The sequence below is a fragment of the Herpailurus yagouaroundi genome, unplaced genomic scaffold, assembly GCF_014898765.1.
Source record: "Herpailurus yagouaroundi ecotype Mexico unplaced genomic scaffold, PumYag 195, whole genome shotgun sequence".
NCBI classification, from domain to species: Eukaryota; Metazoa; Chordata; class Mammalia; order Carnivora; family Felidae; genus Herpailurus; species Herpailurus yagouaroundi.
The window spans coordinates 6,923,266-7,067,444 of NW_024412426.1; the positions used below are offsets into that span (position 1 = coordinate 6,923,266).

A 144,179-nucleotide genomic window follows, 5' to 3' on the forward strand; every position below is an offset into this window, starting at 1 on the left:
TAAGGATATGTTGTTGGAATGGAACCAAAATACCTTTATAACTGCTGGACCTTTGAATATACCTACCTATGGTTACAAGGACCTTCGACTATGGCCTTGATGCCTTCTTTACCAGTTACATACAACATGGGAAACTGGACCAGGATAGTATGCCCTAAGCCAAATCTCATGTTAGCCTATTGGAGTCAAGGGAAAAATAAGGAACATGACAAGATAGGATGTGTAAAAATAGAACAGGTAATAAATATGTCAATGGAAGGTAAAAAGGTATTTAGGTGAATGGAAGATAAAGAAACTATTAAAATAACCAGAGAAATATTAGATGTCCTGAAATTACTCTAATAAATGTAGAGGACGCCTGGCTGGCTCAGTTGGTGGAGCATGTGACTCTAGATATTGGGATCATGAGTTTCAGCCCCACATTGAGTGTGGAGATGAAGGAAGGAAGGGAGGGAGGAAGGAAGGTACTTAAAAAAAAAATTTAACAAATGTAAATCATACATTAGAAGTGAAATTGTTTTGGGGCGCCTGGGAGACTCAGTCAGTTAAGCGTCCGACCTCGGCTCAGGTCATGATCTCACGGTTTGTGAGTTTGAGCCCCGCGTCGGGCTCTGTGCTAACAGCTCAGAGCCTGGAGCCTACTTCGAGTTCTGTGTCTTCCTCTTTCTCTGCCCCTTCCCCGCTTGTACTCTGTTTCTCAAAAATGAATAAATACTTTAAAAAATTTTTTTAAAGAAGTAAAATTGTTTTGATACTGATTATGGAAACTTTCAACTTTTAATGTTTGTGGGCCCTGCTCCTGGGCTCCTAGGGAAGCTATACTTCAACAGTTAACAAGGTCAAAATGACTCAGCAAAACCTCAAAGCATGGGCTCTATTTCTGCCCCGAGCACACATTGTACATCTACTTCATTAAAGAAAGTAACCAAAATGGAGTATTCTGAACACAAAAGATAAGAAGGAAGAAACTTCCCTGGTTTCCATAAGCTTAAAGTCAGTCAGCCCGGCATATACTAGAAACTTAAGGTCTGCAACTTTATGAAATGTCCTTTGTCTAATAATCTGTAACTTTTTCTGTAAAAAATGTATATAAGCCTACACCAAATGTTCCTTTCCCAGATCTTTGCGAAGATTGTGTATCCTGGGCAGATGTTCTACCTTGGGCTCTAATAAAACTCTTTTCCTTTTTTTTTTTTTTTTTTTTTTTTAGGAATTCTGAAAGGTTTGTTCATTTTGCATCAAAACAAAGTGATACAAAATGAAGTAAGTTGTGTCAGGATGTCATCATCTCATCTGTCCTTGCAGATAAGAGCTCAGTCATTCAGCTGCTGAGGGGCTCCACTAGGGCTTGTCAATAAAAACATATGAAGAAACAACTATGGCAAGCAGACATTTAGAACTGCAAATACAGAGAGGGTTTTTTTTTTTTTTAATACTTTGCCAATTTTTTTTAATGTTTACTTCTTTTTTAGAGACAGAGTGAACAGGGGAGGGGCAGAGAAAGAGGGGGACAGAGGATCTGAAGCCGGCTCTGGCTCTGCGCTGACAGCCCGGTGTGGGGCTGGAACTCACAAACCATGAGATCATGACCTGAGCTGAAGTCCGTCACTTAACTGACTGAGCCACCCAGGCGCCCACCCCATGGAGAGTTTTTGAGGACTATTGGACCGTGTTTGGTCTGGGGGAGGCTACAATTGGCTGAAATAGCAACCTGAAAACCATGGGGCAGTTAGTTCCAGCAGCAAAGGAGGCTCTTTTACCAGCAGTGGCAAAAACCATGCAGCGGCTCCTGGAGGATTATCTTGCCCATCAACACCATCACCCTTGTTCCCTAGCAACGTGCTCGGGGCTCCATCAACGCAGGACTTTTACTTTTGCACTGGCAGCTGGAAGTCAGCTCCCAGTTGGCTAAGCTGGCTCTCCCAATACCAGCTCATATAAAGGTGCATTTCCTTTATATAAGGTCCAACTAAATTTGGACTTTTTTTTTTTTCATCTCCCCTTTACTGGAATGATAGTGTGATTCTTCTATCGTTGGTTCAGATTATGCCTTTATGGTTTTTTAAAACACATTATCTTGTATGCTATTGGCTTGTGAAATTTGCAAATGCCTTGTGTTAAATATATTGTTGACAAAGACAAACTCAGTCTCTGAGCATTCATTTGCCTCCCCGAAGAAAACAGTCTTCAGGAGGAATACGCACATTTGTTATGAGGGCCTGGAATTCCTCAGATGCCCTGTACCACCAACTCACCTTGGTGGCCTGGTCTAACTCAACACTTTTCCTGTAATAGGTTTCTGGCCACTATGAACAGCGAGGCCCATTCATGTACCATATATGCTCCCTCAGTTGGCCAAGGATAGCCAGATCCTCCAAGCCTATGAAGCTTGGGCCATCCCCAACCATGAGCATAACCTCCAGGGCAGGGGAACCCACCTCCCAAAAACATCCTTCTGAGGCCCGCACCTTGAAACCGGTGACAGTCCCCATTTGGGCTGGCTGCCTGATGGAGTCCCAGCCTTACCAGTAATCAAGATTCCCAGGTGTCTTTTAGTGAAGGATACCCAGCCCAGCCCATGAGGTTCCACCTTGACCAGGCAGTCCAGATTCTTCTAGCACAGGCTTCAGAAGACAAATACGAACACCTGTGTAGGTTAGGGTTTGGAATTGGGCAGATGTCACGGACAACCAAGAGCCCATTTGTGTTCTAGTCTCTCCTCACACTTCCCCGGCTCCCAAATCCTGCCTTCCCTGCCCTACACATCCTGTATGTGCAATACACATCCCATTAACCAGATTTGGGCAGCCAGGGCCTTGCAAGCCTGCAGAACTCAGGCAGTCCACAGCCATCCTCATAGCTTCCATTGACAGAGTAGCTGACCCACTGAAGATCTTTCTAAAGCAGCAGCTTTAAAGCGGTGACAATAAGGCTCCATGTGGCCTGAATGCCTAATGGGGGTCCTGGGATTCTGCTGTGATCAAGGTTTCTAGGTACCTCTTATTAGATACCCAGCCCAGCCTTCAGGAAGCAAGTCCTGGCCAGGCAGGCCAGATTCCCCCAGCTCTGCCTCCAGGGGGAGTATGCACATTTGCGTAGACAAAGATTTGGGACTAAACATATGCCACATACCCCAAAGTTGCGTCCTGTTAATCTGCCTCACCAGACATTGCCCTATTCCAGATCCTTGGCTATCCTGACCTCTGCAAACTGAATACACACTGTCCACCCTATGTCATCCAGCCTTGGGCTGCACCTGGAGCCCAACCACCTGATCAGCCTCACAGCAGAGGGAACCTACCTCCCTAAAATCTTGTTGAGATGACAGCTTGAAACCGGTTAACAGTCCCAATACGAACTGGCGACTTGACGGGTCCCAGGCTTTTCCATCAAGCAAGGCTCCCAGGTGTCTCTTATTGGAGGTTCCCCAGCCATCCTGTCTGGTCTCACCCTAGCAAGGCAGTCCACATTCCTCCAGCACTGCCTCAGAGGAATATACACATTTGTGTAGGTTAAGACTTGGAATTAATCAGATGCCATGTATTCCTACCACCGTCTCTTCTCACCCAACACTGCCCTGTCCTGGGTCACTGGCTATCCGGACCTGCACTGCCCACTCATGTGCCATCCACACTCGGTCAGCATTTCTTCGGCTGCCAAGGCCCTCCGGCCTCTGGAGCTCAGGCAGGATGTCCACCATCTGAATAGATTCCAGGGTGGAGGAAGCCGTCAGAAAACTGCTCCGAGCCCCCAGCTGTGAAAGGGTGCCAGTGACTCTCCACACGGACTTGCTGCCTGATGGTCCCAGGCTTCACAAGACACCAGGACTCCCAACTGCCTCCCAATCAAGAGATACTCTGTCCCGCCTGCCCAGCCTCTCCCTCACAAAGGAGCTGAAAAACCTCCAGATCGGCCTTTGGAGGAATATCACACAATGGGAGGTAGACCTTGTGATCAGGCCAACGTTCTGGCCTTCTCCTAGACCTCGGCCTCTCCTGATGCTTGCTCTCTTCCAGGTCCCTGGCAAGCCTAACCTGCACGTCCCTTCACCCAACATTGGGCAGCCGAGCCCTCCAGGCCTGTGAGGCTAGGGCCCAGGCCCAACCACCTGCATTGCCTCAAAGGTAGATGTAGATCCCCGGCTGAAATCAGACTGAGACACTGCTGAAGTGGGCTACTGTCCTGCCCTTGGAGGACTGGCTGCCTGATGTGGACTGGGCTACAGTGGTAATTGGGCTCCCAGGTGTCTCTTATTGGTGGATACCCCAGCCAGCCCCCAGGGTCCAGCCCTGGCAAGGCAGCCCTGAGGACTACAGCTCTGCTTTCAGGGGAATGTACCCATGTGTGTATGTTAGGGATTAGAACTAGGCAGATGACAGTTATCCCCCACAGTCCTGCCTGTCCAGGCCTCTCCCAACTTTGCCCTCTTCCAGACACCTGGCTATCCTGATATCTCTCAGCCAGCCTTGGCCTGCAGGGGCACTCCAGGCCTGTGGAGTTCCAGCCTGACCTCAACCGCCTGATTGGTCTCACTCAGGGTGCAGAAAGCCTACCCCCTACGCCCTGAAAATCTTTGTGAGGTAGCAGCTTTAAACTGGCCACAGTCGGTACCCATTGAGACCGGCTAGCTGATAGGTGAGGCTCCAACAGCAATTAGGGCTCCCAACTGGCTCTTTTTGGAAAATCCCCTGGCCCGACTTCAAAATCCAGCCTTGACAAGGCAATTTACATTCCTCCAGTTTTGCCTTCAGGGGGAACATTTCCATTTATATAGATTAGTTAGAGGCCATGGATCCCTGCAAGAGCCCTCTTGCGATCTCCTGACATTGCCCAGTTCCAGGTCCTTGGCTCCCCTCATCAGTGCAAACAGTGCACGAGCAGTACGCACCGTAACAGCAGTTCTTCCCGACCAACTGCATAGCCTCCGGGGCAGAGGCAGCGCCCCTCGAAATCTTTCTGAGGTGACGGCTTTAAACTGGCGACAGTCAGTCCCCATTTGGACCGGATGCCTAATGGCATCCTGGGCTTCTCTTGCAGTCAAATCTCCCAGGTGTCTCTTAGTGAAGGATATGCCACCAGTTTGCCCATCCCACCTTGGCAAGGCAGTACAAATTCGCCCAGCTTTTCCTTCAGGGGAAATATAGGTAATTGTGTAGGTTAGGACTTGGAATTAGGCAGATGCCATGGTGCCCCAGGAGCCTGCTTTGAGATCTTGCCTCTCTTGCCACTTGCCAGTTCCACGTTCCATGGCTTCCTTGACCTGCACAGCCCATATGTGCACAGCACACACTGCCAGCCAGAGTTGGGCAGCTAGAGCTCACAGGCCTGTGGAGTTCAAGCCCATCCCCGAACACCTGCGTGGCTTCCAGAACAGAGGGAGCCACCCCTCGAAAATCTAATGGGCGGCTTTAAACCGGTACTATTAAGTCCACATTTGGACTGTCTGCTTGATGGGATCCAGGGCTTATCAGGAATCTAGGCCCAAATGTCCACTGACTGATGAATAGATAAAGGAGATGTGTTAGAGGAGCGCCTGGGTGGCTCAGTCAGTTCAGCGCTGGACTCTTGATTTCAACTCAGGTCATGATCTGGCGGTTTATGAGTTTGAGCTCCCACTCGGGGGGGGGCTCTTTCTCTCGCTTTCTCTCTGCCCCTCCCCCATTCGTGCACTTGCACACACACACACTCTCTCTCTCTCAAAATGAATAAACTTAAAAAAAAGATGTGGCATACATATATGTACGTATACACACACTCACACACACACACAACGGAATACTACTCAGCAATCAAAAAAGAATGAAATCTTGCCATTTGCATCAATGTGTTTGGAGCTAGAGTGTATTATGCTAAGTGGAACAAGTCAGTTAGAGAAAGACAAATACCACATGATTTCACTCATACGTGGCCTTTAAGATACAAAATAGGTGAACATAGGGGAAGGGAGAAAAGAGGGAAGCAGACCATAAGAGACTCTTCAGTATAGAGAACAAACTGAGGTTGTGGAGGGAGGGAGACGGGGGTTGGGCTGAATAGGTGATGGGTATTAAAGAGGGCACTTGTGTTGAGTACTGGGTATTATATGTAAGTGATGAATCACTAAGTTCCACTCCTGAAACCAATATTACACTATATGTTAACTAGAATTTAATTTTTAAGTTTATTTTGAGAGAGAGCACACACACAAGCAGAGGATTGCTGAGAGAGAGGGAGAGAATCCCAAGCAGCCTCCACACCATCAGCACAGAGCCCAATGAGGGGCCCAAACCCATGAACTATGGGATCATGACCTGAGCCAAGGTCAAGAGTCGGATGCTTTACCAACTGCGTCATCCAAGCGTCCCCAACTAACTAAATAAAAATTTGAGGAAAAAAAAAAAAAAAGTCTAGGCTCTCAGGAGTCTCTTAGTGGAGGATATCCCAGCTAGTCTGCCTGGCCCTGCCCTTATAAGGCAGTCTAGATTCCTCCAGCTTTGCCTTCAGGGGGAATATGTGTATTTGTCAAGGTTAGGGCTTGAAATGCAGTAAATGCCACTGACCCCAATGGCCCATTCATGAGATCTGGCCCCTGCCTACCATGATCGGCATGACCCACATATGGGCCCGGTCACATACTCACCTGGTCAGCTGGCCTTTGGCAGCCGCAGCCGTGGTCTCACAGACCTAGAGCTTAGGCTGGTCCCCAACCACCTGTGTAGCCTTGTGTGGTGGAAGGCCACCCACGGAAATCGTTGAAGCTGCAGCTTGAAACTGGCAACAGTCGGCGCACCTGGGTGGCTCAGTCAGTTAAGCGTCCGACTTCGGCTCAGGTGATGATCTCACAGTTTGAGTTTGAGCCCCACATCCGGCTCTGTACTGACAGCTCAGATCCTGGAGCCTGCTTCAGATTCTGTGTCTCCCCCTCTCTCTGCCCCTTCTCTGCTCATTCTCAGTGTCTGTCTCTCAATAATAAATAAATGTTAAAAAAAAAAAAAGTCTAAAAAAAACCTGGCAATAGTCAATCCCTGTTTTGATGTGGCTGATGTGGTCCCAAACTTCTACAGCAATCAAGCCCCTCAGTGTCTGCAACTGGAACATACTCACTCCAGCTTTGCCCTGGCAACAGAGTCCAGATTTATCCAGCTCTGCTGTAAGGGAAAATATGTGTATTTGTGCAGGTTAAGGTCTGAATTAGGCAGATATACCCCTAATAGCCTGCTTCTGTGATGTGGCCTCTGGACCCTTGCCCTGTCCCAGGTCTCTGGCCACCATAAATTGCACAGTCCGTTCATATGCAGTACCACTCAGCACCCTCTCAGGCCTTGGGATATTGTGTCTTCAGAGCCTGTGGTGCAGCTTCCAGGGTGAAGGGAGCCTACCCTCCAAAAATCTTGAGGCAGTAGCTTCAAACTGGGAACAGTTCCTATTTGGACTGGCTTCTTGATGGAACCCCAGGCTTCTCCACCAATGAAGCCTCCTAGGTGTCTCTTACTGTAGGAGATCTGGGCCAGCTAGCCTAGCCCTGCCATGACAAGGCACTTCAGATTCCTCTAGCTCTGTCTTCAGGGCAACATGTGCATTTGTGTAGGTTAAAGTTTGGGACTTGGCAGATGCCCAAGAGCCTGCTCCTCTGACACAGATACTTCAGACACTTGTTCTGTTCCAGGTCTCTGGCTGCCCTGACTTGCGTGGCCTATGCACGTCATCAAGGGATGTGGTGCCAGGGCTCTCAAGGCATGCGGGGCTTGCACCCATCCCAAACAGCTGCACAGCCTCCACTGTGGAAGCCCCACCCCTGGAAATTCCGTGGCGGTGGCTTCTCATGGGTGCCAGTCAGTCCTTATTTGGACTGGCTGCATGATGGGCTAGCAGGCTTTTCTGGCAATCAAGGCCACCAAGTGACTCTTACTGGTAAGTGGTGATATAAAAGAAATGATAGAAGACACTAAAAAATGGTTTCTTCATGTTGCTATTTTTAAATACTTCTCTACAAATAAACTGCATGGATATAAGCTTCATTTCCATTTAAAGATAACCCTAATGGGATATGTTTTCTATTTAACATTAGATTTTGAAATGTTCAACACCTATGTAAGCTACACATAAAAATTCTGGTCAGATGCATGCAAAAAACAGTCCCAGTGAAGATCACCTTGATGAATGATCACTTTCACATGTTTGTTTTATTTTACCATCAATGCTCATTATGCTTATTGTTTTAACAGATAAAAGTATAACTCCAACAATTAAAAACTGTGAAAGGGGGCGCCTGGGTGGTGCAGTCGGTTAAGCGTCTGACTTCAGCCAGGTCACGATCTCGTGGTCCGTGAATTCGAGCCCCGCGTCAGGCTCTGGGCTGATGGCTCAGAGTCTGGAGCCTGTTTCCGATTCTGTGTCTCCCTCTCTCTCTGCCCCTCCCCCGTTCATGCTCTGTCTCTCTCTGTCCCAAAAATAAATAAACGTTGAAAAAAAAAATAAAAAAAACAAACAAACTGTGAAAGGCTCCAAAGCACCACAGTACCTAGCACTGTTCAACTGGGTCACTGGCTGGACGATGATAGGTCACAGGCCTGCTGAGCCTTACCACCTGAAGTTTGGAGGGTTTCAAATGAACTACATTGAAACTGTTTTATTAATTTAAAAAATAGAAACAACAGCATTACTACCTTCGGTGATAGGAATTTCCTGGAACTTCTCTGCCAACTTGGAAGCTAGCTGGGAAACTTAAAGTTACCTCACAGGGGGAAAAAACTCCAAAGTCCAGAGACAGTGTCTGATTCTACACCAGTTTCTTCTAGAACTCTGGTACCACTCAAGAAGCAATTTATATTAACATAGAATGTAGTCATTAGAATTGTTCTGTGATAATAATTAAACAATGATGTATGGTATCATAGGTCCACAAGTCCCTGTTCTAAGTCAAAACAAACAAACAAACAAATAAACAAACTGTAAAAGTAATGAAAGGTGAACTACTAGATATGCAAAAGAAAATCTGGAAACTTAAAAAAAGAAGAACTGAATAGAAATGAACTTAAGAGTACATTAGATAATCGATTTTAATTGGTACATTAAAAAAATATAAAGTTTTATGCTTTAAAAATAATCATTTTATTCATGAATAGATCCAGAGCTAATATACTGCTTTTTAAAATAAGTTTTGAAATAGCGAACAGAAAACTGACAATAGCTTCAGATGATTGCACTTACACATGGAAGGAAAAGTGTTTTTTAATACAGGCTAAACATTAAAAAAAAAAAGTGCCATTTTAAAACCTTTTTCTTAATCGTATGAAAAGGAAATGATGAAAAACCATATTCAACTGAATGAAGAAACTAAAATTTTTGTTTCGTCTGTGTTCTGAATCACTGATATATATGCACATTTTATACTGGTTCTTCATAGATCTGAGGTAGCACAGGTCAGCAGACCAACAGAACAATTCTACAAGGCACCATTGGTTTTGTGTGACAGAATGCTAGCTGACACCTGAGATCTAGAAATACAGAAAAAAAAAATTCAAACATTAGTATATAGATTTTTCTTCAATTTCCTCTGATTTTATATTGGATTGATATTGATACTATATTCACTATGGTTTATCTTCTTGTTCAAGCAGGTTTTTCCTCAAATCTATTTGAAAGATTCCTTCACAGAGTCACAAATGAAAATAGTTCCTTTAGGTGTGCCCCTGCACTCAACTGAACACCACTTAAGACCGTGGTTAGAATAGATTTATGTGTTTTTCCTGTGACAGATATTTTCCAATAGATTCTTCCCCTATGTCTTTGTGATCTCTTTTTAGGTATCAATAAAGATCCCTGTATCTTCCTAGTGTTTCTGAAAATCCTTACATGCTTTAATCATGTGACTTCTTTCATGCTTTAATCGGCAATATGATTAATGTACAAAAGAAATCACATGATTAAAACCTGGAAGGATTTTCGGAAACACTAGGAAGATACACACACACACACACACACACACACACACACACACACACACACACACATTATATATACATATTCTTCTCTCACAGCAGCAGAGAGGCCGAAACCTAGTTGAAATATTACAGGATCATGGTGATAGTTCCTATAGCCATGCCATGCCATGTCATGGAACAGACCCTTCTCTGGGTCAAGATAATTTTACTAGAGTTCTGCTTTCAGAGCTGCAAGGCAAACCAACAACTATTGTCTCCATAAACACTGTTCTCAATCTTACTTGCAATCACAGAACACGGTCCAACAATTAATACTGGTCATTAAAACCTCTTAGAATCAGGGGCGCCTGGGTGGCTCAGTCGGTTAAGCGGCCGACTTTGGCTCAGGTCACGATCTCTCGCGGTCCCTGGGTTCGAGCCCCGCGTCGGGCTCTGTGCTGACAGTTTGGAGCCTGGAGCCTGTTTTAGATTCTGTGTCTCCCTCTCTCTGACCCTCCCCTGTTCATGATCTGTCTCCCTCTGTCTCAAAAATAAATAAACGTTAAAAAAAAAAAATAAAAAAATAAAACCTCTTAGAATCTATTTTCCATGTCTGCTTCCTTTTACTAAGTATAGTATCTCTTGCATTTCTAACCATCTAGTTAAGAAATGGGCTGCATTATATAATATGCCATCACTGCACAGCAAGTAAACCAGCATGGTAAAGTTATGCTACCACACCCATATAAAACCTATTCAATTAGTTATTAAACTCTATTCTGCTTAAATTGTACTCAAACTGTCATCCTAGACAATTATAAAACTCCCTTCAGGGGAGACAGAAATGATGATTAAGAGAAATTAACAAAATCATCAGAGAGATGCTTAGCAAATACTGAGGTGCCTGGGTGGCTCAATAGGTTAAGCATCCCACGCTTTTTTTTTTTTAACGTTTATTTATTTTTGAGAGACAGAGAACGAGTGGGGGAGGGGCAGAGAGAGAGGGAGACACAGAATCCGAAGCAGGTTTCAGGCTCTGAGCTGTCAGCACAGAGCCCGACGCAGGGCTCAAACCCACGAACGCGAGATCATGACCTGAGCCAAAGTCAGTTGCTTAACCGACTGAGCCATCCAGGCACCTCAAGCACCCAACTCTTGATTTCGGCTCGGGTCATGATCTCACAGTCACAAGACTGAGCTCTGCGTCAGGCTCTGCTCTGAGTGTGGAGCCTGCCTGAGATTCTCTCCCTGCCTCTTTCTCTATCCTCTCCTGCCCCTTCACTCTGCTGCACACACGCTCCTGTACACACACTCGCTTAAAATATATATATATGTGTGTGTGTATATATATATATATACATATATATATATGCTTAGTAAATACTAGTTTATACATTCTGCTGTTCATCTATAGGTCTTTATCTTTCATAAACAGCATGTCTATACAATAAACCTATATTTCATCCTCTTCCAGCTCATGAGTTCTAATACATTCATCATTTTCCTACCCATTTTCCTATCTTCTAAGATTTTTTTTTTCACTTAATCAGCAATTTTCAAATTTCATTATCAGTGGAACTCTTTGTTCCAATTACATCTTATGGAGAATCCCACTACCTGAAGCAATCAAATGCAGAACCTCCCTGATAAAAAGAATAGGGTTGCCAGTAGACATAGCTTGGAAATCATGGTTCTAAAACATTCAAGAAAGCGAAGTAAAGATACAGCCAACTGGAATTTCTTCATTTCCAATGGTTATAGTTAATTCCTTCCCTTGTTTCCAATTTTCAAGAACATTTCTTAAGAACAGTTGCTTTTACCTTAGCCCATTAATGGAATAAAAGCACAGTGCCTTACATACAGTTAAGTACTTGAATTCATATTTCTTTTCAAACTATTCAAAAATGCAAATTAGTAGAAGATGTAATCCCATGACTAGGTTATTAAAATCAGTTTTTAAAATACTTTAATATGTGATAGAAAAAACATTTTTTAAATTATCCTTGCTTCATAACTGTAACTGCTGTAGTTCAGTCCAAACACTACCCAAAAGACTCCTTAGACTCTCAAGAAAACAAAAATCACTTTTAGTCATTCTGAGAAGATTATCTTCCCATGCAATCATTCTGTTGCTCTATTTCTGGATTAAAAAAAAAAAAAGCCTCAGTTATATATTCTATGCAGATTTCAAACCTGATTTGCTTCAAAGGCCAGGGAAAAAAGTCAAGTTTTGTCAAGCTTAGAAAGATTTTACAAAAGGTAAAAAATGAGAATTTTTTTCTAAAATAAGCTCATTTGTGTTCTCCAGGCTTTTCATAACCTCCTTCCACAGAAACAGAAGGCTCTTCAACTAACTTTTTAATAAATCTAGGCCTCAAAAACCAACTCCGTGCTTAAGTATAAAAGGCACCCCTGTTCTTCGATGTCCCTCACAGGCTGGACGGGCAGCACCAGGTGTGAAATCCGGCTCCAGAGTCCACTCAATTTGTCAGAGTCCATGTGGTTGAAGGAGCTGGGAGTGTCTGAGTTGGTAAACCTGGCCCAGAGGAAATCTCTCACTTTTTCTTCAGTTTCCCTTGGGCCGACACTTGCTTCTAATGTTTCCTCCTCTAGGAGAACAGTCAGGACCAGGGCCACATCTTTAAAGGCAGCATTCTCATGGTCACAATACTTGTAGAAGATTAAGGTAGAGCCTGCAGGAAGGGATTCAAAGTGGTGCACCACAGCAGCCTTCTGGCCATTCTCAAATCCTGAGCTCAGCTCCGTGTCAACCAACTGCTTGACCACGTCACTGTCCTGCAAGGTTCTTGCAGTCCCGTCAATCTGAATGGCAGAGACTTTCTGGGAAGAGGTATAGGCATCCGCAACGAGGTGGCTCAGGCACTTCAGGGTCTCTCTTCCCTCCTGAGCTGCTGTAAATATGATGGTGGCTGGCTCAGTGGGGTTTGAAGCATTGAGGTGTTTCTGGAGAAATTTACGTCCTCTCTGCCACAAAAAGGAACTCTGGCCTGGGAATTTATCCTTCAGTTGGCTGAAATGAACCAAAAAGGCCTCCAAAGCTGGATTTTTGGGCACTTGCTGGGCTGAAGAGGAATAGTAGCTATTACCCCAATTTAGCAAAACAAGAGTCGTGACCACAGAGCCAAAAAAGATGGAGCCTGTCAGAATGGGAAAATAAAACACAAAATTAGAGAGAAGGTGGATCAGAAATAAAATCTGTGGTAAACTGAAATGAGTTAGAGATACTGCCAGATTTTACTAATTGTGGGGAGTTTCTTTCGCCTGAATCCTTTAAACTTTGAGCTAATTTAGGTCTACCAGAAACACTTCTCTAATTTCTTACATTTAATTATTTGATGATACAGTATTTTTGTTAAAAGGTAAGTTTATGTATTTGTTGCTATAACTAATGATGCAATTTAGAAATGATCAGGATAGTCCTCCTCCCTCTCAAAGTACCTATTACTTCTAATAGGCCATTTTTTCCTAAAGGGTCAAAATGTAAAAATGCCACGTGGAAAGTTAATACTCTGTAAAAAGTATTTTAGTTTCTTATTTACGAAAAGTCCTTCCTCCTATGGGAATTCTCATTTTGTTCAGGATGTCAAAATATTACGGTTACCAGATAACCAGGATGGTAACAACGTGGTTACCAGAGGGGAAGCGGGTGAAATAGGTGATGCGGATTAAAGAATTCACTTGTTGTGATGAGCATCAGGTGTTGTATGGAATTGCGAATCACTATACTGCACACTGGAAACTAACAGAACACTGTATGTTCAGTACACTGGAATTAAAACAAAGTAAAATAAAAACAAAAATACTAAAACAATGAAATTGTTTAAATGCTAGTCTTCTAGGTGTTTTCTCTGAGGATTTCTGAATGTGAATCGACACTGCAGTAGGACCAATTTTGTTCTCACCATAACGCAAATAATCCTTTTTATTCATCTTTCTTCTGGTATCCAGTGCACTCTCTTTCTTTTCTTCCAACCTTTGTGTTTCCTGTTGATGACTTTCAGCCTCTGCTGGGGAAAAGGAACGTTCTCTTTAGACAATATGCTAACGGGGTATCATACACTCTAGGCCTCTTACCAAATCAAAGAATTATTAGGCTGAGAGGATTTCTATACTTTCTTATACAAAGCTAACTTTTTTCCTGTCTTTTCCTTAAGGCTATTACTTTTATTCTACGTAGAACAATAAAATGAAGTCCTCACTGGCCCTTACATCAAGGACAAGAAACAAGCACCCTAATATTGCGGCCAAACCTATCTACAATGTATTTCGACAAAATGTTTAAAATTAAAAAGGGATTTTATGGGGTGCCTGGGTGGCTCAGTCAGTTGGGCGTCTGACTTCGGCTCAGGTCATGATCTCGCGGTCTGTGGGTTCGAGCCCCGCATCGGGCTCTGTGCTGACAGCTCAGAGCCTGGAGCCTGTTTCGGATTCTGTGTCTCCCTTTCTCTCTGACCCTCCCCTGTTCATGCTCTGTCTCTCTCTGTCTCAAAAATACATAAACGTTAAAAAAAGAAAAATTAATAATAAAATAAATAAGTAAAAAGGGATTTCAGAAGTGTTAGCTGGGGGCACCTGGCTGGCTCAGTCAGTAGAGCATGAGACTCTTGATCTCAGGGTTGTGTGTTCAAACCCTACACTGGGCGCAGAGTTTACTTTAAATAAATATGTGGCAGCTATTAAAAGATAAAGCATACATAATAAAACATTTAAAAAAAATTTAAAAAACAAAAGAAGCATTAGCTGTACGCAAGACTCAACATCACAGGGCAAGGACACTCTAATTCCAGGGTTCAAGTCACATGGCTCAAGACCCCAAGCATACACATAACGAAGGCCCTAAGTTTTGAGACAGGAGAGATTACTGTACAGGTACAAAATAGCTCACAAAAGTAGGTTTGGAACTCTTAATGATGGAATCATGAAAAGTAAGGAATACAAGATTAAGAAAATTTATGAACTATGTAAAAATGTAGGTGTGGGGTGAGACACCAATCTTAAAATGTGTGGCTGAAAAAAAAGGAGGGCACTATTGTGTAGCACTCGAAGGCACTCTACGGTATAGGTGTGTGCTTATGGGAAAAAGAACTCAAACGGTACACTCTATTAACATAAAGAAACAGGTGGCTAGGTGGCTCAGTTGGTTGAGCATCTATGGCTCAAGTCACGGTCTCATGGTTTGTGAGACTGTGGGATCGGGCTTGCTGCTGTCAGCCCAGAGCCTGTTTCAGATCCTATCTCCCTCTCTCTGTCCCTCCCCTGCTCATGGCTCTCTCAAAAATAAACATTAAAAAAAATAAATGAAACAGTTTAAAAAAAGAAAAGAATCATCTTCACCTATAAAGGATAGTGTATTTATTCACATCACACTAAAATATAGGAACTTAAGGTATCATAGCATAGAATATGAAAGGATCTTTAATGATCACCTACTGTAACCTCACCTTACCTATCCTGACAAAAGGCCCAGGGATGGGAAGGGCTTTGCCCAAGGTCACATAAAGAGATGTGGCTAAGTGGGGCACCTGGGTGGCTCAGCCGGTTAAGTGTCTGACTCTTGGTTTCAGCTCAGGTCATGAACTTGGGTTGGTGAGTTCAAGCCCCGCATCGGGCTCTGTGCTGACAGTGTGGAACCTGTTTGGAATTCTTTCTCCCCCACCCCCACCCCAGCCCTTCCTCCCTCCCTCCCTCTCTCTCTCTCTCAAATAAACCTTAAGAAAAAAAAAAAAGAGATGTGGTTGAGTTTAGAACAAGATTTCTCATCTGCTAGATTAGTTCATTCCATTATATTAAGCTGCTCTGCATACACAGAGTGCATTTTTAAAACAATATTTTCTTCCTCCACTCAGTGAACCTGCATATGATGAAATCTGATGGGACATAATAGTTCATACAAGTCACATTCATTCATTCATGTAACAGCTATTCATAAAGTTGCTTCTCTTGCCAGGTGCCACAGAGACATAATGGATGAGAGAGAGAGAGTTCTTGACTTCCCTGAAGTTACAGACTACACTAATGATTAATGAACAAAACATGTATTTGAGATAGGTCACTGATTTATAGTGAAACATTAATTTCCAGCCCTTAGTCAAGCCCCTGATGAACAGAATGTGTAATATTTTATGTTCGTTTGCATTGGCCAATAGGCATTTTAGACTGAGCTCTTCTAAGTACTTATAAAATACATATCCACACATAGAATTATAGACAGTGAGAGCTGGATACCTCTTGTCCAAATTCTTCATTCTACAAATAGGAAACTGAAGTACCAGGATGTTAAGAGACTTGCTCAAGGTCACCCAAGCTAGCAAGTGGCAGGGCCACAACTAGAATCTGTGTCTCTTTTGAGTTCCAGCTAAGGACTTAGCCACTAGGAAGACAGTATCTTCGTAAGAGAAGATATGATGGTTATTCTCCTTAATATACAAGAGGAGAAAATCATACAGAGAGAAATTAACGGATGTGCTCGAAGTCTTATAAAACTAAAATATGACTGAGTTAAGGGCACTGTACCACTGATGCTGGTTTTTAAATATATCCATCTCTTGATTTACGTAGTGTTTAGTTTCCCCAAAAGTAAAAGCTTTAAAAAACTGTAAATAAAAAATACGATCCTAAGAATTAAAGAAAAAGCTAGTAAAGTTTTAAAAAGTCAGGCCTTGGGGCGCCTGGGTGGCGCAGTCGGTTAAGCGTCCGACTTCAGCCAGGTCACGATCTCGCGGTCCGTGAGTTCGAGCCCCGCATCAGGCTCTGGGCTGATGGTTCAGAGCCTGGAGCCTGTTTCCGATTCTGTGTCTCCCTCTCTCTCTGCCCCTCCCCCGTTCATGCTCTGTCTCTCTCTCCCAAAAATAAATAAACGTTAAAAAATTAAAAAAAAGTAAAAAAATAAAAAAATAAAAAGTCAGGCCTTCCCCCACCGCCCCCCCCTTTTTTTAATCTTACTACATTACTACAAACAGTAAGTAAATATTGTTTAAATGTTTAAATACTGTTTAAAATGCTGTTTATGTATTGGAAGCTACGTAAGTAGTGTAGTGAGCTGGTCTAGGAGATGAGAAACCTCATTCTAAGTTCAGTCATATGTCTTTAAGTGACCTTGGGCAAGGCCCAAAGGCCTTGGTCCTATGAAGGAAAGAGAAGCTGACAAAAAGGCCCCTGACCTATGCTGTGTCCTCAGTGACAGAGCAATACGAAACAGAAGTCCAGTGGGCTCCCTTACCTGGCGCCAGCAGTCGCCTCCGCACTGTGCCCTGGTTCTCTGGCCCTGCATGGGAACGATCAGGGCTTGGGGCATCCTGAGGGTCCATGGCAGGTGGCTCCTGTGCATCTCCAGGTCCGCTGCTCACTTCCTCAGGGAGGGCTGCAGAGTCGCTTTGTAAGAGCACATCATCTCTTCCCACCTTGTCACTTGGAGAACAGCTGAGTTCTGGATCCAAGGGTTTTTCACCTGGACTTTCTGAATCAGGGAGTTGATGGCCTTGCTCTTCATTCTGAAAGCTCTGGTTGTTCTCATGTTCTGTTTTATCCTTTGGATAGTTTCCATAATTTGTTTCATCTGAATCTTCTGATTGATCACCTGCGTCTGCACTTCCTGGACCTATATTTTCTACCTCTTGGTGGACTTTGTTAAGACCACAGACAGGGTCTGGGGTCTGAGCTTCTTCAGTGGTACTTGCTGTGACTATGGTCTCCTGTGCCTGAGAACTTACTGATGGGTCATTTTTCAAATCCTCTTGAGAGGCTATTGAGATAAAAATTTATAATTTTAATTGAAAATAACATCCCTATTTTTTTGTATTTTAACAAGGTCCCTAACTGAATAATAAGTAAAATGTATATAGATTTTTATGGTTAGCAAGGCACTCTTCCTAAACATTATTTCTCTTGATTTCCACTAAAGGTAAGACAAATTTATTATGTGTTAATAAATCTAACAAATAATACTAATGTAAAACTATTTTGAATAACAGAACCAATTTTTGTGTATTAAACACATCCTCTTCCCTGATGAAATAATGTATCTAGGCAATAATCATCAGTAGCAACTAAAACCATTATGCAAAAGGCTTATGAGAAGTTTTATAATGGATGAACCAGACTCACAACTGCTGAACCAGCTGATCAATCTTTAACATCACAAAAACAGGGAAAACCAGACATCATTAACCTCCCAATTCAATGCAGTAGGAAGTACACTATACCATGTATAGTACTCTTTTTTTTTTTAATTTAAAAAAAAAAATTTTTTTTTTCAATGTTTATTTATTTTTGGGACAGAGAGAGACAGAGCATGAAGGGGGGAGGGGCAGAGAGAGAGGGAGACACAGAATCGGAAACAGGCTCCAGGCTCTGAGCCATTAGCCCAGAGCCTGACGCGGGGCTCGAACTCACGGACCGTGAGATCGTGACCTGGCTGAAGTCGGACGCTTAACCGACTGTGCCACCCAGGCGCCCCTTAATTTTTTTTTTAATGTTTATTTTTGAGAGAGAGACAGACAGACTGTGAGTGGGGGAGGGGCAGGGAGAGAGGGAGACAGATCGGAAGCAGGCTCCGGGCTCTGAGCCATCAGCACAGAGCCCTAAGCGGGGCTCAAACTCACAGACCGCGAGATCATGACCTGAGCCGAAGTCAGACGCTCCACCGACTGAGCCACCCGGGGCGCCCCTCAGGTATAGTATTCTTGCCAAACAAATGAACTGATATATGATCAAGATTCTAGAGCTACCTACCAGTTTCCATGAAATACAGGGATAGAAGAATATATTAAATCATGCCTCAGGACGTAATTGGTAAAACCCAGGATGGGAAAATTCAAAGGGACAAAAGACTTCTGTTACTTTAATAACAGCAAGAGACAAAAATAAATGGCAAGAAAAGAAGAAACGGAGGGGTGCCCTACTGATTAAGAGAAATGAAAGAGACCAAATGCACCAATCAAAGGCAATGTGTGACCTGTTTGCATCTAGTGGCAAACAATTATTGAAAAAGTATTTATGAGTTAATCAGGAAAATTTGAATGCCAGATATTCCTTCTTACTAAGGAATTACTGGTCATCCTTTAAGTACAATATATTGTGATGATTTTTTAAAGCATCCTTTTAGAGGTAAGTATTCACATATTCATGGCTAAAATTACACGATGTCAACAACTTGCCTCAAGAATATGGGTGATAAAGGAGAGTGAGAAACTACAGATGAAACAATATGTTGGCAGCAGATGGAGCCATTTGATGGGAACATGGGATTCATTTCATCTCTCTTTCTCTACTCTTATGTATGTGTGGTATTTTTTATAGTAAAGCCTAAAAAAAAAAAAAAGCAACCTAAAAGATAAATCAATCAAATACAGAGAGTGGCCCATTAAAAAGAAAAAAAAAAAAAACAAAAAACCAGCTGTGGAGAAAAAAAAAAAAAATAAGGAAAAAAAAAAAAAAAAAAAAAAAAAAGATGTTGAGACAACTGGAGAAGTGTACATACTGATTAAATTTGTGATAATATTAAGGAACAATTATTAATATATTTTCCAGGTATGATGCTATTTTAGTTACTTTAAAAAATCTATCTTTAAGAGATATAAACTAAATGATATAATGCCTTGGATTCGTATTTAAATATTCCATGGCAGGCAACAAGATAAACATTATACAGGTTATAACTGAAATGTAGATGATGAGGGGGCCCTGGGTGGCTCAGTCGGTTGAGTGTCCGACTTCGGCTCAGGTCACGATCTCGAGGTTGATGAGTTCAAGCCCCATCTTGGGCTCTGTGCTGACAGCTCAGAACCTGCAGCCTGCTTGGGATTCTGTGTCTCTCTCTCTCTGTCCCTCTCTGGCTTGCACTCTGTCTCTCTCTCTCTCACAAAAAATTGAATTAATATAAACGTAAAAAAATATTAAAAAAAATTAGATGTTGAAATAACTATATTATACACCTGAAACTAATTATTACACTGTAAATTATTAACTGGTATAAATGAACTGGAATTTAAATAGACTTAAAAAAAGGAACTAAATGTTGAGTGCATGGGAATTCATTATAGTATTCTACTTTTATATATTTTAAAATATCCTCAATAAAAGGTCTAAGTAAATATGCCCTTCTCTTCTGAAATATCTACTTCATAATTTGCCTGTTTGATAGCTCTTACATATATATACAAGCAGGATGAATAAACAGATGGCACATCTGTTTTCTTGATTTAAAAAAAAGAATACAGCTCTAAAAACTGGTCTGCCATCCCCTTCTAAGATGCATGCATTTTTCTAACACTATGGGTTCCTACTACTGGAGTCTCTAAAACATGAACCTTCCTTGTAATTCAGGTCTGATGTTATGGTAGACTTCAGCAAATAAAAAAGAATCATCATCATAACAAATTAATCCACTAAGCTAACTTCTTTACTTCCAAACTTCAGGTTTCAGTCACCTGAGATCTTAGTACAGGTCTAGATTCCTACAGCATGAACCTGCTGTACAGACTAGTCTTACCCTCTGCAGGATCCCTAAGTCCTCTGTCGGCCATGTTTGTGTTCTAGCTCTTCAGACTTTGGGATACTTTTTGTTAATGTCTGTTTTTTCTTGTGAAGATGTCTTGTTTTCTTCTTGTCCCAAGTCCCAACAGACTCATGCTTCCCGTGGACCCAGGAAACAAGGCATATATAGTGACTAAAATAAAATGAAAAGAATTAAATGACTTTTTATTCATACATGGGAGAAATGCCGATTTCAGCTTCATTTATTCAATCTGTTTACTCTGAGTAGTAGCTCCTCTTCGAAACTTTTCTGGTGAAGAAGAAATGTTTTCTGGTTTTAGTGAGGATCACCAAATCCTTAACTACAAGTAGAAAAAAAAGTTTCAGATTATTAACCTTGCATGGATGCCATAATCTCTTAATATGTTCCATTGTGGTGAAAGGATCAGAAAGGCCAAGTGGCCAGAATCTTAAAGAGAAGTTCTTTGAAAATAGAATGAAGAGTAATTCTAAGAGTAGAAATTTAAGTCACTGCTCAGTTAATCACTGCAGGTTTCCTTTACGTCTTCAGTTTCTGCCCCATATCAATCTCTCAGCCTATTAGCTTTCACTTATCATTATTAAGTAACAATGCACAGGGAGTACCTACAAACTAAGGTGGCTGCCTTGGTGTCAGGTGTAGGAAATAAACACGGGAGTTATGTCACTGACTTTTTAGTGGTTTTCTCGCAGTATTCTTTTTAGATCGCTTTATACAATGCCTTTCTGCGCAGTGCTCAAAGACGACTCACGTAGAAGTTACTATGAACTATATACAAAAGGAATCAAAATCAGAGGCAACTCATAATAAAATGTTCTATCATTTTATAGTTGAATCATTTTTTGTCAGGAACAATACTTTCCTTATCTGTAAAAGTGACTAAGGACTGCTATGAGGACTAAATATAAAAATATATGTGAAAAAGAGGTTTAGAAAGTGTTACATTGATAGCCTAGTTGCAAGGCTACCCAACTAACTTTATGTCTTTTTCACAGCACTCTTTTGTAAAATTTAATTTTACAAAATAACATTTTAATTCCACATGTATGGTATTAGCCTAGTGTAGAGTAAGAACTCCCTATTTTAATTAAAAATAATATGAATAAATAAATGGATCCATGAATGTATAGAGTGGTACCAATTATAAACTTGAAGGGAAGGGAGGAGTTAGAGGCAGGCCTCCTTTCTGCTGGTGTGAACATTTAGGAACACGTCTAAGATTTGGAGAGTTCCTTGTCATCCTTTTATCTTCTTCAATCGCCTGAGACTGGGCTTCCAGCTCTCCTTTTCACATTACCATCATATGCTGCAATGAGGGTTTCTCTCCTATCCTAGTTCATGAAAGAAAATAAAAGGTCCTCAGTCTTTTTCAGATTTCTTAAGACAATTTTTTCCTGCCAGCCGAAACCGAGAAAACAACGGGTAAAACTTTCCTATGCACCAGGACAAAAACTTTAGAAAGCAAACAGGCTATCACACAATAACTATAAGGTATCTCAAAATAAAAATTAAAAGGTACCTGGTAAAAAAACCTAACAACATATATATATATATGCAAGAACTTTATAGAGTGGGGTGAGTTTTATGCTATGTAAATTATACCTCAATAAAAATGTACTAAAAAAAAAAACTTTAGGAAGAAAAGCATAAAACTTTATTAAAGGACATAAAAAAGACCTAAGTAGAGAAATATATTAAGTGCATAGACAGTAAGACTCTAAATCAATAATGTCAATTCTCTCCAAACTAATCTACGGATTCATTGTAATTTAAAACAAAATCTTAAGACAAGTTTTTGATTGTTGTTTTGTTTCTTACAGAATGGACAAGCTGACCCTAAAATTCACAAAGAGCAGTAAAGGATTAGGAAGTGTTAAGGTAATTCCGAAGGAGGGGGGCTGGCTATCTTTATCAGATATATCAAGACTTCTTATAAACCTATAGGAAATAAGAACAATAAGGGCATTGGTGCAAGAACAGACAAAGAGAATATACAGAATATAGAGCCAGGAAATACATGCATACACACATAAAGGAAATTGGCTAAGTGACAAAAGAGAAAGAACGCATTAATGAGTAGTTTGAGGACAAGTGACAACTCAAATGGGAAAAAAAGTTAAGATTTCTACATACCACCTGACACAAAAGTAATTTCAGATTAAAGACCTAAGTATAAAGAGCAAAACTTTGAATTTTCAGAAGAAAATACCAAATATCTTTATAACCTCAAGGTTTTCTTAAACAAGATATAAAATACACAAGCCATAAAGGGAAAATCTGACAAATGTGATCACATTTTTAAAATGTTAATTTCTATACAAATCATCAAAATCAAAGTTAAAACATAAATTCACTGACCAGAAAAATACCAGCCAACACATAAAATCAGCAAGGGATTAATATCCAGAATACATAGACTCCCCCAAATCAGTAAGAGACAGATAATGCTATGAAAAAATAAATGGGGAAAAGAGGTGAACAAACTGTTAAATGAAGAGTCTAATGAATCAATAAGAGTGGTTAAGGAAATGCAAAATAAATTAACAATGACATACAATACCATTTTACAAGTACCGACTGGCAAACAAGTCGGGCAACACCAGGTGTTGGTGAGGATATGGATACACAGAGACTTTTAAACCCTATTGGCAATGAGGTAAACGGCTATTCAATTCTGGAGAGCAATATGGCAATTATCTGGTAAAGACAAGACACGCAGATTCTACAAACAGGCAATTGCACTTTTAGACACATGCAGTAGACAAACTCTCCCTCAAGTGCCCACTGATATTTGTGGCAGCATTGTTTAAAATGAGGGAAAAAATGAGACCACCTAAATGTCCATGAATAAGGAAGAGGATTAAAATAAAAAAAAAACTGCGGCATATTCTTACAATGTAACATTATATATGGCAATTAAACCAATGAATTACCTATCTCAAAAATTTGTAAAAGTGCAGTATTGTAACTTTTACATACAAGTTAAGAAACAAACTTATACTATATAGAGTGATTCAAAAGAAGAACAAATGGCATAAATATGAACTGATACAAGCCACGACATGGATATATCTTAAGAAATGTGAATGAAAAAAGACTGACACATAGGAGTATCTGCCAAATGATTCCATTTATATGAAGTCCTAAAATAGGCAAATGGTTATTTATCGTAGTCTATAGTGACAGAAAACATAGAAGTGGTTACTGGGGGAAGGAGTACTCACTGGAAAAGGGCATGAGGAAAGCTTCTGGGTTTAGTAAAGTGTTTCGTATCTTTATTAAGGTAGTTAACGTTTGTCATCGAAATTAAAATTTGTACATTTTATTGCATGTAGGATACCCTCAATTAATTTGGTTTCCAACAAACAGAACTGAACGCTTTCAAAAATGTATTACCTGCTAACTAGGATGCAGCCAATAAACACTCTGCAAAACGAACCATTACAGGGATTTCTCTAATCTTAAAACTGCTCAGTAAATACCTTTCTTGTCACAAGGCACACGTTCCTGTAGCCCATTTCATTTAGGCCCTTTGTAACAAACATATCACACTGTTCATAGCTGAAATGGTATTCCCTCAATGCTACAAGAAGTGGTACAAACACAGGGGTTCTTGACACATCCTCACAAGAAGTCACATGGTGGGAGATCTGGAGACCAATATTCCAGAGCCAGGTCAACTTTTTGAGCATTATCCAATCCATGCCATGAAATGTGTACATTAAGAAACTCTGGACTGCATAATGGAAGTGAGGCAGAGCCTCATCCTGATGGAAAATGGGGATGTTGGAGATTTTGCAGCTGTGGGAAAAACCATTCCATCATTGTGTCCATGATTATACCATCATTTCCATTTGATGGATCTTTGGCAAAAAGGAACTGATGAAGACCTGTGTGCTTCACGTGGCACAAAAGATTTACTTTCAGTGAATCCCTGAAAAGTTCCATTGTAAAATGTTGTTTTTCAATGTCCCACATATGTGGAGGTTATGATCCATTTTTCCACTTTTTGCACTTCCCTGTGACCCTGAAATCTGCAGCAATACTTGTATCAATTTGCGTTAACAGTCTCAATGTGGGCTTGCAACAGGTTAAACAGATTAGTCTCCATTTATGGAAAATGCTCCAGATGGTAGGCTGAGGGATGCCTTCCTTAATTTCCACATCCTGGGACTTTTATAAACAAGGACACGAATTTGCCTCACTGCTTCCTCTGCAGAGGTGGCTGCCTTGTGTTCTTTTAAGATGTATCCTTTCTGTTCCATCTTATTGCACCAATGGTAATGGTGACTGCTGGGTATGTATTCATTGTCTGGTAACACATGACCTTTGCACTGCAGCAACAAACAACCAACTTCAGCAGACTCCGACATACAAAATTAAGTGTCGAAGAGAAACTCTACAAATTGGTGCACATCACATTTATGTATAAATGTTACTGTTACTGAATAATAAAATTTTGAAAGCAGTCAATTCTTTTATTGTTCTGTACACTGCTTAAACAGATATAAAATAATTAAACACATGAACAGAAAGGATACACATAAACTTCCATTTGGTGCTTGCTTCTGCTGAGGGAAGGGCAGGAATAGGAGAAGGACAAGAATGGGTCTCAACTGTGTCAACTGTATCTTGAAAAAACAAAACAAAACAATGGAGGCAAATGTGGCAAAATGTTAACGTATTTTAGATCTGAGTACCTAGTGAGTGTTATTTTCTGGATTTTTCTGTATGTTCGATGTAGTTAATACTTTTGTTAAATGAGTAATAAAATGGATCAGCTCTGTGAGGAAAAAAATCAAAAGGCAAAGCCTGTAATGGTAACTCTTTGAGCTCACAAGCAATGAATTTGTTACAGAGGTATACTTCAATGACAGCCTCCCATGCACTTTGTCATAACCAGTTGAAAGGAGACAGGACAAGAAAAAGCTGCCGTTGAGAAGAAAATCAGGGCTGGGAGAGCAGCAAGACCTCACCCAACCTCTATTCATCCTGTAACCTCTATGGGAACCAGTGAGGGGAGGGGACGGAGACCTAGAGACCTGGGGAAGAAGGAAGAGGCAAGTACCAGGAAGCACTGGCATCTGCAACACTAAGTGGTAAAAGGGGGCCCCCCCCCCCCCCCGCCCCAGAAGGAGGGAGAGAGAATATGAATTAGAAGCCTAGCAGCCAAGATACAAGAGTATCAGTCAGTCAATCTAGGATGGTAATTTAGACATAAATGCCATCATGACAAATGTATGGTAGTCCGGGCCCAATAAGTATATGTACCTTTTTCTGCCTTTAAACACTTTTATTTTAATGAATCCTGTCATTTTAGGCTCTAGGGATAAAAATCAGGTTCTCTTGGCCCTCAAGTAATATATACTTCTGCCATGGCTACAACATATGAAACATCTACAACAAAAATATATAGCTAACATTTATTGAGCGTCTTCTTTATGCCGAGCAGCATCCAAAGCATTTCATGTATTAATTCATTTAATCTTCACAACAGTCTTATGATGTATGGATTAATAGTCTTATTACTATTTTACAGACAAGGAAATGGACATACAGAGAGGTTAAGAACCTTACCCAAGAACACACAACTAGTAAAGGCAGAGTCAGGATTTGAACTCAATCTGACAGTGGGACCCAAGCTTTTAACCGTGACACTAAAAAAAAAAACTTGTAGTGAACATACTGCAAAGTACCCTGAATCTAGGTCTGAATTGTGACTCTAGCACAGATGACCTGGGTGATTCTGCACATATCCTTCAAATTTTCTCAAACTGCTTATTTTAGTGTTGTGGAAAGTCTCAGGTGATAGAACAAATCACACAGCAATTACATCCACCACAATTATGACCGTAAACTGGCCTAAAAAATGTAACAAGGACTTCCTTGAGAGCATCCATCCCCGTAGGCTTCTTAATCTTTATACCTAACACCACTGGACTCAACTACAACGTCAACCTCAGTACCAAGATCAAGGGAGTCCTTCATTGGAAGGGACTTAAAAAGTTTTTGGTAATTCAGGATTGAGCTCTAACAATTGGATTTAATCCCAGTTCTAAAATTAAGACTCTATCCTTATCCCTACACTTCTGAGTTCTACCTGTTCTCCTATACTTTTTCTAGTCCTAAAGACGTACTATGTGCCATATGATTGGCATATATTATCACATTCAACCCCAGAACACTATGAGGTAGGTTATTACTGCACTATTTGACAGATGAAGAAACTGAAGAGAGAGGTTAAAATGCCCAAAGTCATTTAACAGTGCCAGAATTCGAAGATGAACACAGGTCAACTGGCTGCAAAGGCCAGTTTTTCCTCTGTAATAAGCAATTTTAAAGTTGTGTTAAGATTCCATGGAGAATCAAGGGCTGTCAAAGACTGAAGAAACGGAAGGGCATATGGCTCATCTCACTCTTACAGATATATGTAGCATGCTGATTGCCACATACTCCGGATTCCACGCAATTCTTTCATGCCTTCCTGCCTGCCTGGGCTTCCTTCTCCTATCACTTAGAGATCTTAACTCAGTCACCCACAACCCAAGATACCCTCCTCTTCAGTAGATATTTCTTTCCCAGGCTACCCCAGCATGTTTCTTTTAACTTTCCACTCCTAAGTCTGCCATCAAATAACAGGAAGTACTCATAAAAGTCATTTTTAAAATGGCCACCATTATATATAAGTAGCAGTATCAACTCTGCCACAGTATGGAAGTAGATTAATTCGGCTCACATAATCTAAAATGTTGGATAACCCTCTAGATCATTTGTCTTGAGAATTAATTTTAGAACATATTTGTACTTCGAGAAAAATGTGACTGACTTATAACCAGAAATATCAACAGCAACCTTTAGTCTGACACGAAACCTCTTTAAATGTCACTAGCAAAATACAATAATTATCACTACCATGCAGTATTGGGAGTACTCAGTTTCCTTCCTTTTAAAGCCAGATAACTAAACACCACAGAGGTGCTGCCACTGTAATTCTCAAAGTATCCATACAGCACCTGCATAAGAATCTCCTGCAGCACTATTTATAAATGCAGATTCCTGGGCCCCAAGAGCAACCTAAGGAATCAAAATTTCTGTGAGATCAAGAAATGTGCATATCTTCACAAGCTCATCTAGGTATTAGTCTGAAAATCAACAGTACATATCCATTTCATTTTTTTCTACTATTTAAAGGAGACATTAGTTAAAACCATCTTTGGTTAAAACATTTTGCCGATACTTAAAATTGCACATATGTAAAGTGTTTGTCAGTATGTGTTTGAAAACATTTAGGCGACAATAATATTGATCAAAAGCAATACCTCTAAATAAAACTTCACTTTTTAGAAAGAGCTTTAGGATAGTGAAGGGAGTTATTAACCAAGGGTTAATGATAAACTAACTAGTCTTCACTCAATATAGCAGTCCACACACTTTATTCAGCAATGTAACAAGAGAGAAGTTCCATTTTGATAGACATAAGGCAGATACAGGGTAGATCTCCAGGGTACATCCTTTATACAGAATAACAACTTCAGGTTGCACAACATGTGGTAGGCATTTGTTGCATACCAATAGCCATTCCTCGCTTATCCCTTCCTAAAAGAGCCCTGATTTTATTAGGGGACACAATATATCTTACCCAGGCATTGCTCACCCCATTCCCCTTTGCCAGGCCTCTCAGGCTCTCTTGTGAACCAGTACCTTCTAATGAGATTTAAGATGAAAATCTGCAAGGGACTTTGGAGAAATATTTTTTTCCCCAAATAAAAAAAAAACTTGAAAGGAAAAAGCATTCTGTATCCTACTTCCGGCCTTTGATTGGGAATGAAATGTCTGTAACAGCAACAGCCACACTGTACTCACTGGGGAAACAACTATAAGGACAAAAAGCTTCCATAAGGATCCCAGGGGGGAAGAACAGAAAGAGCCTGGGACCTTACGAACATTGTTGAGCCGCTACACAAGCACTGAATTATCTAGTATCTCAAGAGGGATTTTACAATTGTTCAGTGGCCTCTGAGATGTTTTCAACAGATTTTTCTACGTTTCTCCTATACTGTGGTTCCATGATTCTCATAAACAAGTGAAGACCAGAATGTGGTCAATGTCCAGCAAAACATTCTTAGTTCTGAGAGAGATGCTTCCCCTAGACTGTTCATAGTATCTATGGAGTCAAGCTTGATACCGCCTTTCATCATCTATCTCATATCATAGTATAAGTACTTTTCCATTTCCAGGGGAAGACATTCTAAGTTCAGTCACCACAAAGACAGGATAGTCTTTGCTTATGCAGAGCCAAGTGAATATAGATAATGGTATTTCTGCACGTTTTTGTATAACCTATGTAAGTGTTACCACGGGTTAATGTATAAGAGATGGAATTTAGAACAATGTAGTTTCTTATTAAAATATCTAGCTGTTTTACTGGAATAATCTACAATCCAGCTATTAGGGATGCTTTCCCACAAAAGTTATCACGAGAAGTATCATTATGGTACATACAGTATAGGGCCTCTCCTCCAGGACTACCCTGTCATATGTCCACAATAAGACTGTGGAGCTTTCTAGGAGGGGTAAGCGAATTCCAAAACATAGGGAACATGGATTAGACTGGTTCTAGATGAACGGTCTGGCTGGAATACTGACTAAATTCATGCTGAACAAAATATGTGTAGACCACGGGAGCAGATCCAACAATTTAATAAGCAGGTCCCCAAGGTAGTGACAGTCTATATCATATTTAGGAAGGAGTCTTTTTTCCATCTTCCTTGGGCTACGAGTACAAAACTCTAGAGTCTCCATGATTTTGAATGTTTAAGAAGTTATTTGTTTTGGCCAAGTTTTTTGTTCAAGGTTTTATCTGTTCTGGTCAAGATTAACTGCAATGCAGGGTTAAAACCAGCTACTCTAGAGTCATGGATCCTTTTTCTAACCAGTGGAGGACCCAGAAGAAATGGGTGGCAAGCTTTTTCAAAGGTCCATCTGGTAAGATTTTGGGGAGCCCACTCAAGTGGGAAAGACCAAGGAAGAACAAGACTTCTATTAGCAGGGTTATCAGGGTAACACTCAGGGCAATAATCAGCTCTGTTAATACGGTCTAAGAATACTTGGTAACATTCATTTTCAACAAGTTCAGTCTGGTACAACCAATGGCCTAGTTCTAAACTAGGGAACCACTGTTGTCCACAGTCAGGGCAATGTGAATTATCTGAGAACATCTGGGCCTAGAAAAACAACACAGAAAGCAATGTAACAGTAAGAGGCAACAATGACACAGATACCCAAATAACCAGTCCTATTACAGGTCTGGTTTAGCAATTTCTCAGTCTGAAAATACTTGGCAACCAGAGTTAAATTTGGCTTGCACCTCCGTGCAATTCTTCAAGATTTCGTTGTCTGTTTTTCACTCAATTGCAACTCAGTCTCTGAACCCAGGGACCGATTTCGTCTATAATGTTGTCAGTCGCTTATTAGCAGCACAGATCTCAGAATAGTTCCTTGAAATCCCAGCTTCTCAAGAAAAGATGGGGCTCTAGTCTAAATTAGTTATTTCTCCTTGTGTGTTATCAGCTGGTGGTATCATGCAGAGGCACTTGGCTTACTCTGCTTTGCTGGTAAATTATTACGTCTGCTTGGTGAAACAGAGGAGCTGACAGGTCCAATGGGTCTTTTGTGGGCGCTGGCACTTGTTGTTGTAACACAGGTACCCAAGTCTTAACGCCTTGGCACTTTACAGTGATGGAGGGGGGTCAGGAAAACCTGGTAGAGTCCTCTTGAGCGTGGATCCAATGAAGTCTTTCTTGGGAGGACCTTAATCAGGACACAGAGAAGTAGCTGATGTTGAGTTGGTTGGAGGGTCTGGAAATGCTTCACATACCTGTAAATGATAAAACTTCAGACGACTCATATGGGCTTTGAGTTGCTCACAATATTATTAGAAACATGCATTTGGAAATCATTTGAGCCAGTCAAGGTGGATGAGAATTGTCTTGTGGGTTTCTCCATGACAATTTTATATGGGTTCAAACCAATGTATCTGTTGGGAGTTATGCTTATTTTGGGCACTAGGAAGGGTTTTGGTTCATTTAAGATTTGTATTAGCTTAGTATTCTTAGGACTAGATTTCTTTTTGCTAACTCCTTTTGCATTTTAGTAATAATAAAGTCTGTATAATCATGTTTAATCTGGTAAAACTTTGAGATTTCTTGTGTATCTCTTCTGTGAAATGGGTGACATATATGATATTCCTGTAATGTGTGGGATAACATTAACAATGGTGACAGCCTTTCTACAAAAGACTTCAATCTATCCAGGAAAATGCTTACAAAGTCATCAGGAAATATCATTAAAAGCTAACTATAGGAAGTTGGAGGCAATCCTTCTGAAGACTGAAAAAGAAACCACGAGGGACAGGTTTTATTACCCACATCTATCTTTATAGGTTTATGCGCATTATAATGTTTAATAAGGCAAGTCAGGTATAGTCTTGAGCAATAGTCCTGAGCAATTCTTGGAAAATATTTAGAAAATAAGTTGGAATTTATAGATACTATCATTTTTATACTCCTTCATGACACTGAATGCAACAAATAAATAAGGTCGGGTACTAGGATGTATGGAACAACTGCATAGCCATCTAGAAAGTACTATGTGCCAGAGTACAATATATACCTTGTTTTTCTGCAGTGTTTTGTGAGTTCTGAGGCTTGATCCTGTGAGAGCAGTAAGAGACACAGGGAAAGGTGTGAGTGCTAAGACTATATAAAGATTTGGCCTGAAAAGCAGAGGAGTGAAAGCCTTAGTTGTGGTTTGGCCGAAGCATCTTCCTTACAGACTATCAACGGTAGCTGTGATACTCAGATTTTAAAATGGCAAGTTTAAAAGGTAACTGAAGAGTTTCTGACAGTGCTGCAATACAGGGCTCCTATTCTGATGGGAGCCCCAGATGAGGTGAGAAAGTCAGTAAATATACTGATGTACTTTTTGAGGTTAGGTAACAATGCATGGGTGCGGGCTACCAATTCAGCTCCTCATTCGAAGTGAACAACAGAAGGGACGCAGGGATCCTGACTTAACAACCTTTATGGTGACAACACTGAACACCTGAGGGTCCACTGACAAGAGCACCAGAGTAAGTTTCAGTTATTGAATTGGGAAACCTTGCAGGTCTAGTACATGGAACAAATGAATAAAGCCACACAATCGTGGGGCTCAACATAAAAGTCACTAGTAGAGTTATATGGCTAAGTCTAACACTGAAAAGATAAGAAATTGTGGATTTTTGGCACGAAACGGGAATATGCAATTGAAAGCACAAGACAGTATTCCACATCCACCAGACTGGCAAAAATCAACAAGTCTGACAATGGGGACTGCACACTCTCGGTAAAACCACCCCTCCCCCAGGACTCCATGTCTCCACTGGCAGTGTCAAGAGCCAGACCTAAAGCTCCAAGTACTCAAAATAAACCCACCCTTCCCCCAACCTTCATTTCTCAACTTCAAGAGTCCACAAAGCACTAGAGACCCAAGTATTCCTGATTTCAAGAACTCTAGTTTTCCTCATGTTTCAGACAAGACAGCCCCTCCTCTGATCCTCTAAACCACTATGGGCCAAGAGTCAAAAAGGGACCCCAAAGCACTAAGTGCTCAGAGTAAGATTACTTATCACCAGCCTCTTCCCTCATTCCTAAGCCTTACCACTGATAGGTGAAGAGGGCCTCCTGAATTGCTCCTGGCAAGATTCTCAAACTCCACTCCCACCCCCCACCCACAGCTTCACTGACATTATCAGCTTGAAAGCATCAGGCCCAACCAAGCTCATCATACCTGTATCTCTGTTTATGCTGACCACTAAATAAAGCCCAGGGCCTCGGAGTGGTACTTCATCCCCTGAGTCTCGAATCCCCATATAGATCCAAGAGCAGCCGAGATAACGTCCCCTCTCCTTGCTTTGTTGTTTCCATTTTGATATAGTAAACATTTTAGCCATTTGTCTGTACTGAAACATAAAATCCCTGAGAATAGGGCTTTTTGGCTTTTTATTTACCCAAGTAAATAAGGTTGTATGGAACAACTGCACAGCCACCTACAAAGTACTATGTGTCAGAGAAGTACTCATGTTTATGTGCCCAATAAACAAATGGTAAATACAAATAACTTGAATCCTTACACTCTAACAATAGGAGCATAAATTAGTACAACCACTTTTGGAATTAATTTGGCATTATCTAATAAGGCTGAAGGTGTGCATTTCCTAGAACTCTGTAATTCCACTCTTAGGTATATAACCCAGAAAATTTGCACATCTGCATTTGAAAACATGAATGTAAATATTCACGGTAGTACTGCATGTAACAGCCAAACAGCCAAAATGACAATGAACGGTAAAATGGATAAACAAATCGAGGTAGGTATATCTTGTTTTATTGCACTTTCCTTTACTGTGCCTCTCACATACTGCATTTCTTAAAAATTGAAGGTTTGCAGCAACCCTGCATCAAGCAAGTCTATCACTATCATTTTTCCAACAGCATTTGCTCACTTCATGTCTCTGTGTCACATTTTGGAAATCCTCACAATATTTCAAACTTTCTCATTATTATCATATGTGTAACAGTGATCTGTGATCAGTGATCTTTTATGTTACCACTGTAAGTGTTTCGAGGTGCCAGAAACCACACCCATGTAAGACACTGAACTTAATAAATGTTGTGTGTGTTCTGACTGCTTCATTGACTGGCTGTTTCCCTATCTCCCTTCCTCTCCTCAGGCCTCCCTATTCCCTAAGACACAACAATATTGAAATTAGGCCAATTAATAATCATACAATGATCCCTAAATGTTCAAGTGAGAGGAAGAGTTGCACATCTCTCATTTAAATCAAAAGCTAGAAATAAGTAAGCTCACTGAGAAAGGCATGTAGAAAGCTGAGACAGGCTGAAAATCAGGCCTCTTGCACCAAACAGCAGAGTTGTGAAAGTGAAGAAAGTTCTGGAAGAAAATGAAAAATGCTGCTCCAGTGAACACACAAGTGCTATGAAAGTGAAACAGCCTTACTGCTGATACGGAGACAGTCTGAGTGCTCTGGATAGAAGATCAAACCAGCCACAACATTCCCTCCAGCCAAAGCCCAGTCCAGAGCAAAATCCTCACTGTCTAATTCTATGCAGGCTGAGAGAGGTGAGGAAGCTGCACGAGGAAAGTCTGAAGCTAGCAGAGGTTGGCTCAAGAGGTTTAAGGAAAGAGGCCGTCTCCGCAAGATCAAAGTGCAACGTGAAGCAGCGGGTGCTGGTGTAGGTGCTGCAGTAAGTGAACCCGAAGATCCAGCTAACTTACTTAATGAAGGTGGTCACACTAACAACAGGTTTGCAATGTAGATTAAAACAGCCTTCTATTGGAAGAAGATGCCATCTGTGACTTGCACAGCTAGAGAGGAAATATCAATGCCTGGCTTCAAACCTTCAAAGGACAGGCTGACTCTCTTGTTAGGGACTAATGCAGCTGGTAACTTGAAGTTGAAGCAAAAGGCTTCTTTTTCCCCCATTCCAAAAATCCTAGGGCCCTTAAGAATTATGCTAGCTACTCTGTCTTTCCTATATAAATGGAACAAAGTCTGGATGACAGCACATCTGTTTACAATACGGCTTACTGAATATTTTAAGCCCGCTGTTGAGACCTACTGCTCAAAGAGATTTCTTTCAAAATATTACTGGTCATTAACGATGCACCTGGTCACCCAAGAGCTCTGAGGAATATGTACAATGAGATTAACGTTACTTTCATGCTTGCTAACACAATGTCAATTCTGCAGTCCATGAATCAAGGAGTAACTTAGACTTTCAAGTCTTATTATTATTTTTTTTTCAAGTCTTTTTATTTCAAAAGTATGTTTTGTAAGGCCATGGCTGCCACAGAGAATGATTCCTCTGATGGATCTGGGCAAAGTAAAATGAAAACCTTCTGGAAATGATTCACCATTTTAGATGCTATTAACAACATTCCTGATTGATGAGAAGAGGCCAAAATATCAACATTAACAGGATTCTGGAAGTGGGTCCCAATCCTCACAGATGACTGAAAGTTCAAGACTTCAGTGGAGAAGGTAACTGTAGATGTGGTAGAAAACAGCAAGAGAACTAGAATTAGGAGTAAAGCCTGAAGATGTGAGTGAACTGCTGTAATTTCATAATAAAACTTTAATGGATGAAGGAGTTGCTTCTTATGGATGAGCAAAGCAATCCATAGAGATGCTTTCTTGAGATGCAATCTACTCCTGCGAAGATTGTTGAAATGACAACAAAAGATATAGAATATTACATAAACTTTGCTGATAAAGCAGTGGCCCAGTTTAAGAGGATTCACTACAGTGCTGAAAAGAAGTTCTAGTGTGGGTAACATGCTACCAAACAGCATGACATGCTACCAAGAAATCATTCATGAAAGGAAGAATCAATGGATGCATCAACCTTCACTGTTGTTTTTTAAGAAATTGCCATAGCCATCCCAACTTTGAGTAACCACCACCCTGATCAGTCAGCAGCCATCAACATCAAGGTAAGACCCTCCTGGCACTTGTTGGGATGAGCACTAGGTGTTGTATGTAAGCCAATTTGACAATCAATTATATTAAAAAAATAAAGGTAAGACCCTCCACCAGCAAAATGATTATGACTCACTAAAAGCTCAAATAATGGTTAGCATTTTTTAGCAATAAAGGTATGTACACTTAAAGAAAACATAATGCTATTGCATCATTAACGTACTACGGTATAAACATAACTTTTATATGCACTGGAACCAAAAATCTGATTTGACTTACATTATTGAGATATATGCTTTACTGCAGTGGTAGGTAAAAAATCTTCACTAGTCTCCAAAGTATGCCTGTATTACATACATATACACACAGATGAAACTCAAGAATATTAACCTAAAAAAACTGAAAGTAGTAGAACCCTCCCACACACAAACTTATACATTTTCATTTACATCAAGTTTCAATATATTATTTAGGAATAAATATTCAATAAAGCTAAAAAGAAAACAACAAGCACAAGGAGAATTGTTACTTTTGATGGGAGAGAAAAGGGGATGGGATTGGCAAGGGTATACAGAACATTTCAAATATTGTCACAAATATTTTTTTAACTCTTTGGAGGCACAAGGTTCATTGTATCGTAAAACCTAATTGCTTACAGAATCTCTATTCAATGTTATAATTTTTAAAAAGATTAGAGTGGAAATACTAATGGGCTAGAAAAAGAGACTAATAGGCAGAACCAAAATTTCACATTGTGGACCAGAAGAGCGCAGCAGTTACTTTGCCCAGAGGGTGGCTAATATACTGGGGACCAAAAAAAGCCTTACAGAAGGATACAGATCTTAGTTTTTCTTATAAAATTGTAAACAACTCTCTCTTCACAGAAATGAGACCTACCTAATACTGATATGGAAAACAAAGTTGACCTAGGCATACTCCCATAAAGACATGCATCGTTTTGCAGGGACATTATTTCATATGGTGCTTTTGTACTAAATTAGAAAAAGGAACCCTTCTTCTAAGTAAGTTGTAGCCCAGAGAACCTCACTTGGCCAGGTATTCAATAGTAATCCTCTGTAAGATAATAATGCTTACTAACAATAACTAACGCCGAGTGCCATTGTCTCTTCTGAGCATTTTACGTGTATTAACTCATGTAATCCTTAGAATAATCAATTTTATGGTAAGGAAACAGAGAGGTTGAGCAACTTGCAAAGGTCACACAGGTCACTGCAGAAAAATAAGTATTTGAATCCAGGAAGACTGGTTCCACAGCCTGTACTCCTAGCTACTATAAGACACAGCCTTTCTGAAGTAGGAACAGTTAAGCTTTAAGAAGCCTCTTCATACATATGAGCTGTTTGCTGCTCTTCAACAGTGTGTATATACTGAGGTAGGGGTGGAGAAAATCACCTTATCGCAATTTTCCACTTTCACACAGTAAGATCTAGGGTACGTTTAGGGGGTCCTGCATCCACTGAAATTACATACAAAATGTTTTATGTACACATGTGTTTTTTTCCTAGAAAGAGGTATTTTTAGACTCCCAAAGGAATCTGACGTAGTTCAAAACCATTACGTGTTAATGGTTCCCAATCATTTTACTACCAAATGCAATTTTTATTCCTAGCACACCCTTCCTCAGATCTCATTTTGGAAGGATGTCTAAACAATCAGCATTCCTGTAATAATTTCATTTTCTCATTTTTATTAATTAGACATCTGGGGCTTCTGGGTGGCTCAGTCGGTTAAGTGTCTGATTTCAGCTCAGGTCATGGTCTCACAGTTCCGTTGTAGTTCTGTGGTGGGTTGGGTTCTGTGGTGACAGCTCAGCACCTGGAGCCTGCTTCGGATTCTGTCTCCCTCTCTTTTTGCCCCTTGCCTGCTCACACTCTCTCTCTCTCTCTCAAAAATAAAACATTAAAAAAATTTATTAGACATCTGCCAATGTCAATCTGCCAATCAGAACTTCTAACAAAGAAAGAAGATAGTGTTACTGGCCCTGGTTAAGAAATTTTCAGTATTTTAAATTACAGATAAATAGTCAAAATTCCTCTATCATCAAGTTGGAAAGATTTAGATATTCTGGATTTGTTTCCTTCCTCAATTCCATTATTAGCTTAAGTTAAAAGTAGCTGATTTAAAGTAAATATGATTACTATTAGGCTTGTAGAAATACTGAAAATACCTTGAGAACCACCATTAATTACTCTGATTATTAAACGTAATTTTTTAAGTTCCTGAGGAAAACAACCATGTACTAGGCCCAAAGCCACGAACTATGGATACATAGAGAAAATCTTACAGGACTTCTATGTGTCCAGGGAATCCAGAAAGGAAACCATACTTTGGGTAAAGGCTAAATGCCTTCAGATAGATATAAAAAGATTGCATGTAGAGTTCCTAGGAAATTCTGGAAGGCCCACAGAAAAAGCAAGGTTTTCAAACAAATCTTTTAACCAACAACAGTTTTAAAAGCCAAAGTTTAAAGAGTTTCTCCACTGCATAAATGTCATACAAATGAAAAACACAAATCAGGTTTTTTGGTAAGAACTAAAGTAAATTTATAATTCTTCCTGAAACTTTATTAGAAGAAAATTTAGAAAACAGCACTTTAACTGAAAAATGAAAATGCAACTCTAATCCACTGAAATGTATATCTACTAATAATGGCAGCTTAATACATACTAATTACCTTCATTAAATATTTTGATTATATTTTATTCTTCACTATTTCCTGAATAGATGTTAGGAAGCAAGCTCAAATCTGCCTTTGACAGATAAGAATTGTCTCATTCTTTTTATCATATGATAATCTAAGTCTCAGACTGAGTCAGGATTGGGGTGACTTCTCCAGGAAAACATATCCCTCAGACTACAGCCTTAGCTAACTCTCCACATGATACATAAAATCAAAAGACAGAAACACAAGGGCACCTGGGTGGCCCGTCGGTTAAGTGTCCGACTTTGGCTCAGGGCATGATCTCAAGGTTCGTGGGTTTGGGCCCTGTGTCGGGTTCTGTGCTGACAGCTCAGAGTCTAGAGCCTACTTCAGACTGTCTCCCTAGCTCTCTGCCCCTCCCCCACTCATGCTCAGGATGTCTCTCTCTCTCAAAAATAAACATTAAAAAAAACCCAAAAAATGTAAATGCTTTAAACCCTGAATTCCTATTTTGAATATTTTTTCCCTGGAATATTATATTCTAAGGCTAACCAATAATCAAAAATGTCTATTTTTTATAGAAGACAATATCTCTGATACATTTCACACACAAACTCAAATCTTTTGAGTTTCATATTTTGTAACTAGTTTAGAATTTAGATGACAGGAGATTAAGGAGTATGGGCATAAAAAGGAACTTCTTTTTAAGTTCACATAATCTAAACTAATTCTGTTCAAAATTTATTATGAAAATAAATGCTCCTTAAAGAAGTCTTCAGATTGTTTTGTGAGGAACGAGCTCTAATCTGGCAGTCTTGAGATCAGTAGAGAAGACATATGGATGACAATTTCAGTGCTACCTACCACATACACTGTTTCCTCTTTTGAAGAACACACAGGCCAACAAAAAAAAATTCGATCCTGAGTTAGAAACAGCTGCAGAGTGTTCTCCTCTTACCCCAGGAACTGACAGATAAAACAGGTGTATGTATGGATTGCTAGCATACCTTAAAGGGGAACAACTGCTTTAGGCATTTATTGGTACATTTCAACTGACCTTGCCCTAATGGACCAAAAGCCATCCTTCAAATTGTTACAGTTTCAATTTCAAACACCAGCAGTCAAACCTTTAAGGTTAACATGAGTCATTCAATAGTGAGACTCAGTGCCAAGCTTAGGTATTTCTATACTTATACCAGCTATTTGTCTGTATTTCAAACTAAATTTCTAAGGCTTTCTAAGTCTTGCCCACTCCTCTGTACCCTATTTGTTGTCATAATATGTTAGTATTATTTTCACAATTTCCCACAACTTCCCAGTATTTCTATTAATTGGTACTTTCACATATTTGAAAGGGAATTTGAAAAAGTACTAAAGAAAGGAAAAAAAAGTACTCCAATTACTTCCTTAGGTAACTGTTTCTTAAATAAGGACTAAATGCCTGGAACAGTTCAAATATCATACATATTTTCTGAGTAAAGAAACTTCCTTTCCTTCTTATCCTTTTTACCCTTCTTAGTCCCTCCCAACTCCCCTGACTTGTAGTTCAGATTTGGGTGGACTAAGTACAGGCAGTAAGCAAAGCACAAAGGATCAAAGAGTTTGCTAATATTTGGGTACACTAATGGATTCCCAGTTTTAGCTCAACTCCGCTAATCACCTTTACTATCTACACTAAGTCAACACATTTGTATTAAACTTTTTATTTTGAATACATTTTATTTTTTTAAAGAGGTGTAAGTAATCTCTACACCCAACATGGAGCCTGAACTCATAACCCCAAGATCAAGAGTCACATGCTCTAATGACTGAGCCAGCCAGGCACCCTAATGATATATATTTTTTAAGATTTTATTTTTAAATAATCTCTATATCCAATGTGGGGCTCAAACTCACAACTCCAAGATCAACAGTTGTACACTCTACCAACTGACAGACAGCTAAGCACCCCCTGAACGAATTTTAAACTTACAGAAAAGTTGCAAAAATATTGCAGAGTTCTCTTACATCCTTTATCTAGTTTCTCCCAAAGTCAACATCTCATAAAATTGAAGTACAATTATAAAAACCAAGAATCATTGGTTTTTATCAGCTAAACTACAGACTGTTCAAATTTCACCAGTTTCTCTATTAATGTTGTTTTTCTGTTCCAGGTACAACCTGGGATCTCATATTGCATTTAATTGTTGGTTCTCCTGCGTCTCCAAACTGAGACAGTTCCTCAATCTGTAATTTATAGTTTCTTGTCTTTCGTGACCTTTTAGTCTTTGTGACCTTGACACTTTTTTGAAAAGTAATGGTCACTTATTCTGTCTGATGATCCTCAATTTGGGTTTATATAATGTTTTTGCATTCATTTTGTTGCTCCAACTTTGGCCATTAGGAGCTCCTTCAAGTTGGCTCCTGTGTGCCTTCAACCAGGACCCTCAACTTTTTTGATCATTTCCTGAATTTCAAGCACTACAAGATGTTCCAGGCTCCCTGTCCCAGCCTTGGAGTCAACTATGTCTCCAAAAACCCTAGTTCTTTTTATCAAAAGATAGTGTTCAAAAACCAGTTTCACTTCAAGCCAACAATTTGGACAGCCACCACTAGTATTTGTTTCCTTACTAAACTTATTAACTGGAAATCATCAGTGTCATGTTGGAGCATGTTAGAAATGCACATTTTTGGGCCCCACCCCAGACCTACTTAAACCAGAATCTCTGAGAGGCTGGTGCAGGAGTTTGTGTTTTAAGAGGTTCACCAGATCATTCTAATGTTCCACCACAGAGTCTGAGAAACACCGCTTTAAAGAATAGTTTTCCGGCACTATAAACCCTATGTTTATCTCTAATAAAAAAAGTTTACTCTTAATAATTCATCTTGTATATACTTTCATTGATACAATTAATAAAACTATAGGTGAATGCCTCTTCTGTTCAGGCACTCAACACTTCCCTATTCTTCATCATTTTCCTATAAAAACTGTTTTTAATGTGGTCACAGTAGTTACAAATACTGTTACTTTTATATACAGAGAAATTGTAGGTCAGCCTCCAGGATCAATTCCTGTCTACATAAAGGACCTAAAATCCACACACTGAAGCTGCAAAAATAAACCCCTTGCAGCACTCTCCTCTGAACTAAGACTGCCTAGGCCTGACCGACTGCTCCGGTACCTGGCTTGAACTCTTCTCTATGCCTTTGTTTTCTTAACCACAAAAAGGAGTAACACTACCTAGAAGAAAGAGGCACTGTAAGAGTTAACGAGCAGCATTTGCCATAATGAGGGCACACAAGAAGCCCTCAAAAACTATTAAATAAAAGAGTCACTAGAGGTTTTTATTAATTATTTTAATATTTATTTTTGAGACACACACACACACACACACACACACACAGCACAAGTGAGCAGGGCAGGGGAAGAGAAGGAGACACAGAATCCAAAGTAGCAGGCTCCAGGCTCTGAGGTATCACCATAGAAGCCGGTGTGGGGTTGTAATTCACGGATCAGGAGATCGTGACCTGAGCTGAAGTTGGACACCTAATCAACTGAGCCACCCAGGTGCCTAGAGATTGTATTTTTTGAAATGAGGAGAGCAAATGGAAACCGTGTTAAAAGAAAATTATGCTGTTTCTTCACTAGATCAGAATAAAGGCAGACACAGACAGCTTTATTTACAGAACTAAAACAAAACTCTCCGAAGTTAACCAATCTTTTAAATTTGACTTTCTGCAAAAAAGGTTATTACATTCACATTACACATGCCCACGATCAAGGGCTAAACGAGAGGGTGTGTGTGTGTGTGTGTGTGATCTTTTGAAAAAAAAATTTTTTTTTCCAACGTTTATTTATTTTTGGGACAGAGAGAGACAGAGCATGCACGGGCGAGGGGCAGAGAGAGAGGGAGACACAGAATCGGAAACAGGCTCCAAGCTCTGAGCCATCAGCCCAGAGCCCGACGTGGGGCTCGAACTCACGGACCGCGAGATCGTGACCTGGCTGAAGTCGGACGCTTAACCGACTGCGCCACCCAGGCGCCCCTTGAAAAAATTTTTTAATGTTTATTCATTTTCGAGAGACAGACCGTGAGCAGGGGAGAGGCAGAGAAAGAGCAAGACACAGAATATGAAGCAGGCTCCAGGCTCTGAGCTGTCAACAGAGACCCATGAGGGACTTGAACTCATGAACCAGGGATCATGACCTGAGCCGGACAGATGCTTAACCCACTGAACCACCCAGGCGCCCCACAATTTAATCTTTTGAAGTATTACAATTATAGGTGGATTTTCTTCCTATTTTGATTACCAAAATCATGGTGTTAGAAAAGAGGAAAAAGCCCAATTTCCCATCTGCTGGGTCCTTAAACTATCCCATTTAATACTCCAAATAACCCTATGAATCTGTAACTTTGCAGACAAGGAAAGGCGATCAGAGCAATACAGTAACCTGCCCAAGTCACACAGAGACAGAACAGGAATTCAAACACAGCTCTCACTCCAAATTCTATACTTATAACCAATGTTGGGGACACTGTTCTTTATTCACAAAATGCTTGATTTGCTGTACAAAACTTGTAATAAAGTATAGTCACTCTATGGAATTATCTCTTGTGGGACACAATAGTAGTCATAAGATGTAGAATACTAATTAAATTTTAACACAATTAAAACTCTAAATGCGAAATGAGTAACAGCAGAAGCAGATAGGGAGTCTCTGAGCAAACTTCCCCTTAGGAAATTCAAGAGGCATTTCAGAGAAACGTAGATTTCCATGGTATAGTTTAAAATAACTTCTTAGGCAAAAACAAATTATATACAAGACACAACACCTTATTAAAATACTCAATAATCCTCAAATATTATTAACTAAGTTCATAAGTTACTCTATTCATGAGTTATAGGAGCTCTCAGGCTTGTATTATCTCTATGCTAGTAAGAAAAACAAATGAAATAGAGCTTAAATGAGTCATTCATGGTTATGTGATAAACCAGCAACAAAACTGGTAATCAAGTTGTGGACTCTGCCTTCAGCATAATAAACATTACTGAGAAGAGGTGCTCACTTAAAAGTTTCCATAGCAAATGTCAGATTTTCAAGCCATTCTAATCCATACAGACTCCTGAGATTTTTAGTTCTTCTATCATGAAATTCCTTTTCTCATTAAATGATTTTCCACTGACCATTTATATGCTAATCATGTGCTTAAAAAATAAAACTGGTAAATATGGATAGATTCCATGGCCCTAATTCTTAAAAAAAAAAAAAAAGACAAAGATTTCTCATACAGATCTAAAATAAAATGTTTTAAAGTCTAAAAACCGGTAAAACTAAAAGTGGTATATAGAATCAGATTAAGATAACTCATTCCTGTAACCGTGTATAAAGTCTAACAAGCACTACTGATAAAGTAGAGAATACTACACACTTTCTTCTTTTTCCTCTCACTCTCTGCCCCACTTTTTTAGGGAGTACTATACACTTTCTTGAAGAAAGAAAAGAGTAAACTTTCTCAAGAGGTATGAAATACAACTGAGAATACGTACATAATACATAAACAAATGAGTAATTGTAGCGTCTAACTAAACTTCAACCTTGGCCCTTTTTAGCACCATTAAGGCTAAAATAGGTGGGGCGCGGAGGTGGCACTACTTTATAAGCATTGAGATTACGTAGGATGAGATCCTGCTAATAAGCACGCAGGTAAAGGGAGTAATCACCACCCACAGCTGTAGTCAGATATCCCGTTTACATTTTGAGCCTTATAGAAATTCTGCTTCTCGTCTCAAAGTCCAACTCAAACATTTATTCCCACCTTAATCTGTTTAACGTTTACAAGACTCTGCTTCTCTTCTTTTACTACCAAAAAAAAAAAAAAAAAAAATACGCCCCCAACCTTCCCCGTTTAAGGTTTTTGCTGTAGGGAGGTGGGGGCGGGGAGGGATCGTTTTGGAAAAATCTTTTTAAAGAAGCTTTCAGATCAAATATTAACACATGTAAAAGTTGTATATACGTTTTACTTACTTACAAATTCTAGCAGGGTCTTAAATCGTCGACTGTCAACGTCTGGAGAGCCCTTCGGTGTTGTTTTTGCCCCACAACGCCGGGCTGCACCCCACCTCGGACGCGGAGGATCAGAACGTCGTCCCGGTCCCAGTCCACGTGACGAAGACCTTCGTGGGGAGGGGAGGGGAAGGACGCACGGAATGCTGGGACTGGTAGTCGGCCCGCCCCTCCTCCTCCCCAGTCTGCACGCCCCTCTCTCCACTCCCCACCCGCTGGCCAATGCCAGGGTGAGAGGCGTGGCGAATGCGCACCACAGAACCGCCTGGGACCATACCCTTGCAATCCTACAGGAAAGCGCGCATCTCTGCAAGACACCGGGGAACAACCCATGGAACCAGTACTGTGAGGGCACTACCCAATAATGCCCAGTACCAGTTAGACGTGGCTTGGAACTTGGCCTCTACCTTTACAAGGTGAGTGTCCTCAAACGAGTTGCTTAATCTAACCCTCAGTCTGCTCCTGTCAAACGGGGACAAGGCTACTTACAAACCTCATTTGTCCGTAAACATGCTAATGTACCTAACGGTACCTGCTAAGTTATAGTAATAAATGATGAAAAATAGCTATTATTTTGGTCAATCCCATAAACGTGCAGTTTGAGAGATGGCAAGGAATTTAGCGAAGAACACACGATTGGTTAGGGGCAAATAAGTCTAAAACTCCTGTACCTGACGTACACTAACTCAAAATAACACATTAGAAACCTACTCTCCTAAAGCTCAGTTTCCCTTTCCTCTTTTTTTTTCTGTAACACTTCTGACCAAAACACTATTTTACTTTGATTTTTATCTGACCCCCGTGGAATATAAACTCCAAGGCAGGGAGGGTTGTCTTTGGTCTACTCTTTCACTACCATATCCCCAGTACCTAGAAGAGGGATTGTGTAGCACAGTTCAGAAGATAAATATTTATTCGATTAATGATTCTTTATGTGGTGGTGATTTTTGGTGCCTTCATTTCTCAATCATTCTCTTTCAGCAAAAGTCACAGGATTCCTAAATACTGTTTAATAATTGACTGCAATTTCTAAATCAATAAAGAATAAGTGGAACAGTATTTACTATATCCCACTCATTTCATTGAATTTAACTTCACTTAATTTCAGTATAACACTTCCAGCTAGACATTTTCATTTGCAGTAACCGTCTAAAATACTTTCCATTTACTTGTGAGAATGGGAAATAAATGGAGTTGGCTACTATTTCTTGAACTTGCTTTAATATTTTAATTTTTTCCTTATTAGAAAAGAACAGTGTTGGGGCCCCTGGGTGGCTCAGTAGGTTAAGTGTCTGACTTCGGCTCAGGTCATGATCTCACAGTTCATGGGTTCAAGCCCCTCGTCGGGCTCTGTGTTGACAACTCAGAGCCTGGAGCCTGCTTCAGATTCTGTGTCTCCCTCTCTCTCTGCCCCTCCCCTGCTCATACTCGGTCTCTCTTCAAAAATAAATAAAATGTTAAAAAAAAAAAAGGAACAGTGTTGCCTTTCTGCTAAGATAACAGAATTTTTTTCCTATCTGACCAGATAGGTGATGATGCACAATGAATTGATAAATGCTTTCTAAGTAACTAGATTTCTGCTTACCCTAAAAACAAAAACAAACTTCATATACAAAAATTACATTATTTTAAAATAAACTGTGTCCTTTAAAATAGCTGCTTTAAGGGTGCTCGGGCAGCTCAGTCACTTAAGCGTCCAATTGGGTTCAGGTCATGATCTCACGGTTCATGGGTTCGAGCCTGCATTGGGCTCCAAGCTGCCAGCGCAGAGCCTGCTTGGAATTATAGCTCTCTTCCTCTCTGCCTCTTCCCAACTCACACTTTCTCTCTCTCAAAATAAATCCATAAACTTAAAAAAATAAAGAAAAGAGCTGTTTTAGAAATCCAGCGTCAACAACAGATTTCTAGACTCAGGCATAACAGCTAGGTATACAAATTGATGCCATTTAATCTGAATTATAATTTTTAATAGAGATCTTCCCTCATATATGGCAAATACCCTAAGGCTAAAGAATACACTCATTAATTTTTCATATATTTATCAAACATCTGTGTTGGTACAGAATAGATGTTTGATAAATATATGAATTAAATGAGTGTATTCTTTGTTATAATCATTTCTTCTCTAACCTGTCTTCTCTTTTGAGCCACTGAATTCCTCCACATCTCTCACGTTCCCAAAGTAATTGTTTAACAACCAGAGCTCATGCCCCCTCTTGGTAATGGTGACCCAGCAAACCCCTTCCACTACTGGCTATGAATCTACTGCCTCTAACGTCAAGTCTTTTGGGGCCACTCTTACAGTTTAGAAAACACCTACAGCAGAATATCTGGTTTCATAAGAGTTTAGCCTCACTTCACAGTTAGTGATGAAAGTTGGTATTTGTAAGATTGCTAGGAGTGGGAGACAATCCTAGACTATGCCAGGGCTAGGATTATGGATTATTATCTAGACCAAAGAGGGAAAACCCTAAGCAAATATATGTGTTAATGTTAAAGCTACCATGCCTCTGACTTTACTTAATGTTCTCATGATTTGTTTCTTTGGAAAGTGAAAGCCATTAGTTTCTTTCCTAAGCTTTTACAAGCATTTTAAAATTTCAAAACACCACCGTACTGATTATTCAACAGGTAGAACCTCTCATCTTCTCTGATTATTCAGCAACATGTAGAACCTCTTGTCCTTTGTTTTTAAATATGTCCCCAAACCTAAGTTTTAAAGTTTGTATCCAAAGTGTCTATGTAGAGACGATACTGGTAAATGTTTTAAAGATGTACTTAATATGCACTGATGTTCATAATATGAACTTTGTATATTAACACTATTAAAGTTTTATATCCTTTAAAAATTACATGAAAGAATTTTTACAATTATATGTTAATGAGCACTATAATAGGCACCTTATAGAGAAAGGGTTACTTAAATCGTGAATAAAAGCCAGGTATTACCAAGTATCAGTACTTTTCAGCATTTTATCAGAAAAGAATTAAGACTCACAAATTTTCCACATACAATACCACTTATCCCAAGCGGACAAAGGAGAACACTAGAGTTTTAATTTTCCCTTAAAAAGTTAAAAAAAAAAAAAGCAGCATCTCCTTTGATACTGTTCCTCCAGCTTCTTTGGCTATATTGTATATTGTAAACAGAACTAAACTACTGATCCTAACAGTCTAAAACCTAGGTGACTCTCTAAAGCATGTAACTATCTAGCCAAATGTATGGACAATTAGTGAAAATATAATACACCTGAGGCTTTCATTAAATTGAAATTTGTGCCCAGTTTAAGCAAACGAGTCACTGAAAAACGTTCTAAGGTGATTTAAAATACTTGAAATAAACATCTTCCAAAATTTCAGAATGACTCAGTAATTGGTTTCCAAAATTACAATTTCTTAAACCTACTCACTAAAATAAGTTCTAGAAAGTCTTCCAAGACAAGTGTATATGTTTGAGGGAACAATCTTTTCTCTCAATTATTGACTTTCTATATGTCTAAATTTGGCTAGTTACTGCAGGTTATCCACATCTGTAAATATGAAAAGTTGAAACAAACAGCTTTTATCATGCTTTCTTATTCAATAAACTAAACGCAAGAAACCCTAAATCAAAGTCAGTAGATCAAGTCATGCCCAGAATCAAAATAAGAATGGGCCATTAAGTTAAAATTACAGCGCTCTTATTTAATCAAAGTTATTATCAAACATCTACGTCCATAACACAGCACTAATAAGGTTTCCGAACAGTGCTGCTGGAATACAGCTTTAACACGAAAGCCAGGAATAAGACTGCATACATTCTGCAAATGGAAATCTACCCGAGCGTATACCTGCAAATACGACTTTGCACTCTCAACAGGTGACTTAAAATTTAAAACTGGCTGCCTTCACAAGGGGCTTAAAAACTAAGAAATTTCCAAGAAAAGATAGCCCTTGCAAAAGGATCTTTATATCATTACTCCAGTAATAAGTTTGGAAAGGCATGGCTAAGGTAGGCGTCGATCAAAAAGGTTCCAGGAAAACTGCGCAACAGCCTGGGGGCGAAGACCGAAACTTCTCCCCCCCCCCCCTCCACCCCCGACTTTCGCTCGGCCTTCCCCCAGAAACTCGGAACAGGGGGCCAGGACCGGCGTCTCCTGCGTGCGGGCAACAGTTGCCACGAGCAGCTGGGCTCAGGAAAGGCAATTTGCCCAGCCAGTTGTCCCTTCTCCGTCGTCCCCTCCCACCTTCCCCCAAGGCCAAGGACAGCGACGTCGTCCTCCCTCTTCTCCTCCTCTTTGGTGCCTTCAGCCAGGAGGCGGGAGTGACCCGCAGCAGCTGACCCAGCATAGGCACTGCCTCTCCCACAGCCCTCAGGACACACCATGGGCCCAGAGGCGGGTTTGCAGCACAGCAGCGACGACGCAGGCGGAGGCCCCGGCGACTCTCAACTGCCTCCCTGACCGCCGCGAGCACCGCCCGACACCCCGAAAAGTCGTCGCCACCCACGGCAGGAGAATCTAGGGACCCCAAATCCACCTTCGCGATCGACTCAAGCTACGTCAACAACTATGGCGGGCGACGGGAGGCGGGCGGAGCCGGGGAGGGAAGGATGGGGGCTATACGTCACACCCCGGCCCCCCTTGCGGGAGGGTAGGCGCCGGCTCGCCCCTCAAAATGGCGGCGGCAGTGACGCGCCTGCGTACGGAATTCCTTCGCCGTCGCGCCCCGGCCGGCGGGAAGTGAGGTTCTCGGAAGAGCCGCCAGAAGTGTACGGCGACTTCGAGCCCCGGGTAGCCAAGGAAAAGTCCCCGGCGAGAAGACGAGTCCCGCTAGAAGAGTTCCGGCCTGATTCTGAGAAAGAGGAAGTGAGAGAAAGCGCCTACTACCTTCGTTCTCGGCAGAGGAGGCAGCCGCGACTCCAGGAAGCCGAGGAGATGAAGACGCGAAGGACTACCCGTCTACAGCAGCAGCACTCACAGCAGCCTCTGCTAGAGCCGTCTCCGGTTACGACCAGGAGAGGGTTACGGGACTCTCATTCCTCTGAAGGTGAGACCGACGGAGGTAACAGTCTCCGCCGCGAGCCGGGGAGCGAGCGCAGGCGCGCGGGCGCGAGCGGTGTGTGCGCGTGTCGGGCGGGCGTAAGCTCCCGCCCAGCTCATCCCCGCCGGGGCTCCAGTGGCTCCGCGGCGCGGATAGACGGGCGCCCCCACGCGGGGTCCGCCCCGACCGCAGGCGGGCGAGAGGTGCAGGCGGCTGAGGGTTGGGTAGGCAGTCGTGCTGAGCGACCTGATCCGGGAGCTCTGCGCATCCCTGTGCGTCGAGCAGGGGCGTCCCGAATTGCCTTTATCTGCAGGCCGTCACGGAGGGTGGACGAGTTAGGTGGCAGGCGCGACATCAAAACACTTGGGACTCCCGTTTCACTTCAGTTTCCTCTGTCCTGCGGATGTTGCTACCAAAGCCACTTCCATTTCCTCCTTTAACTCTGAAAAGCCAGAAGTCCCTAGCTGAGAGTTATGGTTCTAATGTAACCTTCCAGTCTTTTTCCGACGCTACCCAGGTCAGGGGAGAGGGAAGGGAAATTTGGGGAGTGGGCGTTTCAAGGGATAGAGTGGTTGATGAATTGATTGAGACCCCTCCCAGGTACTTACACCGAGGTGGGCTAAGTCAGTTATCCTGAACGTTGAGCTGATCGCTCTGTCTCACGTGTGGTGATCTCTGCAAAAATTCGCCACTTGAGGTTCCTCAGTGTAACCTCATTGGTTAAGTAGCTTGACGAAACAGGATTCTTAGTTTTTATCTAAATGGGCCAAAAGGATGTTGACAAAGTGAGCGTATAGTTTTAGGTAAGTCACAGGTGAATCAACTCCCTTAAGCCATCCTCTCCCACCCACCTCCCTCTTCCCCTTCTAATCCTGAGTCACAGGTGAAGTTTTGTTTTAGCCCCACGTAAGGCACCTATGAGGTAAAAATCCGAGGGTTTGAATCACAATGGGATTACATAATTACCGGGTAAACCATTGATGGCCAGGAAAAGGAGGTGGATTTTCAGCTCAGAGCAGTCAGAGGCAGCACATACCTATTGACACCTGAAGTGCTGACACGTTTGAAGATGCGTTGATGTGGAAAACTTTATGTTAAAGTTGTGTAAGTTACTACTGGGTGTAGGTACTCAAGACAGTTTAGCTCATATATAGGTTAGTGTGTGCTTCTTTTAAGGTTAGAAACCTGAAGACAAAGATCCCATCATTGAAGTTAGGTTGTACCTCCTTCAGTATCTGAGGAATGCTTTGCACAAGTAGGCAATAAATGTTACATTATATGGACTCTGCCACAGAACCTGGTGCAGTGTTATCAACTTTTTTAACACATGAAGGATTTACCTCTATTTTAGTAAAAAAATCTATAAGGGTTTAAACATTTTTCACTCCTCTGCTTTCTCCCACATCATTTCTGAAACTGTAGCCCATCTTTTAAATTTCTAAAGTAGTAGACTTTTATAGTAAAGCATCAAAGGTAAATAATTTGTTTTTATATTGCCTCAAGAGTAGTTAGACCCAAATTCCTAAGTTTTGTTAGGCTTAATTACACATTGCTAAAGAAATGAATTATGTGCATTTTTGCTTTTATATTACTATTAAGGTGCATAATCTGTACCAGATCATATATTCTGAATTTTGACAGTTGTCATTTCTGTTCTTTAGAGGATGAACCATCTTCACAAACTATTTTAAGCCAAACAGTCTCAAAGAAAACTATCCAGAGAACACAAGAAATTCCAGGTAAGAAGAGTGATTTTATTTTTTGCCTTACCTGCTATCTTTTTCATTTCTTTTTTTTTAATGTACACACTATAGCCTGGTTCATCAAGGGTCCCAAATCATAACTTATTCAGAATTACAGTGAATCTTCTCTATAGTTTGTTGAGTTAAACCATATAGGTATATGTCAAGAAAAGATGGAATGGATACTTGAGTATTTACTAATTACGAGCCACTTTGGATATGGTAATTCATTCACATAACTCTGCAGGATAGATGTGCCCATTTTATAGGCGAGAAAACTGAAGCTCAGAGAAGCTAAGACCCTTCTCTATGTTTACATGATAATGTGACAGCCAAAATTGGCTCCAGATTTGTCTTCTTCAAAACCCTTTCATTTTCCCACATACCTCATTGTCACTCTCCTATGTAATAATTAGCCACTCAGTGAAATTCATTAAGTGTGGTGTGAGTGAATATGTCTCACTACCTTCCATTTAAAATGGATTAAGTGGGGGCACCTGGCTGGCTTAGTCAGTGAATCGTGTGACTCTCGATCTCAGGGTGGTGAGTTCAAGCCCTACATTGGGCATGGGGCCTACTTAAAATAAGAAACTAAAAATAAAATGGATTGAGTGATCTGTATAGTAAAATCATGGCATGATATGGTCAATATTTCATCAAATCTAAAATGTCATCAGTTGTAAGATCCACCATCGTTTTATGTACCACCTAGAAGGAAGAAATGCTGCCAGTTAAACTGTAACATCCCATAGATTGTATGATGCATCCCAATTTCAGAGATGTTAAAGACTTTTTTTTTAAAGTTTATTTATTTTGAGAGAGAGTGAGCGCATGTGAGAGGGGCAGAGAGAGAGGGAGTGAGAGAATCCCAAGCAGGCTTCACACTGTCAGCACAGAGGCCGATACGGGGCTCGAACTAATGAATCGTGACATGATGACCTGAGCCAAAACCAAGAGTCGGATGTTTAACGGACTGAGCCACCCAGGCACCCCGCCCCCCTCAGTTTCAGAGATGTTAAAGTGTAAAAACATTTGCATTTTATTATCAATGTAACATAGACTTAGGCTATGTTGACAGTCTACTTAAGTTTTAAAAGCTGTTAAAATTCTTTTGGAAGGCAAGGAAATGGATTTAGTTCAGTTGCTAATGCTTAGTTCCTTTGGTTTTTAGTTCCGTTTATTTTCAGTCTGCTGTTTTTGATATTAAGAAAGTCCCACAACAGTAAAACTCCTATCTTGACTTGTTTCCTTAGCCATTGCTTCTAATAAGATTATGCTTTATGATTTGACCTATTCTGTCCTCAATTTAGAATAAGGTACATCTAGTTCAAGTTTAGTTCTAAGTAAACACGCCCTTTATATTTAATTCCTTGAATTGCCTATGTTACTGGGTTAAGATTATAAACTATCTTAGAAAAATGCTTTGAGTAATAAATGCTATAGATTTTCCCAGCCATGTGGAAAAATCATATTCTTGAAATTTTATCATAGTATATTTATTTGCTTATCTCTTACACCTAGAGAAGCAAACTTTTCTAAAATTTAGAGTAAATGTATAAAAATTATGGTGTTAATTTAAGTAAATTGATAGAATGAAGACTGTTGAACACCAGCCTATAGACCATTATAAAACTGTTATATAATAAAATACCTTGAACAGTCTTTTGGAGTTCACATTAGGTCTATGTTTAAGGACCACTAACGAGGTACACAGCTGCATAATGTTGTGCAAAGCACACTGGATTTTGCTTGTGTTACCCACCCACCTTGAGACATGGGCCTTTATCCTATCATTTCCCCTGCCTAACCCGCAAGGCCACTGAGGAAATGATACAGTGCATGCATATTTTATACACAGTAAAACACAGGTACAAGGAGTCCCTCCCCCTCCCTGCCCCTTATGGCACTTTACAAGAGGTGTGAAGTTCATAAAGTTTTGCTTAAGCATTTCCTTTTCTCAGGAAGCTTATGTTATAATTAGAAGTGGAAAAGAAAAAACATTTCTCAGTATAGATGATAAATTGATGGAACCTATGCATAAATTACCTGGAATGTATCAGTAGTGTAGCGTGCATATAAGTAGAAATGAGGATATTTACATCTTTGGGAGATTTGAGATATTAAGAATTCAGTGGTACATTTATTTATTTCTTTATTTATAAAAGAGCTTTTTTTAAGTTTGTTTATTTTGAGGGAAAAAGTGAACAGGGGAAGGACAGACAGATGGAGGAGAATCCCAAGCAGGCTCCATGCTGACAGCATGGAGCCAGGCGTGGGGCTCGAGCTCACGAACGGTGAGATCATTACCTGAGCTGAAATCAGGAGTCGATGTTCAACCAACTTAGCCACCCAGGCGCCCCAAGAATTCAGTGGTACTTTTAAAAATCATCCTGCAAGGGCGCCTGGGTGGCTTGGTCGCTTAAGCGTCCGACTTTGGCTCAGGTCATGATCTCACGGTCCGTGAGTTCGAGTCCCGCGTCGGGCTCTGTGCTGACAGCTCAGAGCCTGGAGCCTGTTTCAGATTCTGTGTCTCCCTCTCTCTCTCTGCCCCTCCCCTGTTCATGCTCTGTCTCTCTCTGTCTCAAAAATAAGTAAACGTTAAAAAAAAAAAAAAATTAAAAAAAAATCATCCTGCATCTAGCACTTGGCATGCTTCAAGGAAAGAGTTTAGGGAATTATTGAACAAATGCTTATAATGTGTGTCTAGCGGAGGAATTATGTAAATAGTAGTCACTCTTTGATGGAGTACTACTTTAAGTAGGCCTTTCCCCTTATAGAATCATAGACTTTCTGTTTAACTTTCATGTTGAAAAATAGTGCTGTAATTGTATATAGGACCACTGGTGTGGACTGAGAGAAATCTATCCAAAGATACCCTTAAGAATAAAGACCAAAGCCGGGGCGCCTGGGTGGCGCAGTCGGTTAAGCGTCCGACTTCAGCCAGGTCACGATCTCGCGGTCCGTGAGTTCGAGCCCCGCGTCAGGCTCTGGGCTGATGGCTCAGAGCCTGGAGCCTGTTTCCGATGCTGTGTCTCCCTCTCTCTCTGCCCCTCCCCCGTTCATGCTCTGTCTCTCTCTGTCCCAAAAATAAAAAACAAAAACAAAAACAAAAACGTTGAAGAATAGACCAAAGCCAACGGGCCACCTTCTAAAACAACCTACTAAAGACAACTACATCATCTGCCTTCCTGTTTTTCTAAGCCATGAGAAATACTGATTAGTTTAGAACAGGGATACAGATTGAACTCTTATTGTTTGAAGTTCCAGAATTGAAATGTTTTCACATTAAAATAGTCATTGAGTTGTTCATTCAGTTCAGTCCATGTATGTATGTATGTATGTATGTATTTATTTATTTTAATGTTTATTCTTGAAAGAGAGGAAATTCTTGAGTGAGGGAGGAGCAGAGACAGAGAGGGAGATATAGAATCTGAAACAGGCTCCAGGCTCCAAGCTGTCAGCACAGAGCCTGATGCAGGGTTTGAACTCACAAACTGTGAGATCATGATCTGAGCCAAAGTTGGACACTTTTAACAGACTGAGTCACCCAGGTGCCCCAGTCCATGTATTCTTACATAACTGTTCTGTGGTCAGATTCATTCCTTTCTGGAAATCATGGAACTAATTTTACAATATAAAATTATATTGGGAGAACTTCATTTACTTTTCCTAAAGTTAAATAGGTATTTTTGTTCCAACAGTTGTGGTTTCTAGTTAAATAATCATAGATAATTATTTTTGAATATCTACCATTTTGTCATGAACATTTGATTCTCTGGCTGCTGAACATTTGATTTTTTTTGGAGTATTCATTCTCTAGATCTTTACTGAGTACCTACTTTATGCCAGTCCCCATGCTAGATGCTGGGGGTGCAGCGATGAGCAAAAGCAGACAAGGGAAGAAGATTGCTACAAAATAAGGGTACTTGCTCTTTTATTCTTTAATAATATCTCTCTTTGGTACTCTGTCTCCTTGAAGCATCTTCTCTAAGGATATGTACATAATAGAGCGTACAGGAAATACTTCTTTTTTTTTAATTTTTTTTTTTTAACGTTTATTTATTTTTGAGACAGAGACAGAGCATGAACGGGGGAGGGTCAGAGAGAGGGAGACACAGAATCTGAAACAGGCTCCAGGCTCTGAGCTGTCAGCACAGAGCCCGATGCGGGGCTCGAACTCACAGACCGCGAGATCATGACCTGAGCCAAAGTCGGCCGCTTAACTGACTGAGCCACCCAGGCGCCCCCAGAAAATACTTCTTAAAAGATAGGGGAAAAAAATAGTAATTGATGTCTATAGATTAAGTTGAGTTTTAGGTTTTAATTAAGCCTAATAAAGGTGAGAATGCAGAAGAGAAAAAGAGGAAAGTAGTTGTAATAATGGGATTATGAACATGTACAAAATTTATTTTAAAAGCTATTTTTATAAGTTTTAAATACCTGATGTTTGAAATACTAGCAACTGAGATAGATATTTCATAGAATCTTACAGCTGGAAGATTTACGGAATTCATCTACCCAAAGTCTCTATCAATGCAAGTATCCCTTTGTTAGCATTCATTCATATACTCCCTGATCATTTTCAGTGAGGTGAAAATCATTCCCTCACTATCTGTTCTGTTTTGGAGACAACATTAATAACTTAAGTAATTAAAAGCTAACTTTTCTCTTTCTGTGTGTTGATCTTAGTTCTGCCTTTTTGAGCTACAGAAGTTTAATTGCTTTTCTACATCTCTGTCTTTAAGATATATAGAAACATGTTCAATAAGTGTTTTTCGAACAAACAAGTGCCTGGCCCATTACAATATCTCTTCTGGATACTCTTTTTTTTAAATTTTTTTTTTAAATTTTTTTTAACGTTTATTTATTTTTGAGACAGAGAGAGACAGAGCAAGAACGGGGGAGGAGGGTCAGAGATTCTGGATACTCTTAATGGGGAAATTGCGTGAAGTCAGTTTTGTAAAAACAAACATAGGCAGTCAGTGTAATGGCGGGGACCAGTGATAACCAGTTCAGAATGTTTTTCACTGTTCTACAGCGCCAAACACAATGTTGTTGTTGTTGTTGTTTTTAAGTTTCATTTATTTTGAGAGAGAGAGCATGTGCACATGTGCAGGGGAGGGACAGAGAAAGGGAGAGAGAGAGAATCCCAAGCAGGCTTCACACTGTCAGTGCAGAGCCTCATGTGGTGCTCAAACTCACAAATCATGAGATCATGACCTGAGCCAAAATCAGGAGTCTAATGCTTAACCAACCAAGCCACTCAGGGGCTCCATGATGTTTTTTATAAAGACAAATGAAACAAACATAATATAATCCAAATTCAGATATATATTGGACTTTAGATGATGTTGTTTGATTTTTTTGAGAACACATCTTGGCTTTCTAGGTTAACATTTTATAGGATGGGATTGGCTTCCCCATTAGCCCTATACCATTGAACCATAGACAGTCTGAAACCCTGGCTAATGGTAACACTTTATTTAACTTAGAGTTTACATTTCCTGAACACACACACAGGGTTAAATAGTTGGAGGTACTATATTAACTCTCAGGAAGTTAACCCCTAAATTAAAGTATGCCATAAATAATCCATAATGAGGATAAGCCTCAAATGGAATAATTGAGTTGGTGCTACAGTACAAATTTGGTTCTCATATGAGAAATTTAGAAGAGTTTTATTTAGTATTCCTTTCTTATATAAATGTGATCTGCTGAGAAAAATTGCATATTTTTTCTATCATGTTCATAAATTTTTTATGGCAGGAAATTGGTAGTTCAGTTTTACATTCCCATACTTAAAATAATGAAGGGTTCAGAAAAACCTTTGTTGAATAAATAGATAATTGTATAATAAATGTAGTATGTTTGACATTTTATATATTTTTTAATGTTCTTTCTTCCTATATTAGTGCTGAGTGAAGATCCTGTAATCAGCCTGTGTAGACGCCCCCTAAGAAGCCCAAGACCTGGTAAGAGATTGTTTTGTCTGTTGGTTTAAATGTTTTATAAATATAGCTTTATTTTTAAATAGGTTAGTACATGTATTCATATGGTTAGAAATTTAAAAGTTATTATAAATACATGGTGAAAAATCTCCCTGTCCCTCTGTCCTTTACCCACCTAGCCTCCTCATTAGAGGGAACCAGTGTTTTCAGTTTCTTAGGTCTTTTTTTAGGGATATTTAATGGAGCTACAAAGAAATTCATGCATAAATGATATTTTCCTCCCTTTTATCACAAATGTTAGCCCAATAAACACTCTTTTCTGTACCTTCTTATTGTGTTTTTATTTTTACTTAATCTATTGAGACATCTTTCCATACATATGTGTATGTGTGTATATATGTGTGTGTGTATATATATATATATATATATATACACACACACATATATATAAAGGCCTTCCTCATTGTTTTTAAGAGGTTTCTATGATTCTTTTTGTTAGTATGATGATTTTAAACTAGGATCAGGGGCTTTTTATTCTTCCCAGCATAATGCTAATAAAAAAATCAAGACCGAGGCTTTATAGCTCAGTGCTATCAAATTTTTCTGCCTCACTTACATTTCTTTTTGATGAAAACCTCTAACAAGTATTGCCCTTAAGTTGATTTCATGACTGTGAGAGATAACCAATAAAGGCATCCAAGCAGTCTACTTCTGCTTCCTTGTCAGAGTTCATTAGCACATAAGAGTGCTTTATCATGGGAACTAAAGAAGAACCTTATTTATCTTCACATTAGGTTTCTACTTCTTGATCCTTCTCTTTAAGAAAGAATTAGGATGGTTTTTTTTTTTTTTTGATAGATAACTGTCGTTTTAAGTATTACAATGACAAAGATCTGTTAAGGTTTTGATGATGAACCTGTGGTAAAGGACCACATGATGCATTTCCTCTTAAGCTCTAATCATTTTCTTGCTATCTCTCTTGCAGATTCGGCATACAAAACAAATGGAAATACTAAAATGAGTGAATTAGGTTTGTTTATCTCTAATTCTTACAGGTTCTTTTCAAGGGTTCTGAGGATCTGAACACAGGAGTATACACAGTTGGTCACTGGCTTGAGAATATTTCTTTGTTCATTTTCTCAGCTTGTGGAACACTGTGCCTATGGCTATGACCTTTCTTATTGCCCTGATTCTTATTCTGTCTGAAATTACGTCTTTTGTTATTTAAGTTCATATAGGAACATGTAATACAAACACATTTTAATTTTTATTAGACTTTGTTAAATTCACATTTCTATGAGAAAAAGGAATATCAGCTTACCAATTCATAGTTTTTCTTGAGTTAGAAAGTGAATTAGAGATTCACTTTCCAGTGTTTGCTTTGGTGTGGGACATGAGATACCCAGATCCACAGCGTTAAGAGAACCTACATTGATTGTGGTTAGACTTAGTTTTAAGTTACAGTATTTTTCTAAATTTAGAGATGAGTCAAAACGAAGGAAACTTCCCCTTTTTTAAAAAAATAGCTGCAACTTTTTTAAAATTCATCTTTCAGTTAAACTCGAGTTGACTTCTTGGAGACTTCAGGATAGTGTCTGAAAGTGATCCTTACAGTATGCAGTTCATCATGTGTAAAAAAAATTTTTTAAGTCATAGTTTCTTAATTGGTAAAGAACTTGAAGTTGAAGTAATCCACTTTTACTCTTTATGCTAGAGTTAGAAATGATTTTTATAAGTACTTTATAGTGAGAAGTAACTTTTAAAGTGCTTTCCAGTTTAAAGAACATTTCTGTGGGATTAACAGAAAATGGCCTCCTCTGATTCTTTTTTATAGTAATGTTAGTACCTCTTAGAATATCAAAAATGACTGTTCATGGAGCTTGAATACTAGTAATATCCCCAGACTGTTCTTTATACTCCTTCCTGCTGCCCCACTCTGCCTCTGTTCTCAAAAGCATATTGGCATTGAATAATCTTAAAGGTACCACTCTTAAAGGTGTCTATGCTGTGGGTCAGCCTCTAGTTAAAATCTGACCTGCAATCCTGTTTTTGCACAGCCTGTGAGCTAAGAAAAGAGACCTTGTGTGTCTAGCAAAGCCTCAAATATGTTTACTATTTGACCCTTTATGGAAAAAGCTTACCGCTCCCTGGTTTATACCGGTGGCAGGAATAAAGACAGCAAATCACCCAAACAGTCATTTGTTTGTTCTAAGAGTAAATTCAGAGAGTTACATACTTGCCTCAACATAGATTTTTTTTTTTATAGCACTCCACCCTAGCCTGTACTGACAGCATAAGAAGACGGGAGACACATGGACTCTTGTGTTCTGTCTAGTCTTCTCTTTGAGAAAGCATCAGAGTCTCATTTGTGAAATCTTCATGTCTTTGTCCCCATACAAAATACAAAGTATGAGTTCCTTGAGTATCCTTCACTTCACTGCTCACACCAACACATTCAATAAGTCTCTAGGAATAGAAAACCTTATAGTACAGATATACCTGGAACTTTGTGTTTTCCTTTCAAACTGTAGCTGAGGAAAGGAAAGTGGTATAATTAGTGGTTTGTCTCTGCCTGAAGAGATGGTTGTATGTGATCTATTCTTACAACAAACACGTGCCCTAGGTCTTCTGAAAGTCCTTTTATTAGTTGGTTGAGATCATTGGAAAAGTGGTACCTCCTTAACAGCTCCTTTATTTATTGCCATTTGTCTACTAAATGCCACAGCCTTTATAATTTTGTTTTCCTTTTGGGCCCACTTTATTTGGGAGCCGGGTGGCGAGGGCTCTAGGCCTCCTGGGCCCATAGCAGTGCTCACTGGCGTGTGCCGTGTCACCCAGAGCAGCATACCGCTCCATGTTGTGGCCTGAGTACCACAGGCGGCTCACACCGCCAGAGAACAGGGGGCTGACGGTCCGTAGCTCCTTCGGCCACAGCTGGTTGAGGGCGACCCCCTTGGTCTAGGCCGTGAAGACGGCTTTCTCAGAGGTCTTGTGGGCCCGGTGAAATCGCATCCCTTTGTGGACCAGGTGTAGGCGAGGTCAGTGGCCAGTATGTCAGAACTAAGAGCCAGTGCCATGTTCTCACCGTGAATCTGGGGGACACCAGTTGGGGGAGTGGTGGGTCCTGGGGACCCTAGGTGGTGAAGCTGCCACCCCAGGCCCAAGGCTAAACACCCCCGCAACCCCACCAACCTTAGCCAGGATGTCCCCAGCTTTGGGAAGATCTACTGTGACCCAGCCTATTCTCTCTCTGTTTTGCCACAACTTTTATAATATTTTAACTTTTTTTTAATTGAAGGTATTATTACTCCAAATAAGAGTTGAATTTCTCAAAGCTTCTGCATAAGCATAGAGAAGAATAATACCTTTTTTAAAAAAAAAGTATTTTAACCTTCTACACGTAGAAGCCAAGAGGTTTAAAATAAAGGAAGATGAATGCAAAACAGGGAAATAAAATGAAAACTTCTCATGTGGTACTAAATGCTACTGATTCATCATCAGATTGTATTTAAATATTTATGCATTCTTTGTAGCTTGGGTTAAAAAGGTGAAAATGTAGAATGTTTAAAACCTTGCATGAAACCTCATTATTAAGCACTAATTTCACACTATTTTCTTGAGTTGTTAAGTCATGTTTTTTTTGTCATGGTATGAACAATTTTAGCAAAAGTCTTAAAGGTTTTTATTCTGTGATACAAAAGTCTATTCATTTATTAAACAAACATTTATTTTTAACCACCTTCTGTATGTATCAGTGACTGGCCTAAATGCTGGAACCATAAAAAGCCATGATAATTTTTTCCCCTAGCTCTTAGAGTACATGATAATGGAAAAAAAAAAGAAAAAAAAACAAGTTAGATAAATTAATGTTGTAAGTGTTAAAATGGTGGTATATGTATTTGATAGCCTAGAAGAGAAGTGCCTTATTCTGCAGGAGAGGTTGGGAAGGTTTCATGGAGGAAATGGCATTTAGGAGGACTTGAAATTCCTGACCTTCATGTACCAGAATGAAAACCACAGTTAAAAAGTCTATAGCCAAGACAACGAGTAGACTGATAACAATGATGATTATTGTCAAATGTATAGAACATGTAATTCATAAGATATTATTGGATTATGCATAAGGCACAATATGAGTAATAATATTGAAGACAGCCTTGTTTAACAAATTATTGTTCACCCTTTGAATACTATTGATATTGTTAGCAACATAAAATTCTTTTTTTTTTTTTTTCAACGTTTATTTATTTTTGGGACAGAGAGAGACAGAGCATGAACGGGGGAGGGGCAGAGAGAGAGGGAGACACAGAATCGGAAACAGGCTCCAGGCTCCGAGCCATCAGCCCAGAGCCCGACGTGGGGCTCGAACTCACGGACCGCGAGATCGTGACCTGGCTGAAGTCGGACGCTTAACCGACTGCGCCACCCAGGCGCCCCAACATAAAATTCTTTAAAAAAATTTTTTTTTAAGTTTATTTATTTATTTTGAGAGAGAGACAGCATGAGTGGGGAAGGGGAAGAGAGAGAGGGAGAGAGAGAATTCCAAGCAAGCTCCATGCCAACCAGTACAGAGCCTGATGTGGGGCTTGAACTCACAAAGCCACGAGATCATGACCGGAGCTGAAACCAAGAGTCAGACGCTTAACCAACTGAACTACTTAGGCTCCCCAGAAACATAAAATTCTAAAGAAAAGACCTTTGGACACTAGATTAAAGTGTTCAGAAATCCACGATATATTAAATACTTGAAATATAATGATATAAAAAATAAATGGGGAGCTCCCTTATATAAGTTGGTTAAAAAAAATTCTTAAATTCTCCCCATGCTAATTGGACAACACATACATAAACAATAAAGGAGATTTAATTTTACTTTTATATGAGTGATTAATTACTAGGTGATTTGGCTCTGAACAAATTGACCTGGAGTTTAAAAAGTACATGGAAATAAATTATATCAGGATCAAAAAGGGAGGGATTACTGCACTATTCATTTTCTTTCTGGTGACTCAGTGAAGAAACACACAGATTCTAAAATCAATTTAGCCTAAAATTTTGCTATACCAAATAATTTTTAAACTATATAAAACATAATGTTCAAATATGGTTGTAACTTTAGCAAAGCTACTGTTACATCTTATTTTTTAAGTTTATTTATTATTTTGAGAAAAAGAACATGTGTATGCTCAAGTGAGGGAGGAGCAGAGGGGAAGAAAGAGGGACCCCCAGATGGGCTAAGACTCACAAACTGTGAGATCATGACCTGAGCCGAAATCAGATGCATAACTGACTGAGCCACCCAGGCTCCCTGCAAAGCTCTATTTTAAACGAGTTACACTTAGAAGTTATTGGAACCTCTTGTATTAGAAGAGTTCAGCCCTCAGCCTTTTCTTTGTCATTAATTCAAAAAATTATTGAGACAGACTTTTGGTTTTCCTCCTGTTCCACGTGTAAGAAGCTAACCTAGCAACGAATAAACACAGCTAATAATTCAAAAGCTTTTTTGGATCTGTGAGAAAGGAGAGAACACAGGGCAAACCCCTGCCCTCAAAGTTGGAGAGAGATGCAAATACAGGAAATTGTGGCTTATCAAGAGCTCAGGCTCAAAAGTGGAGATGTCTCCAGGAACCAGTTCTGGGGTATCAAAATCTGAACTGTAACTGATGAACTGCAGGAGGCTTGGTGTGCAGAAGTCTGAGTTAAATATTCCAAGGGGACCCAGTCATGGGGAGTACCCCACTAGATTTTGAGGTATACCTCCAGGGGCTCGACCAAATTCCCATAGTAAATATCAGAGAAAAGTCCCCTCATGCTTCAGTGGGGGGGGGGGGGGGTGTGGAAAGAATCATTTTGAAATATGTCAGAGCACTCTGTTCTTAATAAGGCCTGCCTTCAGGGCAATCTAGTTACCCAGAACCTGACCTACTGGGGTATTATCAGCCCAACTGACCTGGGGAAAGGAAAATCCTCTATTCCAGGCCACCGTAGACAACATGTCCCACCTAAGGAGAAAAGAAAACCATTGAGAGCCATTTGTGGCATAAATTCACTAAGAGACTGAGACCTAATTATAGGACTATGAAGCCCTTTCCCTTTCTCTCTGGACCTCATTATCACATTACTAGAGACCTAGTTACAGAAGTTCCTTTTACCCAGTACATCATGTCCACCATCAAGACAAAATCTTAACATTAAGATATGGTATCAAGACATAATGAAAGGCAAAAAACAATTTGAAGAGACAAAACCAACATCCAAACCAGTATGGCAAGGGTGTTGGAAATATCAGACCAGAAATTTAAAACGACAATGATTAGTATGTTAGGGATTCTAATGGATAAAGTAGACCGCATGCACAAACAGATGGACAATGTAAGCAGAGATGGAAATCCTAGGAAGCAAAAAGAGATGCAAGGGATTCAAAATCACTGTAATAGAAATGAATGCCTTTGATAGACATATTAGACTGGACTTGGCTGAGGAAAAAATTTCTGTGCTAGAGGGCATATTGATAGAATCCTCAAATAAATGATAATGTGATAGAGGTGTTAACCAGTGCTATGGTGGTAATCAATATATAAATGTATCAAGTTAACATCTACACATACTTACACAGTGTCATATGTCAATTCTCAAAATACAGTTCTCAACCAAAAAGCAGAGGAAACGACTCAACAAAATGGAACATCCAAGGACTATACAACTATAAAATATTGTATATAACATACACATAATGGGAGTGCCAGAAGGAGGAGAAAAAAGGAACAGAAGAAATACTTGAGACAATGATCTAGAATTTCTCCAAATTAATGTCAGACACCAAACCACAGATTCAGGAAGCTCTGAGAACATCAAGCAGAATAAATGCACAAAAAATACACCTGGGTGTTTATCATTTTCAAACTACAGAAAATCAAAGATGAAGAAAACCTGAAAGAAGTTAGAGGAAGAGAAGACACCTGACCCATAAAGGAACAAAGATAAGAATTACATCCAACTTCTCTTCAGAAACCATGCAAGTGAAAAGAGAGTGTGGAATGAATGATTTTAAGTGTGAGAGGAAAAAACCACCAACCTAGAATTCTGTATCTTGCAGAATTATCATTCAAAGGGAAAGCCTTTAATCAGGCTAAGGATAAAAAAAGAAAAGAGATAAACTAAGGTAAAAGGACACAAATCAGTATAGATTTCATGAAAATTAAAAGGATAATATAGAAATACTATGAACATGTTGAAGCCCACAAATTTGATAATCTAGATGAAATGGACCCTTTCCATGAAAGACACAATCGGCTAAAACACACAAGAAGAAATAGATAATCTGTTATCTATTTAAATACATCTATATCTATTTAAATACATTGACTCAATGTTTAATAAATTTCCAAAACAGAAAGCACCAGGCCTAAATGAGTTCACTGGTGAATACTATCAAGTATTTAAAGAAATGAATTATACCAGTTCTCTAAGGTACCTTTCAGAGGATAAAAGTAGAGGAAATACTTCCTAACTCATTTTGTGAGGCCAGCATTCCCCTAATACTAAAACCAGACAAACACGAGAAAAGAAAACTATAGATCAATATCTCATGAACAGATGCAGTACTTCACAAAACATTAGCAAAATGAATTTTAAAAAACTACAAAAAGAATTAGGGGCACCTGGCTGGCTCACTTGGTAAAGAACATAACTCTTAATCTTGGGGTTGTGGGTTCAAGCTCCACATTGACTATACAGATTACTTTAAAACTGAAAAAAAAAAAAAATACGCTACAACCAAACAGGATTTGTCGTAGGTATGAAAGACTGGCTCAACATTTGAGAATCTATCATATTAACAGACTAAAAAAGAAAAAAACATACAGTATTAATAGATGCAGAAAAAGTGTTTGACAGAATCCAATACCCATTCATGATAAAAACTCTCAGTAAACTGGGAATAGAGGGAATCTTTCTCAACTTGATAAACACTATCTACAAAAAAACCTTACAGGTAACATAATGGTGAGACACTGGAAGCTTTTGTACTAATATCAGTGCTAAAAAGGAATAAGCCATCAAGGTATGATATGAAGGAACCTAAATGGATATTTAGGCATAGATGCCCCTGCTCACCACTTCTTTTCAACATTGTGCTGGAGCAATGTAGCTAATGCAGTAAGACAAAGGGAAGCAAAAGGTATACAGGTTGGGAAGGAAGAAGTGTCTTGGTTCACAGCTAACGTGATCATCTGTGTAGGAAATCCAAAAGAATGGACAAAAAATAGGAACTAATAAGCAATTATAGCAAGGTTGCAGAAGGTAAAGTTAATGTAAAAAAGCCAATCACTGTCCTACATACCAGCAATGAACAAGAAAAATTTGAAATTAAAAACAACACAATTTACATTAGCACCCCTCTCCCCACCGAAATGCTTACAGGTATATATCTAAGAAGATATGTACAAGATCTATGTGAGAAAAATTATAAAACTCATAAATGAAATCAAAGAATTTACTTAAAACCAACGGAGAGATATTCCACGTTCATGGATAGGAAGACTCAGTATTGTCAAGAAGTCAGTTCTTTTCAACTTAATCTGTAAATTCAGTGCATTCCCAATCAAAATCCCAACAATTTATTTTGAGAAAATGATTAAGTTCATATAGAGTCAAAAGACCCAGCATAGCCGATACAGTATTGAAGAATAAAGTAGGAGGACTTAACCTCAAGACTGACGGTGAAGCTTCAGTAATCTAGACAGTGTGGTATTGGTAGAAGAATAGATGAATAGAACAGAATAGAGAACCCATAAACAGATCCACGTGTAGTCTACTGATCTTTAACAAAGTCAATACAATGGAGGGCAGAATCTTTTCAACAAATGGCTAGAACAACTGGATATCTACACGCAAAAAAAAAAAAAAAAATCTAGACACAGACCTTAAACCCTTTGCAAATATTAACTAAAAATGTATCACAGGCCTAAATGTAAGTTTTTTTTTTAAAAATGTACAAAACTCCCAGAAGAAAATCTAAAGGACTTTGGGTATGCTGATGCTTCTTTAGATGCAAACAAAGAGCACAACCCATGAAAGAATTGATAAGCTGAACTTCAGTGAAGTTACAAACTTCTGCTCTGCAAAAGAATGACAAGAGAATAAAAACATAAGACACTGAGAGCAAATACTTGCAAATGACACATCTAATAAAGGACAATTATCCAAAGTATACAAAGAACTCTTAGAACTCAACAATAAAAAAAAAAAAACCTGACTTAAAAAATGAGCTAGACTTAACAGACACCCCAACAACAGATATACAGATGGCAAATGAGCATATGAAAAGATGTCCTACATTGTATGTCATCATGACATTATGTCATTCTTATCATATGATCCAGCAATTACACTCTGATATTTACCCAAATGAGTTGAAAACTTAATGTTTACACAAAAGCCTGCACACACGTTTATAGCAGAATTATTCATAATTGGAATAATTATTGGAATTATTCTACTTGGAAGCAACCAACGTGTCTTTCAGTAGATGAATGGATAAACTGGCACATCCAGACGGTGGAGTGTTATTCAGTGCTATAAAGCACTGAGCTATCAAGCCATGAAAAGACATGGAGGAACCTATATGACTGTTCTGGAAAAGGCAAAACTAATTGAGACAGTAAAAAGATCAGCGGTCATTGGGGCACCTGGGTGGCTCGGTCAGTTAAGCACCCAACTTCGCTCAGGTCATGATCTCACAGTTTGTGGGTTCGAGCCCCGTGTCAGGCTCTGTGCTGACAGCTCAGAACCTGGAGTCTGCTTTGGATTCTGTGTCTCCCTGTCTCTGCCCCTCATCTGCTCATGTTCTGTCTCTCTCTTTCTCAAAAATAAACATTAAAACAGAAACAAAAAGATTAATGGTCATCAAGGGTGTGGTGGTGGTGGTAGGGGAAGGATGAATAGGTGGAACACAGAGGGTTTTTAGGGCATGAAAATACTCTGTATGATATCATAATGATGGATACATGTCATATGTTTGTCTAAACCCATAGAATGCACAACACCAAGAGTGAACTGTAATGTAAATTAGGGTCTTTGGGTGAACATGATGTGTAAATGTAGATCCATCAATTTTACCACTATTCAACAAATATACCACTCTGGTGGGGGATGTTGATAATGGTGGAAGCTATGCATGTGTGGGGCAGGAAACATAAAGGAAATCTATCTACCTTCCCCTCAGTTTTGCTGTGAATCTTAAGCTGCTCTTTAAAAGAAAATTAATAAAACAAAATAATTATCATTAAGTGCTGAATACATGCCATTATAAATAAGACTGATGCAGTGGTAGATGGGTGGTAGACTAGAAATCAGAAGAGCCTGTATTCAATTCCTTTTTTATCACTTGTTCATCCTGATACCCTTAGACACGTCACTTAATACCATAAACCTTACCTATGAGAGTCCTCTTGTGACATTAGGGAATCAGATAGCAGATATGAAGGGTTTTTTGAAAACTAACTGGTAGCATGCAAATATCAAGGAAGTAACTATTATTAAGATAATGACTAAGACGTAACTATTGGCTCTTAAGAAAACATCTTTTGTTTGCATGCTATGTGAATAGTTATATAAATGAAAATAAACTCTACAAAAGGGATAATATGTGTGTTATGGAATGATATCTTTTTGTATGAGTGGAAATATTAATGAAAAAATTTTAAGAGAATAGCACTAAGGCAAGTTTGATTTTCCATTTTTCTGCTTGAAAAAGAAAATTGAAAAGACAGTTTCCCTTATGACCCTAGATTAAAATGGAATATAATATACCAGGTCCTAGCTTTATAAGAGTGACATAGTATTTGCTGTTTTGGTTAGTTTTTTCCTATACCAAAAATATTGGCAAATGTATTTCACATAGTGATTTACACTTGCCCCTGTCATAGTGGTAGTTTGACCAGTGTTATATTAATATAATTAAACTGATCTGAAGAAAATATTTCCAAGTTCACCGTATAATGTGTTGGCACTTGCCTTCCACGGTATTGTTTTCCCCTTTTGAAAAGCAAAAGGGGTTAAAAGCAACAGAGGGAAAGCTGAAAAGGAAGATTTCAGCTTTGTGAGCAGTCTGATTCATGCCACTTCTCAAAAGATCACTCAGCAATATTTTAGCCCAGTTGTACAATGCCGCCTTTGGGTTTATCTCCCTTTAAATTTTTTTTTTTTTTCAGTATAGCCTATATAAAAATACTGTGTTTGTACACGTTGCTCATTTATCTTTGTCCAAATTCTCTGGCTCTGAAAAAAAATAGCGTACGTGGATGTGCTGGAGCTAGGGTTTCTCTCCCTTTCTTCTTTTGGACATACTAGTGCAGTAAAGAACTGATTTGTCTTTTCCACCAGTATGATGGGTTTCTCAAGACAGCATGGGGAGTGTGGCAAATAGGAGAATGAGAATTCAGTAAACCTATAGGGACTGGAATATTTATCAATGGAGAATCTCATGCTTTCTACAAACAGGTTACAGTTTAGAGTACAAACGGACCTGCGGCTGAAAGAAAAATAAACTCTTCCTGATTCTAGGTTGTATCGTACTTATTTCTGAAATAACCTAAAGGGAAATAACATATTTTTTAACATTTAACAGAAGAAAAATTTTAGTTGGTCTGTCTTTATGTTCACTTCCCTAAATTGTATGTTATAGATTATATATTATATATTATATAGTTATATATTGTTTATTCCTAAGCTTTAGCTTTTGATGTCATGTATGATGTGTTTGCTTTTCTTTTCTAGAAGCCACCAGCAGCCAACAGAAGGTCAATTTTTCTGAAGGAGGTATTTTCTTTTAAAATATTCTTAATTTTTTTTCATTAACATGAACAATTTTGATAGTTACTTAAAGAGGAAAATTTTTCTTCAGGAAAAAAGTTCATGCTTATCTAAATTCATAATTGGGTCTTAGATAAAATGGGATAGGGTGAGTGATGATAGCCTTTATATGCATTTTAAACATCTTTTGTCTGAGTTAATAATTTTAAGTAAAGCCAATGAAAACAGACTTTGGCATATGCTGGCCTTTGATTATGGTATTAATATAATCATTTTTTCTAAATTCTCATAATCAGTCTATGAATAGGACAGTAAAACTTAGTCCATTTTAAAACCCACCATAATCTTAATTACCTGCATACTGAAATGCTTGTATGAGTGTGTGTGTACATCCCCCCTTTACAACCACAGATACTCATGTAAACACACATGTACATACACTAATTTTGGCTGAATTTACACACTATATGTAGTCCGCCCCCCCCCCCCAAAAGGTAAAATTTCTCCACTATTAATGCTCCTTTGTTTCCTTTTTGAATTTACATTAAAGCCTCAGAATATAATCTTGTAGATATTACTCAGAATATTTGCTTGAGATATAATTATATGCCTCAGATAACATTAATGAGCTCAATTTTAGCTCATATAAAACTTTGTGATCCAGAATAGTAAGTGTAATAAATAGTGATTCTATGTCTGATAATTAAAGAGGCTTCATTTTAATGTTGAATTACTTGTTTTAATCTAGATCTTTAGAACATTAGAAGAAAGACTATACTAGTGTATTATTTCTTTCTTTTTAGAAGAAACTGAACAAGACGATCAAGACAGCTCTGACAGTGATATTACTATTCTTAAGGTCAGATCCGGGGATTCTCTTGATTCTGGAGGTAACATATCTTCATATTCATATGACTTTATCTTAGGAGCTGTGTTTTTAGTAAAAATCTAAAGGTATTTTGTGAATTTACTTTTTTAAAAAATATTTCCATAAGATATTTTATTAAAACTACTTTTTTAGAAAGTATACTTTTTAATATTTATTAAAATTACTGACTCCATGTGTGCATCTGATTAGTAACATGTAATGTCTATATAATATCTAAACAAGTCACTTTAAAAAAAATTTTTTTTTAATCTTTATTTTTGAGAGAGAGAGAGAGAGACAGAGCACAAGCGGGGGAGGGGCAGAGAGAGAGACACACACAGATTCCAAAGCAGGCTCCGGGTTCTGAGCTGTCAGCACTGAGCCCGACCCGGGGCTCAAACTCAACAAAAGCAAGTTCATGACCTGATTCGAAGTTGGACGCTTAATTGACTGATCCACCCAGGCACCCCACAAATAAGTCACTTTTTAGCCTGCTTTGATATTTATGGAATATAAGATATTTTTGTGCTCAAAAGAAGTTATTTGTAGTTTGTTTAAAATGTTATAGAGAAGCGGATCTCATTGGTAGTGGTATTCCTTATGTTATCAGGGATGTTAGCTCTTAGGAAGTTTTAATATCCCTAGGTAATCACTTTTATTTCTGGATTGTTCAAATTCACACCAAGTTAGTAGCAACAGTTTATGGCTGTTCATGTGAATTTGTGTTTAAGTTTATTCAAGGAAAGAATTGACCGTGGGGGGAAAATACCAATTGAGGCTTAAGAGGGTGCTGAACCAATTTGAAACTCTGTAAATAATGAATGATATTATATTTTAGTCCCATGAAAGAGTAATTCTCTATTTTCCCCTCACCATCTTTTGAGAATTTCCATAATTCTGTGTTTTACTTTATCATTCCATTTAAAAAATAGGCTCATAGGCTGGTTTATGGGCATTTGGTATTCTATATATTTCCCACCCTTCCTCATTGTTCCCCATTCTTTCTTGATACAGAAATCCCAAAGGAGATATGCACCATTCTAGCATAGTGGTTAAGAACATGGGCTCTGGAGCCAGAATCCCTGGGTTTCACTCCTCCACTACTAGGTTTGTGCCCTCAGGCAATTGCTTAATGTCTGTGTTCCTCAGTATCCTCATCTGGGTTGGTAAGAGGTTAATTCATATGTGCAAGCACCTAGAAGGTACCTGTCACATATTAAACACTAAACTAAGTGTTCTTACTAGTTTTGGTATATGTATACATGAAGCTCTAAAAATTAAAAACTAATTTAGCCATTCCTATAGCCAATAGTTTGATGCTATTGCTAGCAGCATATAGCTCTTTGAAACTTCATACACTGAAGGGTCTGTGATCCCTTTAAGAATTCTAATAAATTCTTAATGAAGCACATATACCCACGTGCAGAAGAAAACTCTAGCTAAAGAAGAAAAAAGGGAGCATATTAAGAATACTGATCTTCTTAGATTATTTTCTGAGCCAGTTATCCCTTGAAGAGGTTCAAGAAGAAACAAGCATAGAGAAAAAAAGAAAGGCGAGCCAAGAAACAGACTCAACTGTAGAGAACGAATTGATGGTGACCAAAGGGGAGGAGGGAATGGGGGGTGAGTGAAATAGGTGATGGGAATTAAGGAGTGCACTTGTGATAAGCACCAGATGTTGTGTAGAAGTGTTGAATCACTAAATTGTACATCTGACACTGATATTGCACTGTATGTTAACTAACTGGAATTTAAATAAAAACTTAAAAAAAAAAGATGTGTTGGAATGCAAGAAGAGAATATTAGAATTTCATGTATATTTATATTTTATTTCATCCAATTAAAATGTCTTTTTGTTTTATAGTAGATACAACACATTAGTTAATACATTATTTCAATAACACACGTATTTAATGTTAGAAATATGTTTTGGAGGGGCACGTGGATGGCTCAGTCAGTTAAGTGTCAGACTTCGGCTCAGGTCATGATCTCATGGTTCATGAGTTTGAGCCCCACATCGGGCTCTGTGCGGACAGTACAGAGCCCACTTCGGATCCTCTGTCTCCCTCTCTCTCTGCCCTTCCCCACTCATGCTCACTCGCTCTCTCTCTCTCTTTCTCTCAAAAATAAATAAGCATTTTTTTAATTAAAAAGAAATATGTTTTAGATCAATGCTCAAATTTTTTTTAATAATGGGAGTACACTAACAAAAATATTTAGCTACCACACCTGGATGTGTCAAATGCTTTTACTTCTGAGTTAACAATCTGATCACTTTTGAACAGAGTTAGTTATAAATTCCACTTTTATATGAAAATAAGTTTTTAAAGAATAGGCTAAAATATGTAACATATTAACCATTTACAAGAAAAATTTGAGGCAAAATGGGAATTAATGATTTCAAGAAGATCCATTATAAACTTTCAAAGTGTTCCCCAACTCAAAGGTTTCATTATCTTCCTTACCTCACGTCATGTTCTACATCTTCTATTTTTTTTCTTTAGAAAGTCATTAGGGAAAAGATAATTATTTAGTTAAGTTTTTAGATACAACACGGCTCTTTAGAAACTTAAAAAAAATAAAATGTGTTCCTGGGACACCTGGGTGGTTGGGCTCTGCGTTGCACTCCACACTGAGCATGAAGCCTACTTAAAATAAAAAAATTAAATATTCAACACTGCCCCAAGTGTTGAATTCCCTGGGGTTTTACTGAATATTTTTGTTCTTTTGATTACTTACTGTTCTCTTAGTAAAATATGCATTTAAAAAGTACAATATGCTTTATAGTGCACTTTATTTCTTTTGTTCTTTCAGATCAAACTGCGAAATCAAGTCAATATCCAGAATCACTTTGGCGGTCATCACAAAGTAAGTAAAACCATGTTTTAAACTCTTGAAATTCTACCTGTGTGTGTGTGGTCAAATGCTGTTTTTATTTTTGAAGATCGTCTTTTAATGTAAAGTTTTGAAAAAGAGGTATAGTGAATGCTAAAAAACTCATCCTGCATCTTGAATTTGCTTCATCTCTGTACTCAACCTTGAATTCGAATTTAAAAACAAAAATCTGCTTTCTGTGACTTGTTGAATGTCCTTGTTTGCCATATAAATTTGTTGACTATTCTTAGTTTAATTAACTAACATAGTTTGAGCTACTTACATGGGCATATTCTAATAAGGATATAAAAGTTTATATGCAGTATGATTTGAGCTCTATTGCAAAAGTTTGGAAGGATGAATAAACAAGTGATAAAGCAAAGTATAATAAGAAGTTAATGGAAAGCTAGGTGGTGTGTATATCAAAATCTTATAGCCTTGCTTACAATTTTGAAAATTTTCACAATATGTTGAAAAAATATAACAAAAGAAAGGATTGGAAAGTAATATACTAAAGTGCTGATAACAACCATTTGTTTAGAATGGTAGAATAATTGGTGATATTTTTCTTTTCCTTTTTTTTCTGTACTTTGCAGATTATCTAAAGTAGATATGTATTTTCTTAGGTTAAGCAGAAATGATGCTGTTTCTTTCCCATGTTTATTTATTTTTTTAATTTTTTTTTAACATTTATTTATTATTGAGAGACAGACACAGAGCATGAGCAGGGGAGGGGCAGAGAGAGGGGGAGACACAGAATCCGAAGCAGGCTCCAGGCTCCAAGCCATCAGCACAGAGCCTGACGCAGGGCTCGAACCCACGAACCGTGAGATCATGACCTGAGCCAAAGTCGGTCACCCAACCAACTGAGCCACCCAGGTGCCCCTCTTTCCCATGTTTAGTTAAGTCCCAGAATTTGAGTTAATTATTAATCAATCTAAAATATCCTTGTATGTAAAATCTTCAAGGACTTTTTTTTCCTTCCACATCACCTTTCTTGAAACATGAAACTGTTTTTAAAGAAAAAGTCTTTGTAAATCTGTTTTATTAATCATTGTATTTATACAATTCCACATATTTCACATTATATATATTTAGTTTTTAAAAGGTTCTGGGATAAAACTGAGATAAAATAAAAGCCACTGAGACACAAAAATAAGTCCTTTGTCGGGTACCTGGGTGGCTCAGTCAATTGAGCATCCCACTTTGTCTCAGGTCATGAGCTCACGTTCATGGGTTCGAGCCCTGCTTTGGGCTCTGTGCTGGCAGCCTGGAGCCTGCTGTTTTGGATTCTCTCTCCCTCTCTCTCTACCCCTCCCCTGCTCACTCTCTGTCTCTCAACAAAGAGAATAAAACATAAAAACAAAAAATTAAAAAAATCATTTGTGGAAAATTACTTGCTGAATCATCTTATATGTTTGCCCTTTGTTATTCTAAATCTTTGATATTTGGAAGCTCTTAAATGTATCTCTCTATATAAATTATGCTACATGCATACAATTATGAAAAGTGAATACTTTGTATACTAATGAATAGGTGATCGAGGTATATATCCTTGAATTTAAGATGCCATTATTTTTTGTATAACTGAAAAAGAAAAATCATCCAGTTAAACTATGATATACCCTTGATTATAAGATACAGCCCTACATCAGAGGTGTTTTTTTTAAACTACTCCTTGGGGCTCCTGGGTGGCTCAGTCAGTTAAGCGTCTGACTCTTGACTTCAGCTCAGGTCTTTATCTCAGGGTTGTGGGTTCAAGCCCCAGGTTTGCTTCCACACTGGGCATGAAGCCTACTTTTTCAAATCAATGAAAGACATGTTAAAAAACAGGTCTACTGTTTTTCTTTTGTTGGGATAGACTGAAAACAAATCTGGAAGAATATTCATATGTCTTATTCGACATGGTATTCCTGTGTGTAGTAGTCACTTAGTAGATATTTATGAATTTTTAAGTTACACATTTCTAGAATGTTCTATTTCTTGGGGCACCTGGGTGGCTCAGTCGGTTAAGTGTCCAACTTCAGCTCAGGTTATGATCTCGTGATCTGTGAGTTCGAGCCCACAACAGGCTTTATGCTGAGAGCTCAGAGCCTGGAGCCTTCTTTGGATTTTGTGTCTCCCTCTCTCCCTCTGCCCCTGCCTACTTCATGCTCTGTCTCTCTCTCTCTCAAAAATAAATAAACATTAAAAAAATTCAGAATGTTATATTTCTTTTACAGTTAGCATATATATATTACATTTGTATTTAGAAAAAATAAATTTGAAAAATTTACAGTAATACTTGTATCATTGGGTAGAAATAACTCATTTCTTCAGAACAGATTTAGAAATTTCCCTTGTTATAATTGTTTGAAATATCATTTCTAATCATCCCATTTGTCCTTAAATACCATCCCAAAACAAAAAAGTAACTACTTTTTTTACTTCATAACTTTCACTTCATAACTACTTTGCAATGTCCACAAAATTGCTTCTATAGTATATGCCATATACACCAGTATATAGCATAACAAATATGGACTGCGTGGGTTTGTATCTGAGCTTTACTACTTCCATATTACATATATATACTATTTCTATATATTATGTATATACATATGTATGTATATATATATATATATATTCCATATATTTGTAAAATGGGAATAATGGTGCTGACCACATAAAGTGTGAGCATTAAGTAAAATTATGCTTGATACCTGACATTTAGTATGTGCTGCCATTATTTTGATGGTATTGATTTTAAAGTTGACTTATTATCCAATTCCTGAACACTTTGATACTTAGAAAAGGGAAAACAATGAATATAGTATATATGTTTGGGACTGATGAAAGAAAGGTTTGATTTTTGTGGTGATTTTTTGGTTTATAGTATCCATAGTATACAAGTATAATGTCTATGCAATATTTTCATTGTTCTTATTTTCAAGTATTCCATGACCTTATCTCTGTTTTCTGTTATAGGTCGAGACTTCATAACTCTTGATAAGCAACCTTCAGTGCTAAGTAAGTGGTTGGTTGTCTGTTCTTTTATCAGTCAAGCAATTCTGACCTTGTCTTATTCTGCCAACAAAACGTTTGAATAGGATTTTAAGTCATTTTAGCCTCTTTGCCTTTTAATCCACCACACATTAGTTTCAAATGTGTATAATTACTCTGTGATGTGGAAATGTGTTCAGGATTATTTTACCTAAAGTAACTTATTTGCAAGAGTGAATGGTTAACTTTTTTCTTCTTAAATACATTGAAACCAAGTTCATGTATTATTGAACTCAGTCATTCTCATAGACCAGAACAAAGGATTGGTACCTAGTTTTGTCTGTTAGGTGATTATATATTTATTTGCTGTCTATTTTGCTATAGGAAGTGGTTCATCCTTCACTGGTGTGATCCTTTGACATTACCTTTTACTTCTGAACCTATTGCTTTTATGGTTTTCTTCCCCAACTTTGTTTTACCTTTCTGATAAATTTACCTTGTAACAGGAGTATGGTATACGTTTTCAAAATATTGAAATGATATCTTGGTGTATGCATTTGCTTTAGGCTCGGGATATCAAAAAAAACCTCAGGAATGGTTTGAACAATCCACAAGAATAAGGACTAAGATGCAAAGTAAGTTGTTAAATCTTTACCTGTTACTGAAGTAATTTCACGTATATTTGCTGCTTTTCTTTATTACTCAGTATACAAAAATATTTAGTTCTTCAGATAGGCATTTAGATTGTGATTTCATTACTGAAGCAGAGCTATGACTACAAGATATTTCCATCTGCTTGGAATGTCAGGAGATGGTCTGTTGTTAAGTGTAAGTAGTGGTGGGAGAAAACCAGTGGATGAAGTTTTCACTTCTATCTTGCTGCAGTCCAATCTGTACATGATAATGAAATTCTACTCTACAATACCTGTTTTTTATTTGTAGCAGACATTATTTACTTTTATGTAAATAATCAGAGAAATTCTGCATACCCATTATATTAAGTAATAAAGGATGAAATCTAGAAATTGTATTTTCTTGTTTAGGTTTAGGATGGATTAAGTGTCACAGAATCTGAAAAATACCATATGTAGATGTGATGAAATAATCATGCTTTGAATTCAGTGTCTATCATAATTTCTATAGCAGTTTCCACATTAAACCTTGACCGTGTAAAAAAAAAATTAAGTTACCCTTCACCTTTATCCCTTCTTTATACTCTAACCACAATAATCTCAAGGTTATTTGGTATTCCTTTACTTTTATTTAAAAAAATTTTTTAGTGTTTTCTTTTTGACAGAGAGAGAGAGAGATAGATCACGAGCGGGGGAGGGGCAGAAAGAGAGGGAGACACGGAATCGGAAGCAGGCTCCAGGCTCTGAGCTGTCAGCACAGAGCCTGACACGGGGCTCGAACTCACAAACCGGGAGATCATGACCCAAGCCAAAGTCGGACGCTCAACCAACTGAGCCAGCCAGGCGCCCCATCCTTTTCTTTTATTTAGATAATATAAGGGGCTCCTGGGTGGCTCAGTCAGTTAAGCATCTGACTTCAGCTTAGGTCATGATCTCACGATCCGTGAGTTCAAGTCCCACCTTGGGCTCTGTGCTGACAGCTCGGAGCCTGGAGCCTGCTTTGGATTCTGTTTCCCTCTCTCTCTGCCCCTCCCCTGCTCACTCTCAGACTTTCTCTCTCTCAAAAATAAATAAACATTAAAAAAAAAAAAAGCTCCATCTCTTGCTCAGAAAATGACTAACTATAATTGACAAAGTTAGCTTGTGTAAACAAACCTCTGTGGCTTTGTTTTACCATCAGTAAAGTAGTGGTGGTCATAATTCATTGTTCCCAACAGTTGAAGTTTTACCCCACATGTGAGTTCTTCAGTCTAAAACTGAAAAAACTTTCTGTCCTTGCCTTATTGTTGGCTGTCATTCCTTATTGTTGTATGTACCTGGTGTTAGAAAACTATTTCTTCTTACAATTTGCTCTTCCCGACCTGTTATAGTTAGGAAAGCAAATATTATTTAGCTTACTAGGATTTTGCTTGTAACCAGTATCAAAATTAAAACTTACTCTGAAGATCTAAGAAATAAACTCTTGGAAGTAAAAATGGATGAGTTTAAGTATATTTTCTATGAAAAACTCAGTTCTTATTTTATTTCTTAGTTCTTAACTACACATTCCAGGTAATTGATAACAGATATATTTCTTCCAGGTAACTGTAGTACACTTTGTTACCAAAAATATATAATTTTTATTTCCTCTAATAAGACATTGTGCAAATGCAATGCAGAAGGGAAAATAATTATACTGAAGATCTGATTAGAATGCAGAAATAGATTTTTTTAGTTGCTAAATTAATAGGTAAGGCTTAGTCTGTTTGCGTCCCTGCTTTGTCTTAGTGTATTTATTTATTTATTTATTTTTAAAATTAAAAAAAAAAAATTTTTTTTTTTTCAACGTTTATTTATTTTTGGGACAGAGAGAGACAGAGCATGAACGGGGGAGGGGCAGAGAGAGAGGGAGACACAGAATGTGAAACAGGCTCCAGGCTCTGAGCCATCAGCCCAGAGCCTGATGCGGGGCTCGAACTCACGGACCGCGAGATCGTGACCTGGCTGAAGTTGGACGCTTAACCGACTGCGCCACCCAGGCGCCCCATGTCTTAGTGTATTTATTATGGCTTAAATATCTGCATACTGATTGATAGCCATCTACCACATATACAGAGCTTTGAGAATTATATAGAAATTATATGCCAGAAGTTTGCACACTGAGGTGCAGATAACAGAATTTTTTAGACCTTTAGCTACATAAGAACTTTAAGAACAGTGAACATGAAAATATTTTTAGTGAAAGTAGAGGCCTGCAGTGATTTTCATATGGACTGACAGATTCCTCTTTAATCCAAGATCATTTAAAATGGTTTTTGCTTAGCATTCTAATAATTTCATTATTTCATTAAGTTTATATTTCCATCTTCTTTAGTGAGAAAAAAATTAATTTTTAGATTTAGGTGTTCACAAACCTGGGACTTTCACATCCTTATTGTCAACCCATGATAGCACAGTTCCTTAGGTAGACAGGTCCCAGTTTGGGTTTCTGCCTGTTTTCTAGTCTTTTGGAGAAGATAGAATCACTGTCTTTATTTTTCCTATTTCCCAGGTAATAAAACAGTGAGAATAGGGAAGAGTATCTAGGGAGAGAGAGGTCAGGCCTCTATGAGTCTGTGCCTCATTGATATACATGTTTTGGAACCTGTCTCTGAAAGTAGCACAGAGGAATGCCTGGGTAGCTCAGTTAGTTAAGCAGCCAACTTCAGCTCAGATCGTGATCTCACAGCTTGTGAGTTTGAGCCCCACATTGGGCTCGGTGCTGACAGCTCAGAGCCTGGAGCCTGCTTCAGATTCTGTGTCTCCCCCTCTCTCTGCCCCTTCCTGCGCATGCTCTGTCTCTCTCTCAAAAATAAATAAACATTAAAAAATAAAAATAAAATAAATAAATAAAATAAAAGTAATTCAGAGATACAAAGGAGAGTTTGGAATTAGAGCTGCAGTCCCAGCTCTTCTACTTACTAATTGAGTGACCTTGGTAAAGCCACTTAACCTTTGTTAAGGTTTTCTTACCTTTTCTTACCTTTAACGTGGGGACAATAGTGCCTATGACTGGTTATTCTAATTATCTTGTTATATATGTGAACACAACTTTTTACGTCTGAATACCAAATGCATAATTACTAATTAGTAAATAATTACTAAATGATTACTTATTTATTGTTAACAATATATTGTGTAATAATCAGTAATAACAACTGTGAAAGATTCATGTCCTCTGCACTTGACTTTTATAGAGTGATTGTTACCATACTCTTCTGACTGGAAAACCTTAAGCTTTATCTTTTGAAAAGGTGTGTGTGGGGGGGGGGGGGGGTATGTGTGTGGTGTGTGTATGTGTGGTGTGTTTTTTGTTTTTTGTTTTTTTTTAGGAATTTCTGTCACTATTTCTGATGATATTTTTAATAAGAAGAGGGATAGAGATTACCTCTTAGAGAATGCTGTCTGCCTGAACAGTATATACCCTGCTTATAAGTTTGTGTTCTATGAATTTTATATATATTACATATGTTAGATAGTAACTGTTATTTAGCTATTCTTTATCATTAAAATCATCATAGAAGAGCACTTAACAGAATTTTCTTACATTATCTCATTTGATCTTTGCAACCATGGATTAAGATATACAAGATAAACATTTTCTTGATGGATTTTTTTTCTAAGACAATTGTATTATGTTTCACATGCTCTTTCACTATTGGTTCCTCTACTTGGTGTCCTCATATAGTAACTTTTTAAAACATTTTATTGAGGTATAATTGGCATACATTTAATGTATTACAGGCTTGATATGCTTGGGGATGAGTATACATCCGCAAAACTATAACCACAGTCTATACTGTTAGCGTATCTGTCACCTCCAAAAGTTTCCTCTCACCCTCTTTATTTATTACTATGTGTGTGTATGATAAGAGCACTTAACATAAGATCTACCCTCTTAGCAAATTTTTAAACATATGGTACAGTATTGTTAACTATAGGTACTATGCTTTGCAGTAGATTGCTAGCACTTAGGCATCCTGTATACCTGAAACTGTGTACCTTTAACTAAAATCTCCTCATTTTCCCTTTCCCCTCCCTCCTACAACCACCATTCCGCCTCTCTGCTTCTGTGAACTTGACTATTTTAGATTCCTCACAAAATGAATTTTCAGAACTTACAGCTATATTGTCTTATATGATGCAAAACACTGTAGATTTTATACATATTATTAACACTAGGCATTAAAAATGAAAATACAGTGTAAAAAAGCAATTTGTATTTATTTGCAAGTGTAACAAGTCACGAGTTGATAATGAAGAAGCAGCAGTATGATTGTTTTATGGTGGCCTCGTGTAATCGATACGATTGCCTCATAGTAGCCTAATTGATACACTAATAAATGAATCATTATAAAATTTTTATGGCAGACACTATTACAGTCAGATTCATAATACAGTATTTGGAAACATAATGTTACTTTAAAGAACAAAACGAAACATTCACCTGTGATGATAGGCTGACAGGCAGTTTCTCCAATTACTTAGAGAGAGCAGTATATGGTATCATAATTCCTTGAAAGCAAAGTTAATAAACAGTAAGAAAACTAACCTTATTAATTTTGTATTGATTATCACTCCTCTTATGCCTGGGTAAGGATAGGCTATCCTCTTCCGTACAAGCCTTGCACACAGTGTTCTACACAGTGAACACTTAGGAGAAGATGATGACCCAAAAACACTTCGTACAATTCTTGCCATACAGTTTATTAGATTTTCACACCAAGACACTTAAACACATGCAACAGATCAGTTCATTGTGCTGCGTGATGGTTATTTACTAGTCATTAAGTGGAAGTGCATCATCATAAAGGTCTTCAACCTTGTCATTTTGTGTTGAGTAGGCTGAGGAGGAGGAGGAAGGGTTGGTCTTGCTGTCTTAAGCGTGGCAGAGGCCAAAAAGGTGGAGAACATGGAACAGGAGGCAGGCATGCAAAATACTTAAATTCTGTCTCACTTTTTTTTTTTTTTTGTCTTCTCATTTCTCTAAAAGTGTGTCTATATGGTTCCAGTTTTTCTTCCACCATTTCCTTTAGTTTCAGTACCTCTATCATAAAAGGGTCCTTGTCGTTAAGTCAAAAGCAGTCTTGAATAACTGGCCACATTATCTAATGTCAGTTTGTTTTCTGCCGCTGCTGCTTCTACATCTTCTTCCTCATCGGCTGGCATCAGATGATGCCACATCTCCGTCAAGGAGAAGCACACCTCCGTCAAGTCGTCTTCTGTTAATTCCTCTGGCGTGTTTGTTAGCTTTTGAACTTCTCCAAGACCCATATCTTTTTTTAAATTCCAGTATAATTAACACGCAGTCTAGTTATGTTAGTTTCAGGTGTACAGTATAGAATGACTCCACAGTTACTCAGAGCTCATCACAGCAGGTGCACTCCTTAATCCCCTTCACCTATGTCACTCGCCACCCCCCCACCTCCCCTCTGTAACCATGAGTTCTCAACAGTTAAGGGTCTCTTTTGGGGGGGGGGCACCTGAGTGGCTCAGTTGGTTCAGCTGTGGACTCTTGATTTCAGCTCAGGTCGTGATCTCACAGTTCGTGAGATCAAGCCCCACATAGGGCTCTGTCCTCACTGACAGTGCACTCAGCCTGCTTCTGATTCTCTTTCTCCCTTTCTCACTGCCCCTCCCCTGCTTACACTTACTCTCTCTCAAAATAAACAAACTTAAAAAAATTCTTAAAAAAAATATTTTTAACGTTTATTTATTTTTGAGACAGAGAGAGATAGAGCATGAACGGGGGAGGGTCAGAGAGAGAGGGAGACACAGAATCTGAAACAGGCTCCAGGCTCTGAGCCGTCAGCACAGAGCCTGATGCAGGGCTTGAACTCACATACCGCGAGATCGTGACCTGAGCCGAAGTCGGATGCTTAACCGACTGAGCCACCCAGGCGCCCCAAAAAATTCTTTAAAAAAATTACAGAAAGAACAAAAACAAACAAAAAAAATCTTTTTGTTTGGCTCTTTTTTTCTTTGCTTTCTTTGTTAAATTCCACATATGAGTGAAGTTATGTGGTACTTGTCTTTCTCTGACTTATTTATTTGACTTAGCATTACATTCTCTAGATCCATCCATGTTGTTGAAAATGGCACGATTTTATTCTTTTACACACACACATATATACCACTTTTTTTTTTCTATACCACATCTTCTTTATCCATTCATCTATTGATGTATACTTAAGCTGCTTCCATAATTTGGCTATTGTAAATAATGCTGCAATAAATATAGGGTGCATATATCTTTTCAAATTAGTGTTTTCATATTCTTTGGGTAAATAACCAGTAGCAGAATTACTGGATCATATGGTAGTTCTATTTTTAATTTTTGGAGGAACCTCCCTACTGTTTTCCACAGTGACTGTACCAGTTTGCTTTCCCACCACAGTACAACAAGGGTTCTGTTTTCTTCATGTCCATGCCAACATTTGTTTCTTGTTTTTTTTAAAGTTTATTTATTTTGAGAGAGAAGGTAGTTGCATGTGGGGGAGGGGCACATAGTGGGGTGGGGGTGGGGGCCGGCGGAGAGAGAATCCCAAGCAGGCTCCCCTCTGGTGGCACAAAGCCTGCACAGGGCTCTGTCCCACGAACCGCAAGATCATGACCTGAGTTGAAGCCAAGAGTTAGACGCTTAACCAACTGAACCACCTGGGCACCCCTCTTGTGTTTTTGATTTTAGCCATTCTGACAGTGTAAAGTGATATCTCCTGGTGGTTTTGATTTGCATTTTCCTAATGATGAGTGATGTTGAGCATGTTTTCCTGTGTCTGTTGGGCATCTGTATGTCATCTTTTTTTTTTTTTTAATTTTTTTTTTCAACGTTTTTATTTATTTTTGGGACAGAGAGAGACAGAGCATGAACGGGGGAGGGGCAGAGAGAGAGGGAGACACAGAATCGGAAACAGGCTCCAGGCTCTGAGCCATCAGCCCAGAGCCTGACACGGGGCTCGAACTCACGGACCGCGAGATCGTGACCTGGCTGAAGTCGGACGCTTAACCGACTGCGCCCCCCAGGCGCCCCTATATGTCATCTTTGTAGAAATGTCTTCCTTGTTCATGTCTTCTGCCCATTTTTAATTGAATTATTTTTGTGTGTGTTGAGTTGTATAAGTTCTTTCTATATTTTGGATACTAACTCTTTATGAGATACGTCATTTGCAAATATTTTCTCCTGATCAGTAAGTTGTCCTTTAGTTTTATTGATGGTTTCCATTGCTGTGCAGAAGCTTTTTATTTTGGTGTAGTTCCAACAGTTTATTTTTGCTGTTGTTTCCCTTGCCTCAGGAAATATATCTAGAAACAATGTTGCCTGGACAATGTCAGAGACATGTGCTCTTTTCTAGGATTTTTATGGTGTCAGGTCTCACATTTAGGTCCTTAATTCATTTTGAGTTTATTTTTGTGTATGGTGTAAGAAGGTGATGCGGTTTCAGTCTTTTGCTGTCCAGTTTTCCCAACACTATTTATTGAAGAGATGGTCTTTTTTCCTATTTTATATTCTCACCTCCTTTGTCGAAGATTAATTGGCCATATAACCATGAATTTATTTCTGGGCTCTTTATTCTGTTCCATTGACCTATGTGTCTGCTTTTGTGTGAGTACCATACTATTTTGCTTATTCTAGCTTTTTAGTATATCGTGAAATCTAAAATCCATATCTTGATACCCTTCACCCCCCCACCTTTCTGCCATATTCATGATCTCTCTCATGATTTCCTTGATCAGCTGTGTTGTAAATCCTATAAGATAACACACATCTGGACACAGTTTTCTCCAGCAGGAATTTATTGTTCTGGGTTTGATGGTTTCTTCTATAACAATTATGGCATTATTAAAGTATATACATATGTTAATTTTATGCAATTATGATTTAATACTGTATATTTAGGGGCACCTGGGTGGCTCAGTGAGTTAAGTGTCCAACTTTAGCTCAGGTCATGATCTTGCGGTCTGTGAGTTCCAACCCCACTTCAGGTTCTATGCTGACAGCTCAGAGCCTTGATCCTGCTTCTGATTCTGTGGCTCCCTCTGTCTCTGACCCTCAGCTGCTCATGTTCTGTCTCCCAAAAATAAACATTAAAAAAATTTTAATACTGCATATTTATGTTTGTTTATATTTCCCTCAGCTTCAAATATCACCATGTACAGTCTGGGTGCATAAATTTTGATAAATTTTAACTCTACTGTAATTTGTGTGTATTTTATGGTAGTCAATGATAAAGTAGTATCTACATATATTTTATATACTCATGAAATACTTAACTTTTTCTTAATTTTTAAAAATATTTCTAGGCTATGCATTTCAACTGTGAGTTTTTCAAATTGTTATAAATCTTCAAAAAATTGTTCAGTGTGTTAAAAGTCCACATATAAGTGGACCTGCACAGTTTAAACCTATGTTGTTCAAGGGTTAACCAGATATACCACATTTTATTTATTCACTCATCCATCAGTGGACTTTTAGGTTACTTCCATGTCTTGGCTATCATGAATATTACTGCAGTGAACATAGGCATACAGATATCCCTTCAAGATCCTAATTTCAGTTCCTTTGGGTATATATCCAATAGGGTGATTGCTGGATCGTATTGGTAGTTTCATTCTTCAGTTTCTGAGGAGCCTTCATGCTCTTTTTCCATACTGGCTGCAGCAATTTATATTCCCACCTACAGTGCACAAGGGTTCCCATTTCTCTACATCCTCTGTCCATATACCTCACTCTTGACTTTTGTATAATACTTATCCTAACAGGTGCAAGGTAAAACTTACTGTGATTTTGATCACATAACTCATCACGTTTCAAGTGTGCTGTAATCACATGGTCTGTTTTTGCTTCTGTTGCCTGTGTTGTTGGTGTCATATACAGGAAATCATTGCCAAAGCCAGTGTCAGGTTGCTTTTTCCCTGCATTTTTTCTGGGAGTTTTATGGTTTGGGTTCTTATGTTTAAGTATTTAATCCATTTTGCATTGATTTTTTTTGTGTGTGTATGGTATAAGAGTCCCAGTTTCATTCTTTTGCTTGTGGATATCCAGTTTTCCCAACATCGTTTACTCAAGAGACTGTCCTTTCCCCATTGTGTATTTTTGGTATCCTTGTGAAAGATCAGTTGACCATATCTGCATGGATTTATTTCTGGATTCTTTATTCTCTTCTGGTGGTCTGTATGTCTGTTTTTATGCCAGTACCATACTGTTTTGATTACTCTAGCTTTGTAATGTACTTTGAAGTCAGGAAGTGTGATGCACCCAGCTTTGTTCTTCTTACTCAGAATTTCTCTATTTAGAGTCTCTTGTGTTTCCTTGTGAATTTTAGGATTGTTTTGTATTTCTGTAAAAAATGCCGTTGGAATTTTGATAAGGATTATACTGAATCTATAGATTGCTTTAATGTTTATTCTTGAGTGGGATAGTGTGTGTTGGGGGGGGGGGAGGGCAGAGAGACAGGGAGACACAGAATCCAAAGCAGGCTCCAGGCTCCAAACTATCAGGACAGAGTCGAACGTGGGGCTTGAACTCACGAACTATGAGATCATGACCTGAGCTGAAGTTGGTCGCTTAACCGACTGAGCCACCCAGGCTCCCCTAGACATTATTAGAATATTAATTCTCCAATCCATGAACATGGGGTAACTTTCCATCTATTTATGTCAGCTTTAATTTCTTTTATTAGTATTTCATAGTTTCCAGTGTACAAATCTTTTACCTTCTTTGCTAATAAGTTAATTCCTTATATTTAGTTCTTTTTGATATTATTATAAAGGGGAGTATTAATTTTAAAAAAATTTTGAGTTTGGGGCACCTGCATGGCTCAGTTGGTTGGGTGGCCGACTTTAGCTCAGGTCTTGATTTCACGGTCCATGAGTCCGTGAGTTTGAGCCCCGTGTCAGGCTCTGTACTAACAGCTCAGAGCCTGGAGCCTGCTTTGAGTTCTGTGTCTCCCTCTCTCTCTGCACCTCCCCACTTACACTCTGTCTCCCTCTCTCTCTCTCTCAAAAATAAATAAACTTAAAAAAAAATTTTTTTTAATTTAAGATGTTCTCTGAGTTATGTAAATATTACATGTTATATAATAACTGTATAATGTTATATATTTATAATCAGTATAATATATATTGTAGCTATATGTTATATGTGTTACATAAAATGTCTCATTTGATTCTTGTATATAATAATATGTATTATAATTTAATGATTTCAGGAATAGAATTTAGTGATTCAGTATTATAGTTTTATATTATTATAGTTATGTATTACTATATTATAATATTATATACTATCTCATTTGATCTTTGTAACCATAGAGTAAGGTATTCAAGATAAATATCACTTGATGGAATTTACTTGTTTGTTTTAGTAATTCAGTTGTTAACTTTGGTGACCTAAATTACAAGTTTCTAAATGGTGTTATTTCCTAGGCTACACTAGTAATTGTGAAACAATATGCCTTAAGGTTGATGTCATTTTGTTTCATTTGAGATTTTTTGTCATATAAGCAAAAATAAGGCTATTTCTATACCTTAGCAGTGCTAATTTTATACCTCTAGGTTAGTCCTGTGTTTCTCAAATGAAAGTTCTTGGTAAATACCAGGAAGGTCATTTATATATACGTAAGTTATAAAATCCCAGGCAAGTGATAGATGGCAGTGTTAGCAAATGTAGGTCATATGAATTAGTAACTCTCTCCCTTCTGAGAGTTGCCCTTCCATTTCTTCTCTCTCTTATGTTAAAATCTGTGGTCATGCCAAGAAGCACTGAGGGAAAAAGGAAAAATTTAGGATAATTTTGTTTGCTAAAATAATGATAGAAGTAGAGATTTGATGGAGTCATGAGAAAATTATTTTTGAAATCTGACCACAAACCTAAATAAAACAGAATTGTCTGTTAATAGAAATGGTGAAAAGTTTGTACTATAATTTAAAAAATATTACTGATACTTGAAATGATTAGAAGCACCAGAGTAAATATTTGAATCATTTTGAGTTAGAAAGTAGGATTAAGATTGAGTTTTACCTTAAAACCCCTTATCCAGTAGCTCAATAATCCATAATCCATATTTTGTCCTTTTTTCCCCTTCTTACAGCATCATCACCAGACAGGAGTTCAATATATGGCAGTTTTTCAGATGGTATAATACGTTTTATTTTCTTTTAGTTGTACTTATTTTCTTTGTTCTATTAACTTTGTGCTATAAGTTTCACCACTTCCATTAAATAATTTGGATCAAATAATTTAAGGCTTTCTCACAAAACAAATGTATTATACTAGACCATGGCATGCTGTGAATAATTATGAAAGAAATAACTTTTGAGTCTCAAGGAGCTGTCATTCTAATGGGTGCTTAGATCTTCCACTTTTTCTTCTATTTCTGGCTGATTTCTGCCTCATATTCTCATGGTAGAATTTGTATTTTCTTTCTCTGTTGGAAATACTTATATTATGAACCATAAATTGATAAGTCTTTATTACTTCTATCATTAGATGACAGCATTCAGAAATCAGAACTTGCAAACCAGTTTCCATCAACTTCCAGCCAAAGTAAGTTTTTCTGTTCAGTTTTTATAAGCAAGTTTCTGAAATCGGTCATTCATAATTGTTTTAATTTTTTTTGACAGCAAACAATGCTATTTGAAGAATTGTATTTTAAACACTTAAGAGGAAAAAGTATATATTTTACTAGCAGTGAAATTCTTTAAGGACAAACTATATGAAATAACATCCATAAGACTAAGAATTATCCATAAGACTATCCATAAGACTAAGAGCAAAAGTTAATAAGCAGCACTACTAATAATAACCAAGTGAACCTTGCTGAATCAAAAGAAAGATGGCACATAGCATGACATAATAGGATTACCATGGGTTTTAGAGTCTACAGACTCGACCACTTTAGCCTTCTGTGTAGCCTTGGGGCAAGTTTCTTTAATTCTCTAAGCCTCCTTATTGTCCTGAGTAAGTACTAAGAAAAATCTTCATAGTGACTCTCAGGCTTTGGTCTCCTATCGCTTTCTACTAGCAAAATTAATAAAGAAAATAAAAATAATAAAGAAAAAAAAATGTGAAACCTGAGACCATATTAATGAACTTTTTATGTTGTTACCTTAAAATCCATTGGTCTTTCTTATACTTTGAATGGAATATCATGTAGTGATCATTCGGAAAATACTGGTTCACTAAGTTATGTAGATCTTCCAAATGTTGACACATTTTTAATACAGTATAAAAAGATAACATTTGTTGATATCGCCACCAATCTCAAGACAAAAGTTCTTAAGTATTCAGGAGCTGTCAAGCTTAGAGTGGCAGATACAGTATTTCTACAATCCTAATTTTCACTTTAAACCATGAATTCTGTAATTGGCAACAAATATTGTCAGCTGTTTTTCTAGAAACAACAGACTTACTTTGTTCATCTTCAAGAAAATGTCTGCCAAATACTCAAGTCTGACTAACCATTGTCACTTGTTCTTTTTTTTTTTTTTTTAATTTTTTTTTTCAACGTTTATTTATTTTTGGGACAGAGAGAGACAGAGCATGAACGGGGGAGGGGCAGAGAGAGAGGGAGACACAGAATCGGAAACAGGCTCCAGGCTCTGAGCCATCAGCCCAGAGCCTGACGCGGGGCTCGAACTCACGGACCGCGAGATCGTGACCTGGCTGAAGTCGGACGCTTAACCGACTGCGCCACCCAGGCGCCCCCTTTGTCACTTGTTCTTAAAAGTACTAGTTCAGTTCAACTCAGCTGCACAGAGTTCTTTTCCTTGAGACAACTACTGTGCTGTGCTGGGTAGCAGAAGTACTTTAGGTATATTTCCCAGTTCTTCACATAAAATACTAAGATTTGTGCTCAAGAGTTGAGTATTAATTAAATGAAAAATTTTGCTTTATGAAGCAGTTTCACTGATACCCTTAAATGAATGGGTGTCAATACAAAAACTGTATTAGCACTACCCTGATTCATGCTAAGGCATCAGTTGTTTTTCCCACCATTGCTTTCTTTGCACCATCAATGCAAATGTCCACATGGCGGGAAATGTCAGATAACATCTTAATGTTGTGAGAATAGCTTTAACCTCAAAGACCTCCTTGGAATGATCTCAAGGTACCCACCAGTCACACTTTGAGAACTATTTCTCTAAAAACTCTGTAGTATAAATAAATAGAAGGTATAAAAGTATTATTGTTGTTTTCCTGTTAAATGAAGTGGTATATGAGAAAGTCCTTTATTAAACTGGAAAGTGCTAGGTAAATGTAATTGGTATCATTATTGCCAATAATAATTAAGGATGAGTTGCAAACTCAATTTTTTTAATGTTTATTATTTATTTTTGAGAGAGAGAGAGAGAAAGAGACAGCACATGCAGGAACGGAGGAGGGGCAGAAAAAGAGGGAGACACAGAATCCAAAGCAGGCTCCAGGCTCTGAACTGTTAGTACAAAACTCGACTTGGAGCTTGAACTCAAGAACCGTGAGATCACGACCTGAGCCAAAGTGGGACACTTAACCCACTGAGCCACCCAGGCACTCCATGAGTTGCAAACTCAATTTTACTGGTGTTAACTTGCATTCCACAAAAGATAGGCATCTGCAATTAAAGGGACAGCTACCTATTATAATATATGGAAGATATTCACTTACAGTGCATCCTTTTTTAATCCCTCTGTATACTTCAGAAACATTCCACCTTGGATGATCAGCTACATGAATTCTGAGCATCTAAATTTAAAAATCTATTTTGTATTTTAGTATTATTAACCTTTTAGTATTGTTTATCTCTCAAATATTAATAGTAGTAATAATAGTTTTGCTTTAGAAATTATCTTATTTCTGACTTATGTCATTTCATACATTTAAATTCTAGTTTTTACTCTAAGACTTTTTATCATTTTGACATCGAAGAGACATACGCATATTTACACACATAACTTAAAACCTAGGGGTGTGAGATTTTCTTGAATACACGTGATAAACCTTTCTTTAAGAAAATAAATTACCCGCTCCGTTCTTTAAACTCCTTCCACTTTTAATGTCTATGGAAATTAATATTGGTCTTACAAGTCGTTTGTCCTTGAATCTAAGAAAATGATCACTGGCATTTCTTTTTCTTTTTTTTTTTTTTCCTGAGCAGAAGCAGCTGGACAACCCAAAAGTGCATCTTTTGTCAAGATGAAGTGGTGGTGCCTGCTCGTTCTGGTAGCTTCTTTCGCCATCGGGAGTTTTCTCTTCGTTCGTACTCCTGAGGTAAAAACCACTCCTGTTCAAGAGTTCCAGAACCAGATGAAACAACTTATGAATAAGTACCAAGGTCAAGATGAGAAGCTGTGGAAAAGGAGCCTTACATTCCTAGAAAGACATCTGAATAGCTCCCAGCCTCGGCCTCAGCCTGCTATCTTGCTGCTCACTGCTGCTCGAGATGCTGAAGAAGCACTGAAGTGTCTGAGTGAACAAATTGCTGATGCCTACTCTTCTTTCCACAGTGTCCGTGCCATCCGGATTGATGGGGCGGACAAAGCTACTCAAGACAGTGATACTGTCAAAGAAGAGGTAGACTGGGAACTGAGCAATGGGTTCACGAATGGCCAGAACGCAGCGGTGGTACATCGCTTTGAGTCACTGCCTGCAGGCTCCACTTTGATCTTCTATAAGTATTGTGACCATGAAAATGCAGCCTTCAAAGATGTAGCCTTAGTCCTGACTGTCTTGTTGGAGGAGGAGACACTTGGAACCAGTCTAGGCCTAAAGGAGATTGAAGAAAAAGTGAGAGATTTCCTCAAAGTCAAGTTCACCAACGCTGACACACCCAACTCCCACAAACATATGGACCCGGATAAATTAAGTGGGCTCTGGAGCCGTATTTCTCACTTGGTCCTGCCTGTCCAACCTGAAAATGCCCTGAAAAGTGGCATCTGCTTATAAAGGGTGACAGAAGACAAAATCATGTCTCAAATTCGGAGAATTTTTCAGCCTTTGGAACCAGAGACAGAATTCAGAGCTCTTTATGAAAGAACTGGTTTCTTTTTAAAGGATGTTAAATTCTTAGGTAAACATGGAACATCTAACTCATTTGTTCACCCTAATTATCTGTTATTTGAGAGAATCATTTCCCTGTTTCCATTAAGATCTGCGTTAATGATCCCTGAGGACTACAACTTACACGCAGTCCCCTAGTCTGTTTAGACTCGGGGTTGAATCATTACTGCCGTGTTATGACCAGACCAGGTTGGGGGGGATTGGGCTCCTTCCTATGAATCCTCCCAAGTTTATAAGTTACATTTTTCACAGAGTTTGCTATTAGTAAGGCAGCTCTATAAATGCAACTGTGGGTTTTCCCATTATTCTCTTTTACCATCATTTAGGTGCGAGTTCCTTAGTCAGTTTCCACTTTTAGAAGCAAGAGTAATGAAAGGTCATCTGAGTGTGTTTGGATTGTTTTCTTTGTTTTTGGAGGGCAGGAGAAGGAGGCAAGGAAAAGGAGAAATTGTGGAATGAGGAAGGTAAGGGGGAAAATCTTCAAGATGAAATTTAAAATAAGCCACTGAGACTTAGGTCATTCAGGTATAGCCATATGAACTCTATTCTCAGTGAATTCTGCTGAGGTTTGTTTTTCACGTGTCCTTTTCCTTTAAGAAATGTTTGGTCCTCCCAAGGATTTTAAAGCATGTATATAATAAGATTTAGCATATTTGTTCATTTGACTCTTAAGGGTGTGGTCAGTTCAGAGCAGTTTATTTTGGACATATCCTGAAGCCTTTGTTTTGAATTAAGAAATATAATCGCAGGAATTGGTAAATCACTGGTTAACCGGCTTTCCTGGGCTATCGAAGAAGGATTTGATTTTCTGCGTGCAGTTCTACGAATATAAAGATGTACTATGCACGTGATAAATTTTATTAAGAGTGCCTCGAGCCAAAGAGAAAGCGAACTTTACCATATGTGGAGAATGTTGAGATGTACTACTGTGCATTCCTGTACCGCCGTTGTATTTCAGTTGTAACCTGGCATCTATAACTGACCTTTCTCATCTGTTGTTGACTGCTTTGTTATTCTTAAAATCGTAAGATTCTAGATACACCTTTTTTTTTTTTTAATTTCTACAAACCTTAAATGAAAATACTGTTTTTAGAATACTAGAGGCAGTCATTGGCTTTATCATTCACCTGTTGAGGATCCTCCCATGCCTGGTAGTAGAGTGTGGTCCGGTTCCTTCCAACTAGGACAACCCGTATTCATAAATTTATACCCTTTATTGAAAATTGTTCCTGACTGTCAGAAGTCAGGTCATCTGATTTATAGAGGATTCTAAAAACAAGAGTTTTTGAAAAGGCTTATTTTATACACATATATTATATGGAGAAACACATGTTTTTATTAAATGTTTCGCTGACCAAAATAATTTTAAAGAAATTAATGTTACTTATGTCTTTCAGGAGAAATAATTGTAGCAGCTGATCTGTAAATGACTTTAGAAGCTATTTTAGTAATTTAAATAAATTTACTTTCTTGGTTTGTACTCTGTGTGTCGTAAACTTAATGACGATTCATGAACCTTTTTTTTTTTCTAGTTAATCCTAGAGTTTTCTTTACACTTGAACAATTTTAGTAATTTCTGCTAGGAGAAACAAAGGCCATTTACAAGTACATTGGTTAAAAATATAATCACCATGCTCTTCTGTTTCATCCAGGGATTTTTGAATTATCACTATATTGGAATTAATTTAGGTTTTCCTGACTTGGCAGAAGAATCTACAGCAGTGTTTCTCAAATTTGTCCTTCTCCCCTCCCTAAAGAGTGTTTTCAGATTTTTTTTTCCCTAACCATCTATCCCCTTGAAATTTTAATACCATGCATATACCGTATATCTATCTATGGGCTATATACATTTTTGTCCCTTATACATATGAAGGGAAAATTTAATAACTCATCAGCTTGAACATAGGATTAGGGTTTCTAGAAATTAGGCACAGTGTGACTTTGGGTGGCAAGGTCGGCTCAGGGAAAACCACAGTACAGTACTGGTCTTACAGATTTCTAGAAACTTAATTTGCTTCCCTTCTTTTAATGACCGTCTTGTATTTAAGGAAGTTTTCTAAAGCTCCAGTTCTCAAGACAAAGATTGGAAGTAAACTTGATTTTCATTCTATGAAGAGAACTGTCATTTAGAAATGAGTTTGCATAGTTCATGCCATTAGTTAATGCCTAAAGATATAAAAATCCAGTTTCCCTTTGATCTTGGGTCTTTGGAAAGTGGACTTTATGTTGGCAATGTAAGGAAGCATTTCTCTTGAGTAGATCATGGACTATTCTATATTGTCCTTATCAAAGTCATAGAGTAACATCTTACAGTAGGAGGATTCTACTGGCCTTAGCCACCTGGGATGAAGATGTGGGTTCCGAGTCGGAGAACAAGCTGAGGTTGCTGTTGACTGAAAGGAAACTCCTGCCTTGAATACCTCTCTCTCTTTGGCGCAGATTCAGAGAAGTCCTGGTGTGCTTGCAGCCTCTTCTGGATTGTAGGGAAGATGGAGTCTGTCACCTGAGCATAAATAGGGTGAAACCCCTCACATTTTCATATTGTACCCTTGTCTTTTGCACTTTCTTAGACTTTCAAGGCCCTCTTCCTTCCCCCAATTTCATGCTTTGCTAATTCTTATTTGTTCTTCAGGGCTGAGTTTTTTAGGCAGAACTTCACTTGAAATCTTCACTACTTTCCTTCCCCCAATACTATTTAGGTGCTTCTTTTTTATGCTCTCATTCATCATGTATTACCCCTGACACCACAGTTAGCACGCTTGTACTACCATATGCCTCTCGAGAGCGGGAGAGTATCCTAAATATATGCACAGTGATAACGACAGAGACTGCTCAATCATATTGGTTGAATAAAAACTGCACGCCCTACCTAGTTAGCTAAAAATAGGTAAGTTACATCTTAGTATATTCTTTGCTTTTTCCTGTTATTCTGAGCCTTTTTCTAAAGCGATATAACTACTTCAGCCTCAATTCAATAGTGCTGTGAGTAATTTAAGGAAGGGGACCAATGCCCTGGGAAACTAGTTCTTTTCTGGTGGAAGCAAGGATTATTAGGGAGGGGTTTTCAAGGGGAAGGTGAATGTTAAAAGACAAAACTGGGAAGACATGAGGTCTTTATGTTGAGATGTGGAGTTTGAGTTTTCTATAAAAAGCAAGTTTCCTGGGACACTTGGGTGGCTCAGTTGGTTAAGCATCCAACTCTTGATTTCAGATCTCATGGTTCGTGGGGTTGAGCCCTATGTCAGGCTCTGCACTGACAGCACAGAGCCTGCTTGGGATTTTTCTCCCTCTTTCTCTGTCCCTACCCCCACTTTTTCTCTCTCTAAAAAATAAACATTAAAAAAATAAAAAATAATAAAAAAGCAAGTTTCCTTACACCTTTTTTATAATGCCTAAGAGGGTAGTATAATCCAAATAAGTGATGGCTATGAGTGTGGAGAGAAAATGGATAAGGAAAAATATTTAGGTAGAAATGACAAGGTTTGGTTAATTGAATGTCATATTAGGGAAAATACCTCACAGAGGACTCTTCAAAGTGCTGTACTACTAAAAATAACTCTTCATTCAATTTAGCTCATGTATCTTCTCTCCCCAAATACAAAATACACAGTGGTAGACTCAACTCTTATCTCTGTATGTCATTGTTGACTTTTAGCCGTTTGAAGTAAAGACACGTAATAAGTCAGGGATTATTTGATTGTAAAAAAAAACAAAACAAAACAAAAACAAAAAAAAACAGCGCCGTCTAACAAGCAGAAGAGAAAAAGAGGGGTGGGGTGGGTATTGTAAGAATGCATTTCAGACTCTTACAACAGGAGACTGGGAACGAGAGGACTTCTGATGGAGAGCTCAGCCACCATCCCCCCTGCCTCTGCTTCTGGCTTACTTCACCTTAGTAAGTTCCCCTTTGTGACTTAAACACACAAAGAGAATGAACTTGCTTGGCTCAACCCAGTGTATGGATGATCCCTGAAAAGAATATATAATGAAGCATGGCTGTCTAGGTCACTCCTTTAACAGGGACCATGGGGTGGGGATGGGGAACGGCATTTTCCTGAGGTCAGGCCAACAAGTGGGCAGATCCGGTTAAGGGACAACTGAATACATCTTCCAATTTATAAAGACCTTTATATGACATGATGCGATACTGGTTAATTAATTTCATTTTCACTTTAAAAAATGAAATAAAGGGTGATGGAAACACTATTAAAATTTTAAAATCTGCATCTTTTGTCTAGGCAAACTTGTCCTTTTTGTAGCTCTGCTACAAATGTGTTCTGATTTCTTCCCATTGCGTTGATATTTTTTATGCTGAAGAAATAACGGTTATTAACACTTCAGGTACTATCTTAATATATAATAGCTATTACTAATTTGTTGTAAGTCCCTCAAAAGAACACTGAGAACCTTCTTTAGTTTTCAGACTGTTTCTTGGGCAAGTGTAATGGTAGGAGACTATGTACCTGATTCAAACTTGATTCTTTAAGTCCCTCCCTGCCCCCCAATTGTAGACAGTATCATTCTTAGGCTAAACTTGAGAATCTACTCCATGCTATATACTCCTTTATAGAGAACATTCACTCAGTATTTATTCTGGATGGGCAATTTTCTTTCAATCTCTCCTAGTTTAAGTGGCCTTCTCTCATTGTGTCACAAAATAGATGGAACAGATCTACATAAAGGTCTTTATATTTGAATATGTGTTAAGTTGTCTGTCACTCTTTTTACTTTTTGTCAGCTATTTGCCTAAGTGTTTATTCATGCTCCAAACACCGTTTCAAGTGCTTCATGTGTATTAACAGATTCAAGTCTCATAATAACACTGTGAGGTAGTACTGTTACTCCCATTTAATAGGAAACGGAAGCACAGAAAGGTACAGTGACACTTAAGAATATCCAAGGAAAAAGTAACAAAGCAGAGATTTGAATTTGGGCAGTCTGGTTTGAAAACATCTATTGTCCACCACTAAGCGCCTAGTCTCTAGAAACGCCATATGCCGTACTTTCCCCCCAATCTATTCAGGCTCTATACAGGTTGGAGTATTTTTCCAATTTGTAGGTTCTTATTCGTGGCTCTCCTTTAAACCCTTTTCTTTCTTTCCTCCTTGCTCAGCTTGTGGAATCCAAGTACTACCCTCACCAAAAGTCTGAAGACCGTCATCACACAGTCCTGTTGACTCATACTTGCCTACACTGGCATCGTGCTGTTGTAACTAAAGGCCTGCAGTGTGGATTCACAGTTCATCTTTTTTGAAACACCTATATGTAACCCAGGTCTTAGCTGTCCTCTCTCAGCCTAGATGCAAAATGGCACTTCTTTGACTTGCTGAGAAAGAGTCCGTTTGCATCAAAAACATTGGTAATTGCACAGAAACAGAAGGGAACGTATGACTAAGCGCACAAGTCCCACTGTCTGGAGTCTGGAGTCTGACCTCCTGGGTCCAAATCCCAACTCCATACCTTTCTTGCTCAACGACATCGGCAAACTTAACTTCTCTCCGCCTCAGTTCCCTCATCTCTAAAATGGGGGAAATAATGTAAATAAATCTTACAGTGTTATTGTGAGGATGCAGTCAGTTGCTATATGCGAAGCACTTTGAAAGTGCTGAGGACATCAAAGGGTACAATGTCAGTTATTTTTGTTCACTTAAATTCTTATTATCAATTCTTTTCTGTGTGACATCAGCTGGCTGGCTTCTATTTCCACCCTCTTAAGTGACCCTTATGATGCAGAGTATTTGGACTTTCTCCTAGCTTACACGTCCGTTACCAACCCCAACCCATCGCAGTTCTAGTCACCAGAAACCCCGTCTGTAAAAATCTGGGGGTTTTATAAAGAACGAGAAAGCTTTTGTCACATATATAGACTTTTCTCCCATCTTTCCATGGCTTGTTCGACCTCACTCTCCTACTTTTATTTTTAAAGACTTCACTTTTATTCAAACAATTATAACTGGTTGAGATTATTTCCCAAGTGCTGCACAGACTACCCGGTGTTGAACACAAAGATGTGCCACCTAGATCACCTTAAAGGAAGGATGTGTTGCACCAAATACGGGGCATGTGGTCAGTGAAGAGCCTTCACTGTCAGTCACTTCATGGATTACTTCAGCTGCAGAGAGTCATTTTGCCCAAGGTCATGCCAGGTTAGGGGGAGAGTGGTACACATCCAATGACTGATTAAGGGAATATAAGGGCCAGGCCTTCTCAGTCCATCATAGTACAATTTGGACGGACCATTTGCACTCTAGAGTTTTCCCATGGGATTAGATGAGGCTATGGTACCTGTATTATAATGTGACTCCCCCCTCAACCCCATCCTTCTTCACCTCCTTTCCATAGGTGTTCACGCCAAGGGCATTCCCTAGTAAACATCTAGCACATTAAATTTTGTCAGAGTCTGCTTCTTAGAGATCCCAAACTGTCACACTTCAAGCTTAGTGTAGTGTATAAATGGAGTGAATGATAGCTAACATTTTTTGAGCACTTATCGTGTGCCAAGCACCATGATTTGCACCATACATATAGTATCTCATTTAATTTTCATAATCCTTTGAAGTAAATACTATTACTCTCTCCCTATTATAGTTGAGAAAACAAAGACACAAAGCTATACTTTGAAGATAGAATTTGAACTCAGACCATGTGACTCCAGAACTTACATTGTACTTACATTGTTAACCATCACACTACATTCTATCCCATCATAATATCCATTTCTTTTTTTTTTTTTAATGCATATAATAATGGGTACAATTTAGGGAAACATAGTGCCTGACCTATGGGATCACTTCATTACCTGATGAAATTTACACCTCTCTGTAGAGATAAAATCTGGCAAAAATGTTTAGAACTCTGTTTGAAAGAGTACCTTTCCAATAACAAAGGCAGACTATGGTTCTGATTTCCCAACTTGAGCGTACATTGAACTAGATATTTAAAATCTCTGTCAATGCTGATTCTATAAAACTGGCAAAGTTTGTAATATCTGAAAATACTGTAAACCCCAAAGTATTTCACTTGATGTCTCCTCTGAAAGAGTCTTTATCTCTAGGAGGCCATACTCTGTCTATAGTTCAACAGATGACTCCCACTGTGGTTATATAGTGTAATACTTGCTGTATGAAATATAACATCTTCATGGGTACGTTCCAATGAAGTCTTTCTCTTTGGGAATAGTCTCAGAGAATTAGATTTTCTATCATTAGCTGGTAGGTCCCCCAAACTGAAGGTTTGTTCATCTAAGTGTTAATTGTTATTGAATTAGCAGCTCTGCTTTTTGAGTCACGTGGTTGTTCTTGAAGTAACTATTTGACCCTTACCATTTTCCCCAAGGAGATCAATGTGTATTAGATGATTGGACTATAGGTTATGCTCAGATTTAGTCCTAAGCAACTAATCTTTTGCCTTTTTATCATGTTATCTCATTCCCCTAGGAAAGTGACACAAACGTCAAACTTTACAATAGTCTCAACATCTGCCTTAAATCTTGCACACAGTGTTCAGGGAGGAATATAAATCTATATGTGCATGCTAAAAATGACCTTTTAATATGAAATGAAATATAAAGAACACAAACAGGGGCACCTGGGTGGTTCAGTCGGTTGAGCGTCCGACTTCGGCTCAGGTCACGATCTCGCGGTCCATGAGTTCGAGCCCCGCGTCGGGCTCTGGGCTGATGGCTCAGAGCCTGGAGCCTGCTTCCGGTTCTGTGTCTCCCTCTCTCTCTGCCCCTCCCCCGTTCATGCTCTGTCTCTCTCTGTCTCAAAAATAAATAAATGTTAAAAAAAAAATTAAAAAAAAAAAGAACACAAACGAGCAGTGAATGGATAAGGCTAATATGATTTGCATAGCTATAGTTGTCTCCTATGATTAGAAAGTTGTTTAAGTGCTCTGTGTTTGTTTCAAACCTTAAACATAGGCATATGAGTTTAAACAAACAAACAACCCAAACCAAACAAATTGAAGCATGGTCTCATGGTTTCCTCAAAGAACCAAATTTCCTCAAAACAATACACACAGCACAACGAAGTTAAAATATGTAAAGAGTATAAACAGAAATGAGTAAAGCCAGAAAGCAGTTGAACGGGAAAAGTTTGGAATTAAGGCGCTGGGATAATCAACAAGCCTGGTAATGTTCATTCTTCAGACAGTATGAGGTCATGCTTAAGATAGCAAAATACTTGTGGTGCCTTTCTTCTGAGGTGCTCCAAGTGCTTTGTTGACATTATCTAATAGCAAATATTATTACCCCAATTTTATAGGTGGAGAAACTAAGATACCAAGAGATTAAATAACTTCCTTAAGCATGCACAACGAGTCGGTGATGGAACCAGAAATTTATGTCAGGAATCTAATCTTTTCTGTTCATATCACTAGGTCAGCTTTCCAGATTCAAAAGGCATTTATTGGTGTAAATTTGTTTAAATGTATTTTTAAAACTGATACTATCTTCTGTAAACAATTAAATCAAAATGCTTTTGTTGTAAGTCACAGTTGTTTTTCATGGGAGACATTTAACAGGTAATTCAAAAATAAATGATCCCAGATTCCAAAAAGTATCCACATTAGGTTTAGGTCATTTAGTACAACCTATTTTAGGTATCTAATATAGAACCCTATGAAATTATATCAGTTAGTATCTGATGTCCTAATGGTTATTCTGTGCTTGTGTGTCATACATTATTTTTGGTAAGGTGGGCATGAATAGGAAAGGTCTAGGGATTATTCTATACTTTCTACTCCCACTCAACTCAGAATTGTCCCTGAAGGGGTGCCTGGGTGGCTCAGTTGGTTAGGCGTCCAGCTCTTGATCTCAGCTCAGGTCTTGATCGCAGCAGTGTGAGTTCAGGGTCATGGAGCCTACTTAAGAAAAAAAAAGAAAGAATTATCCCTGAAAATTCTGTAATTTTTATGAGAACAAATTATGAGAGGAGGGAGTGGTTCTTGGTTGTTGCCCTTTCAAAAATGTTATTTTGACTTTAGTCCCCATCTCCAAGCTCCTATGAATCTGTTATAGTCTGCTCCATAAACAGACACTGGCAAAAATCACAAACACAAATATATGTTTATATACTAATAGCAAGTACTTGTGCTAGAAGCAAACTAATCACAGGACAAAAATAAAGTTTGAGAATATTAACTGCATGTAAACTGTATATTTCAAAATGGAGAAATAATACATTTCTCCTTCATTTTGGCCTGAATTTGGGATTAAGGTTACTGATGGGAGATCAGGTTAATTTAGGGCAGAGAGCTGCATATAAACATCCAGTTATACCCATCCCACCTGTGTGGGCTGGTGACCTGAGAGTTGGGGAAACAGAGAAATCATGAACCCAGCAAACAGAACGATTTGTCACTAGGTAACTCCTATCTTTTTGGTTCAGCCAAAGCACAGAAATCCACATGCCAGTCTTCTCTCTAAAGAGAATCCAACTGCTCTGAGCACCTTTGAACAGGCATGCCTTCTGGATTCAAATGATGGAGGTTCCACGGGTAGCCCTACCACTCTTCAACCTGTGACCAAAAGCAAGCCATGTCATGACGCCATGCTTCAGCTTCCCCTCTCTGAGAGACGGATTATGGTGATACATCACAGGAGTTGGTGAGAATTAAACAAGACAATGTGTGTGAATAACTGAGGTTATTAAAGTTTGCGCAAGAGTTATTTATACATACATGTTATCTAAAATTAGTTACATAAAATACATATGTATTAGTTATAACCACTTATATATGTAAAAGAAGTATCAGCATGTATTAGAATAGTATTTATGTTTGGACAATTTTTATTTTTCTTTCTTCCTTCCTTTCTTCCTCCCTTTCTCTCTCTCTTCTTTCTTTCTTTCTTTCTTTCTTTCTTTCTTTCTTTCTTTCTTCTTTCTTTCTTTCTTTCTTTCTTTCTCTTTCTTTCGAGACCATGCATATACACACATGCAACATGCAAGCAGGGAAGGGATAGGGCGAGAGGGAGAAAGAATATTAGGCAGGTTCTATGCACAGCCCGCCACCAGGGGGCTCGATCCCATGAACCTGTGAGATCATGACCAGAGCAGAAATCAAAAGTTGGGCGCTTAACCGACTGGGCTATTCAGGTGCCCTCTCCAACCTCCTTTTTTTTGTGTGTGAGAGTGGACAAATTTTTCAGTTCATGCTTAATGTATGCAATCACTTATATTTCCAAAACCAGCTCTCTCTTCGCCATCAATCTTATTCCTGCCTGTCAGTTTTTCTGTAAGGCAGTTCCAGCTGCTCTTGGCCCCTTATAATATTTTGTTAATGCAGTAGGATTTGTAACCAGATGCTCACATGTTCTCATTTCTTGTCCAACAGGTGGGGAGAACCCAATCCTGGGATTCCAGGAGTGGTTTTAGTGGCTGATAAGCCTCATTTAAATCTGTGGGTCTTCTTCCAGGCTGGGCACCCAGCTGCCTTTTTCTATTTTTGGAAGGGCCACAGAAAATCTCCTGTCAAGAGTTTAAAACTTTCCACAGTCTGCAAATAGGTGGTTCACCCCTTTCAAAATATAACCTGGTTTGGTTACATGTAACCTTATTCTGACTTCTACTCTTTAGCGTTTTTTTTTTTTAATTTAAAAAATTTTTTTAAGTTGCAGCTGTCTTGCTATGAGATGTTCCACTGCATATTTCATTTGTATTATTGGTCCATAAAACAGCATCGAAACAGAGAGATGCCCTAAAAAGAGATACCCTTCTCTTTAGAGTGTTCTGAGAAAAAAGAGGTTGTCTTTGTACAGTAAAGGGATTTCCATGTCTGTTAGCTAAGCTGTTTAAAAGAAATGCCAATAGGGAAAATACCAAAAAGAAGGTGCTGAACATTAGAAGAGACTACTCTTTGAAGGTTCATGGAGGTAAAAATAGGAAAATATAATTTTTTAAAGCTTAAAAACATTTCAAAATCACCCATTCAGAAGTATTCTTCCTCTTAAGTATAAAACTTAATTTGGGGAAAATAGGAAAGACGTGGGGCTGAGATGTAAATATATTGTTTGTTCACTCACAAATCTTGTTGAGGAAACCTGAGAAGATGGAAGCAAATCTCGGAAATAAAATGACCAGCCTCACCTAATCCTGATCCATTCCCCAACACCAGAGTTTATCTTTTTTATATGCTGTGGATATGCACAGAATATGTATAGAATTATTTTGATTTTATTTACATAAAAGTCAGACTACAGATGTTGTTTAAGCAAGTTGCTTTATTACACTCAAGAATTTTTTTTTAAGTTTATTTATTTATTTTGAGAGAGAGAGAGAGAGCACAGGCAGGGGAGGGGCAGAGAGAAAGAGGGAGAGAATCTCAAGCAGGCTCTGAGAGCCGTCGGTGTGGAACTCAGTTCAGGGCTCAAACCTATGAACCATGAGACCATGAGCCGAAATCAAGAGTCAGACATTTAACCAACTGAGACACCCAGATGCCCCAACAATGTTTTTATTAAAAAAAAAATTTTTTTTTGGTGCATGCTCCCTCTCCCTCCCTTTCTCTATCTGAAAATAAACAAATAAAAGTAAAAAGAAATTTTCTTTAGTGTTTTTTAAAAATTTTAAATTAATTAATTTTTAATATGAAATTTATAGGCAAATTGGTTTCCATACAACACCCAATGCTCATCCCAACAGGTGCCTTCCTCAATACCCATCACCCACCCTCCCCTCCCCCCCACCCCCCCCCCCCCCACGCTCTCTCTGTTTTTTCTGTTTTTTTTTTTTTTCAACGTTTATTTATTTTTGGGACAGAGAGAGACAGAGCATGAACGGGGGAGGGGCAGAGAGAGAGGGAGACACAGAATCGGAAACAGGCTCCAGGCTCTGAGCCATCAGCCCAGAGCCCGACGCGGGGCTCGAACTCCCGGACCGCGAGATCGTGACCTGGCTGAAGTCGGACGCTTAACCGACTGCGCCACCCAGGCGCCCCTGTTCTCAGTTTTTAAGAGTCTCTTTTGGTTTGGCTCCCTCCCTCTCTAACTTTTTTTTCAAGCCCAGCTAGCATCCTTATGAAAAACAAAAAACCAAGGGGCGCATGGGTGGCTCAGTCAGTTAAGGAACTGACTTCAGCTCAGGTTATGATCTCACAGTTCGTGGGTTCAAGCCCTGTGTCAGGTTCTGTGCTGACAGCTCGGAGCCTGGAGCCTGCTTTGGATTCTGTGTCTCCCTCTCTCTCTGCTCCTCCCCCCGCCTCTGCTCACTCTTTCTCTCTCAAAAACAAATTAAAAAAAGAAAAAAACTCAAAAACAAACAAAAGAAATGTTTTTGAGATGTACCCATTGTTTCCAATGTCTCACAATTACTACAATAAATTAGTTTATGATTTTAAGCCTCTATATTTAAAAAAAAAAAAAGTCAGTGTCAGGTTTGTCCTAAATCCTAGTTTGCTTTTGACCTTATCAGAAATAGAAAGAGGAAGAAATTCACTAACCCCATTGCTGGGCTCTGTTCCAACAGCACTTCATTACTCATTTTAAGGGGGGATTCGCCATCAAAAATGAAATGTGGATTTGAAGCAATCTTCCAGATAATCCAATCCCAAAAAGCTACTTTGAGCTCAATAGCCACATGTTTAAGGAGTGGACTTTGTTCTTCCTTAAATTTCCACCTAGTTCTCCTGGTCTACTTTATTGATATAATGAATTCATCCATCTATCCATTCAATGAATTTTTCTATTAACTGTTAGAGCTAAATGCATAGCACTAGGTTAAACAGGTTATATTTGTTTATATTATTTTTTATTTTAAAAATTCTAGTGTAAAACATACAGTGCTATATTAGTTTCAGGTGTACAATACAGTTATTCAACAATTCTATACGTGACTCAGTGCTCACATCACAATAAGTGTACTCTTAATCCTCTGCCTATTTTACCCATACTCCCACCCACCTTTTCTCTGGTAACTACCAGTTTGTTCTCTACATCCAAGAGTCTGTTTTTTTTTTTTAATTAATTTATTTATTTTGAGAGAGAGAGAGAAGGAGAAAGAGAGAGAGAGAAAGTGTGAGAGAGGGACAGAGAGAGAATCCCAAGCAGGCTCCATACTGTCAGTGTGGAGCCCGACAGAGGGCTCAAACCCACGAACAATGAGATCATGATCTGAGCCTAAGTCGGACGCTAAACCGACTGAGTCACCCAGGCGCCCCTGAGTCTGGTTTTTAAAAACAGGTTTGTTTTATTTGTGGTCATGAGGAAGGGCATGCTCTTTGTCAAGGACATGTTTATCCTTTTCATGTTAACTTTACGCAAGATATACTTCCTAAATTCTAGCTACCTTTACCAACCAGTATGAATGAGTAACTCAAAAACAGGGTGGGAGAAAGGGTAGATCCCACCACTGATTTAACTGTTTGCCCTACAGTCCCATTAAATCTTCAAACCATATCCTATACATCAAAAAACAAAAACAAAAACAAAAAACGTACCATAAAAGCAGAATCTCTGCTAACGTTAAGTCCATCCAGGTTAAATTCCTTGTTCTAGAGTCATAGGGCAAGTCATAGGGCAAGTCAGTGTGAGTAGAGGCTTTGGAATCAGATGTAGGTTGGATCAGTAATGTCCTGCTAACTCAATATGAAAGTTTCAAGTCCTTAAAACCTTGTGGTGCTTTATCACAAAGTTTTCATTCTCAGCAACTGGTTTGTGCAAAATCAATGTTAACTGCATTTATAGATTATTTGGAGTGGGGTTAAGATCTTTTTTCGTGTTGGAAAATAATTTCCCAGACCATCTAAATATAATTCTGTGCTTATTTAGTCTTGTTTGCTGCTAAATTCATTGAAAGTCTCTTTGATTTCTTTCTTACGAGTGATGTCTTGACCTTCCCAGATAAGGATAAACGTTTTACCTAGCAATAAAGCAGAACCAATCTGTTTTAATATTTACTCAAGAGGTTGTAAGTAAAGTAAGTGAAGTAAATGGCTCTGTTTTAACTTTACTAGAACTTATTTGTTAGAATTTCTTCCCTTTCAAGCTATGGATTTTTGCAATGGTCAGGTAACTTTCTACATTTAAGAAGAATGTGATCCTGAGTCACGAATTAGCTCAAATCCCGAGTTCCTCTTTTTCAAGGAGGTAGACAAATGCTGCTTGCTCCCTTATTTATTTATTTATTTATTTATTTAAAATCTGTGACTATGAATGGCTGAATCCTCAGAGAACTTTCAGGTACATTCCACATTATGTATTTCTGGCAGCAATAGGCTTCCTCATGTGCCCTCTCACAGAATCTCAAAATCTCAGGGCAATTCTGCTGAACTGAGTCATAGTCTCAGGACTGAATGGCATCGAGCATGAGAAACACAGTGTTGTTAACAATACACTTATACTGACAGGTTTGTCCGGTAAAAAAATAGACTCTGCTAGGACGGTCCAGTGTGTTCTTACCAAAGGCAAATTTTTGCCATGGTTTTCTTTTTTTTTTTTTAATTTTTTTTCAACGTTTATTTATTTTTGGGACAGAGAGAGACAGAGCATGAACAGGGGAGGGGCAGAGAGAGAGGGAGACACAGAATCGGAAACAGGCTCCAGGCTCTGAGCCATCAGCCCAGAGCCCGACGCGGGGCTCGAACTCCCGGACCGCGAGATCGTGACCTGGCTGAAGTCGGACGCTTAACCGCCTGCGCCACCCAGGCGCCCCTCCATGGTTTTCTTATAGGGCTGTAATGATGATTAAACTAGTGGGCCAAAGTTCACTGCAAATCCTGCAATAACATCATACCTAATTCTAAACTGACATCTGGTCTGGTTGTTTAAATATTAAAATAGTTCTGCACTAAATGATATATCTGATAAAGGATTAGCATCCAAAATATATATGTAAAGAACTAATAAAACTCAACACCCCAGAAAACCCAAATAATCCAATTAAAAAATGGGCAAAAGACATAAATAGACATTTTCCCAAAGAAAACATACAGATGGCCAACAGACATATGAAAAGATGTTCAACATAGCTCATCATCAAAGATATACAAATCAAAAGTACAGTGAGTATCACCTCACACCTGTCAGAATGGCTAAACTCAAAAACATAAGAAACAACAGGTGTTGGCAAGGATGTGGAGAAAGGGGAACCCTCCTGCACCGTTGGTGGGAATGCAAACTGGTACAGCCACTGTGGAAAGCAGTATGAAGTTTCCTCAAAAAGTTAAAAATAGAACTACCCTACAATCCATCAATTGTACTACTAGGTATTTACCCAAAGAATACAAAAATACTAATTCAAAGGGATACATGCACCCTAATGTTTATAGCGGCAGTATCTATAATAGCCTAATTATGGAAAAGCCCAAATGTCCATCAACTGATGAATGGATGAAGAAGATGTGGTATATATGCAGAATGGAATATTATTCAGTCATCAAAGAAAAATGACGTCTTGCCATTTGCAATGATGTGGATGGAAGCTAGAGAGTATTATGCTAAGTGAAATAAATCAGTCAGAGAAAGACAAATACCATATGATTTCACTCATATGTGGAATTTAAGAAACCAAACAAATGACCATAGATAAAAAAAAAAAAGAGAGAGGCAAACCAAGAAACAGGCTCTTTTATTATTTATTTTTGAGAGAGAGAGAGAGAACACGCACATGTGAGCTGGGGAGGGGCAGAGGGAGAGGGAGAGAGAGAATCTCAAGCAGGGTCCATGCTCAGCATGGAGCCCAACCAACATCATGACCTGAGCCAAAATCAAGAGTCAGCCACTTAACTGACTGAGCCACCCAGGTGCCCCATCGGATTCTTAACTATAGAGAACAAACTGATGGTGGCCAGAAGAGAGGTGGGTGGGAGGATGGGTAAAATAGGTGATGAGGATTATGGAGTATACTTGTGATGAACACCGGGTGTTGTATGTTAAGTGTTGAGTCACTACATTGTACACCAGAAACTAACATTGCCCTGCATGTTAACTAACTGTAATTTAAATAAAAACTTAAAAAACATAGTTCTGTACTGGTTGCTAAATAGCTGTTGTCCTTCAGCAACCTGATTGGCAAGATCTAACTAAGGTGTTTATACCCACCAAAAAGGGAAGCCTCTAACCCTGCTCCATTCTGTTTGGCTCCCCACCTTACTGGTTGTTGTAAAGTTGTAGTAACACTCCTGCCTGAAACAAATGTGACAATAAAAGTGAATGACGTGTGTGTGTGTGTGTGTGACATAACGTGTGTGTGTGTGTGTGTGTGTGTGTAAAGAGAGAGACACAGAGGGAGAGAAGATGGAGGTTGGATCGACAATGCCCTGCTACTCAAATATGGAAGTTTCTTTTCTGTTTTATCACAAGTTTTCCATTGTCAGCAACTGGTTTATGCAAAATCAATGTTAATTGTATTTATAGAGTATTCGGAATGGGAATTTTAAGATTTAAAAAAAAATTTTTTTTCAACGTTTATTTATTTTTTTTGGGACAGAGAGAGACAGAGCATGAACGGGGGAGGGGCAGAGAGAGAGGGAGACACAGAATCGGAAACAGGCTCCAGGCTCTGAGCCATCAGCCCAGAGCCCGACGCGGGGCTCGAACTCATGGACCACGAGATCGTGACCTGGCTGAAGTCGGATGCTTAACCGACTGCGCCACCCAGGTGCCCCAAGATTTTTTAAAAGTTAGACTTTTTAATTTTTTTAAAGTATATATATATATATAAACATACTTCTATATGTTACAGTATATATAATATTAACATTAAATTACATATACTATATATTATATTGCACACATATTATAATATTACATTTGTACATATTTTGTTACATATTTTAATGTATATATATACATATTTACACATCCTATTGGTTCTATTAGACCTGACTAATACAGATAGGATCCAGAACCATCTGGAATTATCAATCCCTCATTTGTCTGGTAGTTAATGCTGGAAAGACTTAGACAGTTGGGAGGAGGAATACCTAGGGTTCTTTGTGCATTTCTATCTCTATATGGTCTTCCAGTATAGAGCTTCAACTGGGCTTTTTTCGTGTCAGACAGGATTCCCAAGGCATGTGTCCCTGGAGACAAAACACTAAGCAGAATTATATTGCTTCTTGTGACCTAACCTCTGAAATCACATTTTATCATTTCAGTTGTATTCCCTTGGTTGCGACAGTTACAAAAGTCCATCCAGGCTCAAGAAGAGGGGACACAGGGGTGCCTGGGTGGTTCAGTTCGTTGTGTCCGTGATTCTTGGTTTCAGCTCAGGTCATGATCTCACGGTTTGTGAGTTTGAGCCCAGGATCGGCCTTGGTGCTATCAGTGGAGGCTGCATGGGATTCTCCCTCTCCCTCTCTGCCCTTACCCCACTCACGCTGTCTCAAAATAAACTTAAAAAAAAAAAGAAAATAATTTGTTTGACTTGAATTAATCAAAAATTGAACGATGTTAGCATTAACTTTGAGTTTCTTTTTACTTAGAACCAGCTGTACTGCGTTTTCACTGACCTATCTTCCTCTCCCAGGAATGTGCATAGTGGAGGGCTGGGCTGAGGAGAGGAGATGACCTCTCTTTGCTGATCTGGAAGAGTAGCTTGGAGGCCGGACACAGGTTGGAGTTGATTCTGCACAAACTTCCCCTTGGTGGTGGTTGCCCTTTATGTGAACTGTGGCTAATTTACCTCCAAGGAAGTTGCTGCAGCTTTTTCTTGGATATACACTCTTGTCTTGGCTTAAACTCTGATAAAAAGAGTGTACTTTTCTGTTCAGTGCTACAAAGTTCAAAAGTTTCTTGAACCCCAAATCAGTAAGATATCATTTCTACTGTTCGAAATTACATTTCTTGTGTCCTTTTACTTTTCTCTCTGGGGTGTTCTTCCTCCTATTCCCTACATGTATTTTAAAATTCTCATTTATTTTTATGTTTAAAATATATCATTTAATATTTTGGAAATACAAAAACTATGAAGAATAACAATACAAACACCCACACCTAGCTTGAGAAATAAAACATTACCACCAACACCACTGAAGCTTCTTGAGTTCATCTGGACTACATATAACTTCCCCTTCTGCTCCCTCAGAGGTAATCACATTTCTGAATGTACTCTTTCTTATTCTTTGGCATTTAAAAATATTTTGCTACAGGGTTACCTGGGTGGCTCAGTGGGTTAAGGGTCTGACTTCAGCCCAGGTCATGATCTCATGGTTTGGTATTTCAAACCCCTGGTCGGGCTCTGTGCTAACAGCTCAGAGCCTGGAGCTTGCTTCTGATTCTGTGTCTGCCTCTCTCTCTCTCTCTGCCCCTCCCCCCATTGAGCCCTCTCTCTCTCTCTCTCTCTCTCTCAAAATAAACATTTAAAAGAAATTGAATCTCCTCCTCTTTTTCCCCATTTTTGACCGTTCTATTCTTACCTGCGGAATGTTATTGATGCCTGTGACTCTCCTTCAGCTGGCCACTCCCAATGTCCCCTCATCTTCTGCCCCCTGCCAAATTCTTGTCTTTCTCTGGGTTCCACTCACCCGGCAGGCCACCATTTCAGGAGGATTCCTTCAATTTTAATTTCTTTTTTTTTTTTTTTTTTAAGGAAAATACCTAATCTCTATTTTAAAATACTTATTTTTTTAACCTTTATTTATTTTTTGAGAGACAGAAAGAGACAGAGAACGAGTGGGGGAGAGGCAGAGGGAGAGGGAGACACAGAATCTAAGCAGGCTCCAGGCTCCGAGCTGTCAGCAGAGCCCAACGCGGGGCTCGAACTCACAAACTGTGAGATCATGACCTGAGCCAGAGTCAGACGCTCAACCAACTGAGCCACCCAGGCGCCCCTAAAATACTTATTTTTAAATGGTTAGTATAGTGACATGATTCAAAATCGTTAAAGTACAAAAGAGTACAACTGATAAATCTCCCTCTTACTCTTAGTCATCCGTTTCCTTCCACACAGACAGCCAGTGATAGCAGTGTCCTCTGTATCCATGTAGAGATAATTTATACATGTACAAGCAGGTATTATATTTCTCTCCACCTTTCCTTAACTCGAATAGTAGAATACTATTTACGTGGGTTCTGACTTCAGGTTCAGTTATCTCTGACTCCTCTTTTGGAGCAGGAACACTCAACCTGGGCAGGCACCATTCTCTACCTGACTGCTGAGGCTGCTGTACCTTTTCAAGGCTGAATCCAGCCTCAGGCTACTCTGGCTTCCAGATTCTGGTGCACACATCAACCTTTCCATGTTGTCTCCTCAAAGCCCTTCTCTCTAGCTCGAGGAAAGGAAGAAGCCACCTCTGCACCTCTCTGCCTATTCTCTCCAAAAATCTTCCTCTCAAATCCTGTGAATCTACAACCCCTTAATCCTTTTTTCTCTTTAAGTTGATTTATTTATTTTGGGAGAGAGAGAGAGTACGAGCTGGGGAGGGGTGGGAGAGGTGGGGGGACAGAGGATCCGAAGCGGGCTCTGTGTCGATAGCAGGGAGCCATATTCGGGGCTTGAACTCATGAGCTGTAAGATCATGACCTGAGCAGAAGTTGGACGCTCAACTTACTGAGCCACCCAGAAGCCTCTCTCAATCCTTTCATATCACTGACCGGGTTGAAGGGTCTTGAGAGGGGGGCCCAAGAATTGCATTACTGGTATCATATTACTCCTTTGAAAATGTGCTTCTTGGACGCCTGTCTCATAATTTACTTGCTGCTATCAGTTTGTCTCAGGACCTCACGCAACAATTGCAATTTCATATTCATTATAGTCAAATATGGTAAAATGCTGCAAGAGCCAATCTGTAGGGTATAAATTAATAAGAGCTATGGCATGTCAAAAAGAAGAGAGGTTGGTGTGTTTGGGGTATTTGGGAGGTGAAGGAGAGGCAGGGGTCAGCGTGCAGTATGAGAGATGGAAACTGTGCATAGGCTGATACGAGGATAACATTGCTCCCCACACAGTGACAGAAACTTTTGGTGTTTTCTCTGTTACCCAGGAGGCAGCATGGGGGTGGAGAAGTATAAACAGGCTTTAGAGTAAGGGAGACCTCAAATCTTACTTTGCCTTTTACTGATGGCATAATATTGGGCAAATTACTTAACTTTTCACAACGCATTTCCACTTTTAAAGATTTTATTTTTAAGTAATCTCTACATCTAAAGTGAGGTTCCAGCTCACAACCTCGAGATAAAGAGCCCCACGCTCCACCCACTGAGCCAGTCAGGCGCCCCCTTCCCATTTCCTCTTTTTAAAAACGTGAGTATAATATTTAATAAGGTGGTTGTATAAATTCAGGAAAATAACATATGAAAAACATCTATCCCACTGCTTTACACAGAAAGGATGAGGAAAATAACTTTTTCCTTATGTTGTTTTCTCACTACCCCTGGCACCACTAGGATACCCACATTTCCTGTTCTTCCCTCCGGCACAGCCTCCTGGAGACACAGTACAGATTTTACATATGCGCAGGACCATTTTTGCACATCCACATACGTCCTATTCAGGCACAGTTAAAAGCCCTACAGAGAAGGAGCGGTTACTGCCTTCTGCTTTTACTGATGAGGTCTACCCAATAAGCAGTTACCCAGCACCTAAAATGTCCTAGTTACACCTAGCAGTTAGCAGTTATCCAGCACCTAAAATGAGCTAGGCCCTACTGGGGTACGGAGAGACAAGCGTCTTCAAGATACTTAAAGATGAGAAATAGTCTCTGGGTAAACAGTTGTGGGAGTTCAGAAGGTGCAGGAAAGTGATGGGCAGAGAGCTTGTGCGAAGTGAGCACCTAGCGGAAGGTGGCATTATTTGCAGAAGACATGTCATTTAAGCTAAGTCCTGACACACATTAGAATTCACCATTCGGAGACTGGGGAAAGAGGATAAAGATATTAGAAGATATGTTGATCACACAAAGTCTCTCAAAGCACAGTTCTACCAATGCCTATACCTAAACGGGAGGAAACTCCGTTTTCCTTGCTCTGGCGTCTCTAGCCATTGGACAGACTGCATGCTGAACACAATCGTTAACCCTCGCGAACAAAACGGCCAGTGACAGCAGTGGGTAACTGCAGCAGCCGCAGCGCTGCAATTGCTCTGAAACTGATTGGGGTAAAGAAGATCTACTTGGACGACAATTGGTGAAACATCGTAAACTCCGAGAAGCTGTAATTTCGACTTCTGAGCGCACCCTGGTCAAACCCCCAGCTTGTTTTTTGGCCCGGGGTGAAATGCGCAGCCAAAAGGCCCAATTAGCGTCCGAGGAAGGAGGGTGGGGGGTGGGGGTGGAGAGAGGTCTCCGCTGCGGATCTACTTTGGCTCCTCCCGAGTCCTGCAGGGCACAAACTCGCCACACTAAACATGGCGCTCTCGAGTGTCCTTTCTTCCTTCTCTCTCCCGCACCTTTCGGCCACACTCAACATGGCCCTAACCGAAGGTTGTATTCCTGTAGAACCGTGTCGGGACAGTTCTCGCGAGGTTTGCCTGGGCCCCGACTGCTCCCGCCCTGCCTCGCGCGACCGCCACTGCCACTGCCGCCGGCGCCGCTCCTCCTCCGTGTCAGTTGTTGGGCTGTAATGGCGACTGGGCCGCCGCTGCCGAAGTGACTCCCGGGCGGGGGAGCGGGGCCGGACCTGCGCCAGAGGGAACTGCAGAGAGCCGCAGCTCAGGGGGAGGCTTGCTGTGGGGGAGGGGAGGCAGCCTTTCTGCCTCTCCTTCCTTCTCTGCAGCCCGGCGGATCCCGGGAGCCGGTGCGAGGCGGGCACCCGGTGCGTCCCCGGAGCGGGGAGGCCAGGCCCGGCAGCCCTGGGGCCGGTCGGGGAGGCATCACTGCACCCTCCGCCAGGCCCCGCGGGATGCACCGTGGGAGCCGAGGGCGGAGGCGACACTCTCAGGTGAGCCGCGGGAGGACGTGGCTGGGACCGCGGACGCTCGCTTAGCTTCTGCTGCCTCTGTCCGCGGTCCCGGGTCCCCGGTGGCGGCGAGAGAGGCGGGGCGGGGCGCCGGGAGTCCTGGCCCAGCCTGGCGTCCCCCTCGGGGAACCTCCCCGTGTCCTGAGCCTTTGCGGGGAGGGCCATCCTGAGACCTGGGTTTCAGGTCCCACCGGTGCCTGCCGAAGACGGATTTCCTTCCTTACCTGCTAGTGCTCCCCCTGCTCCCGCCCCTCCTTTCGTCTGCAAAAGCTGTAAGATACCTCTCGCCTTTGGTCTCCGGAGAAGTGCTCCTCCTTCGCTTGCAGATCAGGCATATTTTAGGAAATTCCGGGCAACTGGCTCCAGTGGCAAGGATGACTGGTTTCTGTTCCTTTTTGGTGGGGATAAGCATTCTCAAGTATAGGGGAAACTTTGATCTTCTGCTCCAGTCTAGCAGCTGCTGAATGTAGTCTACCGATTTATTCACAAATGATTTAGTGGGAGATTTAAAAAGCTTTACGCTTTCAAAGTTGTCAGTATTTTTCCCCGCCCTCTTTTTAAATGTAACCCAACATGGTAAACAATACTTAACTGATGTCCCAAATACGGTTTGGAATTTCGCTGGATTTTTAGTTTTCAGATAGGAAGTTGCCCATAGGTCTAAAATTTTAATGTGGTTTTAGTGTAGTAGCAAGTCTTTCATAAAAGAAAAAGATCCTTCATATAGGACAGGTTGTCAGGAGTAGTAATCAGTATCCATGCACTCCGCCTGATTGTTTGATATTTTTGTTTTGATGGCGATCCTTGTTTTGAATTTGGAAAAGTCGTTAATGGTTATGTTGCCATGTTAACGATACCTCCTCCTCTTGCATTTAAAGGTTTTAAAGGAAAGGCTATGTTAGGCGGACCTAGCAACAGCCTGAAACGGTTTGTAGAAGCAATGATAAAATACTGAGAGCTGCTCTCCACTTTAAAAATTTTTTGGTTTAAAACACAGTTTTTAAACAAGGCCGTGTGCTGCCAGTAACATGAGATTTTGGGGGATTGGTTTTAGACCCATGGTAGAAGTTGCTTCAAACCCATGGGTGTGTAACATGAAATTAGTTTTGGTGTGCTAAATTGACCAACTCCATTCAGTGTAATAAAATAAATCTGAACCATTGGAGCGTCATTGCATTGAAGATGCTTTAATCAGAAAATAAACATCAAGCTAAAATACATTGTATGTGTGGATAAATACATGTATCTCATTTTTTCATAGTAGCAGGACTTGTGTTTGTGATGATGGTGACATCTAGTCAGTAAACAATTTCATACATATGTGAGACAATTTCCCTGATTCTCTGAGATATATTGTTATGTAAGAGTGTTACTACTTAAACAACTAGCCTCCTGTGGGGGTAATCAATTTAGGAATTACGAAGTTTTGAATTTTTTCTTAGTGCTTTTTTTTGATTGCCAGTTTTTTGCCCCTTTTAAAATACTTATGGACAGACGAAAGGAGATGGAGTCCTTATCTAACCCATTTTGTTATTTTTTAAATTGCTGTGTTATAGTGGCGGCAAAAAAGAAGCAACTTTTTAAAATAACTGACATCATTTTTCAGTGTATCACCACATACATTATTTTATTTAATCTTCGTAGCAATGTGAGGTAGGTTTGGCAAATATTTTTGTTTTGCAGTTGTGGAAATTGACACAAGGAAGTGTGATGAATGATGCTCTTATTCCTGAACAAGTGTTTTTTGTTTTTATTGAGGTATAATTGACACAACATTATATTAGTTTCAGGTGTACAACATAATGATTCATCTGTTTGTATTGTGAAATGATCACAAGTCTAGTTAACATTGTAGAATTAGTTTTATTTTAAAATTGGATATTAATATAGATACTCTGGAACTTGGTTTTATAAAATCTAAAAAAAAATCTATTTTTGTTCCTTTTGACATACCACTAACTCCTTAATGCTTAATGATTGTTCTTTAAAAATAGTATTTTCAATAATTTTGTTAATTATGAACAAGTAATGAATTATTATAATGAATGGCTTTACCGCTGTATGTACTTTTTGCTTGAACAGTACTCCTAAGAAACTGTAGTTGATTTGTCATCTTTCATTTTGTTTGGATACTCATAGTTATGTCGTCTTTGAAATTCAAAGCATTTATAGTCTTGGTTATGATAAACCAATATTTGGGCCACATAGTAGCATAACTGAAAAGTAGTGACATCTTGGTGACTTTATTCTAGTACTGGTGATTTAAAAAGTTAACTTGTCATCTACACTTGTGATTGCTAGTCTTTGCAGTGCAGGAGAGGTTGTGAAATAATTTCTTTATTGACATTTTCTTCTCATGTCAAACAATTTCTAGTGTTGCAAATAGTCCAAAAAAAACCCCACAAATAATCAAAAGATTGCATAGTGGGGTTTTTTTTTTCTTTCTTCTGCACTAATAGCTTTTTGTTTATTGTTATCAGAAGTGTAACTTTACATTTACTAGTGGTTATTTTGGTTTGTTATTTGCCTTTCTTGTCTAGTCTGTAAGTTCCATGATGGCAGAGTTACTCTGTTAACTATTGTGCACCCGGTGCTTAGTACATAGTAAACCAGTCAATAAATATTAGTTGAATAAATTGACTTAAGAGTGGTCTTGGCATAATATTTAAAAAAACACAACACTGGTTCATGTTCCTAGGCACATACCAACTCTTATTAGAAATATACTCTAGAGATATGTTCAAGTTTGCTAGGTTGCAGGGAATTACAGCCTGGGATTAAAAAACCACTGGGAATAAGCCACAGGTGGATCCTGAAAACTTTATTGGCTATTTTAATGATTTGCCTAGGTCTTCTGGCAATAGTTATTATAATTTAAAGAAAATAGAAGGTTTAAGGCCCTGGCCTAATTAGTACTATAATTATAGGCTTTTAATAACTTGAAGTCACTTCTTAATTACAGCATTGAGAGTTTTAAATCTGAAAGGCCAGGTAGTCCAATTCCCACGTTTTATGCGTAAGTGAACAGTATCGTATAGGGGAAATATCTCACCCATAGGTGGTTTCATAACTGGATGAAGAATTCACTATACAGTCTACACCTCTTTAAAGTCAGATAATTATCAAATTAGAGGATGATTGTGAACAACCTGGCAGTCTGTTCATTCTGCGTCAGAGTGAAAAACTCAAAATAGACCTCTCCATGAATCAAAAATATTTGTTGACTTAAAAATGAACCTCAACCCTCCCCTCTGTCATTGGGACTATAAGTTGGTACAAGTAGGACAGTGTTCTGGAAGGAAATTTGGTATTATCTATCAAAATTAAAAGTGCGCATATTTGATAGAGTTACTTCATTTTTAGGGAGTTTATCTTACAGAAATTTTAACACAAAAGCATAAGAGTAAATCTATAGGGAGTTCATTTTAACATTATTACAAGTAAGTGCCAATAGTATTAAAAAATTAAAAAATGTCAGGAATAGTCCTAAATGTAGAGGAATAGTTAAAATTCTAGTGTACTTATGCTGTGAAGTGCTATGCACTTGTTAACAGGTTGAGGGATAGCTAGATTTACTTCATGAGAAGCAGCTGAGTGTATCATTGAGTGCAAGGACCATGCAACTAACTTTCTGGGTTCAAATCCCAAATGCATCATTTATTAGACGCAGCCATTAGCAAATTACTTAAACTCATCTGTAAACTGGATATAATTATAGTTTCTCACCTGACAGGGCTGTTGTGTGAATTAAATGACTTACTATTTAAGCCTTAAGCAAGCACAGTAAGCACCACATAAATGTTTGAGTGTTTGCAATTACTATTATGTCCTGACATGGAAGAATGTTCATGATATAATCCTGAGTGAAAGAAAAAAGTTGCATTACACTGTAGAATATGATCCAGTTTTGAAAAAACAAACACGGACAAAGAAATGTAGTTTGATTTTGTTAGGATTTTGTATGTCCGTAGGAAAGGGTCTGTGAGGATATATGTTAAACTATCAGCTATGTTATCCCTGAGGGAGTGGATGACTTTCCTTTTTTTACTTTAGACACTTTGGTACTGTTTATTATAACTTCCACTTTTATAATTTTTGAAGCTTTTTTTCTAACAAATATCAAAACAATTTCCTTTTATTATACAATCATATAAATGTATTTTTGAAAAAAAATTTTTTTAATGTTTATTTATTTTTTAAGAGAGACAGAGCACGAGCGGGGGCGGAGCAGAGACAGAGAGGGAGACATAGAATCTGAAAAAGGCTCCAGGCTCTGAGCTGTCAGCACAGAGCCCGAAGTGGGGTTCGAACTCTGGAACAGTGAGATCATGACCTGAGCCGAAGTCAGACACCCAACCGGCTGAGCCACCTAGGCGCCCCTACATGTATTTTTGAATTTAGTTGTTTTTCAGAGATCTGTAGATTTCATCAACATGCTATCACATGATTAGATTGTTTCAAAACTTTTGTTGATGCAGTTAACCCTTAAGTGTTTTTATTTTCTACTAGCTTTGTGACCTTAAGTGTCATTTCTTAATTTGCAAAGTAAGCATACAGGCTAGATCAGTTGTTTCTTAAACCCAGGATTCCCAAACTGTGCTGTCAGGTACCTTTGAGCACTATAGTGAGCTCACACAGGCACTGTGGAATATTTAAAAAATTTTGAGGGAAACACGGTAGTATTTCACAGCTGTGGGGTATCTGTGTGATATTTGACATCTGTGGGACACTGCTCAAACTATTAGTTTCAGGTAGTGTCTGTGACATTGTGCTGTATTCCTTTTGATGACAGGAAGTCTTCAAAAAACTAGGTTTGGGGGCTACTGTGATAAAAAAAAGTACTGTGCAAAAATCCATATGAACGGTAAATGAAAGTGGCAGTGTCCAAAGTGTTTTCAAGGTTTGAGAAGTTGTGTGTAGTAGGTGCATTCATTCCATTAATAAGCAACTGTGGTTATTTAGTAAAAATATTTCTTTCAATTTATATGTATTTTTCAAACTGCTACTAAGTTGTTAGGACATAAATACTTAATAGATTGTATGGATCTAATAAATGGAAATAGAAGGCATTTTTTGGTGCCGAGGGGGAATCTTGAAAAAATTACTGAGACACTGAGATTCTGTGAAATGAAAAAGCTTGGGAACCTCTCAAACTCTTTTGACTAGGACACTTACAATAAGAAATGTATTTTTTTCTTAGGGATATAATTTACATATATGTATAAATATAAATGAATTGTAAGTTCCACTAAATAATATCCTACTACTTTTAACACACCCTGTTATTTTTAATTCAGTCCCGTTTGATTTTATTAAAAGATGCTAGCTCCAATCTATCAGATTTTTTTTTTTTTGACCTACTAATGGGTTGTTAACTACAAATTTGAAGAGCATGAGGCTGGATGACCTCTAATTTCTAGCTTTAATGTGCTTTGTTTTCTGATTGGTTATAAATGAAATCGGACTACACTTATTCAATTGATGCATCTCTGAAAATTTGTATAGATGCTACATTTGTGTATTGTGAATTATTATTTTTTTTAATTTATTTATTTTGAGAGAGAGAGAGAACCCAAGTGGGGGAGGAACAGAGAGAAAGAGAGAGAGAATCCCAAGCAGGCTCTGCACCATCAGTGCAGAGCCCAGTGTGGGGCTCGAACCCACACACTGAGATCATGACCTGAGCTGAAATTAAGAGTTGGATGCTTAACCAACTGAGCCACCCAGGTGCCCCCATAACAGTATTTTATTAAAGAATTTCTCTGTAGTTCCAGGCTTGTTTGGAATTATAAATGCATATATGTATGCATGTAACTATTATTTAGTTAGTTATTTTACATGTTGTCAAAATAAATTACCTGCTTAGGAATGGTTAACCTCTTCATATTGCATGAGGCTCCTGTATTTTTTTTTGCCTGTTTGCATGTAAGAATTGGATCCTGAGACTTATCAATGGGAGCATCCATCAGTCAGCAAGTAGGTCTGGAGCACCTAGTGTGTACTCTGCATGGACTAGGGATATATAGGGAACTAAAACATCTTCACAGTTCCATGTAAGCGACAGATATGTAAATAATAGCACAAGGTGGTAAGAGGAATGGTAAAGTACTGTGGATCCACAAAGTGGGAGCAACTACACTGCCTTAAGGAGTCAATAAACGCTTCCAATGAAAGAAAAAGTAGTTGTCTTTCTTTCCTTTACAGCCTTAGCTTAAATTACTAAGTTATTGAATATGGAAGGAAACTTTTCAAAATTGTTTGTTTTTTCTTGTTTTTTTTTTCCTTCCTCAAAAAGTGACACGTGCCTCTGCTTTAACAAAATTCAAAAACATATTCATAGAAAAATCTGCTTTTTCTCCTTGTTCCTCACTCAGAGTTAACCAGGTTTAGCAATTTCTTAGGTATCAGGGAAGGTTTTGTCATGAAAATTTTATACTTAGGCCAAAAAATAATCCTGACTCGCAAGCTATAAAACACTTTTATAGGGATGTATTCCTTGAAATTAATTTGGAAGAATAAGTATTCAGGATAACTAGATGGTGGGTAAGCAAAGCTTAAGTTCCTATTCCTAGGGCTTTTTTTTTTTTTTTTTCCCTCATTATTCCCAGTCTTGTTCCTTGTCTTCAGTTCTCCTTAATTAAAAGATTAGGACCACCTCTAGTCAAGCTCTAGTTTAGCTCTTCATTTCTTATCAGTGGGAGACATTATGTTCTTTGAGATCCTCACCCTGCCTCATATTCTAGGGGCCAAACTGGTACCAAATGTTACATAGTTCCTTCTGGATTTCATAGATTACAGATCTGCCTTATATTTGTAAAAGTAGTTGTTGGGGTTTTAAAATTTTATTTATTTATATATTTTCTTAATGTTTATTTATTTTTTTTGAGAGAGAGAGAGAGAGAGAATGAGAATGAGTGGGGAAGGGGCAGAGAGCCAGAGACACAGAATCCACAGCAGGCTCCAGGCTCCAGGCTCTGAGCTGTCAGCACAGAGCCCAACATGGGGGTTGAACTCACCAACAGTGAGATCATGACCTGAACTGAAGTTGGCTGCTCAACCGACTGAGCCACCCAGGCACCCCGGGTTTTGTATTTTAAATGTGAAAAGAGTTGAGGCTGAATCCGCAGGTCACTTGTATTTGTGTATTATACTATATTATGGGGGTGTTGGTTATTCTGGATGTTTACTTGGAACAGTGTAATGGGTCTGACCTAGAGCTGGAAAGTTTTCTCCTTTTTTTTCTAGCCTGGTCCCTACTAAATTTGTCCATTTTATATTTAGACTAGATAGTATGACTATTGCAGGCTTGTCTTTTCTCATTCTTTCAGGCAGCCATGATTGTTACATAGGATCTGATAGAGATGAGAGAACTGAAATGTAGCAAAGGTATGGAAAATATTCTCTGTGAGAGCCAAAACAATATAATTTCATTTTATCCCTAGTGCCAGGCACATAGTGGGAGTCCAGTGAATAATGGAACCAAATCTATGTGACTGAATGAGAGCCCTGTCATTTGCTTCTAGAGGATACTTGAGAATTGGCCATTTAAAAATATCATCTTGTATCTTATTTGTGTATATACCGTAAGTACAGATTAGCATTTCTCAAACTTTTTGTGTCAAGAGCACTTCATGAGTTTTTAAAAACTTAAAGACCTCTTGTTTATGTGGGCTACGTCTATTGATATTTACTGTATTAGAAGATTTAAATATATATATTAGTTTAAAACATTTTGTTTAACGTTTATTTATTTTTGAGAGCAAGAGAGAAAGACAGAGCGCAAGCAGGGGAGGGGCGGAGAGAGAGGGAGACACAGAATCCAAAGCAGGCTCCAGGCTCTGAGCTGTCAGCACAGAGCCAGACATGGGGCTTGAACCCACGAAGCGTGAGATCATGACCTGAGCCTAAGTCGGAGGCTTAACCGACTGAGCCACCTAGGCGCCCCTTAAAAAAAAAATTAATTCCAGTATAGTTAACATACAGTGTTACATTACTATAAGGTGTACAATATAGTGAGTGATTCAGCAGTTCTGTGCATTACTCAGTGTTCCTCATGGTAAGTGTACTCTTAATCCCCGTCACCTATTTCACCCATCCATCTTTTTGTTCTCTACAGTTAAGGGTCTCTTTTTCTCTGTTTGTTTTGTTTCTTAAATTCCACATGTGAGTGAAATCTAATGGTATTTGTCTTTCTATGATTTATTTCACTTAGCATTCTACTCTGTAGATCCATTCATGTTGTTGCAAATGACAAGATTTCATTCTTTTTTATGGCTGAGTAATATTCTATTATATATACATAAATATATATATGTACATACACACACACACACACACACACACACACACACACCCCACCTCTTCTTTATCCATTCATCTATCAGTGGACACTTGGGCTGCTTCCATAATTTGGCTATTGTACATAATACTGCAGTAAACATCAGAGTGCCTGTATCTTTTCAGATTAGTGTTTTCGTATTCTTTCGGTAAATAACCAGTAGTAGAATTACTGGATCATATGGTCGTTCTATTTTTAATGTTTGGAAGAACCTCCCTACTGTTTTCCACAGTGGCTGTACCAGTTTGCTTTCCCACCAACAGTACAACAAGGGTTCTTTTTTCTTCACATCCGTGCCAATACTTGTTTCTTTTGTTTTTGATTTTAACCATTCTGACGGTGTGAGGTGACATCTCATTGTTTTGTTTTGCATTCTCCTGATGATGAGTCATGTTGAGCATCTTTTCATGTGTCTGTTGGCCATATGTGAGACTTCTTTGGAGAAATGTCTGATTCATGTCTTCTGCCCATTTTTTAATTGATTATTTGTTTTTGTGTATGTGCTGAGTTGTAGAAGTTCTTTCTATATTTTGGATACTAACCCTTTATTGGATATGTCATTTGCAATATCTTCTCCCATTTAGTAGTTTATCTTTTAGTTTTGATGGTCATTTCCTTAGCTGCACAGACACTTTTTATTTTGGTTTAGTGCCAATAGTTTATTTTTGCTTTTGTTTCTCTTGCCTCAGAAGACGTATCTAGTAAAATGTTGCTTCAGTTGATGTCAGAGACATTACTGCTTGTGCTGTCTTGTATGATTTTATGGTTCAGGTCTCACATTTAAGTCTTTAATCCATTTTGAGTTTTTATTTTTGTGTATGTTGTAAGAGAGGTTCAATTTTATTTTTTTGCATGTAGCTGTCCAATTTTCCCAGTACCAGTTTTTGAAGAGACTGTCTTTTACCATTCTTCTTTGTTGAAGATTAATTGACCATGTAATTGTGGGTTTGGATCTAGGTTTTCTATTTTGTTCTATCGATCTATATGTTGGTTTTTGTGCTATTCCCATGCTGTTTTGATTACTACAGCTCGCTAGTATATCTAGAAATCTGGGATTGTGATACCTCTGTTCTGTTTTGTTCTTTTTTTTCAAGATTGTTTTGGCTATTTGGGTTTTTTGGTTCTGGTTCTGTGAAAAATGTTCTTGGTATTTCGATAGGGATTGCATTAAATCTGTAGATTGCTTTGGGTAGTACGGACATTGTAACAATATTTGTTCTTCCACTCCGTGAGCATGGAATATCTTTTCTATTTGTGTCATCTTCAATCTCTTTCATCAGTGTTTTATGGTTTTTAGAAGACAGATCTTTCACCTCCTTGGTTAAGTTTATTCCTAGGTATTTTATTATATTTGGTGCAATTGTAAATGGAATTGTTTTCTTAATGTATCCTTCTGCTGCTTCATTATTAGTGCATAGGTGCAACAGATTTCTGCACATTGATTTTGTGTCTTGTGTCTTTGTGTCTTGTGACACATTACTGAATTCATTTATCAGTTGTAGTCATTTTTTGGTGGTCTTTGGGATTTTTTATATATAATATCATGTGATTTGCAAATAGTGAAAGTTTTACTTTTTCCTCACCAATTTGTGTGCCTTTTATTTCTTTTTCTTGTATGACTGTTATGGCTTGGACTTCCAGTACTTTGTGGAATAAAAGGGGTGAGAGTGGACCTCCTTGTTTTGTTACTGATCTTAAAGGAAGAGCTTTTGGTTTTTCACCATTGAGTATGATGTTAGCTGTGGTTTTTTTTTTTTATTATTATATGGCCTTTATTATGTTGAGGTATGTTCTACACTTACTTTGTTGAGGGTTTTTATCATGAATGGATGTTGTACTTTGTCAAATGCTTTCTCTGCATCTCTTGAAATCATATGGTTTTATCTTTTGTTGATGTGATGTATCACGTTGATTAGTTTGTGAATATTAAACCACACTTGCATCCCAGGAATGCATCCCACTTGATATGGTGAATGATTTTTTTAATGTATTGTTGGATTCAGTTTGCCAATATTTTGTTGAGGCTTTTTGCATCTGTGTTCATCAGAAATATTGACCTGTGTAGTTCTCTTTTTTTTGGTAATGTCTTTATCTGGTTTTGGTATCAGAGTAATGCTAGCTTCATAGAATGTATTTGGAAGCTTTCCTTCCTCTTCTTTTTCTATTAACTCTTCTTTAAATGTCTGGTAGAAATCTCCTGTGAATCCATCTGGTCCTGGACTTTTGTTTGTTGAGAGTGTTTGATTACTGATTCAGTTTCATTGCTAGTAATCAAATTCAAATTTTTTGGTTCTTCCTGATTCAGTTTTGGGAAGTGATACAGTTCTAGGAATTTATTTCTTCTAGGTTGTCCAGTTTGTTGGTGTATAATTGTTCATACTGTTCTCTCATAATCCTTTATAGTTTTGTGGTGTTGGTTGTCATTTCTCCTGTTTCATTTGTGATTTTATTTGCTCGCTCACTCTCTGTCACTCTCTCTCTCTCTCATGAGTCTGGCTAAAGGTTTATCAGTTTTGTTGATCTTTTCAAAGAACTAGCTCCTGGGTTTATTGGTATGTTACATTGTGTTGTTGTTGTTGTTGTTGTTTTAGTTTTAGTTTCTATTTCATTTATTTCTGGTCTGTTCTTTTTTATTTCCTTCTTTCTATTGATTTTGGGTTTTGTTTGTTGTTGTTTTTGTAGCTCATTTACATGTCAGGTTAGTTGTTTATTTGAAATTTTTCTCAACTTCTTGCAGCAGACCTGTATTGCTATAATCTTTCTTCTGAGAACAGCTTTTGCTGCATTCCAAACATTTTAGACTGTTGTGTTTTCATTTTCATTTGTTTCTGTATTTTTTGATTTCCTCTTTGATTTCTTGGTTCACCCATTTATTTTTTAGTAGCATGTTATTTCACTTCCATGTATTTGTGTTTTTTCCAGATTTTTTCTTGCAGTTGATTTCTAGTTTCATAGCATTCTGGTTGGAAAACATGCATGACATGGAAGTTTTAAACATATTTATTAATTTATTTAAAATAACAATAAACCTGTATTAAAATAAATAACATTTTTAAGTGAAAAGTAACTGTATTTTCCAAAACACAAAACACAAAAGCATTTAGTGAAAAGAATAACATTGTTTGACATTTTCAAATCTTTTTTTTTTTTTAAATTTTTTTTTTCAACGTTTATTTATTTTTGGGACAGAGAGAGACAGAGCATGAATGGGGGAGGGGCAGAGAGAGAGGGAGACACAGAATCGGAAACAGGCTCCAGGCTCTGAGCCATCAGCCCAGAGCCTGATGCGGGGCTCGAACTCACGGACCGCGAGATCGTGACCTGGCTGAAGTCGGACGCTTAACCGACTGTGCCACCCAGGCGCCCCTCAAATCTTTTTAATATCTAGCTTAGTAGAAGACATCTGGATTCTCATATCTCCTTCTGCATTCAACCTGTTGTGATACCATATGTCATGTAGCCTTTGGGAGACTGCACTATATATACTCAAAAGAGAATGAAAGTGAAAAAGAGAATTAATATCTTAATATTATTATGGAAATAGTTTTGATTTCAAAGACTCCCCCTGATAGGTAGACCCTCAGAGATCCCTGGACCACATTTGGAACTGGTGGTATAGATTATAAATTTAGAGTAGAATAGGACCTTAGAGGTCATGTAGTTTTAATCACCTCTTGTGGATATTTCTGGCTTATGCATCTGGACTGAGATAGGGAATACCTCAAGCTTGTGTTTTTGGGAATAATCATGAGTTGAATTTGATGTGCCTTTGAGGTTTCTGAATAAGCAGTTGGATATATGGGTTAGCATAGCAGAGATAAGATCGGGACTAGAGTTTTGGCAGTCATTGGCATATACGTACATGGTATTTGAAGCCTTGGACATGGTGACGTTGCCCAGAGTATAATGTTAGAAAAGAGCCAATGTTCAAACCCTCTTGAACCTCTAGATTTAAGAGAAGGGCTAGCTAGCAGAGGATACTAAGAAAGAACTAGAGAGGAAGTGGAAAATCAGAGTGTGGTATATGGAAGCCAAAGGAAATGAGTGTTTCAAGAGAGTAGTCAACTGTGATAAATGCTGCCAAGAGGCCAAGCACGATGAGGACTTTTTATTTGAAAATGCACAGCAGATTGAGAGATCTTTGGTGATTTTAATGAGCGCTGTTGGGGAGAATTGGAGGGTGCGAAGCACCCAGGAATTGCTTGAAGAGTGAGTGTATTCAATTAACTTTTATGAGAAGTTTGTAAAGGAAGAAGAGCAGTAGTAGAGGAGGGTGCTGGGTTGAGAGACTTTTGTGTTTGTTTTAAGTAAGAAGACTTGATTAAGTATAAGTGCTGATAGGAACAATCTTGGAGAGAGGAGGACGCTAGAGATACACATGAGGGAAAATGTAATTGATGGTTGAAGTTTCTTGTAAGAACCTGGAGGTGGGGAGATCTTAAAACAGATGTATCCTTATGGCTCCTTTCCCCTAAAAGTTACTTTTTGTGTTCTTTTCCTATTCCCCCTCTTTATGAATTCTTAGCCTGTACAGTAAGTGGGGAAGTTAAATGGTAAATATAATTCTTTAAAATTTCTTGGCTATTGTTAGTTTTCTTTGAGCCTTGCGCCTCTCTTATGAGAGGAGTATTTGGGTGATACTTTGAAGTGTGGATCCCTTGTTTGCTATCAAGTAATTTATTTTAAGTTGCATGCTTACTTGAGATAAGGTGCTTCTGCCTTTTATATATATCGTACTTTTTTAAAAAAAGATGGTTCTCCATAGAGTTCTTTTTAAAGTTTTTATTTATTTATTTTGAGAGAGAGAAAGGGAGAGTACGAGCACGTGCGAGAGAGTGCGCAAGTGGGGGAGGGGCAGAGAGCGACATGGGGCTCAAACTCACGAACTGAACTGAACTGGAACTGAACCGTGAGATCGTGATCTGAAGTCAAGAGTTGGGGTACTCAACCCACTGAGACACCCAGGTACCCCTTTATATGTATCATCTTAAGCAGATACTTTTATATTTTCATAGCTTTAATGAAGTTTTATTTCTGTTTTCTGTTGGCAAGTTAGAGTCATCCTGAACTAACTTTTGGAGGCTTTTTATATTTTATGTGATGTAAATAGAACCATGTCAAATATAGTTTCTTTTTTAGTCCTCATGATATTTGACTTTAGTCTGAACAAAGCAGTATTCATTTATGCTTTGACTTTTGCATGAAACAACTTGTTTCTCTAAAAGATGCCAGTTAAACTCACTATAAAATGGACACTAGAATGAAACTCTTGAGTCACTTAAATGAGTAATAAAAGTATTCTTTTTTTTTAATTTTATTTTTTATTTTTTAAAAATTTACATCCAAATTAGTTAGCATATAGTACAACAATGATTTCAGGAGTAGATTCCTTTGTGCCCCTTACCCATTTAGCCCATCTCCCCTCCCACAACCCCTCCTGTAACCCTCAGTTTGATCTCCATATTTATGAGTCTCTTCTGTCTTGTCCTCCATGTTCATCTGTTTTATCTCTTAAAGTCCTCAAATGAGTGAAGTCATATGATTTTTGTCTTTCTCTGACTGACTGATTTCACTTAGCATAATACCCTCCAGTTCCTTCCATGTAGTTGCAAATGGCAAGATTTCATTCTTTTTGATTGCCAAGTAATATTCCAGTGTGTGTGTGTGTGTGTGTGTGTGTGTGTGTGTGTGTGTATACATATATGTATATACCACATCTTCTTTATCCATTCATCTGTTGATGGACATTTGGGCTCTTTCCATACTTTGGCTATTGTTGATAGTGCTGCTGTAAACATGGGGGTGCATGTGTCCCTTTGAAACAGCACACCTGTATCCCATGGATAAATGCCTAGTAGTGCAATTGCTGGGTTGTAGGGTAGTTCTATTTTTAGTTTTTTGAGGAACCTCCATACTGTTTTCCAGATTGGCTGCACCAGCTTGCATTCCCAGTAATAAAAGTATTCTTAAAGTTTTCTGAAAAGTGCAATAGAGTGGTATAGATTCTATGTTATTGGTTTCTCAAAACTGTGGTCATGGAGAGGAGTGGCCAATAATTGATCCTTTAAAAACAAATCGTGTTGAAGACCTCACATGATCTTGTTCCTTTTCTTCTTCAGATTTATTTCTTGACATTTGTCCTTTTCAACACATGGGGCTTTTTGGTTTCTTAAACTGTGTCATGTCTTTTTTGTCTCGGGGCTGTTCCATGTACTGTTCTTACTGCCTGGAAAGCTCTTCCGTGCTGCCCTATATTCATCCTTTAGGTCTTAGATTTAATGACACTTTCCTCTTCACTTTCCAGATTAGATGAATTTCTTTCTGTTATATGCTTCTGTGGCATTTCTATTTTTCCCCTTAATTATTTTCATCTCATTTGTAATCTTTATGAATATCAACTTTCTGAGTAAATCTTTAGATTTCTTTAATTGGTGAGTATGTTCCTTCTCACTGCTGTCTCCCCACTGCTTAGCACTTTTCATTTCTACTACATACATGGCACTCAGCAAACAATAAATGAGTGGAGGACATGGGTCAATTTGAGGAAAAGGTCTTTCTTCAGTGTGGAAGAGGATGCAACACCAGAGAGTCTGCTGAAACCTCTTACCTGTGTAGAAGAGAGGGTGGAATAAAACGTTTCATCCATAGACATTTGTGAGCAAGCCCTGTCCTTTGGTGTGAGTTTGGTAAGAGTCAAGACATATTGGTTCAATGAGTATTCTCTAAAGAAGTTAAAGTGCATTGAAGTTTGTGGAGCAGAGATTCCATTAGAGGTGGGAATTGAGGATAGAATTGAGGTGGGAAAGCCAAGTGCCTTGTGATGAAATTTTGAGAGAGTATAGGGGATTATGTTATGGATGGTAGCTGAGTTTGAATATTATGAGAGGCATTATGTGAATGGCCTGTTAGAGACTTTCAGAGGTTTGAGAGAGAGAGAGAGAGAGAGAGCTCTAGATTTAATTTTCAGATCTGTCACTGAATGACCTTGGACTATTTCCATAGCCTGTCTGATGCTGTTTCTTCATCAGTGAAATGGATATATGAATAGTTTTTTCCATACTTTAAAAACTTTATTTATATAAAAAAACTCATTCATTTTTAAAAGCATTAACAAGAGAGAAAGAAAAACAGAAAAGGTATGGAGCAGAAGACCTGCCCCTTAGTAGTGTTCAGTGGGGAGGTGGGATTTTTGGTTCTCCGGGATTGAATGCTTAAGTGTTTTTATAAACAAGAGTGAAAAAAAATAAAATAAATGTCCCCCAAAGCCCATGTCTGTTCTATTATGCATACCGTACTGAGAAAAAGAACACCGGGAAGAGAACGGAAGAGGACAAGAGAAACCCGAGTGGAGCCAGGTTCAGATGGGGGCAATTTCCCCTGCGCAGTATGTTCCTAGGGTCACAAAGAAGAAAAGGCTCCTTTTTGCCAGGAGTGGGAAGAAATGGGAGGGGAGAAAAAGGGTAAATAAGGGATCTTAATACATAGGGGAAAGGTAAGGGTGATGCGTTGTGTACTTTTCTCCTCAGTATAGCCTGAGTATATAAGAAGAGAGTATATAAGGGGAGAGAGAAGGATACAGATTTCCAGCTGCATTGAACAGAGATTTTAGATTAAGGGGAGGAGTAAAAGGCAAATAAGGAAAAGGATTGTGGGTTGTGATGGAGACTTAGTTCTTGGCCCACATAGAAGGAACACAGAAAATGGTAGCTACGATTATTAACTATTAACTGCCTTCATGGTCACCCCCCATAGAGGTCTGTAATTTTAGCTTCTGGTTTAAAGGTATTTTTTGTTCTTAAGTGTTCTGGATCTTCGCAAGAGAGATGGTCTCAGGTGGTTGGGGAATAGGATTAGTTCTCTCCACTGATGCTCATCTTTATGGAAGTCAACAGTGGTTTTGGAGGCTTCGGGCTTCAAAGAGTAGAACTGAAAATAGTCTTCAGAGCTGTAGTTCTCAAAGCTGACATGGTATTGGGATTCCTGTGGACCTTTAAAAATACAGATTTTTGGCCTCTTCACAGACCCACTGATTCAGAAGCTCTTGGGGGTGGAGCCTCAGCATCTCAGTTTCTAATATGTCATCCAGGTGATTCTCCTCCTAGAGCAGCTTGAGAAAGCAGGTTCAGGAGACGGGAACTCTGCAGGTGCTTGGAGGAGGGCGTTATGTGGCTGCTCTGAAACTCTCTTGCAGCAGGAATGATTGGGAATGTATGTATGGATTATTTGGGAGAGAGTTATCTTTAGAAAAAAAATTTTTTTTAATGTTTATTTATTTTTGAGAGAGACAGAGCATGAATAGGGGAGGGGCAGAGAGAGAAGGAGACACAGAATCCGAAGCAGGCTCCAGGCTCCAAGCTGTCAGCCCAGAGCCCGATGCAGGGCTCGAACCTATGAGCCCTGAGATCATAACCTGAGCCGAAGTTGGATGCTTGACTGACTGAGCCACCCAGGTGCTTTTTGGGTTTTGAGAGAAATTTTATTATGTTGTAGGTTTATTCATGGAGGTAATACCTTTTTTAGATATAGAAAATTAGCCATAAACATGTATGATATAAATATGAACAGTAGATATAAGAATAGGGAAACTAAAAATAAGGGAGGAGAGGAAGTCAGATACGTGATTAATACAGAAAACAGAAGAGGGAAAAATATAGAAAATGGGAGGTAAATAGGGAAAAAAAGGAAAATATAATATTTGAAGAGATTATAACAAATTTGTTTTTTAGGGAATGAATATAAATGTTTCTTTAATTTGAAGCGGACTTTCTTAAGTAAGAATGTACTAGTGAATGAGAGAACCAGAGATGATAACAAAGTATCAGGAAACCCACCTTTGCCTTTCAGCTCACTTTAGCCTGTAGGATTTTAGAAGAAGGAATGGTATGGTATGGGTTTTAGGAGAAAGAATGCATTGTTTACTGATGGACTTAATTGAATAAGATCTAGGATAGTGTGCCTAGATCTAATTCCAGTTATTTCAATTTTTACCTTAGGATTCTGGCTTCTTACTGTCTGTTAGAGACTCTTGGCAGCTTGGAATCTTTGTTACTGGGTTTCACTGGAAGTCAGGTAGAGTGAGGATGGCACTCCGCGATATCACCATACTTCCAAAATCAGGGAACTTGATTGCTAACAGTGTAATTCTCAACAAGACAGATTTGTTTGTCAGGTTGTAGCCTGGGAGTTAGTGGTACACCTCCGTTAATTACCACAAATAATCTGTTCAGATGGGGCCACCCCATTCCCCTCTGAGAAACACTCAGACTTTATATGAGGTTGAAGCCATATGTCTAGTAGTTTATCTTTGCTCTGGGTGAGTAGCTGGGAGAAATGTCTTCTCTTTCTGAGTAGTTTCTGCTGTTCACTGACTCTAGATGGTAATGTTTTACTGCTCCACTTTACCTGCTCATTACATTATGTCCAGAGTGAATAAATGAACCTCCAGGGCAGTTTATACATAGTTCTTGAACTTTTTTTTTGAACTATACAAAACTTTCTGAACTTTTTTTTTGGCCTAATCATAGCAAGGCTTTTACTTGAGCAAGTAAATACAGAGGATAAGCATTATCTTTTGCTCCAGCCATCTGATTCATTGCACATTAATGATGGTATGCTTTTATCAAATGACTCCCATTATTTCCATGGCATCATACATTTAGTTTATTATATGGTCACCTGTAGCCCTCTTCTTTACACTGTTATCAGCAAAGTCAAGTATGCTTTTTGTGTATGTGGTTTGTAGTTTATTTTACCAGTTATTCTTATAGGCTACTTGCAAAATAGTATATGAATTTCACTCCCTTGTTCTCTCTTTTGTTCCCAGCTTACTAGCCTAGTGGTGTATTTTAATTGTGTTCCTCTTTCTTTCTTAAGTGTTTTCCAGCCTGGCTTTTTAAACCATCTCTTCTGCTTCTGTGATCATGTTTATTGTAACTGCTATTGATTTACCCCCCCCTTCCCTATTTGTCCTTTCACTGGCAGCTTTGCCTTTGATCCCTCTATTATTTTCTGTTTAAGTTGAGATCATAACAGCTTTCAACATTGCCATTTGCTTTTTTGTTCATGGACGGTCTCTGTTGATAGGAAGGTAAATAAGAAGACATAGTCCTTAAAATCCATACAACCTTGTGGAGAGACTGATACACATGCTATTTGTAACTTTATTATATAATTTAGCACATTGTATACTATTTGTTTATATGTGTGCCTTCACTAGATTGTGAGCATTAAGTGCTTAAGGAATGTTCATTGAATGAATGAATGAATGAATGAAGTGTGTGTGTGTGTGTGTGTGCGCAGTGATAAGGGCTCTAAAAAGTTAACAGAGTGCTATTGCAGAAATAGATGAAGTAGTAATAGTTCTGTTAAGGAACAGTTGGGAAAAGATTTGTACTAGATGACATTAACGTTGGACTTGAAGGATATTACTGCCCCCCAAAATTTAGGAAATAAGATGTGGAGGTAAAGAAATTTCTGGATGTTTAGAGAATGCATTCTAGATATGACTTTTTGACAGGAACAGTTGGTATACAGTGAAGATAGCAAAGAGGCTAAGACTATAAATTAAGTTTATCATGCTAAGGAATCTGGAATTTTATCCCATAGGTGATAGTCATTGAAGAGCTTTAGAAGCAGAGTTGCTAGGTTCTTTTTTTAGAAAGATAATTGTGGTTGCAGTATAGAGAATAGGTTAGGAACAGAATAATTTAGGAAGCTTTTACCATAATTTGGGCTAAAGATAATTCTCTGAACAGAGGCAAGGGGAAGAGAGAGAGAGGGAGAGAGAAGTTAGAAATATCTTAAGTTTTTTCAACAGCTTTATGGAGGCATATTTTATATATCATAACAGAAATGTCTTAAAAGATAGTGTTGACTTGGTAACTCAGTAAATGATGGTGAAGGAGAGGCAGAAATGTCAAAGATTAACTGGATGCATGACAACCCCATTCGCTATGAGAAAAAGAAGAAACTATTTTGAAGATCAACAATAATGAATTTGGTTCTGAACTTGATAAATTTGAAATTCCAGTGGGATTTGGAGGTGGCCTGTCTAATAGACTGAAAACTTGGGTCTAGAGTTCAGACAAAGACCTAGGACAGAAATATGACATTTAGGAAGTGGTTGAAACCATGAAAATGTGTGAGATTGCCTGGGAAGCAGGAGCTAGGAAAGAAGAGACTTACGAATGGAACCTTTTGAAATGTTACCATTGATGAATTGGGCAAAAGTAGACAAGCCATCAGTTAAGGGGAAAAAAAAATCAAGAAGATAAGGAAAATAGGACAGATGTGTTTTACTGATTCCAAGAGTAGTGAGTATTTCAAGATGAAAGCTTAAAGACCCAATGTGATAGTGTTATAATACCTTACTGGAAAATTGTGTTACACAGATTATATACATACACATATATATGTATATACTTAGTTTTAATTATTTTTCCTGTTTTATCTTCATAAAAACTAACTTGTGGGTCAGGAAAAAATGATTTTTTAGACTTTAGAAAGTATGGACATTTTAGTTGAAGGATTGTTTTATAAGAAAATGAATTTGAAGAACAAAGCCTAAATTTTATCAATGGATTGAAAAAAGTGTTTTCTGGTGACCAGAGATAACTCTCTCTCAAAAGAATTGTCATAGAAATTGTCATTGAAATTTTCTGTATTTTCTCTCTCTCTCTTGAGTATTTATTTATTTTTGTAAGAGTGACAGAGCACAAGTGGGGGAGGGGCAGAGAGAGAGGGAGACACAGAATCTGAAGCAGGCTCCAGGCTCCAAGCTGTCAGCACAGAACCCGGCACGGGGCTCGAACTGACGAACTGTGTGAGATCATGACCTGAGCTGAATTCGGAAGCTTAACTGACTGAGCCACCCAGGCACTCCTCTTTTTTTAAGCAATATATGTAACATATTTTATCTATAATAACTTACTTCTCCTAATAAGCTAAGCACTAAATAATCATATCAAGCTATATAAACATTAGTTTATAGAAATATGAAGAGGAAACAAAAAGTTACAGTACATTTTTACTTACCTTAATTCTTAATTCTTGACAGATTAAGTAGGCAAAAGAGAATACACAAGTGTTCAGTAAATAATTCCAAAATTTCCATATGGCTGTAGAATAAAGCCATGTTCATTGAACTGAGAAGGTTAGTTTCATTACTGCCCAATAAATCATCTTGAATAAGTTTGATCTGTTTGACTTGGTAACCTTAAAATAATTGGAAAAGGCATTTTGCAGATTGAGACTTATACTTTAAAGATAGTGAGAGTTTTGATAGATTAGATTCTCTCCTTTCTATGAAGGGTTTTTTCATTGTACTTTTTCCTCATTTTTTTCTATCTTTATAAAAAAATGGTCATATTTTACATATATATTCTTACAGAAAGAACAGACCTACTTAAATAGATTCTATTAATAACATCCACTTACTGGGATGGGATAACCAGGGATTTTGAAGGGTGGATTATTGAAAAACTGACATTCATGAGACTAGACATATAGAACTGAATTAAAACTGTAATTATAAACCTCAACTAGGCATGTTATCTGAAAATACTTTTTGATGTGTAATATACATTGAAAAAGAATGTAAGTGCACAGCTTGATGGAAATCCTTTAAACAGAATACGTGCGTGTAATCAGCACCCATATCAATAAACAATATTATCAGTACCTCAAAAGCTGTTCCTTGCTCTAGTTCCCGTCATCACCCCCCTGCCCAAACCTACATAACCACTGTCTTTTTAACACCACAGAAGTTTGATACTTTAAAAAAAGTTTTTTTAATGTTTTATTTATTCTTGAGAGAGAGAGAGAGAGAGCATGAGCAGGGAAGGAGCAGAGAGAGAGAGGGACACAAAATCCGAAGCAGACTTCAGGCTCTGAGTTGCCAGCACAGAGCCTGATGCAGGGCTCGAACTCACAAGCTGGGAGATCATGACCTGAGCTGAAGTCAGACGCTCAACCGACTGAGCCACCCAGGCTCTCCCCACCCCTTTAAAAAATTTTTTTTATAAAGTTTGATACTTTATAAAATGGAATTATACAACACGTACTCTTGTTTCTGGCATTCTTCACTTAACATGTTGGTGATGTTCAACTATCTTGTTACATGTTGTTGTAATTAGTTCATTCTCATTGTTAAATGGTGAATATACTAGCATTTCTTTACAAGATGAAATTTTACATAAATGTCACACTCGAAACATTTAGTCCTTTGCATTTGAAGATGAGTAACTCTTATGAAGGTTTTTATTTGGGAGTAGATTTAAATGCTTTTCATTTTATTTATCTACCTTGTCTCAGCCTATCAGCATTAGCCCTTAAACATAGAGATGATGGACATAAATGCAGTTTTGATTATTTAATCTATTCTTCCTTCTCATTGGAAAATGGATGATCACTGTGTATTTAAGCATTTATTTTAGTTTTAAAGAAAAGAGAAGTCTGCCCAAAGAAAACTTTTGTCAAATTGTTGACATATTATTTACTAATATACAGTAACTCAGGTTTGTTATCATTTTATTTTATTAAAACTTTTTAAAATGTTTTTATTTATTTTTGAGAGACAGAGACAGAGCATGAGTGGGGAGGGGCAGAGAGAGAGGGAGACACAGAATCCGAAACAGGCTCCAGGCTCTGAGCTGTCAGCACAGAGCCCGACGCGGGGCTCGAACTCACGGACCGCAAGATCGTGACCTGAGCTGAAGTCGGCCGCTTAACCGACTGAGCCACACAGGCGCCCCTTTTAAAGTTTATTTTAAGAGGGGGAGAGAGAGAGCGAGAGAGCGAGAGAGCGAGCAAGCACGTGAGCAGGGGAGGGGCAGAGAGAGGAAGAGGGAGAATCCCAAGCAGGCTCTTTGTGGAGCCCAACACCGGGCTTAAACTCAAAAATTGTGAGGTGATGACCTGAGCTGAAATCAAGAGTCAGATGCTTAACTGACTGAGCCACCCAGGCACCCCTCTATTGTTAATTTTTTGAGGAACTGCCATACTGTTTTCCACAGAGGCTATATTATTTGACATTCCCACAAACAGGCCACAAGAGTTCCAGTTTCTCCGCATCAACACTTAGTATTTGTTTTGTTGGCATTTTGATGTTGCCATCCTAGTTGGTGTGAGGTAGTCACGATAGACTTTTTAATGGTTTAGTTTTCCAAAGAAAAATAAGTTATCAGATTATCAGGGACTCTTAACAGGGCATGAAGGTAACTTAGAGTTGACAAAATCCCTTGCTGACTTTCATGAACGTTAAGATAAATGATAGCATTTCCCTTTGCTAATGTGATAGTATTGATGTTCAATGAATGCTGGTGGTATGATTGCAGGTAAATTGGCAGGATGAAGAGCAGCAAATCAAAAGAGGTGCCTTTACCAAATCCAAGGAACTCTCAAAGCAAGGATACTGTCCAAGGTATGATCTGTTTCCTTTAAATTGAACTTAATGCCTTGTTTATGTCGTGTGTATAAAACTCTGGGCTAATCAGTAAATGAAAATTACATGTATCCTTTGGTTTGTAAAAGGTAGATAAATTTTTAAATGAAATTTCTTTTAAACATCCAAGGGATCTCACCTTCAAAGGTGTCCTATGGTAAACTTTTATAAAGGAAAACATTCTTTTTAAAAAAGAAGCAGTGCATGCAAAATTAGTTTTACACAGTTTCTTAGAAATTCTGAAAAATTCTGGTAATGCCAATAAGTGGTATAATATAGGTCCTAATATAGTCTTAGGCCTCTGTAGTGCACAGATAAGAAAAGGAAAAGTCTCACTGAACTCTTTTTTTTTTTTTTTTAAATGATGCATTGGGGGTAACTTTAATTTAGGGCATGATATATTTTGAGGTACATTGATAAGCTAGAGTACATCTGAAGGAAGATTATTGGGTTTGTGAGGGATCTGGAAATCATGTCACATAAGGAACATTTGCCAGAAATGAAATTTCCTAGAGAAGGATGACTCAAGGAACTATGTGGCCTTATGTTGTTTGTAGGGCTATTATCTGAAAGACTAGATTTTGCCTTTGTTTCTGTTGGTAGATTTAAGTCTGGAGTACTTTTCTAATCTTTTCAGCATCATAATGTGAAATATATCACAATATAAAACTTTGTATGTGTGCAGGTCATTGGGGCAAATTGAGGATACTTCTTATTGTTGGGGACGTCTGATGGAGCTACGGGTGGGGGTGTTGGTCCAGCTGTCCCAAGAACTAATAGGATCAATGTCTAATACAACTGTAAAACATAAACTAGGAAACTTGGCGTTATAGGATGGGAAAAGAACCATGTTTTGGTTCAATATAATAAAGCAGTTGCTGAGGAATAGTTCTGCGTAATAAAATGGTCCTCAAAATCAAGTGCATTTAGAAGCTTATTAAAATGCAGATTTTGAAGACTTTTTCAGAGATTCTGATTCAGTAAATATCACTGTTTCCTAGCAGATATAACCACATCGTGGAATGCACTTTCTCAGACCAAGGCTGCTGTAAGTAATTATAGTTTCCATTTATTTCTTTCTGGTTTAAAATTGATTTCCTGTTATGATTGGATAGATTACATTTTTTTTTTCTATAGTGCTTTTGTGATAGGAAAATAAAGTCAAAGATTTTGGTTGGAAATTAAGTACCATATATTACAAAATGAACATTAATGACAGCTATTAAATAATAAAGGGAGGGGCGCCTGGGTGGCGCAGTCGGTTAAGCGGCCGACTTCAGCCAGGTCACGATCTCGCGGTCCGTGAGTTCGAGCCCCGCGAGTTCGAGCCCCGCGTCGGGCTCTGGGCTGATGGCTCAGAGCCTGGACCCTGTTTCTGATTCTGTGTCTCCCTTTCTCTCTGCCCCTCCCCCGTTCATGCTCTGTCTCTCTCTGTCCCAAAAAAATAAACGTTAAAAAAAAAATTAAAAAAAAAATAATAAAGGGATAATCAAGACACTATTTTAAGGTGTCAGGAACATTAACACTATGGCATATAAAATACTAAAATAATTTGTGCTATTTGTTCTCCTTTAATAAATTTGTTCATCTGGTATGTTGAAATGAAGATATAAAACAAAATGAATTTTGGAGTATAGGGCTATGTCTATGTAGAAGGCTCAGAGTCAGAGAGGAAATGAAAGGAACAAATTTTTATTTAAATTCTATTTGGTTAACGTATAGTGTAGTATTGGTTTTAGGAGTAGAATTTGGTGACTCACCATTTACACAGCTTCTTTAATGGACTGCGAGTTGCCTCTTTTGTGGCAATAGCAGGCTGTTTTCTGTCAGTAGTGTTGAAGAATGTCTATAGGCAACCTGTTTTCATTTGTGTTCTGTCCAGTTGTCTGCAGTTTAGGAACCCAAATTTGACAAGTGGTGCATAGTCTCTTCAAAGGGAGCCTTTTTCCTTTTTCTTTTTTCATTTGCTGTCCAGGAAAATTACTCTCCTAATCTGTCCTTTCTTTGTTTTCTTTTGTATCCTACCTGAATTTGAGTCACTTATTTTTTACTGTGTGAATATGGTATTTTCTGTACCCTCATCTTCAGAACTGGTTTGAAAATGCATCGAAAAAGGTACTATAACCTAGATTTGGTCATAATGTAGGGTCAAATGAAGCATTATATATATTCTCTCTCTTCCATATGAGCATTATATATCTACAATGTAGGAATAGTTTTTATCCCCAGTTTAACTTAACCTAATTTAGAGCTAAACTGTCAATTGTCGTTTTTCAAAACTATTGTGTTTTTAAAAATAACTTTTTTTTAAGTTTATTTATTTTTGAGAGAGAGAGTGTGAGTGTGTGCAAGCAGAGGAGGGGCAGAGAGAGAATCCCGAGCAGGCTCCGCACTGTCAGCACAGCAGCCGATGTGGGGCTTGAATCCACAAACCATGAGAGCATGACCTGAGCTGAAACCAAGAGTTGGGTGCTTAACCGACTGAGTCCTCCAAGTGCCCCTAAAAATAACTTTCAAGGATGACAGGGGGCTTATAATATAAATGGGAGAAAAAGCCTGATAACAGAATATCAATGATTATTCCAGTTTTGTGAGTACATTGTACCACAAAAATCTGAATGAAGATAAATCAGAATTTTACACAGTGTTTATCTCTGTGTGGTGGAATTTTGATGGTTTTAATTTCATTTTTTTATACCTTTTCTGTGCTTTACAAGCTTTCTCCTGTAAGCATATAATTAGGGGAAAATGGTTTTTAAATCATTGAGAACATTGGTGGTTATACCAGAAGTTGACTTCTGTAAAGTGTATGGAAACCTGAGTTCTATCTCGTGAATTTTGTTTTTATTGTGAAACTTATTTTATAGACAGAAGACTTAAAAAGTTGTAGCTGTTTGAACAATTCTAAAATTTGAGTCCATCTGAGTCGTTCTTTTCTAATTTTTGCCTGTAAATTGCACAGGCTATATAACGATGATGTGCAACATATAATGTTAGAAAATGTACTGTTTCGAAAAATAATAAAAAAAAGGTCAACAAAACAAATAGAAACTCTTTGATATTCTTCAGTATCTTTTTTAAAAAATTTTAAAATATGTGTATTTATTTTTGAGAGAGATAGGGGGAGAGAGAAGAAGGAACTGGGGGAGAGGCAGAAAGAGAGAGGGAGAGAGAGAATCCCAAGCAGGCTCCGTGCTGTCAGCACAAAATCCCCACAAGGGGTTCGATCTCACAAACTGAGATCATGACCTGAGCTGAAACCAAGAGTCGGGTGCTCAACTGACTGAGCCACCCAGGTTCCCCTCTTCAGAATCTTTCTGATTTTCTTGTCCAAATGTGGGCAGCATTGTACTACTTGTTACTATAGCTGAAGTAACAAACAATGAAAAAGCTAATACTACAAAAAGGCAGTCCTGAATTTTTCCTACTTTAGAGAAAGGTGTCGGACAATATAATTTGTGACTGTGTAAATCAGTAGTAGCTGATTTATATACAGAATTAACCTATTTGTTGTGATGGTGTTTGAACTTTAGCTGAGACACATTGAAAACAAATTAGAAGTTGTCCCTACAAGTACAGCTGTGTTTGATTCTGTCATGGATACCAAGAAATCTTCTGCAAGTGCTACCAGAAAAATAAGTAGAAAAGGTATGTGTGTTGTTGCTTCCAGAATTACAGATGTATTACATTTTTGATGTTTTCTTTCAATTTAATTTCCTTCTATAGTCTGGTATATTTGCTTGCTCTTTTGTCCGAGACCATACCTCATCAACATTTAGGTGTTTTGTCTTCGGTGCTGAGTAGTTATGAAGCAGCTTCATATTCAGTGACTACTGATGGTGCTTTCACTATCTTTTGATGAGGGACTTTAGCATCATTGCATCACCTTTGACAGTGACTTTTCATTTGTTTTTCGTGATAAGAATTTGATTTTAAGTCTTTGGGATTATGTCTGTATTTTGAATTCACAGATATATCACTTTGAGATTTAGTCGATTTAATAAGATTTACGTATTGTTTAGGGGGTTAAATCATAATTGGAATTATGTATCTCATAGGTAAATTGACACAATGCCATTACTTTCTCTGGTTACCTTTCATATATGTAATTGTGTGGTTTCTTACTTAATTAGTGGACTACAACCTGGAGGTTAGTACTTTCCATTAAAACTGTGATTTTTTTTTTAAACCTGTGAGTCTGTTGGATTTTATTCGATAATTCCTTGTTTGAGTGAGAGCCTTTGACCAAAAGGAATTTTGTATGTAGAATCTGTTTTGCATTTTTTTTGTTCAGAATGCAGTTTTTTCCTCTATAGATTGAGTGGTTTGTAATAGTTTAATTTGAATGTTTTCTGTACACGTATATGATATCCAACTAGAGATGCCAGAAATAATAGATACTTATTTTCATAAACACTACCCAAATTCAGAGGCAATCGTAGATTATATCATATGTTCTTACAGACTTTCTTTTCCTTCAGATGGTAGATTCCTGGATGACTCTTGGGTTAATGCTCCAACCTCCAAATCTTCAAAATCACGAAAAGAGAAATCTCGCAGCCCTCTCAGAGTTACCACCCTGGAGAGTAACATAAGGAAAAATAACCGCGTGGAGTTTCGTGAACCTTTGGTTTCTTACAGGTTAGTGTTTAACAGTAAATTATCAACTAGGATTAGCTTGTAATATTTACATTAAGATTATGGTTTATTTTCTGAGTTTTTCATAGCACTATGGCTCTAGTATTATTACCTTTTTCATTTCCCAAAAATGTAGAGCAAAAGTCTTGTATATGATGAAATATTGACTTTCTACTCTTTCACAGATTAAATATTTGGGAGGAAGAAGTAGTGACTCCAGGCTACCACCATTGTAATATATGTTTCCTACAGACAGATTATTCAGTCTCTGGAAGTGTGGCTTTTTTTTTTTTCTTCATTAATATCTCAGATTAAGTGTTCTACATAATGAACTTTGTATAGCTTAGTTTTCTCCTTCTTCTTCCCCTCCTCCTCCTTCCTCTTCTTCTTCCTCTTGTTCTTCTTCTCCTCCCCCTTCCCCTTCCCCCTCCCCCTTCCCCCTTCCCCCTTCCCCCTTCCCCCTTCCCCCTTCTCCTTCTCCTTCTTCTTCTATCAATTACCTGAAATTTCTTTCCTACTGAGAATGTGAATTGGTTTCTTATTTTAATTTGTTGCCAGTGGCTCCTTTCAGCAACTTATTGTCAGATGTTCAGGATTGATGTATGAATTTTGATAGAATGGATAATATAAAATGTGTATTTTTGTTAGCTGATAATTTAGGATTTCAGTAGATAAAATTAGAGAATTTTATATTTGAGGAATATTTTACTAATGATATAAAAGTATTAATGCTCTTAGTATAAAAAATAGTAATAGGTGATAAACACTGGGCCTTATATTTCTTTGTTTCATTAACATTTTTAGTGTTGTAAAATGTCAACCAGTAAATCAAGGAGTTTCATGATGGTGCTAGATACTACTGGGTATATGTTTGTGCTCTTAAATTTGAGATAAAGAATTTGGGAGATAGAGGTAGATCATGAGTTCATATCAGTCTATAACATCAATATTTGATTTGATGCAGTTTTGAAATATCTAAGTGAAAATATTCAGTAGGCATTTGAAAATTTGGGTAGGAATGTGTGTGGAAAGAGGGCTGGGAATGTAAATTTGTGAGTTGTCACTAGTGTTGAAGTGATAAAAACGGTGAAGAAAATATAGGGGAGAAGGCCAGGGAATTAATCTGTGTAAAAGTTCATAGTTTAGTAAAAGGAGAAAGAAAAATGTGGAAAATAATCGGAGTTCAGAAATCTTTAACCACACAAAAACAACTTGCCTAGAAAAATAATCACTATCGGAATTGAAACTAAATTACTCTTTATTCATATTCTAATATTCTTCCTGCAAAGAATACTACTTGAAAAGAAAAGAATACTACTTGATATTTAAAATTTTATAAATTATGTATCTTTTAAGATAAGAAAAAGTACCTATAGGGAAGCTGTGAATAGAATGTCCTTCACCTGGTTGACTCCATTCATCAGTCAAAACTTCGGTTTTGGCACCTTGTATCTGAAACATTGCCAGATGTGTTTCTATCCTATTCCATTCCCACAGCCTATTTAGCTCTTCCTGTATGCTCTAATAATACAATATAACTTCTTCTGTTATATATATTTTCGTGTTGCTTTATATTTTGATTCCATATCTAACCATTACATTAGTTATGTAAGGCTGTAAATCTGTCTTATTCTCAGAACATCAGCTTAATGCCTATCATTTACTAAGTATTCCATAAATATTTTTCCCTAACATTTATTATGAAAATTTTTATATTTACAGAAAAGTTGAAAGAATTGTACAATAAACACCCTTCTATGTATTCAGTAAATATTTAATGAATGAGTGAATGAAAACTAAAAATACGATTTTCTTTTTCTGGTGGGGAGGGAAGATCAACTGTCCTTCCCTTTTTAAGATTGTGACATGATATGGAAACTACCGTTTTATGCTTTCTTTTATTCTTTACATTTGCTAATTTTATACCTAAATCCTTCTAACTATGAATTGTTCTGGTCTGGTAAAGGTAGTGCAAATAACTGAATTTAGTCTTGATCTCTAGTGGAAGCTACATGAGTCATTTCTCAGTCCCCATCTTGTTTAATAATCAACCACTCAGAACGGGGTCTGATGTTTTTTGGGTCATGGATTCCAGTGAGAATTTGATGAAAGCTGCAGACTATCTCCTTAGAAAAATGCATATACTCATAGACTGACAATAGATATAATTACCATATTATACTGCAACAGAGTTGTGGCTTTAAGAATTTTTGCGATATTTAGAGTTTTGTGCCTTTCCACGAAACATCTAGATCCGTGCTGTATAATAGAACCAGTAATGTGAGCCATACGTACAATTTAAACAGTTTTAGTCACATACACAGACACATGAAGATGTTTTACATTCTTTTTCTGTTGTCATCCTGAGTCTTTAGAACCTGGTATGTAATTTACATTGTAGCACATCTCCCATTGGGGCTAACCATATTTCAAGGGCTCAGTAGCTACATGTGGCTAATGTCTACTCTTTGAGACATTGCAGATCCAAATTTTATAATTTTGTTGGCTATTTTTTCATAAATCATGTGCTGTTGTTACTGCTGAGGCTTGTCTTCATTAACTTCGCTTTTAATAAACTACTTCTGTTCCTAAAATATAACTTATTAGAATGATGTATAAAATAAAAATAATCTCTGGAGGAAGACTTTTGTTAACATTTTTATGAATAAAGAATATGGGCTTTGTGATACGTACTTTGGCTATGCCTAGTTGTCTTTGCTTACTCCACAATTTCCAGATGTGCTATACAGAGTTTGAAGCTACCAAAAAAAGTGATCTATGGTTTAGAGAGGTTTAACTTTACTTAACTACATTTATTTGAAGGAAAATATTTATTATACCTCCACTTTATTTGTACTCCCCATCTATTTGTTAATTTGGTACATTATTTAGAAGTTACAAACACAGAATTTGAGAACTTTTTTTCCCATACTTAAGATTTCATAGAGGAGTAAAATGCATATTTTGGTAATAGGTATCAAGTGAATTTCTAAAGTCAGATTGTAATCCTATCTTCTGGAGTTCTTAAGGAAATCTCTCCATGTTTTGCATGTTTCTTATTTTACATATGCACATTATGATTTAGATTATTTGCTATCTAACTTGATAGAGGGGGCACTGAGCATTGAATCTTAATGTTAGTGATGAGCATTTTGTTTTTTAACCTACTGGAATTTCTAGATTTAAAAAAAAATCTCTAATAATAGAATTCTTTCAGTTTGGTTTCAGTTTGTTTTTTGTGCTCTTTATTTAAAGCTTATTATTTTTTAATAATAGGGAAATCCATGGCACACCTTCCAATATAAGTCCTAGCCATCTAGAGTCAAAGCATGTATATTGTGTGGATGTTAATGAAGAAAAGCCTGAGAGTGGGAACCGGATGATCTGCAATCGAGAAGAACGGAACATACATTGCTGTGATTTTGAGAGCTCCCAATCATCTGTCATCAATGATACAGTGGTTAGGTTTTTAAATGATCGACCAGCAATTGATGCGTTGCAAAATTCTGAATGTTTGATTAAGATGGCAGGTCCTGTGAGAACTGAGGAAGAAAAGCCTAGTAGAGCAAAAGGAAATGAGAAGGCTTCTGTAAGTAACATGGGCCATGATGTCGATCCAAAAGTGTTACGGATAACGGACTCTTCTCCGTCCTCTACGAGTACTTGTAATTCCCAAAGATTAGATATTTTAAAGCAGCGACAACATGATGTCAAACTGGAAAAACTCAAGGAGCGAATTAGGAAACAGTGGGAACACTCAGAAGAAACAAATGGCCGGGGCCAGAATCTGGGTCATATTGACCATCCAGTAATGGTTGTTAATGTTGATAACTCAGTGACAGCAAAAGTCAGGAAAGTGGCAACAGCACCACCTGCTCCAGCATATAAAGGTTTGTAGTCTGTCTTTGTATCTTTCTCTCTTCCTGCCTTCTTGTCCCCCTTTCTCCCTAGGGTGCATTTGAATAGAGAAGGTCATCTTTTTTTTTTTTTTTTTTTTAATTTTTGGGACAGAGAGAGACAGAGCATGAACGGGGGAGGGGCAGAGAGAGAGGGAGACACAGAATCGGAAACAGGCTCCAGGCTCTGAGCCATCAGCCCAGAGCCCGACGCGGGGCTCGAACTCACAGACCGTGAGATCGTGACCTGGTTGAAGTCGGACGCTTAACCGACTGCGCCACCCAGGCGCCCCTGAGAAGGTCATCTTTAGAACAGGGTGTGATTCTCAAATCAAATGCTTAAGAAATTAATTCAAGGTGCACGTTAAAAATACAGATTCCTGGATGCTACACTGGATCTAAATCAGAATTT

At 38.5% G+C, this 144,179-nt stretch overlaps 4 protein-coding genes across 15 annotated transcripts in view; 2 read left to right on the top strand and 2 right to left on the bottom strand.

The window, feature by feature from the left end:
* Nucleotides 1-11,851: 11,851 nt before the first annotated feature.
* Nucleotides 11,852-43,752, bottom strand: LOC121011792 (torsin-1A-interacting protein 2-like). Of its 2 annotated transcripts, none has more exons than XM_040446473.1 (5): nt 43,648-43,752; nt 20,413-20,589; nt 17,143-17,664; nt 13,826-13,927; nt 11,852-13,060 (listed from the first exon to the last, which is right to left on the bottom strand). In XM_040446473.1, the coding sequence occupies exons 2-5, from the start codon at nt 20,444-20,446 to the stop codon at nt 12,270-12,272; spliced, it is 1,449 nt and encodes a 482-aa protein (XP_040302407.1). In that variant the 5' UTR covers nt 20,447-20,589; nt 43,648-43,752; the 3' UTR covers nt 11,852-12,269. The 2 variants fall into 2 exon arrangements, with proteins under 2 accessions (XP_040302407.1, XP_040302406.1); XM_040446472.1 differs by lacking the exon at nt 43,648-43,752 and adding an exon at nt 20,793-20,931 and having other exon boundaries at nt 13,826-13,930.
* Nucleotides 27,853-49,522, bottom strand: LOC121011793 (torsin-1A-interacting protein 2). 5 transcript variants are annotated; one of them, XM_040446479.1, is made up of 2 exons: nt 49,317-49,522; nt 27,853-30,313 (listed from the first exon to the last, which is right to left on the bottom strand). In XM_040446479.1, exon 2 carries the CDS (start codon nt 29,652-29,654, stop codon nt 29,259-29,261), a length of 396 nt encoding a protein of 131 aa, XP_040302413.1. In that variant the 5' UTR covers nt 29,655-30,313; nt 49,317-49,522; the 3' UTR covers nt 27,853-29,258. The 5 variants fall into 5 exon arrangements, with proteins under 5 accessions (XP_040302413.1, XP_040302411.1, XP_040302408.1 ...); XM_040446477.1 differs by lacking the exon at nt 49,317-49,522 and adding an exon at nt 48,555-48,665; XM_040446474.1 differs by lacking the exon at nt 49,317-49,522 and adding an exon at nt 43,652-43,764.
* TOR1AIP1 (torsin 1A interacting protein 1) lies at nt 48,011-92,103 on the top strand. Of its 4 annotated transcripts, XM_040446468.1 has the most exons (12): nt 48,013-48,714; nt 50,370-50,447; nt 56,363-56,422; nt 57,384-57,428; nt 68,177-68,218; nt 69,016-69,102; nt 71,895-71,948; nt 74,922-74,963; nt 75,503-75,571; nt 86,677-86,721; nt 87,075-87,131; nt 89,722-92,103. In XM_040446468.1, exons 1-12 carry the CDS (start codon nt 48,237-48,239, stop codon nt 90,507-90,509), a joined length of 1,845 nt encoding a protein of 614 aa, XP_040302402.1. In that variant the 5' UTR covers nt 48,013-48,236; the 3' UTR covers nt 90,510-92,103. The 4 variants fall into 4 exon arrangements, with proteins under 4 accessions (XP_040302404.1, XP_040302402.1, XP_040302405.1 ...); XM_040446470.1 differs by lacking the exon at nt 86,677-86,721 and having other exon boundaries at nt 48,011-48,714; XM_040446469.1 differs by lacking the exon at nt 57,384-57,428 and having other exon boundaries at nt 48,015-48,714.
* Nucleotides 92,104-112,066: 19,963 nt separating this feature from the next.
* Nucleotides 112,067-144,179, top strand: part of CEP350 (centrosomal protein 350) — a 155,709-nt gene continuing 123,596 nt past the window's right edge. For 3 of the 4 annotated variants that reach the window (XM_040446480.1, XM_040446483.1, XM_040446482.1), the window contains exons 1-6: nt 112,067-112,437; nt 135,127-135,212; nt 136,235-136,281; nt 138,767-138,881; nt 139,715-139,874; nt 143,148-143,761. In XM_040446480.1, coding sequence (XP_040302414.1) covers nt 135,140-135,212; nt 136,235-136,281; nt 138,767-138,881; nt 139,715-139,874; nt 143,148-143,761 — 1,009 coding nt within the window. In that variant the 5' untranslated portion in view covers nt 112,067-112,437; nt 135,127-135,139. The remainder of the gene's footprint in view (nt 112,438-135,126; nt 135,213-136,234; nt 136,282-138,766; nt 138,882-139,714; nt 139,875-143,147; nt 143,762-144,179) is intronic. The other variant, XM_040446481.1, reaches the window with a different exon arrangement.

What these genes read in the sequence shown, in the direction of transcription:
- LOC121011792 (XM_040446472.1), bottom strand. Translation starts at nt 20,446, where the DNA reads ATGGCCGACAGAGGACTTAGGGATCCTGCAGAGG. An exon ending in ACTTAGGGATCCTGCAGAGG is followed by an intron (nt 17,665 to 20,412) that starts GTAAGACTAGTC and finishes TTATCTCAATAG; the next exon opens with CCTCTCAAGAGGATTTGAAA. An exon ending in GAGGCGACTGCTGGCGCCAG is followed by an intron (nt 13,931 to 17,142) that starts GTAAGGGAGCCC and finishes CCTTTTCCCCAG; the next exon opens with CAGAGGCTGAAAGTCATCAA.
- LOC121011793 (XM_040446479.1), bottom strand. Translation starts at nt 29,654, where the DNA reads ATGTTCTCAGATAATTCACATTGCCCTGACTGTGGACAACAGTGGTTC.
- TOR1AIP1 (XM_040446468.1), top strand. Translation starts at nt 48,237, where the DNA reads ATGGCGGGCGACGGGAGGCGGGCGGAGCCGGGGAGGGAAGGATGGGGG. An exon ending in GGACTCTCATTCCTCTGAAG is followed by an intron (nt 48,715 to 50,369) that starts GTGAGACCGACG and finishes TCTGTTCTTTAG; the next exon opens with AGGATGAACCATCTTCACAA. An exon ending in TACTAAAATGAGTGAATTAG is followed by an intron (nt 57,429 to 68,176) that starts GTTTGTTTATCT and finishes TTTCTTTTCTAG; the next exon opens with AAGCCACCAGCAGCCAACAG.